The sequence below is a fragment of the Pongo abelii genome, chromosome 2 (assembly GCF_028885655.2).
Source record: "Pongo abelii isolate AG06213 chromosome 2, NHGRI_mPonAbe1-v2.0_pri, whole genome shotgun sequence".
In the NCBI taxonomy this organism is placed as follows: Eukaryota; Metazoa; Chordata; class Mammalia; order Primates; family Hominidae; genus Pongo; species Pongo abelii.
The window spans coordinates 209,281,285-209,424,339 of NC_085928.1; the positions used below are offsets into that span (position 1 = coordinate 209,281,285).

General features: G+C 50.0%; 2 protein-coding genes and 4 pseudogenes across 3 annotated transcripts; 2 read left to right on the top strand and 4 right to left on the bottom strand.

Annotated features, from left to right (window-relative positions):
* Positions 1 to 815: 815 nt before the first annotated feature.
* On the bottom strand, positions 816 to 1,925 carry LOC134761134 (double homeobox protein 4C-like; the record flags this gene model as incomplete). Its single annotated transcript, XM_063722655.1, is given in 4 exon segments — positions 816 to 884; positions 887 to 993; positions 996 to 1,214; positions 1,217 to 1,925. Coding segments are annotated over 4 exon segments (1,104 nt in total), but the record flags the coding sequence as incomplete, so codon positions are not given.
* A 1,694-nt stretch (positions 1,926 to 3,619) lies between these two features.
* Positions 3,620 to 6,529, bottom strand: LOC129047341 (protein FRG2-like-2). 2 transcript variants are annotated; one of them, XM_054551144.2, is made up of 4 exons: positions 6,297 to 6,529; positions 5,959 to 6,033; positions 5,652 to 5,729; positions 3,620 to 5,328 (listed from the first exon to the last, which is right to left on the bottom strand). In XM_054551144.2, exons 1-4 carry the CDS (start codon positions 6,472 to 6,474, stop codon positions 4,814 to 4,816), a joined length of 846 nt encoding a protein of 281 aa, XP_054407119.2. In that variant the 5' UTR covers positions 6,475 to 6,529; the 3' UTR covers positions 3,620 to 4,813. The 2 variants fall into 2 exon arrangements, with proteins under 2 accessions (XP_054407119.2, XP_054407118.2); XM_054551143.2 differs by having other exon boundaries at positions 3,636 to 5,328; positions 5,959 to 6,036.
* Positions 6,530 to 16,842: 10,313 nt separating this feature from the next.
* LOC134761105 (retinoic acid receptor responder protein 2-like) lies at positions 16,843 to 17,743 on the bottom strand (annotated as a pseudogene).
* Positions 17,516 to 72,198, top strand: LOC129058764 (angiogenic factor with G patch and FHA domains 1-like; annotated as a pseudogene).
* Positions 71,689 to 72,418, bottom strand: PONPYGV1R-PS1825 (vomeronasal 1 receptor ponPygV1R-ps1825 pseudogene; annotated as a pseudogene).
* Positions 72,419 to 130,662: 58,244 nt separating this feature from the next.
* On the top strand, positions 130,663 to 139,000 carry LOC100459923 (interleukin-9 receptor-like; annotated as a pseudogene).
* Positions 139,001 to 143,055: the final 4,055 nt, after the last annotated feature.

A 143,055-nucleotide genomic window follows, 5' to 3' on the forward strand; every position in this document is an offset into this window, starting at 1 on the left:
CCTCCGTCCCTCCTTCAGTTCCTCCCTCCCTCCCTCTATCCCTTCATCCCTTCCAAGGTCCCTCCGTCCATCCGTTCTTTCTTCCCTACGTCGCTCCCTCCCTCTCTGTCTCCGTTCCTCTCCCCATCTCTGCCTGCGTTCCCTCCCGCGTAGAAAGGGCAGCACCCCGGTTTGCGCGGGGTCTCGGGTCTTTATTTAGTTGCAAGGCGCTCCATGGTGCTGGCGAGGAGGCTGGCGGGACACGGGTTGGCAAGTGATAGTGAGCGAAGGGGCAGAGGAGTCGAGCCCCGGAAAGGAGAACTGGCCTGGCTTCTGTCCCGGCCCAGTGTTTCGCGGACTGAGGTCTCCGCCAACCCGACTGAAGAACGTGGGGGAAAAAGGGATGAGAGCTCCGCCTGGGCTGGTTAGAAAACCTAGGCTGCTGCCTGCAAACCCGCGCATGCGCAGTAGACAGTCCACCTCCCGGTACCTGGGCGGGCCCTGGGATCCCCGGGATGCTCAGGAAAGAATGACAGCCCTCCTCTGTGTGGAGTCTCTCGCCGGACCTGGAACTCAGGGAGCCTAGACAGGTCAGCTGGAAGGGAAGACACGCCTCTCCATACCGAGCCAGAGGTTCACCGCGAAAGAGAGGCCGCCGCTCTGCCCCCGCCCCGCCCCAACCCCGCGTCCTAAATCTCCTCCAGCAGAGCCCGGTGTTCTTCCTGGCTGAGGAGTGGTTCCAGCAGAGCGGGCTCTTCCACCTCCTTCAGCTCCCCCAGTGACACCGGACCTAGGAAAGGTTGTGCCTTTCGCTGAAACTCTGGGGTTGACAGGAGCTCATCTAACAGGCTGGAGGTGAGTGCAGACGAGCGCCCCGGCTCCTGGAGCGGTTGGGAGGCGCCTGCATATGGCTGGGATCTGTGCTTGACGCGGAGGCCTCCGGAGTCGCGAGCTTCGGAGGTGGAGGTGCCCCGTCTTCGGGTTCCCACGCCGCCCTGGCGACCTGGGGCTGCAGGCCCATCGCGGACTCCGGTGGGACATGGGTGGCGCAAGCACACCTTGCCCCTGTGACTCAGCTTGAGGGGGCCCAGGCTGTCCCACCGAGCACGCGCCCAGCAGGCCGTCGCGCTGCGGGTCCTGGTCCTCCTGGCATTTGTTGGGGTGCGGAGGCCTCCGAGGAGCCTGAGGGTGGGAGAGCGCCCCGTCCGGGGGAGCCAGGGCAGGGAACACAAAGCCCCGCGTGCCGGGGCCGCTTGGGAGATCCCTCGTGCCGGCGCGGCCTGGCTGGGCTGGAGCACGGGGACGGCCCTCGCTCCCTGGCTCACGAAAGCCCCCTGGGGGAGAGCCCCAGGCGCGCAGGGCACGCGGGGTGCGGGAAGCGCCGTTCCCCACGCCCCGGCGTGGGCGAAGGCGACCCACGAGGGAGCAGGGTGACACCCACCGGGGGCCGCGTTGCACAGGCCGCCTGCGTGCGCGGGCGCCCTGCCACCCTGTCCCGGGTGCCTGGCCCGTCGATTCTGAAACCAGATCTGAATCCTGGACTCCGGGAGGCCCGTCTCTCTGGCCAGTTCTTCCCTGGCGGCGATGCCTGGAAAGCGATCCTTCTCAAAGGCGCGGAGGAGCAGGGCGGTCTGGGATCCGGTGACGGCGGTCCGCCGTCGCCTGCCTTCTTGCGGGCCGCGTCTCCCGGGCCAGGGCCGAGATTCCCGCCGGTGCTGCCTCAGCTGGCGTGACCTCTCATTCTGAAACCAAATCTGGACCCTGGGCTCCGGAACGCCGATGGCCTGGGCCAGCCCTTCTCTGGTGGCGATGCCCGGGTACGGGTTCCGCTCAAAGCAGGCTCGCAGGGCCTCGCTTTGGCTCGGGGTCCAGACGAGTCTCCTTCGCCGTCCTCGTCCTCGGGCTTCCGCGGGGAGGGGGCCGTCCGAAGGTGTCGGGAGAGCCATCGCGGGGAGCCCCGGCCGGAATTTCACGGACGGACACGGGCAGAGAGAGGCCCGCGGGCTCCCGGGCACCTCAGCCGGCCTGTGCACTGGGCGCAGGTGCAGCCAGGAGGCCCTTAGAAAGACCTACCACCTCCACCCCGTTATGAACATGCATGAGCTCGGGGCCCAAGGTCCCGGGGTAGCCCGCCCTCCGAAGCCGAAAACCACAGGGACCAGGGCCTTGTGGGGTGGGTGGGTGTAGGGCCAGACTGGAGGGGAAAAAGGGGCTTCGGGGGCTGGCTCTCTGAGGTTCTCCAGTAATTCTGTGGAAACTGGAAGCCGCTGTCTTGACTCCCAGTTTTCAGGCAGAAACCACCCTGAAGGGTGGAGTGTGGAACTGAACTTCCATGAGAGTCTTGAGTTTTCCAGGCCCTCTCCGTGAAGGCGGCAATGCCTGTGGATGTCGTCGTTGCCGTGATAGTCTCACACACGCAGGGGTGTGGATCTCGTTCATTTTCATGTAGAAAACGAGAGCGAAACTACAGAGAAAAGAAACGTCCCGTGCATCACGGCCTGACCACGGATTCCTTTTTCCTGCAACAAGGGAAGTCTCCACTGTGGCCTGTTTGGAAACTGGAAAGGAGAGCGAAGACAGGATGCTGCTTTTCCACGCTTCGCTGGAGGTTTCTGGGTCCCCACAGAGCTCGGGAAACAAACAGTCAACATGGTCACGCTTTCGGGGGCCAGAGACACATGAGCAACAGGCCCCCTTGCAGAGGGCAAAGGGGTGGGCCTGAGTGTGACTCCTGTGTGGACGGGACTATCCCCCTCGCGCTCTGTTGCAGGCTCAACGTGGGGCTATGTCATCTGTGAACCACGTGGATGAAAAACGGACAATCACCCGAGTCTCGGCTCATTGCTCTCTGGGCAATTCGCTCATTCCTCGGGAGGCGGAATTCGTCCGAATCGCTCCGGGATGAAGTGACCCAGGCGGGCGATCCGGAGGGCCCGTGAGCGCCCCGCAGGCAGACGCGGCTGTGGGCCAAGCACTCAGCCTGCACTGGGCACCCAACATTTTCCGGGAGTGCGAGGTCCTGCTGGTGCTGGAGGCAGAAGACCGCTTTTCTCTCTGCCTTGCTCTCTCTGTCTCTTGCTCCCTTTCTCTCTCTGTCCTTCCCTTCCTCCCTCCCCCCTCCCTACATCCCTTCCTCCCCCCTCCCCACTTTCTCCTTTCCAATGTCCCTCTGTCCATCTGTCCTTTTTTCGCTCCATTCCTCCTTTTCTCTCTGTTTCTGTTCCCTCCCCATCTCTATTTTTCAACATTATATATGATCCCATTGTGTGTATCTGTGTGTTAACATTTTTAGCAATGAAGTTCATTTTCATTAAGATATGTATATTGTTATTTAGACATGTTATTTATGTATGTGCATTTGTTTAATAGACATAAATTTATTTCAGAGTTATTCTACAGCGTAGTGTAAGCATAACTCATAAGCCGTGTCAACCCAAAAATTGTGTGACTCGAGTTACTGTGATTCTTTTATACTGCAGTGCTCGAGAATAAAATCTCTGTGTCTCCAATTTATATCTGAGTATTACCATTGAATTGGCCCCGTTTCCTGTAGGGACAGAACACTATTCCCGGACTATGACAAGAGCTGTGGACTGTGGGGAGGTCAGGGTTAGGATGATGCAGAAGTGAAGAGAAGACATTCTCTTTTTCACATCTTTATTAAATACAAATTCCACATGAAAGAAATTTTAAATTCCAAATAACATTAATGTTTATTTCATTATTACATAAAGTGAAAATTATAAAGCAACCAAACAAGTCATTAATACACTTAGATAATGAAAGATTGTATGATCTCAGTACAAAATACAAGTAGAATATACGTCAAATATAACAAAATACACTGTATTGTAGTATGTGGTGAAATCTCCATATCCTGCAATACAGTACAATCAATTGAAATGTATAAAATACAATAAAATATAAATTCAGGATGTTTAAAATGAAATAAAACATGAGACGGGTCAATAAATAAGTACAATCATTTACCATTTAATATATCTTGACTTAAATTTTATGTAGAAATATTAAAAGTAAACAGCTTGCATAGTAATTTTACTATAATTATATCAAACTGTAAAAATGTATAGACATTTTCCCACAGGGAGTGCTACTAATGGTTTGTGGATATTAGTATTCCATGGGTTCAGGCTGGAAGAGTGAGAGCCTACAACATTTTCTGGATTAAAAGAGAAGCAATTTCTTGGTAAAGCGGCTCATGCCTGTAACCCCAGCACGTTGGGAGGCGGAGGCTGGCAGATCACTTGAGTCCGAGGCCAACCTGGCCAACGTGACAAAACTCTACTAACAATACAAGAAAAAAAATTAGCCAGGCATGGCGGTACATGCCTGTAGTCCCAGCTACTTGGGAGGCTGAGGCATGAGAATTGTTTGAACCCAGGAAGCAGAGGTTGCAGTGGGCTAAGATTGTGCCACTGCACGCCAGCCTGAGTGACATAGCAAGACTGTCTCAAAAAAAAAAAAAAGAGCATATAATTTTATATTTACTTTTCTACAATCTAAAATATGCAAATTCACAATTACAATCTAATATTTTTCTGATTATATAGAAATGCACGACTATCATCAGACATCCAAAAGGCATCAAATGTCTAACATGAAATATCAAATTTGTCTATAGCCTTAGTGGTCTGCAAAATGCAGGGCTCAGCATTCTGAGTATACTGCTCAAGTTTCTTTCCTATGACTTCTTCAGGTTCTGTCATTTATTAACACAGTGTGTCTAAAATTGTCACTGCTGGTCATCTGGAAGAATCTGAGAAGAAGCAGGTCCTTGTTCTCATTCCTAGAGCTGCATCTCTGCTGAATAGGGTCAGGGTGCTCCCAGCTTAGCCTTATCTGATCCACTGACAGGCTCAGTTATCTCCTGCCCAGGGAAGGGATGGGTTTCTCTCTCCAAGGCTGAATCCCCAGGACCAGGCACTGTGGCTGGGACAAGCCAGCTCTCAGCAGGGAAGACATAAGCTGCCTGGGTGGCCATGGAATACAAGGTCTGCACCTGGGCACACAGAGGCCCCCGGAGCTGAGTGAGCAGTATCCGCTGCTCACAGGTCAGTGGAGAATGGATCTGCTGTGCCCACACCTGGGCTAGGTCTTGATAAACAGCCTCTGACATAGCTCGCACAGAGGTCACCAAGCTTTTTCGAAGTGACGGTGTTTGGACTCCTAGGGCCTGAGACCTATGCCGCTTGCTGCGCCCAGTGCGAACCCTGGAACGTCCCCTGTGGTGGGCATCACAGGTCTCCTGGATTTCACTGTTGTGCACAGCAGTGGAGGATCTTGATTTTTTATTCAACGTCAAGCTGCACTCCTCTTCTGGACAGTTCCCTGCAAAGAAAGCATGTGAGAGACTCACCAGAACAGTCCCCACAGACCCTCATTTCCAGAACCCCCTGTGCACCCAGGTGAACCCCACTTGTCTCTCCCAGTCCTTCCTGACCATCTCAGCACTGGAATGAAGTGAGGTTGAACTGCTTGTGAGTCCCCAAATATTCTCAGAGTGCTAAGATCTCAAAAATTTACTTGTCAATAAGTAACTCCCTTTCCGCTCCAGCCTCATATAAAAGTTTCCTGATTATTTGCTTTTTGGGGCAAACCAAAAACAAAAAAACCACCACCACCACCACCAACAACAAACACCAAGATTCTACCTGCTCTGTCTTGGCAGCTGTCCTTGGAACTGATTTTTCTTTTCTTGCAGTTTTCCCGGTATGAGCTGGACTCTGGTTCTGTGAACACAATGAAAGTTTGAGAAAATGCCTCCAACTGAACACCCTGAAATTCCTAGTCCATCCTGCACACACAGGAGCTGAGGTTACCAGCAAACTCCAGCTCTCTTCTGTTCTCCAGTGTCCAGGATCTGTACGGCCCTGGCTGCCAAGGAGCTCCCAGTTTCCTTGCCAGGGGAGCCTGTGTTGCTACCCTGTCCCTTCTCACCTTGAAAGAGCCAAATCTCACCTGATCCAGCAGTGCTGTTCCCGGCCTTGAGCTTGGTTTCCTCAGAATTCTCCTTGCTTGGATTGGGCTCTGATCCTGCTGCAAAAGAAAGTTTAGATGAGTCACCTCTCCCTAGGAAGAGTCCCATAGTCTATCTCTGATGCATTTTTGCAGATCAGTCTTTCATGTGAAGCTCTTCTGCCAGTGTCACGAGTGAACACATTTCTCAAAGTCCCCTGAGAGCACTAAGCCATTTCCCATCCCCAATCTCAGAATAAAACCCTACTAAAGACACATAGCTCAGTGTCCCCGATTCCAACCCTCCTTCCAGCCTCCACAGGAGCAGCCCAAGGCCTTACCTTGCCTTTGTGTGTGCTTCTCACTGGAATGGGAGAAGGCGGTCTTGCCTTTTCCTTTGAATGGTTTCTTCTCATCTGAGCCCTTTCCTGTAAAGGAGATCTGTTGGAAAGGCGGCTGGTCAGTGGAGCATTGGATGGAGGAGCAGTGGAGATCGGGGTCTTCATTTCCCTTTCCCATGTTGAAGCTCAAGTCAAAGGTGCGCTCTCTCACACGTCCAAAGGCAGAGTGTGGGTTATTCTGCTAGACCTGCGTTTTATACCTCCCTCGGCTGGGCGTGGCTTACTCTTATTGGCTGAACAGTTTTCTCATTTCTGCCGCTTCTTAGAGCCTCAATCAGAAGTTTCTTGCTGTAGTTCTACTGGGGACCTAGACACAGTTAAGGGGAGACATTTTCAGGTCCTCTTATAGTTTCAAGAAAACAAAGAACCGGGAGCACAGGGATTGGAAGATCGGGGAATCTTTTCTTCCAATTTCTGTTTCAGTTCCTACGTGGAAGGTTTTATGATCCTGTTCACCTTTCAAGATGCACAATTAAACATGCCTATATTGACATATGTTATATATTTTGCCCAGAAGGAGAATTTATTATACATAGTGTTAACATTGTGTGCATAGATATTATAATTTCTTAAATGCTTGGAAACAACAAATGTCAAATTATGGTTGATTGTATTAGATCCACACATATATGATGAAATAAAAATGCAGAGAAAAAATAAATACCAAATGAAATGGCCCTTCCTACCTTAAAAATGGGGAAGATAATTAGATCAAATGCAATAAAATTGAATTGATTAGGTTGAGCCAGTGCTAACCTAATCAGCCCCTGATTCCTGAGGTAGCAAAATATCTAGGTGGAAAAACTTTCCTCCTTTCTCACCCTTCCTCAGTCATCCTGGGAGCGCCATTGTGTTCTGTGGAATTTATTCAGCCTCCCTAGTAAAAGTGGACTTGGTTTCAAACAGGTAACCCAACTGATCACAAGAAAAACAGCCTAGATTCTGAACATTCAGCTACTGTCTTCACACCGCGGACACCACCTGAATCCCGTCAAAGCCCACATTATTTCTCAACATCCACCATATTCCAGGGCAGACTCTCAAAATTGCCTCAGTGAGACGGGACAAGGTGTGGTGGAGCTCCAGGTTCAGAATAGCTGCCTCATCCCTTCCTACTGCGGTGGAGTCTCTCTGCTGGTCAGAGCCCTCCAACTAGCCTAGTCTATATCCAAGCAAGTGTCCCCTAAAAGGACCTTCTTGTCTCCCCCTCTGATGAGGAAAGCAGCAGGAATAAGACCTTCTATGTTAGGGAGTACTCAGCCTCCAGTCCTAAATGACTTGATTGACTGATGAACTGTTTCCCTAAGGGGGAGAAAGACACGGGGAAGAGGCTGTGTTGGGTGAGTCTGTGTTTTCCCAGCTGTGCTGCCTGTGCAAACAGTGGAACGAGAAAAGAATTAGTGGTAGACAGACACTGCCTAGGGAAATTATCTGAATGTAAATGGAACTTATCATAATATGATATCGTTATATATTATAATATTATATCAAAATTTATTTGACATCTAAATAAATTTTGATATATTATGATATAATATATAAAATTTGGTCAGGTAATTTTATAAGAAAATTGAGTTAAATTTTATAACAATATTAACATGTAAACTCAATAGAAAGCTAGGAAAATTGTCTGCTCTTGTGTAAATGACTGCTTTTTGGATAACTCTGTAAAAGGGGTGAAGAGGGGTCTGCTACTTACTTGATAGTAAGTACTTGATAAGACATCGACTTCCACATCTTTGCTGTTTTTAACCATTGCCCTCTCAAGATATGAGAATATTTTACTCTAAGAAAGTATTTTCATAGATATCATAATAGAAATTTTGTTCATTTTAGTTAATAAATTATTATAACATTTAGTGATTATTAATAATATATGTCATTGTTAAAATATACTCCTACAGACAACATATTACACATGTGTTTTGATTTGTCCTTTAATCTCAGGTAAATTTTTTAAATTTTTATTTATTAAATTCTATATATTTTAGATAAAAGAGACCTTGTAACTGCCATATGATGTACTTTCTTAGAAAGACAAATTCTCAGGCAAAACTCAAGCCTGGCTGGGTGCGGTGGCTCATGCCTGTAATCCCAGCACTTTGCGAGGCCAAGGCGGGTGGTTCACCTTAGGTCAGGAGTTCAAGGCTAGCCTAGCCAACATAAGGAAACCCCATCTGTACTAAAAATACAAAAAAAAAAAAAAAAATTAACTGAATGTGGTGGCTCATGCCTGTAATCCCAGCTAGTTGGGAGGCAGGAGGATTGCTTGAACCCCGGAGGCAGAGGTTTTAGTGAGCCGAGATTATACCACTGCACTCCAGCTGGGCGACAGAGCAAAACTCCGTCTCAAAAAAAGAAAAAACTCAGGCTTATTTTTATCCAAATCTAGATTTTAAATAACATTTCTAGGTGTCCCCTTTCAATAAAAATCCAAACCAAAGCAAACAAAAAATTTCTAGGTAATTCCCATGAATATTAATGACTGTTAAATTGGGTACTTTTATTTTTAAGAGAGGGATTTTTTATATGGATGTGTTGATGTGTCAAACACGTACAGTTAAAATTGTACCTTTTTTTGACAGAGCCTCACTCTGTCCCTCTGGATGGAGTGCAGTGATGCAATCACAGCTCACTGCAGCCTTGACCTCCCAGAATCTAGTGATCCTCCCAAGTCAGCCTCCCAAATTGCTGTGACTACAAGTGTGCACAACTATGCCCAACTAACTTTTAAAAAATTGTTGTAGAGATGAGGTCTCACTATCTTGCCCCAGTGAGGTCTTGTTGTGTTGCCTAGGCTGGTCTCAAACTCCTGAGCTCTGGCTTCCAAAGTGATGAGGTTACGAATGTGAGCCACTGTGCCCAGCCAAGATTAGACCTTTCAATGAGTGCACATCTTACCTCAAAAAAAAAAAAAAAGAAACTTATTAAAAGATGAAGTCTGAGTTAAAAATGGGTTCATATTAATGATTTTTAATTTGGTACTTCTATTGTTAAAAGAGGGATTGTTTATATGGGTGTGTTTATGTGTAAAAAGCTAGTTAAGGTCGAACCTTTATTTATTTATTTTTTGAGACAGAGTCTCACTCTGTCACCCAGGCTGATGTGCAGTGGCACAATCACAATTCACTGTAGCCTCAAACTCCTAGAATCAAGGGATCCTGCTATGTCAACATCCCAAGTAGCTGGAACTACAGGCGTGCACCACCACGCCTGATTAATTAAAAAAAAAATTAATAAAGATGTGGTCTCACTATGCAGCCCAGGCTGCTCTCAAACTCCTGACCTCAAATGATCCTCCTGCCTTGTCATTCCAAAGTGATGGGATTACACAGGCTTAAGCCATTGTGCTCAGCCAATATTTTACCTTCAATGAGCACACATTTTTTATCAGAAAAAATAATAATAAATAATAAAGTCTGTGTGAGAAATGAGTTGAAGTATAGATAATACAAAATTGGCCTGTTATTAGTTGTTGTTGAGGCTGGGTAACAGGCCTATTTTACTGTTTCTTTTATTTTTGTGTATGTCTTAAATTTTCTGTAATAAAACATGTATAATAATACAAAGTTGATCTACAATGTTAGCTCTTAAGATCTTAGTGACTTTGGGGGAGCAAAAAGAGAGAAAGTGGTTTCCAGGGCATCAGTGAACCTGGTTCTATTTCTAGGTTACACACGTGTGTTCACTTTGTAATAATTCATTGAACTTTACATGATTTCTTTGTACACATTTTTCTGCATGAACGTTATACATATATAAAAATTTAAATATTACCTATTTGCACAAAATTTTAACATCATATCTCAGAATAATAGCACTGTTTTGTATCGTTTTAAAGTGGGACATGTTTGCTCAGGGCATCGTCAGATGGACATTAATATTCCAAGGTATTTACTTATGTCCTAACACTTTGGTGACCTTCTAGGTCTTCCCATGTTTACATCAATTTAGTAAGTAAGACAGTTTTAATTTTTTAGGGTATAGGCCAAGCACGGTGGCTCATGCCTACAGTCTCAGCTCTTTGGGAGGCCAAGGCAGGAGGATCATTCGAGTCCAGTATTTTGAGTTTTTTTAGGATGCAATTATTGTTCAGCAAAGTCCTCTCCCCAGAGTGAGGTTCAGCAATGCAAGGGCACCTAGTGCATACTATGCATTTGGTATGAGTAGAACTGGATTGAATCAGGAATAAAATATGTAGCAGAGGTCAGTTCGGCAAGGAAAAGTAGGTAATGCAGGTAAGATCAGAAGAGCACAACCCAGCAGCAAATCTTTCCATTTATTTCAGGAACCCATTTGCCACTAGTTCACCGGAAGAGGCTGATTTAAACCATTCATTTCCGGAAACCATTTGCCACTAGTTCACCCGAAGAGGCTGATTTAAAGCAGCAGTTTGGGGGCTTGGTTGTACCCCATAGTCACCCAGAGAGCTTTAAACAGCACTGTGGCTCAGGTCCCACCGCGGGGATTCTGAATTCATTTATCTATTGCCTTTTGAGTTTAGGTAATTTTAAAAGCCTCCCTGGTGATTCCCGTGTGCACCCAGGGGGAACAACCCCTGGTTCAGGGTGAGAAATGCATTTGCTGCACATGCATTCTATGTGTGCAGCTGTGATTTGCCCCATGGCCACTCCTGAGTTTGGGGTCTTAGAAAATACACTTGTCCTGTTAAAAATCTAAACACAACTTCAAGACACACTCAGCTGTTTGGCTAAAATGCAACAGGAGAAAATATCTTCTCAACAGATGTATCTCGACGGCACTTGCTTTCAGAGTAAAAGGTGGTTTCAAGCACAATATAGCACTTTTTTCCCACAGGCTTTCAAGGCCTTTTACTATCATATCCTTATGAATCACAGGAATAAAAAAATCATAGTTATATACCTGTCAAATATTGTATTAGGAAAAAATTAAGGGCATGTCTTCCATGCTCAGGTATCCTGATTAAAATCAGTTAAGACCCATCTGCCGGGTGTGGTGGCTCACACCTGTAATCCCAGCACTTTGAAAGGCAGAGGCTGGAGGATCACTTGAGCTCAGGAGCTCAAGACCAGCCTGCTCAACATAACAAAACCTCATCTCTGCCAAAAATACAAATATTATCTGGTTGTGGTAGTGTGCACGTGTGGTCCCAGCTACTTGGGAGGCTGAGGTGGGAGAATTGCTGGAGCACAGAATGTCAAAGCTGCAGTGAGCCACTGCACCCCAGCCAGAATGACAGGGAAAGAGACCCTGTCTCAGAAAAAATAAATACTTAAAGAGACCCATTCTTTTAGACACCCTCATTCTTCTACATAAAACACGAGGCTTTTGACTGAAATGTTTTAAGATGAACTGAAAATTCTCCCATAATCAGGAGCAGTAGATGGGGGTTGCTCCCTTCCTGTTATTTGAGTTGAAGCAAGGCAGAGGTCCGGAGACTGAAACTGGTAAATATATCAATCGCTTTCTTTTCATATGATGTATTAAGCTATTTTGCATTGCTATTTAAAAAACCTGAGACTGGGTAATTTATAAGAAAAGAGTTTGATTGGCTCATGGTTCTGCAGGCTGTACAGGAAGCATAGCACCAGGGTCTGCTTCTGGGAAGGCCTGGGGAAGCTTACAATCATGGTGAAAGAGAAGCAGGCATCTCACATGGTAGAAGCAGAAACAAGAAAGATGGGGGAGGGATGGGCCACACTTCTAAACAACCAGATCTCGAGAGTACTCACTATCACAAGGACAGCACAGAGCCATGAGGGACTCACCTGGTGATTCAACCACCTCCTCCCCAGGCCCCACCTGCCACATTGGGGATTAAAATTCAATATGAGATTTGGAGGGGACATCTAAACTATATCACATGACCATCAGAAAAACAGATGAAGAATTCATGGTTTCTACTGTCCAGAAACTTTTCATCTAGAGCAAATGGATTAATGGCTGAATTCAGCATCCTGCAGTCGGAAGGGAGAAGGGAGCTGCACAGGGGGCCTTGGCTGCATTTGCTCCATTTCCCTTATGCTGTTCCTTGAGTTCCGATGTCACCACCTGAAGGGCTATTCATGGACAGAAGAATTATTGTTATTGTTGTGATTATTTCTATTTCTTTTATCTTGGTAAAAATAAGTTTTAGCTTCTCATATAATTGTCCTAAAAAACCCTAAGAGTTTTGCTTAAGTTTCTTGTTATCATGTGTTATAAAAATTGACAGGGAAGTGACTAAAACAGATTAAAATTACACAAGCTCTAAGAGTTAAGTCTCTGTTGGGCAGGCTTAGGAAAGACAGAACTAGAAATACTCCACCAGCATGAACATCAGAAACATGGGGTCCACTTTCTATTCCAGCCCTGCCCAGATCCACCCTTTTCTAAGGCCTCATCTAGGTCTGGCCACACCCTAGAATCTTCTCTCACAGAACTGATTAAAGGAGACCAGAGATTCGGGCTGGGGCTCCTGCTGCCTCTCCTGAGCTGGTGCCTACAATTTCCTAAAATGGAAGAGCAGATAAATGGAAGCAAATAATTCTTTATTTGGGGGCTATAATTTCTTTTTCATTGAAGCCAGTGCTTCTAGAGACACCCCACCTAGCAACTTGTTTTCCATTCCTGCAAATTCAGTAGCTGCTCCACAAGGCATAAAAAGGTAAATATAAATATAAAACATCTCTCTGAACAGTTCACCATTTTTTCTCTATCCCTCTCATCTGTCGATATAGCTTTTATTCTGCACATGTTATTTTCCAGGTAAATAATTTTTAAAATGGAAGAAAAAATAGAAACGCTAGGCCCTTCATTTAAATCCTGAAAATTACAGAAAACTTAGTACCCAACCCCCAGGGTGCTATGAGGATTAACTCACATCATGTAATGTTTCCTGAACATTGCTCTGTAACAGACTTCTGAACACATAGTATATGCTCAATAAACATTGTATTAACTCATGTGTACATGTTTTCCAAATGCAGACTTACTCAAACATTGATGCCTTCTCTAGGCTTTCTAAACTATAAAGAGCCAGTGAAAAATGACATGTTTGAAAATGGTGATTGGTGGCTTCCACTTTGGGCCAAAAGTATTTGTGTTGTGGTAACAGTGTTGGGTGTCAGGAGCTCTGTGCTGTGCCTACTTTCTCTAGCTGAGTGCTACTATATTGGATGTAGTGGAAGAAACATCAGCATTAAGAGGAGAATTTTTAAAGAAGCCAATTCATGGATCCCTTCCAAACCTGCAGAATCACATCACTAAGAGAGAGCCTGGAATCAGAAATAATTCATAGGCACATTGAAACTTGAGAGTCGGGCAAGGTGACTCACGCCTGTAATCCCAACACTTTGGGAGGCTGAAGTGGGCAGATCATCTGAGGTCAGGAGTTCAAGACCAGCCTGGGCAACATGGCCAAACCATGTCTCTACTAAAACATACAAAAATTAGCCAGGTGTGGTGGTTGGTTCCTGTAATCCTAGCTACTCGGGTGGCTGAGACTGCAGAATCACTCGAACCTGGGAGTTGGAGGTTGCCATGGGCCAAGATAGTGCCACTGCACTCCTGCCTGGACAATGAGTGAAAACTCTGTCGAAAGAAAAGAAAAGAAAGAAAAATTTCAGAGGCAATGCTTAGCTAAGTGGCTCTCGGCACATGCTTCCAGCCATAATCATATGGCCAGCTTAAAGAAATACCATCACCTGTGCCCTCCCTAGAGACTCTGTCTATCGGTCTTGGTGGGAGCATCTATGTGGTTGTAATTGGAAAGTCAAATTGTCCCTCTTTGATAATTATATAATATCATATGTACAAAAATTCTAAAGACCACCAAAAAAACTCTTAGATTTGATAAATAAATTTAATAATGTTTCAGCATGCAAAAATCAATGTACAAAAATTGGTAGCATTTTTATACACTAATGATGATCAAGCTGAGAACTGAAATAAAAAGTCACTTCCTTTTACAATAGCTACAAAAAAGGTAAAATGCTTAGAAATACAATTAGTCAAAGAGATGAACGATCCCTACAAGGAAAACTACAAAACACTGATGAAAGAAATTGTACATGACACAAATGAGAAAAACATCCCATGCTCATGGATTGGAAGAATTATGATCATTAAAATTACTCTACTGCCCAAAGCAATCTACATATTAAATGCAATTCCTACAAAAATGCCAATGTTATTTTTTATAAAATTAGAAAAAAAACACTGAAATTCACATAGAACCACAAAAAGAGCCTGAATAGCCAAAGCAAATCTAAGCAAAGAGAATAAAGCTGGAGATATTACATTATCTGACTTAAAATTATGCTAGAAGGCTGTAGTAACCAAAATAGCATGGTACTGATATAAATTGACACATAGATCAGTGGTACAGAATAGAGAACCTAGAAATAAAGCCACATACCTACAAATAACTGATCTTTTACAAAGTCAACAAAAACATACACTGGAGAAATGACATCCTATTCAACAAATTGTGCTGGAAAAATTATATCGCTGTATGCAGAAGTATGGAATGGGACCCCTATGTTCCACCATTTACAAAAATCAACTCAATATGGATTAAAAGACTAAAATGTAAGACCTGAAACTATAAAAATGCTAGAAGAAACTCTAGGATAAACTCTTCTAGACATTGACTTGGACAAAGAATTTATGACTAAGATCTCAAAAGCAGATGTAACAATAACAAAAATAGATAAAAGGAACTCAAACTAAAAAGCTCCTGAAAATGAGCTTTTTAATTAACACAGTGAACAGAAAACCCATGGAATGAGATAAACGTTTACAAGTTTTGCACGTGACAAAGATCTAATGTCCAGAATATACAAGGAACTCAAACAGCTCAACAAAAATAAAACAAGTAACCTCATTAAAAAGCAAGCAAAGAACATGAACATTAAAAAAAAAGACACTGATGGTCAATGGTCAATAAGCATGTAAAAGATGCTCAATGTTGTCAACGATCAGAGAAATGCCAATTAAAAACCACAATGAAATACCAACTTACACCATGCAGAATGGCTATTACTAAAAAGCAGAGAAATGAGCTATCGGCAAGGATATAGAGAAAAGAGAACACTTATACATTGTTTGCGGGAAAGTAACTTTCTACAATCTCTATGGAAAAACAGTATGGAGATTTCAAAATAGACTAAAAATAGAACTTCCATTTGATTCAGCATTCCCACTACTTGGTATCTACCCAAAGGAAAATAATTTGTTAGATAAAGAAAATACCCATTCTCACATGTTTATCACAGTACTATTCACAATAGCCAATACATGAAATCAATTTAAATTTATCAATCAATAATCGAATAAAGAAAATGTGCTATACAAGTATACCATGGAATGCTACTCAGCCATGAAGAAGAAGAAAATCATGTATTTTGCAACAACATGAATAAAACCAGAGGCCATTATTGTAAGTGAAAAAACTCAGAAACAGAAAACCAAATTCTGTATTTTCTCACTTGCAAGGGGGAACTCAATTATACATACACTTGGATATAGAGACTAGAAAAATAGACACTGGAGACTCAGAAAGATGGGAGGTTGGAGAGGGTTTAGGAATGAGAAAATAACTAATTGGGACAATAAACAACATTCAGATGATTGTCACACCAAAAGCCCATACTTCATCCCTATGCAACATGCTTCTGTAAGGGAGCTGCATTTGTACTCTCTAACGTATTGACAAAGAGATTAAAAAAAAAAAAAAAAAGCCCGGCGCGGTGGCTCAAGCCTATAATCCCAGCACTTTGGGAGGCCGAGGCGGGCGGATCACGTGGTCAGGAGTTCAAGACCAGCCTGGCCAATATAGTGAAACCCCATCTCTACTAAAAATACAAAAATTAGCCGGGCATGGTGGAGCACGCCTGTAGTCCCAGCTACTCAGGAGGCTGAGGCAGGAGAATCACCTGAACCCGGGAAGCGGAGGTTGTGGTGAGCCGAGATTGTATCACTGCACTCCAGCCTGGGGAATAGAGGGAGACTCCGTCTCAAAAAAAGAAAAGAGAGAAAAAAAAACTCTGGCTTTTATCAAGAGGAAAAACTGAATAGACCTCATAATTTTCATAAATAATTAGATTAGGCAAAAAAATTTTAACAAAAATAAATAAAAAATAATATTGTATTTTGAGAATGGTATAGAAAGATAATTTGATGAATTAGAGTAGTTAGTACTTAGCACATACAATACGTTAGGCAAGATTCTAAGCCACTTAGACCTTTATGGACAGAATATGTAACAGGGCAAAATAAATAACACAAAGATTCATTGGCAATGACAAACTGACATATTTTCAATCCTATTAGATGATACTAAAACCATTAACAAATTTACTGTTTTGTTTCATAATAAAAAAGAATGTTAAATAACTTCATTAAAAAGTTTGACTAATTAGGCATATAGATAAATGGGCAGCATTTTGACCTGTACACATACACATTTTCAAACACCAGACAAACTTATTTATTTATTTTTTGGGGGGAGAGAACAGTTTTATTATCTGGGGATACAGTGGGGTCCTTTCCCTGGGAGGTGGGTCTTCCACTGGTTACCCCCGCCAGGGCTCCAGGGGGCGCCATGCGATTCAGTGCTGGGCTCCGCTGGGGGCCGGGCCTTGGAGAAGGCGAACTGTGCGGGGAACCAGCAGCTGTGGGGTCCTCACCGCCCGCTCCGCCCGGCTGCACCGGGCCTCCTGGTGCTCCTCAGGCTCCCGCCGAGTCTGCGTCTCTGGAGGGCAGCGAACCATCGTGCCCAGAACCTTATCCTCACAGTCCAGTTTGAGGCAGGTCAGGCATTTCTGCTTCTTCCTCTCGGGCAGGTCTTTGCACTTGGGTTTCTTCCAGTCCTTCCTCCCGCCGCTTTTCTGTCTGCCGGAGCTTAAATTCCAGCCTCACAAATGTTCCAGCTGGGAAGGGCGTGTCCAGGGCGCTGTTCACACTGGTCTCCCGGAAGGCCCGCTGCACGGGCGGGTGCTTGCAGCAGATTCCTCCAGGGCCACCTGCAGGCCCCGGCGCTGGCCCCCTGTGCTCGGCTCCCCGCCCCCGCGTCCCCCGCGCCCACCCACGGGGCCAGCGAGATCCGCAGCCGTCTCAGGCTTCCCCTGTCACCCCGGCCCTGCGAAGCGGGTGTGCGCCCCTTAGTTCTCCGAGCCCGCCGGGAGCCACCTCCTCCCATGCCCTGCCTCTGGGGGGGGCATGCCCGCAGAACGCTGGGCAGAGACGAAGGAACCGGGAAATGTCCCTTTCTCCACACTGACCTTGGGGTGTGCCGGGTCCTCTCCACTCCCTCCCACCCTGCCCGCGCTGTTCCCCGGGGCCCGCAGTTTCAGCAAAGTTCCCTGCCGCGCCGGGAAGCCGTCCTGTTGCCCACTCTCACCCTTCCTCCTTTTCCGGCCCATTCTCTCTCCCCACTGGGTCTCCGACAAGACCCTCTCTCCTCCCGGCTGTCCCCGGAGCCCCTCTCTGCTTCCCCAGCTCAGCCCCCTCTCTCACGGCTTCTCCCTCCCACCCCCAAGCGAATCTCTGGGCTCCCATGGGGTGCCCCCAATCCCCGGGGTCTAGGTCAACCAGACAAAATTATTTTAAATGGGAAGATTTGAATTCCATTGAATTCGTGAAAGCAGGAATCCATCTGGTCATATTTTAAATAATTTTGAAATGATAATAGCAATTATCAATTTAAAGTTTAACCAGAATTCAGAATAACCACCATTTTACCAGAAAAAAACCAAAAACCTGTTATAACTAACCAAGTCAGTAAATTCTCAGGATACAATATTAACATATGAACATCAGTTGCATTTTTTTACAGTAACAACAAAATATCTGAAACAGGAATATAGTTCCATTTACAATATTATCAAATAGAATGAAATACTTAGGAATGAGTTAATAAAGAATATGAAAGATCTGCGTACTGAAAAGTATAAAATGTTGAGGAAAGAAAATGAAGAATACAAAATGAGAAATATGTGTTCATGGATTCTAAAAATTAATATTGTTAAAATATCCATACTACACAAAGTGACCTACAGAGTTAAATTTCTATCAAAATTTTAATGCCATTTTATTAAAATGTAGAACAACAATTTTAAAATTAGTATGGAACCACAAAAGACCTCAAATAGCCAAATACTGAGAAGAACAAAAAGGCTGAAAGCCTCACACTTCCTGATTTCAAACTATATTACAAAGCTGTAGTCATTAATATAGTATAGTACCTACATAAAAACCAATAGAACAGAATAGAGGACCCAGAAATAAACTCACGGATATACAGTCAACCAATCCCACAGAATGGAGAAAGGATAAACACATCAAGGAGTGGTGTAGGAAAAACTAGATATGCACAGAAAAAAGTGAACCTTTCTCTCATATCATCACAAAATGAATTTGAAATGAAATAAAGACTTAAACATAAGAACTGAAATCATGAATCCTCTAAAAAAAAAAATGGGGAAAAACCTCCTTGACACTGGTCATGGCAATGATGTTTTGGATATGACACCAAGAACACAGTCAACAAAAGCAAAAATGAACAAGTGGAACTATGTCAAAGTAAAAATTTTCTGCACAATAAAGGAAACAATCAACAAAATATAAAGGCATTATAGGAAATGGGAGAAAATATTTGTAAACCATATATAGGATAATATGTTACTATCTAAAATATATGTCATACTAATCAATACAAAAAAAGAACCCACAGCAGAATTAAAAGCAATTTCTTGATTAATAATTGGGCAAAATATATAAATAGCAATTTTTCCAAAGATACACGAATGGCCAGCAGGTATATAAAAAATGCTCAACATCACTAATTATCACAGTAATTAAAATCAAAATCACAATGAGGTATCACCTTATCGTGGTGTTTGGATGCCTATGATCAAACAGTCAAAAGATAAAAAGTGTTAGGATGTAGAAAAAGAGAACACTTGTCCACTGTTGCTGAGGATGTCAATTGGTGCAGCTATTATGAAAAACAGTATGGAGGTTCCTTAAAATTTTTAAACTAGAACTACCAGTAATCCCAATTTGGAGTATATAGCCAAAGGACATAAAATCAGGATCATCAAGGGTATGTGCACTCCTCTGATACAGATAAATAAACTGATACATAATTTCAGCTTTAATAAAAATGAAACTCTTTCATCTACTACAATATTGATAAATCTTGAAGACATTATGCTAAGTGAAATAAGCCGAATACAGGACAACTACTGCATGATCTCGTTTGTATGTAAAATCTAAAAAAGTAAATAAAAATAAAAGAATAAAAAGCTATGGAAACAGTAGAACGGTGGTTCCCATGGGCTAGGAAGTGGGGACAGTGGGGAGATTTCCATGGAAGGGGGGCACCTTCTGTTACAAGGTGAGTAACTGCTGGGACCTAATGTACAGAATAGTGACTATAGTTAACAACACTGTGTACTTGAAATTTGCTACAAGAGTAGATCTCAGGTGCTCTCACCACACCCACAGAAAGGTATTAACTGTGTGAGGGGATAGATATGCTAACTAGCTTAACTGAGGTAATGTAAAGACTACTGACATCTCAAAACACTCTATTGTACACCCTAAAAATACACACTTTTCAATTTGTCAATCATAGCTCAACGAATGGAGAAAAAAAATAAGAGTAACCAGCAGGTCATATCTAGCCACAGGGAAACTCGATTTAAAACACGCTTGGCTACTGTTTGCAGCTCAACTCGGGAACGGCCGGAGCGCTTCTGGCCCCTGGATTTCGACGCTCCTCCCGCAGCCCCCGTGGCTGGGGAAGGTACAGTCGTTCCCAGGATTCCAGGCCGCGCAGATCCGGCAGGGCCATCGCCGTCCCCTTGCTCTTGCCGCAGCCCCGTTAGGCTCGCGTTTCGGGGCCTCCTGGCGGGGTAGGCTGCCTGTGGCTGCCCGCGCGCCCCCGTGGCTGTGGCTCCGCCGGCCCCCGCTCCGGCCCCGCGCAGCCCCTCCGAGGCCGCAGCCGTCGGGCGCCCGAACTCACGGCCTCGGGCCCGTACCCGCCGCCAGCGCCTTGGCTGTGGCCGCTCCTCCCCCTCTCCGAGCCCGAGCTGGCCCAGCGGAGAAGGAGGGCGGAGAAGCTGGAACCCGAACGCGGAGCTGCAGGCGGCAGGTGCGGGAACGGGAGACGCTATGGCCTCGCACAGGACGGCTGCTCAGAGCGGCACGAGCAACCGCCAGGAGCTCCGCGCGCAGCTGGAAGAACTCAGTCACGTACTCCGCTGCGGGAGAAATGGAGATAATAAAAGTCTGATGTAGAAGTACTCGCAGAGAACCATGCTCCTTGGTCAATCTCAGATTATTATTATCAGACCTACTCTAATGATGTTAGTCTTCCAAACAAAGTGAGTGACTGAACTGTCAAATCAGCAAGATCAGGATATTGAAACTCTTGCTTTGAATTCTAACGACCAGTTATAAATAGAAAATGATGCTCACCCTGGTACTGATAGGACACCAAATGTTAAATGTAGACAAGAGGGTCATTTGCCTCAAATTCACAGGAGCCAGCATCTGCATTAGCAAGCAGCACAAGATACATCCTTAGAAGGTTCGTCATTAGATGGAAGTTTGAGAGCTGCAGCAGAAGCGGCTTTATCACAGACCGGATTTAGTTATGATGAAAATACGGGACTGTATTCTGACCACAGCACTGGTTTCTATTAAGATTCTGAGAATCAAATATATTATGATTTAATTTATTACTACTGTGATGTGGAAAGTGGTCGCTATCGATTTCATTCTCGATTAGATTTGCAACCTTATCAGACTTATAACACAAAACAAAAATGAAAAATTGAGAAAAGAAAGGATCCAGATTCTTCTACAAAAAAAAAAAAAGTGAGGAAAAGGATTTGAATTCAGAGGATCAAGAAGCCTTCAGTGTTGAACATACAAGCTGCAACGGGAAAAACAATTTCACAAATGTGAAAAAAAGCCAAAATAGGCATTCATCACAAAAATAATCCCCCAAAATTCACTGTTCCAGTTAGTGGAAATGCTATGGAATCTCCTCTTAATGAAAACATCTCAATTCATCTTTAAGGATGAGAAAATCACAGAGACTGGTAGTGAACCAGAAGAAGGTGAAATTACGACTCTCAGACCGAGGGTAGTTATGATGAAGGCATTACCAGTAAAGGCAATGCAACTGCAAAAGATACTGAGGAGGAAGATTAGGAAAAAGTGTGGCCCTCATATATGAGAGTAATTGTCGTTAGATCACCTGTGTTACAGACAGGGTCATTCTTCATCATTACTGCTGTAAAACCTGCTACAATTGGAAGAGAAAATGATATGGAGCATACTCTTCGAATCCCTGAAGTTGGTGTAAGTTTCATGCAGAAATCTATTTTGACCATGACTTACAAAGTTATGTCCTTTTGGATCAGGCAGTCAAAATGGAACAATTGTTAATGGAAAATGGATTGTTCAGCTGAAAACTAAATGTGACCCTTATGAACCTGAGCATGGAGATAAAGTGAAAGTTGTAGACATTGTGTTATCTTATTACATTCACCCTGGCAGTAATAGCTGTGTTGGATGTGAACCAGGGCAGGTTAGAGCTCACCTTTTCCTTGATAAGAAAGATGAATCATTTGTTGGTCCATCATTAACTAAGAAGGAAATGAGTTGGAAAGAAGAAAAGGATTTTAAAAATATATGAGTAAAATATGGTTTACAAAATAGAGACTATAAAAATGATAAGATACTGGAGAATCAAAAATATAAAGATAGAGCTGGAAAACATAGGGAGCAGATTGGAAGTGAAGGAAATTTCCAAAGAGATGATGCTCCTGCATCTGTTCGTTCTGAAATTACTGATAGAGACAAAGGTCAGAAGATGTTGAAAAAGATGTGTTGAAAACAGGAGAAGGCCTGGGGAGGGATGGTGGGAGAATAAAAACTCCAATACAGCTTCAGCTTCGGCAAACACATGCAGGATTGGAGACAGACAAACCATCCTCAATTAAAGAGACTCACCTTCTCCAAAACAAGAACAACAACAACAACAATAACTGAGACAAAGCACAGGAGAGGTTTGCCGAAAACTTTCCAGAAACTAAACTTCCAAAAGATGACCTAGGAACCATTCCTTGGGTAAAAGGGACTGAGGAGTGAAGGTTAATCACAGAAGAAAACTCAAGCTTTTTTATAAATAGAGTTTGGAAACTCTTATTTTATTGCAGAATGTTTCTCCCCAAAAAAGTCAGTGGCACAAGAAAGCTGTGTCACAGTTTACCCCTTCCTGATTCAGAAATGTGTAATAAAATGTGGTTTGCAGCTTTTAAAAAACACTTTTTAAACTAATTATTAGTGACTGAATTAAGTTATACAGTAAGTGAACTAAAGTTCACAGGGCACAGATAACTTTATCAAACTTTACTATTTTATCTTGTCATTTACAACATCCATATAAGCAATTAGCCATATAAGCAAAATTCATATAACCACTTAAATGTTCATTTGTCCTTGTCTCCATATATTCATACTAGTATGCACAGAAAATACAGCAAAAGAAACATCTAAAATCTATAAAAATAAATCTGACAATATACATTCTTTTTTATGCCCTTCAGGACCTAGATAAAAAATGTTGAGACAACATGAATAGTGATGCATACATTTTCTTATATTTGGAATAGCCTAAATCATATTAAAGAACTAATGAACTGGTGACATGTCACAGAAAATTCGTCTTTTATTGTTTTCTTCGGTGAAGAATCTGAATATGTTGATATATACTGTACATTCAGCATTTGCATTTGGTTTGTTTCATAGCTAATGAAATGTTTATACATGAACAAATGAGTACAGTATTGAAATAGTCCATGTGCTGGCATTCATACTTCTTATAAATACCATTGCAGGCAATGAAGTTGTGCCAGAAAAATCTGATTTCGAGTACAAAAGGAATACTTAGCCAGGGCCTCAAGCTCAATATATTTATTGAAAATGTCCTAAATTGCCATAAAACATTATAATGTTTAATTATTCATTTCAATAAATTATGAATTAACAAAAAATACAAATGTATTTTATGAATCAGGGAAGTCCTAATGAGACAGAATGGCCATTGAAGCCAAAAGGTCTGAATTCAGGTAAATAATTTTACTCATATTAGTTTTATGTTAGAGAAAACAATACTTCTGACCATATACTATTTATTGCAGTGGAGTATTTCAAAAATATGTACATAATATATAATTAATTTTCTAATGATATAAAGTAATCACACTCTACAAATTATTACAATATGGTCTATTGATGAGAGGGGTGTTTCAAATGAAAAAAACTTGGAATTTCTCATGGTGATAGATGCCATAGAAAATCTATGTAAAATATTTCACTCATATATGCAATTATTGATATTTCTGCTTTTCAGAAAAATAATATAAACACTTAATGCAGACAATTAAAATCACCAAGAAGTTACAAGAATTCACAGAATGCCTAATATAGTTGAAAGGAAATTAAGAAAACTTCCCAGGACTGGAAGTAAATAAAGGTAATGATCCAGAGAAGTAATCAACCTGAGGGGCCAGGGCTCCACTCAGATGCATCTGATTACAAGAATGTCAGGTCCATGTGGGTTGTTCCCTTCTGACAAGGCAAATGGAATAAACAAAGAGACACTGCCTGCAGGCATTGGAATGTGGTGTCTACCATATGTGAGGATTAAATTATAAATTATGTTGCACACAAGGAGATGAGCTACTGGGGTGAAGCATCAGAAGAAATTATATGGCACATCAATCTCAGATATTGAATTTATATTTAAATGTTTAAGTCAATATAATGGAAAAACAAAAAAGCAAAATAATGTGGAAAGAAACTACGAGCTTGTCAAGCTATCTTTGGAAAAGAGGCAAATGAAAAATAAAGTATTGAAAGTGTTGTAAAACAATTTAATGTACAACATACAGATTACATATTAAAATAGGCTGAGCCAAAAAGAGGGCTAGTAAAGTGAAATGCTGATCCCAATTAATATAGTCATATATGTTATAGAAGGCAAATTAATGGAAAATATAAATATATTTATATATGAAGATTAGATTGAGAAGAAATAAAAAGAATTTAATTGTTTTACCAGACTCTCTAAATAGGAAGGCAACAGTCAAAGAATCAGTGACTCGTAAGTTTCAGAAATTGGAAACCAGACATGAATCCTTTAAAAGTTTAGGGTGTAATATATGAAAAAAAGGTAAATTAAGAAATACTTAGAAGAAATAGTGGTTTGGGTTCTTGTGAATACTGCTTAATAAACATGAGAGTGCAGTTATCTTTTTTGACGTGCTTATTTTGTTTCCTTTTGATATAAACCCAGCAATGAGATTGCTGAATCATATGGTAGTTCTATTTATAATTTATTGAAAAACCTCCATACTGTTCTCCCTATAGAAATGGGAAATGATTGTACTAACTTACATTCCTACCAACAGTGTATAAGTGCCCATCTACAGAATGAATAAAGAAAATGTTATACACACACACACGCACACACACACAGGAATAATGTTCAGTCATAAAACAGAATGAAGTTCTGTCATTTGTGTCAACATGGATGAGCCTAGAGGACATTATGTTAAGTGGAATAAGCCAGGCACAGAAAGAAAAAGACCACGTGCTCTCACTCACGTGAAATCTGAAGAAGTCCATCTCATAGAAGTAGACAGTAGGATGGTGGTTACCAGAGGTTAGCGATGGCAGAAGGATGAGGGAGTGGGGAGAGCTTTGTCACTGGGTACAAAGTTACAGTTAGGAAGAATAAATCCTGGTGTTCTGTTACACAGCACGATGACTATAGCTAATAATAATGTACCGTTTATTCTATAATAGCTTGAAGCGAGGATTTTGAACTTTACTAGCACAAGGAAATAAATGTTTAAAGTGTTAAATATGCTAATTACTCTGGTTGGATCACTGTACAGTGTATATGGTACAATGTGATGCAGTGAAACATCATATAATTAACATAATTATACGTTTGCGGAGTACAGTGTGATGTTTCACTGCATCACACTGTACCGTGTAGTATGATGCAGTGAAGCATCACGTAATTAACACATGATAGTTATATATGTTTACGGAGTACAGTGTTATGTTTCACTGCATCTCACTGTACCATGTAGTATGATGCAGTGAAGCATCACGTAATTAACACGTGATAGTTATATATGTTTACGGAGTACAGTGTTGTTTCACTGCATCACACTGTACCGTGTAGTATGATGCAGTGAAACATCATGTAATTAACACATGATAGTTATATATGTTTATGGAGTTCAATGTGATGTTTCACTGCATCTCACTGTACCATGTAGTATGATGCCGTGGAACATCATATAATTAACATGATAATTATACATGTTTATGGAGTACAGTGTGATGTTTCACTGCATCACACTGTACCATGTAGTATGATGCAGTGAAACATCACACTGTACCCCATAAATATTACTGGTTCAGCAGGGAACTGTGGGACACAGAGCAGCTCCAGATTAGCCATGACCAGCAGCTTCACCTGTGTAGGGTAGCGAGAGGTGAAGGGCCCTGTGCTCGGCTGAGAGTTGACCCCTGACCCCATCCACTTTGACTGCTAGGTGCCAGCAGAGGTCAGGGACCCCTAACTTCAGGCAGAGGCAGGAAGCAAGGTCATTGCCTCTTTTTTTTTTTTTTTTTTTGAGAGAATCTCACTCTATCACCCAGGCTGGAGTGCAGTGGTACGATCTCGGCTCGCTGCAACGTACATAGAGGTGTACTTCAGAATCACACCTTCAGGAAGGTCCCTGGGTGAGATTAACAATCCCACATAGAGGTGTATGTCAGAATCACACCTTCAGGAAGGCCCCTGGGTGAGATTAACAATCCCACATAGAGGTGTACGTCAGAATCACACCTGCAGGAAGGTCCCTGGGTGAGATTAACAATCCCACATAAGTGCCAGTTCTGGGTATGAGAGCCAACGCCTCCTGTATGTTGGGTCTATGTACATAAGTCACAATCTCAATGGTGGAATGGATTTTTCCATGAGAGGCTTAATGCCTTTTGAAAATTGAGTTATCTTAGTGGAGTCACAGCCTCACAAGTGTTTTGGATCTTGGTCAGGGAGTCACAAACCCACTTGTGGACAGCATCCACTTATGAGAGCCAACTTTCCAACTTTTGACTGCCTCTGGATGTGAGATTCAGAACCTCAATTATGGGCTGTGTTCATGTGGGAAAATGACAATTTTTACTGATGGCTGGGCTCAGGCAGGAGCCTTTCATCCTGTAGGTGTTGAGATAAATGATATGTCACAATACCCAAAATATGCTGGGTGCAGGCAAAAGAGGAGAGTCATATTAGCTGGTTGCTAGGTCCGGTTATATTTCACCACCTCCGTTTTTGGCAAGGCTAAGGCAGAAGAGGAGAGTCAGAGCTAAAGAAATGTCACAATGTCCCTGTAGGTAGGGCCTACGCATAAGAATTGCATCACCTAGTCCTTGAACCCAGCCATATATTACAATACACAATGTATACAGGGCCCAGGCAAGAAAGGAGAGCATATCACATAGGTACTGGGTCCAGCAATGTGTCACAATACCCACTGAGGAGAGGCTCCAGGCAACAGGGTAACATTACCTAAGTGACGTGCCCAGAGAGATGTTTCAATGCCCCTGGTGAGTAGGATTTTGAAAAAGGAGAAGTTACATAACCTAGGGGCCAGGGCTAGCTGTGTGTCACATTCATCTCCAAGACAGAGCCCAGACATGAGAGAAAAGTCACATCATGTAGGTACTGGGCAAAGTAATATGTCACAATCCTTACTGTGAGCAGGCCCTAGGAAGAAGTAGAGAGTCAAATAGTCTAGATGATGGGCCCAGAGGTATTTGACAATGACTACTGTAGGTAGGGACTGGGCAGAAGAATCACTTCACCCGTGTGCTGTGCCCAGTTATAAGTCACACTTCCCTCTGTGGGCATGACCGAGGCAGGGAGAAGAGTCACATCATCCCGGTGCTTGGCCCAAAGATATGTCACAATCTCTCTTACGGGCAATGCTCAGGTAAGAGAGGAGAGTCACATCAAATAGGTAATGGACCCAGAGGTATGTCACAAGGCCTTCTGTGAACTTGATCCAGGCAGAAGATTCACATCAACTTGGTGCTAAGCCCAGCAACATGTCACAATCCCTTCTGTGTAAAGGGACCAGACAGGAAAAGAGAATCACATTACCTGGCCAATGAGCACAGAGATCTGTCACAGTGCCCCTTGTAGGCAGGGCCCAGGCAGAGGAGTTACATCACCTGGGTAGTGGACCCAGCAATATACCACAGTGTCCCATATGGGCACAAGCCTGAGAGTCACATAACCTGGGTGCCAGGCCAAGCTATATAGAACAACGCTTCCTGTGGGCAGCGCCAAGGCGGAAGAGGAGACTCACATCACCTGGGTGCAAGGTCTAGTGATATGTCAAAATGCTCACTGTGGGCAGCGCCAAGGCGGAAGAGGAGACTCACATCACCTGGGTGCAAGGTCTAGTGATATGTCAAAATGCTCACTGTGGGCAGTGCCAAGGAAGGAGAATAGAGTTACACCCTCAAGGTGCTGGATCCAGCAATATGTTAGTATCCCATCTGTGGGCTGGGTCCATGCAAGAGCGTCAAGTCACTCAGGTGCTAGGCACTGGGAAATTTCACCATGAAACCTGCAGAATGGTCTGGGAATGAGATTAACAATCCCACAACTGTCACAGTTGTAGGCATGACATTCAACACCTCTTGTATGTTGGGTCTAAGCCCATGAGTAACCATCTCAACACCAGACTGGATTTGTGCATGAGAGCCTCAATTCCTCTGCAGACTGTGTCACCTTAGTGAAGTCACAGCCTCACAGTTGTGCTGAATTTTGGCCTGAGAGTCACCAACCCATGAGTATCCATATATGTCAATTTTTCCCACCTTTGACTGACTACAGGTGTGAGATTCAGAACCTCAACAGTGACCTGTGTTCATGTGAGAGGATGAGAATATTTACTGTTGGCTGGGTGTGCATATGAGTGCCACAATCTCACCTGTGTGCTCGGCGCAGTTAGCAATCTCTGTGTACTACCCAATGTCACTATACAGTATGAATGACAGTTGCAATCAACTTTGAGACCTTCCTGCTGGTAGGGACCCATGGTCGTACCTGTGGCATTAAGCCCGGGTTTGAGAGTCAACGTCATTACAATTAACTAGGTCAGGATAGGAGAGTCCTCCCTTGCCTATAAGCTGGGTTTAGAAATAAGCTACCATTTCAACTCTGGTTGAATGTTTATATATGAACATGAGCCTAGCACCAAGATGATGTGAGTCTTTGGCCTAGACACCTCAAGCAGGAGGAAATGTGACATATCTCTGTGCCTAACAACTATTTGATGTGACCTGCTTTTTCACCTGAGCTTTCCCCATAAAATAGATGTGACATATGTCTAGACCCAGCACCGAGGTGATGTGGCTCTCCTTTTTTGACTGAGCCCTGTGTATTTTGGGTATTCTGACATATCCCTGGACCTAACATCTGGAAGATAAGAAGATCCAGCATGGGCCCTGCCTAAAAAGTTTCTTGTGACATATTTCTACATTAATCACCTTGGAGATGTGACTCTCCTCTCTTACCTGGGCTATGCCCATAAGAGAGATTGTTACGTACCTCTGCAGCAAGCACCTAAATGCTGTGACTCTTCTTTCTTGCCTGGGTCATTCCCACAGATGAAAGGGTGGCTTATCGCTGTGTCCAGCACAACAGTTATGTGATTCTTCTGCCTGATCTCTGCTCACAGGAGCCATTGTGACATATCCCTGGGCCCAGAAACTATTTAATATGACTCTCCTCTATTACCTTAACTTTGTGCATAGGATAAATTGTGACGTATCTCTGGGTCCAGCACCTAGGTGATGTGACTCCTTTTGTGCATGGACTATGCCCACAAGAAGGAGGCTGATTTATTGCTGTGTTGAGAGCTGATGTAATACCTCGGTCCTTGTCTTCTTAGTTTATAATAATTTAAACGAGACACACAGAAAAGAAGTACAGCATAATTTATTGGAAAAGAAAAGAAATTTTGAAAGTTAAGTGCAGAATACAGTACACCGTGAGAGGTATTCCAGGGCGGGCTGCTCATAAGAGTGAGACAGCGTGGATTGTCGCTGGAGAAACCCCCTTATGGGAGTTTTACATTATTATTAATAAGGAGGGGGAAGAGGAGCTGCTAGTAAGCCTGTTCTGAGTGGTCTTCTGAGTGCACATGTGCAGTAGCTGTACATGCTTATTCATATTTTGCATGTCTCATTAGCATCTTAGACCTCTTGCCAGGAGTGTATTTTTGTTTGTTTGCTTGAGACAGAGTCTCGCTCTGTTGCCCAGGCTGGAGTGCGGTGGTGCAATCTCTGCTCACTGCAACCTCTGCCTACCGAGTTCAAGCCATTCTCATGCCTCGGCCTCCTGAGTAGCTGGGATTACAGGCATGCACCACCATACCTGGCTAATTTTTGTATTTTTAGTTGAGATGGGGTTTCACTATGTTGGCCAGTCTAGTCTTGAGCTTCTGGTTTCAAGTGATCCATTCTTCTCAGCCTCCCAAAGTGCTGGGAGTACAGGTGTGAGCCACCGTGCCCAGCTGGGGGGTGTATTTTTTGCTATTAAAATAAGCAAAAGTTAAGTTTGAGGACAGGGAAAATCAAAATGCACATGCTCTTTAGAACAGAAAGTCCTTAATGAAGATAGCTTTGCTTGAATGAGCCCAGTTACAATGCAAATGCTAAGACTCATTGTGTTGGCTGTACAGTCACCACAGTTTCAATGAAGGGGTGGCCTACCCCTCCACACCTGTGGGTGTTTCTCATCAGGTGGAATGAGAGACTGAGAAAAGAAAGAGACACAGAGACAAAGTATAGAGAAAGAAAAGTGAGCCCAGGGGACTGGCGCTCAGCATACAGAGGACCCACGCCGGCACTGGTCTCTGAGTTCCCTCAGTATTTATTGATCACTATTTCTACCATCTTGGAGAGGGGGATGTGGCAGGACAATAGGGTAACAGTGGGGAGAGGGTCAGCAGGAAAACGTGAACAAATGTCTCTGTGTCATAAACAAGGTTAGAAAAGGTGCTGTGCCTTGATGTGCGCGTATACAAACATCTCGGTGCATTAAAGAACAGTATTGCCACCAGCATGTCTCAACTCCAGCCCTAAGGCCGTTTTCTCCTATCTCAGTAAATAGAACATACAATTGGGTTTTACACTGAGACATTCCATTGCCCGGGGATAAGCAGGAGACAGATGCCTTCCTCTTATCTCAACTGCAAATAGGCCTTCCTCTTTTACTAATCCTCCTCAGCACAGACCATTTATGGGTGTTGGGCTGGAGGATGGTCAAGTCTTTACCTTCCCAGGAGGCCATATTTCAGACTATCACATGGGGAGAAACCTTGGACAATACCTGGCTTTCCTAGGCAGAGGTCCCTGTGGCCTTCCGCAGTGTATTGTGTCCCTGGGTACTTGAGATTAGAGAGTGGTGATGAATTTTAACAAGCATACTGCCTTCAAGCACTTTTTTAACAAACCACATCCTGCATAGCCCTAAATCCATTAAACCTTGAGTCAACACAGCACAAGTCTCTGTGAGCACAGTGTTGGGGCTAGGGTTACAGATTAACAGCGTCTCAAGGCAGAAGGATTTTTCTTAGTACAGAGCAAAATGGAGTCTCTTATGTCTACTTCTTTCTACATAGACACAGTAACAGTCTGATCTCTCTTTCTTTTCCCCACATTTCTGTATCCCAAGATCATGGTCATTTTCTTGAATACCTATTCTGATCTATTCTGCCTCAGTTTCCCCCAAGAGATCTTAGGGTCATAATCATATTGGAGGTTGAGGGGCTAGGTCACTTTTTCTGGAGCTGTTTCCTGCTGAGTGGGTGTAATTTCTGCCTAGTCTGGGCCCTAAAGTTTCTTGCTGTGTGATCTAACTGGGTGTAAACCATGTCATTCGTGGAACCAGTGGGCAAGATGTTGGCAGCCAAAGGTTGAAAGCCTTGCAAAACCATCATGCAAACATGGAGTTGCCATAAGCAAGAGAGCAAGAAATCAGTTAACATTTTAAACAAAATTGGAACAAAAGTAAAAGCTGAAAGTATAGTAATGACTGTTACTATTAAAGAGAGTAAGGCAGTTAATAGACATTGCTTTCATATTCCCATGGAAGTTCCTAGAGATTCAATTTTGTCTGCCTGGGTGATGATATTATTAATATTTTCTTGGACTAGACCAGGCTGATTGATCTCAAAAACAGCATTCTTCTTTTAGATATAAACATGCTCCTCTTTGCCCGGCTGGGAGAAGATCCCAGGCTCTTTGCTTTTCTCGGACTACAGTGGCCATGGAGTCCAGACATTGTTGAAGTCTATTGAGGCCTTCTGCTGCTTATTGCAGAACCATTGAGGTTTTCTGAGATAGTTTATACTGGATTCCCAAGGCTCCACCTTATGGTGATATTTATGCTGCAAAAGTATTTTGCATTAAAATGGTGAAAGCAACAAATGTTTTAAGTATTTTCTATTTTTTGCTAATAAGCAAAATTTTGTGCAGCTAAGTTGGCAGCAGTCATTCGGTCCATTTATGGATGGTACAGTTGAATGGTGGTCAAAGTTAGAGCCTGGAAGCCTTCAGGAAATGCGCTGAAGTTGTCTGAGGGCCATCAGAGTTGTTGCTTATATTGGATTAGATCATTTATTGAGAGTAGAACAAGCACTCTGATGGTCCTCTCTCCATTTGGGACTTTCTGTAAGGGGAGCAATTTCTCTGGCCCTGAATGGTGTGAAGTCCCACTGTGAGTAACTGCAGCTGGGCTGGTCTCTATTGTATCCGGCCGATAGAAAGGAGCATAAGGAGGAGGTGAAACAAGCTTAGATTCTACAGAAGACTCTGATAGTGTGGGGATGCTGGGGATTCTAAAGGAGGTGTGGGCCCCTGAGGGCCCCTGTCTGGAGCTGGTGTTGGGCTGTGGGGTCTGGGGTCCCTTCCCCTTAATAAGAGATGATCTTCTAATGGTTCTGAGGGACTTTCTGGCTTACTAGGCTTTAGCCCACAGGTGCTGCATAGAGCTGGGTTTTGATGTCAGGCCAGAAAGGCTTGCACATAGGATACTTCAGACCATTTTCCCTGATTACTACAGAAAAGATCTAGCTGTAGGATGGAGTCAAAGTTCACAGTCTCATTCTCCAGCCATGTTTTGTCAGCTAATCTGTAGGCAGGCTAAATAGTGTTACAAAAGAAGATAAGGTTTTCTTTTTTCTAAGTTCATTTAGCCAAAAGCTGTTCTAATTTTTAGATATACATCCCAGGGGTGTTTCAGTGACAGTAGAGGAAGCGGCTCCCACGGTGCCGAGAGAATCCTGCAACGACAGAACATTTACTGAAATCCAGGAGGCTGTGGGCATCCTCGTGAGCCAAGTGGAAACACCAAGGTGTCCAGCACATCCCCTGGAAACCCCATTAACTGAAGCTTTAGGAGGTCATAGGCATTTGCCATACACCGTCCTAGCTCCCCCCAGCGGTGGACATCTCCAGCCCTACCGAGATGACCCCCACTGCTGGCTGGGGGGCAGATGTCTGGCTGAGAAGCCTTGCCCTAATTCACTGGTTTGCCATTTGTGATGCCCAATTACAACACCTGGAATGCTCAGATTCAGTCCCTACGACTGGGCATCTACATGACTGTGCATCTTTTGTTCAGCAAAGAAAGCCTGTTGAAGAACGATTTCAAGGAGCTGGGAAATGCATAAAGCCTGAAGGGACAGGGTTCTCTTAATGTGCTGCTCAAAACAAAACAAAAATTTTGTAAACAGAAAACCTGACCAGAAAATAAATTACAATAGCCACTAGGTGGCGATCGAGTATTGCTGAACGGACAGCAAACGCTAAGCCGCGTCTAAACTGTGGCCAGAAAGATGTGAAACTAAGCGGCAAATAGCCCAAATATGAAATGTTGAGGGCAACCCATGTGGTTAGCGTATTTACCGATACTACAGAAGCAGCAGCCAAAAGGAGAGTGGACATATATTCTCTCTCTAAAGAATACAGGCGACTTAAAAACGTTTCCCCCAGAACTTTACTGAAACAGCGCTGGAACAAGCAGCGATAGTTAACCAGGTAGTCTGGAACTGCCATAGTATTCACTGCAAGTAAAGGGAAACTGAAATTAATGAAGCAGACAAACCTCTCCCCAGGTCATGGCACCAGAAATGTTGATGGCTGATGTCATACCTTGGTTCTTATCTTCTTAGTTTAAAAGAATTTAAACAAGAGACACACAACAAAAGAAGTACATCATAATTTATTACAAAAAAAAAAGAGTATTTTGAAAATTAAGTGCAGAATAGACGGTACAGTCTGAGAAAGAGATTCCAGGGCAGCCTGCTCATAAAAGTGAGACAGCATTAATTATTGCTGGAGAAACCCTCTTTATGGGAGTTTTGCATGATTATTTCATAAGAAGGTGGAAAGAAGTGTTACAGTAAGCATGTTCTGACTGGTCTTCTGGGTACACATGTACAGTAGCTGTACATCTTTGTGCATACATTTCATGTCTCATTAGCATCTTAAATCTCCACCCAGGAATATGTTTTTTACTATTAAAATGAACAAAGGGTCAGCTTGAGGACAGATAAAATCAAAATACACATGCTCTCTAGAAGTAAAAGTCCCTACTGAGGATAGCGGGTTTCAAATGACCCCAAGGGCTCCACATCTTAAAAGTTGCTCCCATAAAGCTGGAACACTCTCTGTTCCTGAGGTATCAGGTCCCATTTGTGTCTCTGAGACACTGGCAAGCCAGGCCTGACTTGAGATGAGACCAATGATTTCAAGTGTAAAATGCCTAAATAGTCAGCAGCTTCAGGTTGCATTTTGGAGCTTGTCCACTTAAATGGGTTGATGAAAATGGCTCACAAGACTAACGCCTCGGAAATGGGTTTTTTTCCTTTGCTCTTAGCTGATTTTGTGCAACCCAATAATTAACCTTTCTGATGCCTAGACTTTCACATTCGTGAAAAAGGCGCCATTGAGAGTGACATTTCCAGGAAGCCACAGCCCTTGTCACCCCTGCAGAGCTCTGAAGCTGCTCACAAGCAGGCCAGGTGGAAGATTTCTCTCAAAAACGGTTGAGTGCGTGCTCTGGCTAGAGAAAAAAGAGGGCTGCGGCACAATGGACAGTGTCTCGGACATCAGGAAAGTTTCCACAGCAGTTTAGGAAAGAAGGCAGCCCCCTGGGCTGCAGAAGAGGTAATGCTCTGGAAAGAACCCTGAGTGCAACTGAAAGAGGAACCTGAGAAGGATAGGGCCAATCGGGTGAGGACAACCCGCCCGATTTGGGAAAATGGAAGGTGTCTTCGTAGGGTAATACTCTCCTCAACGCTCAGTGCAGACCTGTCCTCCATGTGCACCTCTGTACTCACTCTCCTTGCAAACAGTCGGCATAGCATCAGAACTCAGCAGTGCTTTGGACACCGGGAAGTCCACACCGCTCTGCCCCTCCCTCCAGGGCTGTGCACCCCGGATCCCGGTACATGCTCGGATTATAGTTCTGAAGCCTACCGACAAACAGGCTGAGAGTAGTTAACGGACTACAGCTCCCAGCATATTAGGTGGGGCGGGTACCACTCTGCCCCTTCTTCCAGGGCTGCGCCTCGCCCTGGAGCCTGGTGCATGCTGGGATTGTAGTCCTGTAGCCGTTTGACCAAAGGGTTGGGAGTGTTTATGAGAATACATCTTCCAACAATTCTAGGGAGGCGCGCACAGCCCTGCCTCTTCCTCCAGTGACGCGCACTTTCCCGGAGTCCGGTGCATGCCAGGACTGTAGTGCTGCAGCCCTGTGACCAAAGGGCTGGGAGCGTTTATGAGACTGCATCTCCCAGCAAGACCAGCGAGCCGCGCGGAGCCTCGTCCCTTCCTGCAGTGATTAGCGCACTCTCCCTGAGCCTGGTGCATGCTGGGATTGCAGTGCTGCAGCCCTGTGACCAAAGAGCTTTGTTTTAGTTATCTGTGAAGTATTCAACAAACTACTTTACTTCATTATTACTGGAAGCCAGAACCTCAGTTCTGTTCACTTTTTGGATTTCATATAAGTGAGATTGTGTAATATGTGTACTTTTACAACTACTTTCTTCTGTGCAACATTATATTTATGATATTAATTCATGATATTGCAGATAGCTATAGTTTATTTAAAAATTATTTTTTACATTGTGGTAAAGTATACATAAAATTAACCATTTAAGCTATTTTAAGTGTGCAGCTCAGAAAAATTAACTACTTTCACATTGTTTTGCAACTGTCATTACCATTCATAGGGACCTTCTTTCAACTTGCAGAGACAAAACTCTATACCCATTAAATAAGTTCCATGTTACTCCCCCTCTAGCTCCTAGGAACCACTCTTCTATTTGGGTTTCTAGAATTTAACTACTCTAAGTATCTCATAAGTGGAATGATTCAGTATTTGCCCTTTTATGACTGGCTTATGTCACTTTGCACAATGTCCTTAAGGTTCATGCATGACGTACCATGTGTCAGAATTTCCTTATTTTACATAGCTGAATAACATTCCACTGTATGTATACATCACATTTTATCTATATTTATTCATTGATGGTAATTCAAACAACACTTGAGTAATTCAAACACCTTTTTGGTGATGTGAGTAATGCTGCTATGAACCTAGGTGTATGTGTATTATTTTGTGTCTTTGCTTTCATATCTTTTGCTGCATACCCAGATGTGAAATTGCTGGATCGTATGGTGATTTTATGTGTAAATTTTTTAGTTACTGTGTTGTTATTTTATAGCAGCTGCAGCATTTTACATTTCCACCAACAGTGTACAAGGATTCTAATTGCTCCACGTCCTCACCAACACTTGTGATTTTCTGTTTTTTTTTCTTTTGGTAGTAGCTATGCTGATGGGTATTAAATGATATGTCATTTGGGGTTAGATTTGCATTTCACTAATGATGACTTTTGTTGAGCGTCTTTTCATGTGCTTATTAGCCACTTTACATAATTTTTAGAGAAATGTCTGCTTAAGTTTTTGCCAATATTTTATTTTATTATTATTATACTTTAAGTTTTAGGGTACATGTGCACAATCTGCAGGTTAGTTACATATGTATACATGTGCCATGCTGGTATGCTGCACCCATTAACTCGTCACTTAGCATTAGATATATCTCCTAAAGCTATCCCTCCCCCCTCCTACCATCCCACAACAGTCCCCAGAGTGTGATGTTCCCCTTCCTGTGTCCATGTGTTCTCATTGTTCAATTCCCACCTATGAGTGAGAATATACGGTGTTTGGTTTTTTGTTTTTGCGATAGTTTACTGAGAATGATGATTTCCAATTTCATCCATGTCCCTACAAAGGACATGAACTCATCATTTTTTATGGCTGCATAGTATTCCATGCTGTATATGTGCCACATTTTCTTAATCCAGTCTATCATTGGTGGACATTTGGGTTGGTTCCAAGTCTTTGCTATTGTGAATAGTGCCTCAATAAACATACGTGTGCATTTGTCTTTATAGCAGTATGATTTATAGTCCTTTGGGTATATATCCAGTAATTGGATGGCTGGGTCAAATGGTATTTCTAGTTCTAGATCCCTGAGGAATCACCACACCGACTTCCACAATGGTTGAACTAGTTTACAGTCCCACCAACAGTGTAAAAGTGTTCCTATTTCTCCACATCCTCTCCAGCACCTGTTGTTTCCTGACTTTTTAATGATCGCCATTCTAACTGGTGTGAGATGGTATCTCATTGTGGTTTTGATTTGCATTTCTCTGATGGCCAGTGATGGTGAGCATTTTTTCATGTGTTTTTTGGCTGCATAAATGTCTTCTTTTGAGAAGTGTCTGTTCATATCCTTCACCCACTTTTTGATGGGGTTGTTTGTTTTTTTCTTGTAAATCTGTTGGAGTTCATGGTAGATTCTGGATGTTAGCCCTTTGTCAGATGAGTAGGTGCGAAAATTTTCTCCCATTTTGTAGGTTGCCTGTTCACTCTGATGGTAGTTTCTTTTGCTGTGCAGAAGCTCTTTAGTTTAATTAGATCCCATTTGTCAATTTTGGCTGTTGTTGCCATTGCTTTTGGTGTTTTAGACATGAAGTCCTTGCCCATGCCTATGTAACAAGTAGTTTGTTTTATTGTTGCTGAATTGTTCTTTGCATATTCTGGATAGAGTCCTATTCATCTATTTTTCTTTTGTTTCTTGTGTTTTGGGTGTCCTGTTTAAAAAAAAAAAACTGCCAAATCCAGTGTTATGATGTGTTTCCCCTATATTTTATTCTAAGAATTTTGTAGTTTTAGCTCTTACATTTAGGTATTTGATCCAGTTAGTTAATTTTTTCTTACAGTATAAGTGAAGGGCCCAGGTTCATTCTTTTACATGTGGGTACCCAATTTCCCCAGCACCAATTGTTGTGAAGACAGTTATTGGCTGGGCACGATGGCTCACACCTGTAATCCCAGCACTTTGGGAGGCTGAGGCGGGCGGATCACGAGGTCAGGAGATCAAGACCATCCTGGCTAGCAAGGTGTCCGCTGTGCTCCTGATCCAGCAAGGCACCCATTGCCACTCCCAATAGGGCTAAAGGCTTGCCATTGTTCCTGTACAGCTAAGTGCCTCGGTTCATCCTAATCAAGCTGAACACTAGTCACTGGGTTCCACGGTTCTCTTCCGTGACCCACAGCTTCTAATAGCGGTATAGCACTCACCGCATGGCTCAAGATTCCATTCCTTGGCATCCGTGAGGCCAAGAGCCCCAGGTCAGAGAACAGGAGGCTTGCCACCATGTTGGAAGTGGCCTGCCAAAATTATGGAAGCGGCCCGCCACCATCTTGGGAGCTCTGGAAGCAAGGACTGCCCCATGGTAACAGCTCCTTAACTATGCGTCCCCAAGGACCTACAGATCACAGGGCAACAGGGGCTGTGAGGGAGTTGTCCGGATTTCCCAAGGTGGAGGAGGCAAAAGAGGAGATGCATCCCAAGCTCCTGCACGAGCACCAGCGAGAGACAAAGACCCCGCCAAACGGCAGAAGCCACACCCTCCTCTCCTCTCAAACTGTGCGCCTGATTGGGTGGTTCCCACACCAGCGCCACTGATTGAATAAAACACCAGGACCCACCCACCCGTGCCCCACCCCAGCCCCTACCCCCACTCACCCTGAGCGTTAGTGCATTTTTGTTTGTTTCTTTGTTTTACTTTAAGTTTTGGGATACATGTGCAGAACGTGCAGGTTTGTTACATAGGTTTACATGTGCCATGGTGGTTTTCTGCACCTATCAACCTGCCATCTAGGTTTTAAGCCCCACATGCATTGAATATTTGTCCTAATGCTCTCCCTCCCCTTGACCCCAACCCCCTAACAGGCCCCGGTGTGTGATGTTTCCTTCCAGGTGTACATGTGTTCTCATTGTTCAACTCCCACATATGAGTGAGAACATATGGTGTTTGGTTTCCTGTTCCTGTGTTAGTTTGCTGAGGATAATGGTTTCCAGCTTCACTCACGTTCCTGCAAAGGACATGAACTCATTCTTTTTTATGGCTGCATAGTATTCCATGGTGTATATGTGCCACATTTTCTTTTTCCAGTCTATCATTGATGGGCATTTGGGTTGGTTCCAAGTCTTTGCTATTGTAAACAGTGCTGCAATAAACGTAAATGTGCATGTGTCTTTATAGTAGAAAAATTTATATTCCTTTGGGTATATACCCAGTAATGGGATTGCTGGGTCAAATGGTATTTCTGCTTGTAGATCCTTGAGGAATCACCACACTGTCTTCCACAATGGTTGAACTAATTTACACTCCCTCCAGCAGTGTAAAACGTTTCTATTTCTCCACAGCCTCACCAGCATCTGTTGTTTCCTGACTTTTTAATAATTGCCATTCCAACTGGCATGAGATAGTATCTCATTGTGGTTTTGATTTGCATTTCTCTAATAACCAGTGATGATGAGATTTTTTTTTAAATATTTGTTGGCCACATCAATGTCTTCTTCTTCTCCTTCTTCTCCTTCTTCTTCTCCTTCTTCTTCTTCTTTGAGACAAAGTCTTGCTCTGTCACCCAGGCTGGAATGCAGTGGCAGGATCTTGGTTCGCTGCAACATCTGCTTCCCGGGTTCAAGTGATTCTCCTGCTTCAGCCTCCCGAGAAGCTGGGATTACAGGCACCTGCCAATATGCCTGGCTAATTTTTTGTGTTTTCAGTAGAGACAGGATTTCACCATGTTGGCCAGGCTGGTCTCAAACTCCTGACCTCATGATCCACCTGCCTCCACATTCCAAAGTGCTGGGATTACAGGCGTGAGCCACCACACTCAGTCAAATATCTTCTTTTGAGAAGAGTCTGTTCATATCCTCTGCCCACTTTTTGATGGGGTTTTTTTTCTTGTGAATTTAAGTTCCTTGTAGATTCCAGATGTTAGACCTTTGTCAGATGGATAGATTGCAAAAATTTTCTCATTCTGTAGGTTGCTTTCACTCTGAGGATAGCTTCTTTTGCTGTGCAGAAGCTCTTTAATTAGATCTCATTGGTCAATTTTGGCTTTTGTTGCAATTGCTTTTGGTATTTTAGTCATGAAGTCTTTGCTCATGCATATGTCCTGAATGGTATTGCCTAGGTTTTCTTCTAGGGTTTTTATGGTTTGGGGTTTTACATTTAAGACTTTAATCCATCTTGAGATAATATTTGTATAAGGTGTAAGGAAGGGGTGCAGTTTCTGTTTTCTGCATATGGCTAGCCAGTTTTTTCAGCACCATTTGTTAAATAGAAAATCTTTCCCCATTGCTTGTTTTTGTCAGGTTTGTCGAAGATCAGATGGTTGTAGATGTGTGGTGTTATTTCTGAGGTCTTTGTTCTGTTCCATTCGTCTATATATCTGTTTTGGTACCAGTACCATGGTGTTTTGGTTACTGTAGCCTTAAAGTATAGTTTGAAGTCTGGTAGCATGATACCTCCAGATTTGTTGTTTTTGCTTAGGATTGTCTTGGGTGGACAGGCAAACAGGCTCGAATAGTTGGGGTCATATGCCCAGAGTATCACAGCTAATTAAGAAGTGAGCTGAGACTTGAAATGCGCATGCTCTTTCCCTTACCAGGATCTGTTGTGTCATGCATCTTAACAGCTATTTAAGGGCAGGAAGTAGAACATTTGGACATCTTTTTAACAACTTATTAGGCATTTTCATGATGCAGGAAAGACCCTCATCCCATCCCTGAGCCCCTCTCTCACCACGCTGCACCTCACTGCTGACCACATCGTGGGGTGGCCGTTAGGAATCAGGCGGGCAGCGGGGGCTGGGAATAAATAAGCAAGAATGATGTTGCCCAAATTTGCTCATCTTAGAAAGGCTCCACAACCATTCTGTGCGAAGTGATTATTCCAGGGTAATTGTGCCCTGACTGTGCTGCATCTCAGTCTGACTTGTCTTTTTGAAAATCACTGGATTACTCTCATTAATGGGGGTATTTCTCTTTCTATTTGAAAATGGCCCACTGTCCTCTGCAGGTGTCCTGATTTGGTTTGCTAGTTTAGACCCTGAGGGTAGCAGTGAGAAAATGTTTCGGCCACATCAGAATACCTATTCTCAGCTGGAGTAGATATAGAAATTTCTTAATAATATGTAACCGTTTTCTCAATAACCATTATATTTAACAGTGATAACTGGAGGGCAGAGAGGGACACAGATGACACAATCTTCGAAGTTTAATTTGGTTATAAGGTTTTTTGTTCTTGTTTTGTTTTGCTTTGTTTTTGGATACAAGGTCTTGCTCTGGTGCCCAGGCTGTAGGGCAGTGGCGCAATCGTAACTCATAATTTGGTTGTAACTGTTCTTTAAAAAATATTTATGGCTGAGTTTGGTAGCTCACACCTGGAATGTAAACAATTTGGGAGGCCAAGGTGGGTTGATCGCTGGATCCTATGAGTTCAAGACCAGTTTGGGCAACATAAGTAGGCTCAGCCTCTACAAAAAAATTTTAAAATTGGCTGGGTGTAGCATTGCATGCCTGTAGTGTAATCCTAGCTCTTTGAGAAGCTGATGTGAAAGGATCACTCGAGCCTAAGAGTTTGAGGCTGCACTGACCCCTGATTCAGCCACTGCACTGACAGACAGATGTGTGTGTGTGTGTGTGTGTGTAAACAATATGGATGTGAAAAAAATTCAAGCCCAGGAGAAAAGTGAAAGCCCATGGTGGGGTATGTGGAGAAAGGTGAGTGCGGCTCCAGCAACTCAGTGAAACTTGGCTTTCCATCTTGAAGAATTGCCCATCCACACTGAAACCATAGCCTAGCACATGGCAGTTATCACACTATACCTGCTGGGATACCACTATGTACCCTTTTTTAAAAAATAAAATCTTTCACCTAAGAGAAGCAGAAGAGAAAAGGAGGGTTTCACATCTAAAGCCTTCATTTTCTTTATGAAACAACAGCCACTTGTCATTTGAGTTGTCCAAAGGTGACTGACAGCACTAATGCACTAAATGAATCAACCAGGAAAAATGGGCCTCTCGGGTGAGGAGGAGGCACAATAGTAACTAAACCCAGTCCATTCTCAGCTTTACATGGTGCCCATGTCTCTGGAAGTGGTGTTAGCTACGTGAACCGTTTTCACTGGACAAGGCCAGAGGAAAGAACATGTAGCACAACGCAACCATGAGGCTGCAAATCAAACTGGTAGTGGGAGCATGCACAAGGCTTCAGTGGCCGAGACACTGGTGGCTACCCTTGGGTGTCACTTAAAACTTCGAGGTGAAGAACATTTTTTTTCGAATTGGCTCACGGAAACTAATAAACATTAGAATTGAAATTTGTTTTTCTTTTCAAAATTTCTAAGACATAGAGGACTCTCTAAACACTCCAAAACACATTCAGATATACATGCAGCTGAGGACCTGCCTGCTCTGCAGAGGGAAGGCTGAGCAGCAGCCACCAGCTGTAATAGCTTTAAACTTCTCCTCTCACAGGGACAGGCCACTCCCACACACACCGGTTACTTCATAGGCTGTGGCCCTCAGATGCACCTGGGGGACTGCCTTCCTCCCATCTCATTAGCTCTCCAAGACAGTCCATCTCACTCTAAAACCTACCCTAGGATGGTGAGTTGTAGACTCTCCTCCATTCTCCCAGCGCAGTGTGACTTCCAGAGAGTGCTCCCCCATCCTCTTACCTCAACTGATGTGAAAAGGGCCGGTGCCTGGGCAGTTAGATATTCAGTTACCTCACAGGTCCAGCATGCCCAGGGCCTGGCCCCACAGCCTGGCACCTCTCCCCTACCTAGCCTTCATGCCGGCCTTTTCTCTTCTGTCACCAGTGTCAGGTGACATTCACCTGTGCCGCACTCTCATGAGCCTGGTAAGTGATGGGTGGGTAAACCCCAGCTGAGTGCCTGTGACTCTACCCTCTTACCTTTCACTCAAGTGACATTATAAGCATAATTTTACATTTGATTTAATTTATGCATAATCTTTTCTTATAACATTTCTGACAACAGCCCTCACAACCAAAGGAGACTGGGTTACAGAACACACGGGCGTGGCTGGGGTAGCAGGTTTCACTTAGTTTATTCCAATGTGAAATGAAGATGTGATGGTTTAAAACCAAGACAAAGTTGTTTATCAGCTGTGGGATTGCTACACTTGCTAGCTCATGCTCACTTCCTTTGAAACAAGGTATCTGGAAAGACTATATTCATAGGTAGCTCTTTGCAAAACCCCAGGCAGAAGCCCCAGTCAGACACAGCTCCCTCAGGCTTACAGGGCGGCAACCTCCTCCTCCATGTTGGGCTCTGCCAGCAGGCAAGGGAAGAGCTCCCTCAGGCTCCCAGGGCAGCAACCTCCTCCTCTATGTTGGGCTCTGACAGCAGGCAAGGGAAGGAGCACAGGCAGCGGGGGCCAGGAAGCCACCTGGGGCCATAGGGATCCCCAAATGCCCCAGAGCTATTCTCTGTAGAAAGGGCTGTGTGACAAGGACCAGGTATGGAACTGGGTTCCACAGAGAGGTGACAACCACTTCTGTATCTCGAAATTTCCCCCAGGATCCATGATCCAGCCCTGGTTTCCCCTAGGCCCTTCACCCACCCTACCCCCACTGTGTGTTAGGCAGCTCGGGTTAAAATGGGAGAAAAATACATTCAGATTGTAGCCTCCAAGTATTCCCATCTGGGCTGCAGAGAGTAGGGAAGGAAGTCGGGGCCTGTGGCGGTGCCTTTTGCTGTGCCTGAGGGCAGGAAGGCCCGGGCTGGGCACATGGATGTCTCCCGGACCAACACTGCTGACTCCCTCCCCCTCACCAGGAGCTACAACCAGGCCAGGCTCTCACGATTAATAAAACCACTGTAGCTCTCATCCTGTCACAAAACTAATGTGCACACAACCCCAGCCCTACACAGATCCCTGGCTTCCTATCCCAGAACACAGAAAAGCCTCTTATCTTTTTTACTTAAAACCTGGACTTTAAGCCAGATTGGGCCTGGGGATAGTGGCAGCAAAAGCGACAGGCAGATGTCTACACTCCAGATGTCTACACTCCAGATGTCTACACTCCAGATGTATACACTCAAGGGCATGGGCACATTCCACACTTGCTGAAGAGTGAGAGGCCTGAGAGGCACCTGTTTCCCAGCTGCTGACTGATGTCCACACACCCCACTCATGTGTCTTCATTTAGGGCTGTGCATCGTCTATTTGTTCAGCCAGTGCAAACACATCTTCTGGGGGGCATCGTTAATTGCAGCACCAGCCCCACTTGTTTTGGGAGGGAGTCAGGAGGAATCTGATCAGCTTCTAATCCCCCAGAACAAAGGTGCTGCCCCCTTTTCAGCACTCACATTCAGCAGCACCATCTCGGGATGGTTTTTCAAACACAAGTAGCATGAGGTAGCAAGCATGGTGTGACAGGCTCAGGGCCATAGGCAGTCAGCTGCTGGAGAAGCAGCACAGGGCAAGCACATCTGTGGGTGGCACCATGACAAGCCAAGGCAGCCACAGCCCCTACCCCCAACAGCCCCAGCCCAGATGGCATTCAAATCTTCCCGGATAGTATTGGGGTTCCCGATGCCCATCACTCCCCTGCTCATTAGCACTGCCTTGTGTTGGTTACTCAGGAACTAAGGAGAGGGGGTGGGGGGTATACATCCAGGGTGGGCACCGCCTCGCAGCCAGAGTCCACCTGACTGCAGGCCAGCAAGCAAGCCCAAGCAGCTCAGCTCTAGACACTTGGCCTCACCACCTCTGGCTACACTTTCTATGTATACTTTATGCAAAGGTAGAAAAAGAGGTCAGTATTAGCTGTTGTGACATAAAAGTCTATGCCCCATTAAGACCTCCTTAAAATGCTGTTGTCTTAAGCCCTCTTTCTTCTAATAAAATTTATACAAATACACACATACAAGCTGAAACTACAATAAATGAAATATTAGGATTTTTTAAACCCATAAACAAACACTAAAACAGTCACTGTTTGAATGCAGAGAAAGTGGGAGTCTAAAGCAGCTGACCCCAAAACAGCCTCACCAAGCCCAAGGCCAGGCCAGGCAGTCTGAACACTACAAGGTCACCTGATGGTCACAGAGGATGACAGCTCCCGTGAGTATTCTCAGGCACTGTGTTAGCTTCTCACTCACAGGGTCTCAGAATACCTCCTCGCCAATACCCTGTGAGGGAAGGCCCTACCTCACTAGAGCACAAGAGGTTCCTGAGCTCTTCCCAGAAAATGGTTTTCAAAGGGTGGAGCTGGGGGAAGCCCAGACAGAACAAGTGAGTCCCCAGGGTCTCCTTAACCTCCCTCAGCTCTTCCACATGGGGCCCTGAGGGAAAGTGAGCAGCCTCCTAACCCCTTTGATAGGGTTCCAGTCCTGCAGGTCTGGACTTCCTTATTTTCTGTAACCATAGAAGGTGACAATTCAAACCCAGGCCCCTTATTTGCCATCCCTCAATGCCAGGCCAGGCCCAGAGCCCTGTGCTGACGCAGCCCAGGAGATGCTCGAGGCCCACCTCAGCACAGTCACCAATCGCATAGTGAGATGAGCAAGGAGGTGCAAGAAGGCACAAATCCCCATGGGAATGGCCTCAGGCATGTTCCACAGGCTCAGGGTCTCCCTGATGAGCTCACAGCCCTTCAGGGAGCCTTCAGAGCACACCCCCAGGGAGCAGTGCTCAGATGAGCAGGCAGGCCTCAGATCCCCCACCCCAGGATGCTCTATTCCACTTTGCTGGGCTTCTGCATTGGCCAGTCCCCACTGCTTTCTGGTGGGATGTTTGAGTTGAAGTGAACGTTGAAGGGCATACAGCTGATGGAGCTGACTGCCTTGCAGGTGTTGTAAATCACCTCCTGGCTCCACGGGTCAGCTGTGGAGACACAGCTTGATGGGAGGTAGCTCCACTTCACCATCAGTGGTGCTGGGCTTCCCTGATCTGCACCTTCCAGCTCCCTGCTGAGAAGTCTGCATGCTTCTCTAAGGGACTGGGTCATGAGACACCCCTGGCAAGGCCCTGCTGGCAGAATAGGCTGGACACTCTCCCTCAGCCTCCCCAGCAGCCCGGCCTGTGCTGTCACCTGTGCTGATGATCTCACTTCTCTATCTTAATAACAGCACTGATAATTTTTAAGCCCTAGCAAGCTGAAACTGCAAGACAAATGATCTTCTGCCTTAGAAGGGCCATGGTTGGGCAGTGTGTGCCCTATGGTTGTTAGTGGAAGTAGGAGTGGAAGTAGGGAGCTGGATGGGCCTGGCTCCATAGCCTAGTGAAAAGTAGGGCCCTCTCCTTCCAGAGCATCAAAGTCTTAGAGGCCGGAAAAAGGCGCTTGGGTGGGCTGCCAAGAAGCAGAAGGCTAGAAGCCTTTGCAAGGAACTCCAACAGCCTTCAAGGTACCTGAGAGGGCTGGGCTTATTCCAGCTTTCTTTGCTTTCATCCTATTAGCAAGAAAACCTGCTCACAGATGGCAGGTAGGCCTGAGGCTGCCAGTCACTCAGCAGGGGCTATAGGCGCCTTGATTGTGGCTGTTTCTTGAAGCAGCTGCTCAGGCCGGTTATTGCAGAGCAGTTCGCTCATTATCCACAGGTCCTTGTTCCAGCCCCAGCTCTGCAAAGGGACTAGGGAGGGACTAGGCAAGGGCTCAGCCTGTGCCCCACAAGCTGCTCTGAGATATCTCTTTTGTTACTTCCTCATGGACAGCCTCAAACTTCCAGATGAACAGACCAGCATGGAGCCTCCAGGAAAGTTCATAGAATTCTGTCTGGTACCCAGATGGAAGGGGGTTCCCAGTGAGGGCAGGACCAGGCTGCATGCACCTCTTCATGAATGTTCTCCTTATAGTCCAGCCTCAAAGTGTGCATCCTCTGTGTGCATGGAGTCCATGGTAGGCTCTGCCTGGGGAGCCGTCCAGCTGCACACCTGCAATGTGGTGGTGACCCTCTTGAATGGGTGGTTCTGGGCCCCATGGCTGGCAGCAGAGAGGGAGATGCTCAGCCACCAAGCCCAGAGCCCTGCCACAGCCTTCTGTGAGGCCTCCGTCTGCTCTGGGTTCTTGCCCTGAGAGGCTGCCCTGAAGTCAAACAGAAGCAGGTGGGCCTGTCTTCCAGGGCTGCTCTCTCCCCGACTGACAGCTCCCTAGAAGGGGACTCAGACAGCGGGGACAGATTCTTCAGGCAGAAGCACTGGAGTTTAGGCTGGCCAGTTCATTCCATACCCCCACATGACATGACACAAGGCAGAGGCTGTGGGACAAAGGCATTGCCTTTTCTTCTGGCATGAGGAACGGCTTAGGAAGCAGGGGATGGTGGGGCTGGGGTTGAGTGATGGGCTGTGGGCCACAAGGAGTGGGTGGGCACTGAGCAAGTGTCCTGCATTGTCTGTCCACAGACCCAGAATGAGTGGCATCCCAAGAGCCTGTGAGGGGCTGGCAGAGACACTGATTCCAGTAAAAGCCCCATGTGGATGCAGTAATGCTGCCTGCTGGTCCTTGGCTGTAATTACAAACAGGTACATGAGGTACCCATGCATCTTGAAGCTCTCAGGGAGTGGGTTCCAGCTGCTCATGATAGGCACTTTTAGTCACTGAAAGTGCTTCAGGTATGTCCAAGCTTGATTAAGCCAGGCATCTTGCTGTGAGGCCCTCCACTTCACTAAGGACACTCTTCCTTGCTCCCCCTGGAAGTTTGACCTTCCAGTTCTGGTTCTGGGACATGATGGCCCCTCCTGGACCCCTGTGAGAATGTGCTTAGGTGACACACAGTCGATGGGGCCCATTTCCAAGCCATTCTTCCATTTCCCACTGTTTGAGGGACCCAAGGCCGGTGACAAGCACTGAGCCACCCAAGGCCAGCTGTCTGCACCTAAATGTGATGCTTGTCTGGATATGTCAGGGCCAGAACCCTCCAGGTGAGATGTCCTGGTCCTCACCACCTGGCCTCCGTGCTCCCTTTTCCTCTGTTCAATCCTGGCCCCAATGCCTCCCTCAACTCTCAGGTCACCATTGGAGAAGATGCTCAGGAAGAACAAGCAGCTGCAGTTAACCCTGCTGAACGTGGCAGATGGGTCCAGGCTCTTGAGCTCGTCTTGGACATGGTACATGTGGATGCAGGCTTTGAGCAGTGTGTGTAGGCTCTTTCAGGAAGGAAGGGAAAAGGGTGTTACCAGGGTCCTACACCCTGGAACGACCCTTCTCAGACAGTAAATAGTTGGCAGGGTGCGGTCATGTGTGATTTTAGTTTTCAACTTTAGGCTTTCATTTTCAAATTCCACAATAAACACATAAGGTGGGGTTCTGGTTTCAACACACACACACACACACACAAACACACACACACACATTCTCTCTCTCTCTGTATGTCTCTTTCTGTCTCTCTCTCTCTCCTTCCTGCTAGTGGGCAAGGATCCTTGTTAACAAGAAACCTTCTGCCAAATGCCTCTGAAGCACAGACAGGTCTTGGGGAGCCACAAGGCCACTTCCTCTTTGTGCACTAGTGTCTTGGGTAGGCATAGCCTTCAGAGCTTTGGGGCCTCCACAACCTTGCCCTGCTGTCCAGGGACAGCCCTCATGCAGGGGTGACCTAAGAACTTTTCAGGATCCCCAAGTTCAGCACTGTCTTCCAATGTGTGTTTCACGATATTTTAATGGTGGTTCTTTTGGGAAAAAGGGAAGGTTCTGTGATCAATTCTGGGACACACTGAGCTACAGATCTTTTCTACAATTGCTCTTAACAAGCAGGTAGGCCCTGAGAACATGAGTAGCTTCCCTGCAGGTAACTTGAGTGGGTGAGAACTTTTGCTTTACAACCATGCCAATCTCACCTCAGCAGTTGGCAGTGCTGCACTGGGCAGACTTCCCTACTCAAAGGCTGTGAAGCTTTTCTTTCTTTTTTTAATACATTATTTTTCTTTATAGAATTTGATTGGGCTGATATCAAGCCTGGCTTGGTACTGCCTGATTTTTTTTAGAATCAGAACCCTGTTCTTTAACTCACGGGTTGTGAAGTTAGAAGGTGCTGGTGTGACAGCCTGAGAAGCCGAGCTGCGCTCCAATCCCACTTCATGTGCTCATCTGTGACGCAGAGCCCTCAGAGGAGTGGGGAATTGCTGCCTGGCCCTGCTTCTGGGGGCCCTCCCCAAGGCAGTCCACCCAACTTCCAAACAAGCCTTCCCTCATGCACAGCCCTGAGCCCTCCGGCAGCTCCTCAATGTTGCACATCTCTGAGAAGTGGTCCAGCATGTTGCTGTCCAGGGGCAGTGAGAAGCCGGTGCAGTGACACATGTATTCACAGACCATGAGCACCGGGTAAATCTCCTGCACCATCTCCTTGGGGGACACCTTCAGGGAGAAAGCCTCAATAACTGATGGCACACCACATGGCAGAAAGCAAAGATTTACCCTTTCCCCAGCCCAAAGTCCTGAGAATCATGCCAAAAATCCTTGGTTTCCCACTTTTTGAAAATTTAAAAATTAAAATCCCAGGTTCCGTGTATACATGCCATGCCCACCTGAACGTGTGTGTGTGTGTGTGTGTGTGTGTGTGTGTGTGTGTGTGTGTGTGTGTGTGTGTGTGCAGGACAGAGCCTGGCCTATTGACTATTCCTGTAGACCAAGAAAAATCCCTATGCAGAGTAAGAGGAGATGGAAGAAATGAGGGAGAGAAAATGGCAGCCTTGCCTCCTCCCTTGTCCAGCGCTAAGGTCCCCAGGGCAAATGGCTTTTGCCTTCAACTTCACCTTAAAAACATACAAAATATATTCATTTTTACTTCCCTCACTTTCTTAACGTTACAAATTGTATCTTTATATATGATGTGTATTTTCACAGAGATTTAAGAATTTAATGCACCATTATAGTAGAAAATTGTATATCTGTGTATATATTTACATTGAACAGAGAGCTTTATATTTTCATGTGGTTTTATGATGCTGTCCAGCATCATTTAATTTTTCAACATAATTAACTCGCTTTAGCATTTCTTTTTCCTAGGGTTATTCTAGTAGTTAACAACCTTAGCTTTTTTATTTTAATCTTTGAATGTCTTTATTTTTTTCTAATTTTTGAAATACAATATTTCCCAGATCAATTATTCTTGGTTGCTAGTATTTTTTGTTTCATCGCTTTGAAATGTGGAAAGTTCTTAGCATCCCCGCTTTTTCTCCGAAATAATGCTTATGCCATTTTCTCCCTCTATTCTTTTTAAAAGACTCTATCTCTGAATGTATTGGTCTACTTGATGGTGTCCAGTAAGTCTTATATTTCACCCGTATTTTTCCCATTCTTTAAAATATTAGTTTCCAGGACTCAATATTTGTGAATAATATATGTTCAGTTTTCTTTTTTCTGCTCCATTGTTTGCTCTTGCGTCTCTGTAGTGAATTTATAAAACTCAGTTATTATATTCTTCAACTCTATGATTTCTGTTGGGTTTTTAAAAATAGTTTTTATCTCTTTGTTGATATCTTATTTTTCTCATTCATTATTTTTAAATTTCACTCAGTTGTCTCTTTTTGTTATATTTTTGTTCATTGAGAATGCTTAAGATGATTATTTTAAGTTCTCTATCAGATATGCAAAAATCTTTATTTGTTAAGATTCAGTTTCTGGCTATTTATGTTTTTCTTCCAATGGGGAATATTTCCTGCCTTCTCTGTGTGCCTTGTGATTTTTTTTTTATGAGATCTGGGGATCTATACAGCACTCATCAAATCTAGCATTTAAAGACTGGCTCAGTAAAGAGGGATACTGACAGCAATAGTTCAGGCTATAGATTCTAGGTGCTTCACAAACACGTTCCCAAATATATTTTCTGTGGACTTGGGTGTGTTTCCAAGTTAAAGAGAATTTTTTTCTCAATGTATGCTAGATTCTATTGTCTGTTTTCTTCCCCAGTTGACTGTCTGTGGTATTGCAGTTTCTCTAGTGCTGTAACAAGCACTCATCTTTCTTCTCAGCAGACACAAACTGTCATCCATATGACTCCATCATGTCCTTGAGCACTCCACATCAGGAGAGACAGAATCCAGTCATTAGACAATTTATCAAAAAGCCAAACATTTCAACACATATTCTACTGTTTTAATTCTCTCCTGAAGGAGATACTGGGAGTTGGGCATTTTCTGATTAGCCCAATTGCTGTTCTGGGTAAAAGAAGAAACTGTAGTGGACAGTCTGTAAGCCAGACTTGATCACCTTTCTGCAGCAATGAAAAAAATTTACAAGAGAAAAACAAAAAACCCTATTAAAGCTCACGGACAATGCCAGAGTTTGAATATGGTGTGGTCATCTCTGCTCCAGTGGAAATTGTTTTGGAAAAGCCTACTTTTATTTTTCTTGCTGTTACAGAGGAACATTTCTTGTCTTATGCTTATTCTACTCTGCAATCCTCTAAGGCTTTTTCTCTCCCTCCCAGAATCTTCCAGTGCATTCACACTGAGAGCCAAAGTCCTCCCAGAATCTTGTGAGAACCTAAATCATCTGACTCGTTTGTCATGGCTTTTGGGGATCTGGGAAAATCTGTGCACACTTCTGGAGACCCTTGTTATGCCATTTTTTATAAATCTGTTGTGCCTCAAATCAGAAGTGTGTGAGGGGAGATATGGAGGCGTTGGGATTTGTTTTAGAAATTCCAGGAACACCAGAGACAGATGACACCTGTTTTCTGCTTTATAATGTCAAGTCCTATGAAGGCTAAAACATAATTTTACAAAAAAATTAGACTGAAAAACTTTACAGGCAAAAAGTATCTTATTAAATAGGAAAATCTAATTATTTTATTTTAAAATTTTCTTTTTCTTAGTGGGACCTAATCATAGAAATTTAAACTCTATATGCCAACAGCCTCTACTGTAGGATGGCTTATTGTATGTACTCATTTTACAGATTTCTTACAAAAACTTTTTCTGTAAGGGAAATTAGAAAGTTGTTCAACATATATTGAATTCCCAATTGTTACCTTATTTCTCACTTATTATTTAATAATTCTGTCTTCTTTAATATGAAGATTACTATGACTGTGTTTTCACTTTCTGAATTGTTGTATGTCACAATTGTCTGTAATTTCAGTTTCAGAGGTTCTAAAATAGCATGCTCCAATGTAGATGTTATGTATAAATTATATAATTAATAATTTATTAAAATATTTGGCTTGTATGTTTAGTTGACTGTAGGCACAGTGTTACTATTAGCATTTTCTTTCAGTTTCCTCAACTTTTATTTAAATAATAGTACAATTTATTCCCAATTTTTATTTTATATATCAATGTTTTATACTGTATTTACAATATTTATATTGTTACTGTATTTAAAAATGTAAGACTTTTCTCCTAAAGGCTAGATTACAGCCTTACCATTTTGTGTAAGAAAAGCAGCAATGCATCAGTAGCATAATTTAAAAGTTTCGGCCGGGCGCGGTGGCTCACGCCTGTAATCCCAGCACTTTGGGAGGCCAAGACGGGTGGATCACGAGCTCAGGAGATGGAGACCATCCTGGCTAACACGTCTCTACTAAAAATACAAAAAATTATCCGGGCGTGGTGGGCGCCTGTGGTCCCAGCTACTTGGGAGGCTGAGGCAGGAGAATGGCGGGAACCCGGGAGGTGGAGCTTGCAGTGAGCCGAGATCGCACCCCTGCACTCCAGCCTGGGCGACAGAGCAAGACGCCGTCTCTAAATAAATAATTAAATAAATAAATAAATATAAAAAGTTTCTCTAGTATTACTTAAATGCTTGTTCCTTAAAACTTTCTCATCACAGCTCTTTATGATAATTATAATGTGTTTTCTCTAAAATGTCGTTGCCCTAACTGTATCCAAATGATTCAAAATTTACACTTTTCATGAATTCACAGGAAAAGTTGAAAATTGTAGTTACCTAGGATTCTTTTTCAGTAGGACACTGTGTTTATTCGGGATTTTATGGATTAAAATTTCTCTTAATTATGTTTTATAATTTTATGTTTCTGCATTTTTTTTAGAGTAGGCTGTCTCACATCAGTCAATTGTGTTTTTACTTTCTACCTATTTATTATGATTTTGAATTACATTATTCTAATCAGAATTCTGGGGATTAATGTTTCTTTTAACTTTGTTTTGCAATTTTATATTTCTGTTCCCTTTTTTAGGGTAGGGCACCTTACATCAGTTTATTGCTTTTAGTTTTAATTTATATAATATAATTTTTTATGACAATATTCAACTCTGTACACCTTAAGACAATGTGGGGCAAAAGTCAAATATGAACCAGCCCTATGTCTTTTGTGAATATAATGATCTGTTTGTTTGCTTGTATAAATATTGCCCCTATTTTGTTTATGACTTGTATATTTTCTTCTTGGTTGATGGCCAATAATTGATTCTAAGTGAGTAGTTATGGAAATTGTCTTAATTTCAACATCTGTTGTTTATATTATCTTCGTGTGAAAGAAAGACTTATGTGATTTTTAAGGCAATTTTTCAAAACTTTGTAATTCTATCTCTTTCAGGTGTCTTTTTTTTTTTGACAGAATCTCACCCTGTCACCCAAAGTGCAGTGGCACAATCTTGAATCACTGCACCCTCCACCTCCCAGGTTAAAGCAATTCTCCTGCTGCTGCCTCCTGAGTAGCTGGCATTAAAGGTGTGCACCACCACGCCTGGCTAATTTTTGTATTTTTCATAGAGTTGGGGTTTCCCCATGTTGGCCAACCTGGTCTTGAACTCATGGCCTCAAGTGATCTGCATGCCTGAGCTTTCCAGAGTGCTGGGATTACCGGCATGAGCCATCACTCTTGGCCCTTGGGTGTCATTTTTAATTTTGATTGTGGTAAAAATATATAACATAAAATTTAGAATCTTTAATATTTTTTCTTATACAATTCAATCATGGTAAGTGTATTTACATTGTTATGCAACATATTTGTAAAACTTTTTTCTCTTGCAAAACTAAAACTCAATACACACATGAAATGACAACTACTCATTTTCCTTACCACCTGGCTCCTGATAAAAATCATTCTATTTTCTGTTTCTAAGAGTTTTAATACTTTAGATATTACATATAAGTAGAATCATAGAGTATCTGTTTTATTGTGACTAATTGTACTTAGCATCATGTTCTCAAGATTTATCTTTATTGTGGATGTTAACAAGATTTTCTGCCTTTAAAAGCTGAGTAATATTCCATTACTTTTATATTACAAATTGTATTTATTTATTCATTCTGTGAGGAAAGTTTGTGTTGCTTTCACCTATTAGCCTTTGTGAATAATGCTGCAATGAATATGGGTGTGTAAATAACTATTTGCTCATATGTGCGAGATTTACATCTGTGCTACCTTCTGTTTTTTTGGGGGGAAATTGTCTGTCTTTTATGCCAGAAACAAACTGTTTTCATTACTGTTGCTTTGTAATGTGCTTTGAAATCAGAAAAGGTGAGGTCATTAACATTGTTGTTTTTTAAAACATTTTTGGGCTCTTTATGGTCGCTTGAGATTCCATATAATTTTTTGTTTTTTTTTCTATTTTTTTAATTGTTAATTTAAAAGGGATTGCATTGAATCTGTAGCTTGCTTTAGGCATCATGAACATCTTCACAATACTAAGTCTTACAACCCTTAAACATGAGCATGCTCAAAAGTGAGTTAATTTCCATACATATGTTGATATTTTTGTTTTCTTCTGTTATTGATTTCTAGTTTTATTCCATTTTGATCAGAAATAATAGTCATCGAAAGGCTAAACCACTCTGGGAAGTGACCTCCATTATAGAACATTAAAAAGACATGTGAGGGCACTGCTTCTGCCCTGATGGGCTGCAGGGATGAGCTCTCTGAGATGACACATTGCAGACAAATGCAGGGAACAATGTAACCCCTTTTTCATGTAACCTCTTCCCTATTTTTGTAGAGTAATAGTGATAGTGGTGGCTTTTAAGTCTTGGAGAAGGTCTGGTAGTACACTGAAGCTGTCTGCTACAGATGGTACCAGTGGTGAATAATTAAAACAATACAAACTGTAGCAGCATGAATAAATACAGCCTAGTGTAGAGTAAAAACAACACAAAGGCCTTCTCTGATATTTCTACAAGTGGGTAAAAAGGGACTTTACATCTAACCAAGTTGCCATTGGGACTAATGAAGGCCAGATTTTTGGGGGGGAGAACTTTGAGTCACTCATGGAAAAGCCTTAAGAGAGAGCCCAGAGAAATTCCACATTTGGGTCTGGGTCCTGGGCCTATCTTGGTTTTATCAGGCCCCTGTCTGTAGAGACTCCCATGTGCCTGCTCTCACCATAGCTCACTGTATGCCATGCTTGGGGGTGTGGTGAACCTGCCCCTTGTCCAAGGAGATGGGGGAGTTGAACCCATCAAATAGCTGCTCACTGATTTTAATGCAGCTCTATAAAGAGAGTTCCCGACCGGGCGCGGTGGCTCATACCTGTAATCCCAGCACTTTGGTAGGCCGAGGCACGTGGATCACGAGGTCAGGAGATCGAGACCATCTTGCCTAACATGGTGAAACCCTGTCTCTACTAAAAGTACAAAAAATTAGCTGGGCATGGTGGGGGCACCTGTAGTCCCAGCTACTCGGGAGGGTGAGGCAAGAGAATGGCGTGAACCCACGAGGCAGAGCTTGCAGTGAGCCAAGATCGCGCCACTGCACTCCAGCCTGGGTGGCAGAGTAAGACTCCATCCAAAAAAAAAAAGAAAGAGCAAGTTAATAGTCAGCTTTGTTTTTACCACCAGGTGACATCCCCATTAGAAATTCTGCTTCCTAGATCAGGAACATAGGAGCATCCTCATAGACCCCCAGCCAATGAGGAAACTAGAGGACAGCTTAAGGCCTGGGATTCACATCTGAGTAGACACACTTGGTCCTCAATGCTCAACTTTTTATTCTACCAGACATGACCTGGGTATGAACATGACAGACACACCAGGGTTCCAACACCTGACAACTTGCCCCTGTCAAGAAGAGCTTCCTCCTTTCCTGCTCCCCCTGCAATACATGGTAATGGTGGGCAGCTTGGGGTTGCCCAGATGAGATGACAAGGGAGGCCTGGCATGGACGGACCTGCCCCGCGCTACACTGTGTTACCTGTGGGTGCCTGTTGCCAAATGGTCAGAGGTATCAAGGATGCGGTTTGAGCCAATGTGTATATTATCAGAAAAGGCTCTCACTTTGAGCCTTTCTCAGGCAACAGCTTAGGAATGTAGCATACAACGAGAACACAGTGCTCTCTTAAGCATCTCCCATGAAATGAGCTACATACAGGGCTGTCTCTAGCATGTGGGTGTCTGGTTCCCAAAGTTCTAAATTCTGTCAGGTTCTGTCACAAGGGAAGCCTGTTAACTTCTTCAAGCTTCCATCCCTTGAGCCCTTTTCTTCCACAAATCTATGCAAAGGCCCTGCTGGGCTGCTGATTGCTCACCCTCCTCTCCCATGTCCACTCTTTACCTGTACGCAGTTATGCAAACACAATTATACTCCTTACTCCTCAAAAAGATCTAAATGCAGCCAGGGCCCCAGGTTTGAGGAAACAGATTTGGGTTAAAACCTTCTTTTTCTTTTCATTTCTGTGACCATATAAAAAGTCATTGTGTGCTTCAGGTCTCCCCATACCTGAAGTATGCATAATGGGTTTATGCCAGTATCAACTCCCAAAACCATTCATTGGAGACATATGAGATAGAATGAATAAAAATCGGTTGGGTGCAGTGGCTCATGCCTGTAATCTTAGCGCACTGGGAGGCCAAGGCAGGTGAATCACTTAAGGCCAGGAGTTTGAAACCAGCCATGGCCAACATGGCAAAAACACTTCTCTACTAAAAATGCAAAAATTAGCCAGATATGGTGATGCATCACTGTAATCCCAGCCACTCAGGAGGCTGAGGTGTAAGAATCACTTGAACCCAGGAGGCAGAGATTGCATTGAGCCATGATTGTGCCACTGCACTCCAGCCTGGATGACAGAGCGAGATGCTGTCTAGAAAAAATATATATATAGACTGGGCACGGTGGCTCACGCCTGTAATCCCAGCACTTTGGGAGGCCAAGGTGGGTGGATCACGAAGTCAGGAGATCGAGACCATCCTGGCTAAAATGGTGAAACCCTGTCTCTACTAAAAATACAAAAAAATTAGCTGGGTGTGGTGGCGGGCGCCTGTAGTCCCAGCTACTCCGGAGGCTGAGGCAGGAGAATGGCGTGAACTCGGGAGGTGGAGCTTACAGTGAGCCGAGATCGTGCCACTGTACTGCAGCCTGGGTGACAGAGCGAGACTCCATCTCAAAAATAAATAAATAAATAAATAAATATATATATATATATATACACACACACACATATATATACGCATATATGTATATATAGACACATATATAGACACATATGTATATATAGATACATAAATATATGTATATATGTATATACACACATATATATGTATATATGTGTATATATGTATATATAGATACAGATATGTATATATGTGTATGTATGTGTATATAGACACAGATATGTATATATGTGTATATATGTGTATATAGACACATATATGTATATATGTGTCTATATGTATATATAGACACATATATGTATATATGTGTCTATATGTATATATAGACACATATATGTATATATGTGTATATATGTATATATAGACACATATATGTATATATGGACAAATATATGTGTCTATATACACACATATGTGTATATATGTGTGTATATATGTATATATACATAAAAATCATGGCCTGGCATCCTATTTAAATAATAAAATAATGTCCTATTGAAATAATAAAATAATGTCCTATTGAAATAATAAAATAATGCATAAATAATAAAATAATGCATAAACTTAGAGATAGAAGCATTACAGGGAGGGGTGAAGGAAACATGGCCTGCAAATCAAACAGGCCTGGGGTCCAGCAGTGTGATCTTGGGAAAGGCACTTCCCCACTGGCCTTACTTTTCCATTCTACACCAGAAAGAGGTTGAAATTAAAAGAAAATTAGATACTGTCCTCTGGCATTAAATATTCCAGTACCTGTTCATTATATTTAGAATCATGTCTACATGCCTTATCTCAGCCTATGTGGTGGGCGCCCCCACAAAGTCTCACAACAACACTAAGTTGTGAGTGAATCAGTTTGTTATTTTAAAAAGTGGCTCACAGCTCAGTGCCTCAGAAGCCAGTATTATAACACTGGGTTTTTGAGCAAATATATATATATATATATATATATATATATATATGCAGGTTTGTTACATATGTATGCATGTGCCATGTTGGTGTGCTGCACCCATTAGCTCGTCATTTACATTAGGTATATCTCCTAATGCTATCCCTCCCCCCTCCCCCCACACCACAACAGGCCTCGGTGTGTGATGTTCCCCTTCCTGTGTCCAAGTGTTCTCATTGTTCAATTCCCACCTATGAGTGAGAACATGCGGTGTCTGGTTTTTTGTCCTTGTGATAGTTTGCTGAGAATGATGGTTTCCAGCTTCATCCGTGTCCCTACAAAGGACATGAACTCATCATTTTTTATGGCTGCATAGTATTCCATGGTGTATATGTGCCACGTTTTCTTAATCCAGTCTATCATTGGTGGACATTTGGGTTGGTTCCAAGTCTTTGCTATTGTGAATAGTGCCGCAATAAACATACATGTGCGTGTGTCTTTATAACAGCGTGATTTATATTCCTTTGGGTATATACCCAGTAATGGGATGCCTGGGTCAAATGGTATTTCTAGTTCTAGATCCCTGAGGAATCGCCACACTGACTTCCACAATGGTTGAACTAGTTTACAGTCCCACCAACAGTGTAAAAGTGTTCCTATTTCTCCACATCCTCTCCAGCATTTGTTGTTTCCTGACTTTTTAATGATCGCCGTTCTAACTGGTGTGAGATGATATCTCATTGTGGTTTTGATTAGTATTTTTCTGATGGCCAGTGAGGATGAGCATTTTTTCATGGGTCTGTTGGCTGCATAAATGTCTTCTTTTGAGAAGTGTCTGTTCATATCCTTTGCCCACTTTGTGATGGGGTTGTTTGTGTTTCTCTTGTAAATTTATTTGAGTTCTTTGTAGATTCTGGATATCTTTCAGATGAGTAGATTGCAAAAATTTTCTGCCATTCTGTAGGTTGCCTGCTCACTCTAATGGTAGTTTCTTTTGCTGTGCAGAAACTCTTGAGTTTAATTAGATCTCATTTGTCAATTTTGGCTTTTGTTGCCATTGCTTTTGGTATTTTAGACATGAAGTCCTTGCCCATGCCTATGTCCTAAATGGTATTGCCTAGGTTTTCTTCTAGGGTTTTTATGGTTTTAGGTCTAACATTTAAGTCTTTAATCCATCTTGAATTAATTTTTGTATGAGATGTAAGGAAGGGATCCAGTTTCAGCTTTCTACATATGGCTAGCCAGTTTTCCCAGCACCATTTATTAAATAGGGAATCCTTCCCCCATTTCTTGTTTTTGTCAGGTTTGTCAAAGATCAGATTGTTGTAGATGTGTGGCGTTATTTCTGAGGGCTCTGTTCTGTTCCATTGATCTATATCTCTGTTTTGGTACCAGTACCATGCTGTTTTGGTTACTGTAGCCTTGTAGTATAGTTTGAAGTCAGGTAGTGTGATGCCTCCAGCTTTGTCCTTTTTGCTTAGGATTGACTTGGCAATGCAGGCTCTTTTTTGGTTCCATATGAACTTAAAGTATTTTTTTCCAATTCTGTGAAGAAAGTTATTGGTAGCTTGATGGATCAGAGCAGAACTGAAGGAAATAAAGACACAAAAAACCCTTCAAAAAATCAATGAATCCAGGAGCTGGTTTTTTGAAAATATCAACAAAATTGATAGACCGCTAGCAAGACTAATAAAGAAGAAAAGTGGGAAGAATCAAATAGACACAATAAAAAATGAAAAAGGGGATATCACCACCGATCCCACAGAAATACAAGTTACCATAGAGAATACTCTAAACATCTCTATGCAAATAAATTAGAAAATCTAGAAGAAATGGATAAATTCCTCAACACATACACCCTCCCAAGACTAAATCAGGAAGAAGTTGAATCTCTTAATACACCAATAACAGGCTCTGAAATTGAGGCAATAATTAATAGCTTACCAACCAAAAAAAGTCCAGGACCAGATGGATTCACAGCCGAATTCTACCAGAGGTACAAGGAGGAGCTGGTACCATTCCTTCTGAAACTATTCCAATCAATACAAAAAGAGGGAATCCTCCCTAACTCATTTTATGAGGCCAGCATCTTCCTGATACCAAAGCCTGGCAAAGACACAATAAAAAAAGAGAATTGTAGACCAATATCCCTGATGAACATCGATGCAAAAATCCTCAATAAAATACTGGCAAACCGAATCCAGCAGCACATCAAAAAGCTTATTCACCATGATCAAGTGGGCTTCATCCCTGGGATGCAAGGCTGGTTCAACATATGCAAATCAATAAATGTAATCCATCACATAAACAGAACCAAAGACAAAAACCACATGATTATCTCAAGACATGCAGAAAAGGCCTTTGACAAAATTCAACAGCTCTTCATGCTGAAAACTCTCAATAAATTAGGTATTGATGGGACGTATCTCAAAATAATAAGAGCTATCTATGACAAACCCACAGCCAATATCATACTGAATAGGCAAGAACTGGAAGCATTCCCTTTGAAAACTGGCACAAGACAGGGTTGCCCTCTCTCACCATTCCTATTCAACATAGCGTTGGAAGTTCTGGCCAGGGCAGTCATTAAGGAGAAAGAAATAAAGGGTATTCAATTAGGAAAAGAGGAAGTCAAATTGTCCGTTTGCAGATGACACGATTGTATATCCAGAAAACCCCATCGTCTCAGCCCAAAATCTCCTTAAGCTGATAGGCAACTTCAGCAAAGTCTCAGGATACAAAATCAATGTGCAAAAATCACAAGCATTCTTATACACCAATAACAGACAGACAGAGAGCCAAATCATGAGTGGACTCCCATTCACAATTGCTTCAAAGAGAATAAAATACCTAGGAATCCAACGTACAAGGGATGTGAAGGACCTCTTCAAGGAGAGCTACAAACCACTGCTCAAGGAAATAAAAGAGGGCATGAACAAATGGAAGAACATTCCATGCTCATGGATAGGAAGAATCAATATAGTGAAAATGGCCATACTGCTTAAAGTAGTAATATTCTTAGAAAAGGTTTAGGAGGTGAGTTCTGGATTAGTAGGGAATTGCTGAAAGAAAAAGTGTATGGAAAGTCATCAGGCATGAACAGCCATCTTTTCTTGCTTACTCACAGGTCACCTGTGCAAATTTGGGGAGAGTTAATATAAAATATGTGATGGAAAGTTGGGCTCTGACATCAGTGAGCTTATTTCACATAGGCTCCAGTTGACCATATGGGTTCTGACCAACTTTAGCCAGTTTTAAAAAATCTCCTAAGTGGAAGAAATTTCAGTCTTTCAACAAGTTGTATCTTTTCTTATCTGTCATTCTGCAAACTAAAGAATTTCTGCTAGTCATTGGTTTACCTCTTTAGGGACAAGGTTCTAGCTCCTGTCAAAGAGAATACAACAAAAATGATAGGGTAACACTTTTGTGTTAGTTCAGGCTTCTATACCAAAAAGCATAGACTAAGGAACTTACAAACAAAAGACTTTAGTTCTGGAAGCTAGAAATTTGAGATTGGGGTTCCAGCATGGTTGGGGTCTGGTAAGGACTCTCTTCTGAGTTTCAAACTCCAGACTTCAGTTTGTATTCTCATTTAGCAGAGAGAGGGAGAGACTGTCTTCTGTGGTTTCTTCTAAAAAGCCAGTAATCTCTATCATGAGGGCCTCATTCTTAGGACTTAATTACCTCTCACCTCCTAAGGCCATTACACTGGGGATTAAGGTTCTGGCATGTGAATATGGGCAGGAATCACATAGTCTATTGCAACTTCCAAGGTTATAATTTTTTCAAAGCTATTATTTTCCTCCTACTTGCTCTGTCTAATGCTTCCTCTCTCAATCTGTCTTCCTTTCTCTCTTTTTCTGTGCACACTTCTATCTCTTTCATTTTCCATCCCTCTATTGTATTCCTCAAGCTGAGGAAGCGATCTCCAGTGTCCTAAGATGCTCTAGGTACATACCCACATGACAGAGAACTGAGGAGATGCCCAGGCCAATCGAGAGGAAGAAACTCGGGCTCTCAGTTCACACTGAATTGTGCCAATTTCCATGAGGCAGATTGGAGGCTGATCTTTTCCAAGTCCAGCTTCAGTTGAAATCACAGCCCCAGCCTCATAATAAACCTTGAGGCAGAGGCACCCATCTAAGCTATGTCCAGATTCTGGTTCACAAAAATTGTGAGATAGTATTTGTTGTCGAAAGGTGCTAAAATTCAGGGCAATGTTGTCAGAGAGGAGCAAATGACTAACCTCCTCTTTCAGGCCCCAGGATCCTCCCTTCCCTGTTCCTTTCTTTCTCAGGCTGCCTGCAGCCACACTGGTCCCTTTCTAACCTCATCTGCTGAACTCACCTGTGCCTGTGAGTCTCTTCACAAGAGTGGCTTCTCCCTGACACACTTTCCACTCCTGCGCAGGACTGGCTCTCTGTTCTCATTCTGGTCACAACATAATGTCACCTTAGCGAGGCATTCATGTCCCCTCCATGCAATGTCTCCACAGCCCTGCCTCCCAACATGCTACTTTATTTCCATTATAAAATGCTCTTTTCTTTCACATGTACTTGCTTTAGTGTTTTTGTCCAGCAGTCCTCAGACGGTGGGCTCCCCGCGGGGAGGCAGGGATGACATAATCATTTTCGGTACCACGTTGTGAGCCTACCAAGGTAGTGGACACAGGGTGAGTGCTAGGGGAAGAGTCCCTGAGTAAAATAACATGGAACATCACAAAGCCCTTCTTCCTGCTTTTGGCCACCGAATGTGGAGATCGTGAATGATAACAGGAGGTGCAGGACCTCAGCGTGACTCTCCCCCTGGCTCCAGCTGCTCCAGTCAAGCCCGGTGGGCACAAGAAACACGGGGGTCTGCCGCCACCCAGCGGCCATCACGAGCACTGCATCCCCAGGCAGAAGCATCACAGAACAGGTACCTGTATTGGGGGATTCTCAAGGCAGTGGCTCTTCACGGACCCCTGGGGAAAATGAGCAGTATCTGAAGACTCCAAGGGCCATACAAGCGACCTCAGAAGCCTCCCGTGATTCCTATTTTCCTCAGCCTCTTGGGGTGTGCTGTGCATTCATGAAATATTTTCACAGCATTCAGACACATTATTTTCTTCCACTTCCAAATGAAGACCTGAAGGACCCCCCCAAAAAAACTAGTATTTTTTTTCTTGGCCCCACACTCCATAGCCCAGTGCATTGTCACATTCTGCTTCATTCCAGGTCCTCATCTGCCCAAGTCTCTAGGCCTCTCTCTTCTCTGAAGGACCTCTCGAAATTGAAAAGCCTCTTCCCAGAGTCTGAAAGCGCAGTGAGTTACCACTGAAGAACCAAGGGCAGCAGACGCTTAAGAGTATCTGGAATCCTTGATATTATTCCCTTCGAGTACCCCTATTTATGAGGGAGAAAACGGAGACTTTCTTTCCCGTAGCCTCTCTTTATATCACGCGGGGTGGTGGGGGGAGGGCAGAGCTCATTTTAGTTCCAGGTGCCCACAGAGGTGGCAGTCACAACCCCAGTCCTGTCCTTTTGAAACAGTTGGGGAGGTCCCAAGGCCCGGCAAAACCGAGGGAACCTGGAGGATCCTTCAGCCCATGCTGTCAGCTCCTTGTCATGTAGCTGGGGGAGTGGATGCCTCTGCCTCATGGCAAAGCTGCCTCTAATATTTCTTCCCCTTTTGTCACTTCTCTGGTTTCCTCTTCCCTAACCTCACCTCCATGATCTCCACCTTAGAAGCGTGCGTGTGTGTGTGTGTGCATGTGTGTGTGGTGTGTGTGTGCGTGTGTGTGCATGCATGCTCACCTATGTGAGAATGTGGAATAGTAGAAAGCCCAGGTAGAAAGTAGAGCACAGAGTTTTCCAGGACTTAGGAGCGCTCATTTCCAAAGCAAATCTGATGGATGGGGTGCATGCAAGGCCTAGGAAGCTGGCTCCCTCCCTAATACTCTATGCTCTGCCCAATTTCTGGGATCTGGACCAGTCTTTGGCTTTTTTGGGGCCTCAGTCTCCCTGTTGTAAAATGAGGAGTTGGACACAAAACTGTGTAAGCACATGTTCAGCGAAAACATGGTGTCATGCTCAGTACCAGATAGAATATTGGGATGGGGTGAGTTTGGGCAGACTTAGGTGCCCATGGGTGCTCAGGCCAATGCAGGTGAACATAGAGCACGGCGCAGCCAAGTTTTCTTTCCAGGGCTATGGGATAAAACAATGTACCACGGGCTCTGCTCTTGAGGCTGGTCCCACAAGATTTGCCCAGGTCCAGCCACCAACTGTTTGATGAATTTCATGTTTGATGAATTTCATGTCCTGTGAAGCCCATGTCCACCCCCATTACAGAGAGGGGCACAGGACACTGGATCAGTAGGATAATGTCTTTTGCCTTTTTACAAATTTTAACTGACTGGATATTTCTTTTTTCTCTTTTTCTGTGTTTTTTTTCCCTAATTTTTAAGAGGTCTTTACAGGCTGGGCATGGTGGCTCACGCCTTTAACTTCAACAGTTTGAGAGGCTGAGGCAGGTGGATCATTTGAGGTCAGGAGTTCAAGACCAGCCTTGCCAACACGGTAAAACCCTGTCTCTATTAAAAATACAAAAAAATCAGACGGGTATGGTGGCACATGCCTGTAGTCCCAGCTACTCAGGAGGCTCAGGCAGAAGAATTGCTGAAACTCGGGAGGCGGAGGTTGCAGTGAGCCGAGATCGCGCCACTGCACTCCAGCCTGGGTGACAGAGCAAGACTGTATCAAAAAAACAAAAAACAAAACAAAACAAAACAAAAACTCTTTATATAGCAGAAATGTGAGCCCCTTTGTAATTTCATGAATTGCAAATATTTATTACAATTTTCGAACTTCTTTTCTTATTGTGGTGCTCTCTTTAAATTGGATTTGGAGGTTATTGTTGTATTGTTTTGCTTTGTTTCTATGTAACTTCTCCCCAAATTGATTTACAGATTTCTATTTTCAAACACAATATTTTGGCAGAAATCTTGTGAAAACTGTCTAATCAATTTAAAAATGTAAACACACATAAAAAAGCCAAGAACTGTAAAAACTATCCTGAAGAATAACAAAGTTTGTGAGCTTAAAATGCCAGATATTCAGACTTAGATTAAAGCTATAGTAATCAAAGCTATGTATGGTAGCAATGCAAAAATAAGCACAAAGAAAACTGGAAAAACTCGAGTCCAACCCAGACCCACACATTTGGACATTTTGTATATTACAAAAGAGGCACAGAAGAGCAGTGGAGAGAAGACAGTCATCTCGGCAAATAGCCTTGGGTCAACTGGTTATTTATGTGAGAAAGAAATACTCCTATCTTACATTTTTAACGGATTTCAATGACAGGCAGATTTTAAATTTTAAGGTGAAGTTGAAAACAATATTTCTAGTAAATAACATAGATAAATATGTTCGTGACCTTGGCACAGGCCAGGATTTCTTAGGACACAAAGTGCATTAACCTTCAAGACAAAAATATGACAAATTGGACCTTATTAGGATTAAAACCTTCTCTTCATAAAAAAAAAAAAAAAACCTTCAGGAGAGTAGAAAGGTGAGAACACAGTGGAAATCAACATTTGCCATGTATTTATGTGGCAAAAGCCTTATATTTAGATTATTTAACTAAATCCCATCAATTAATAGACAAAGATGCAATGCATTGAACAAAATTGGCAAACATGTGACTAGGAGTTCCATATACAGAACCAAAGGGCCAAAAAGTAGATAAACATATATACATCCTTATGCATCAGAAAAATGCATATTACAAATACAATTTAATACCACCATACAATAGTCAACATTTTTGAAAACTGACAAAATTAAGTACTAGTGATGATGTCAAGCAACTGGAACTTTCTTATACCATTCCATATGTAACCTGTTATAACCTCTTGAGTAGTATCTCCTTGCATACACGATGTATGTAAGCACACTCTAAAACCCAGCAACTCCACTGTTAGGTATATACACCCAATAGAAATGCCAGCATCTTGTGCAATGCAGAAAAGTGCTCGAAGCAGCATTATCTGGTACTTTTCCAAACTGAAAAAAAATCAAAGTTGCATCAATAATAAAATAAAAAATAAAACAGCTACATGTTCCTTTATAAGGGAACATTATACAGATATAAAATTAATTAGACATATCAAAATATATAAAAATCTCACAAACACAATTTAATTAGATTTAAAAGTCCTAGCCAGAGCAATCAGACAATAGGAAAAAAAAGTTGAATTCTCTCTCTCCACTTGCAATATGAGTCTCTAAATAGAAGATCTTAAAGCCTCTCCAAAACTCCTTTTGGAGAAAACTTGAAAGGCCTCCTGAAATGGATAAACAAGTAAAGTTTTAGGACACAAAATCAATGTACAAAAATCAGTACCATTTCTATGTGCCAGTAACATTGAATTCCTCAACATTTTCTATTTTTATTGCATTTTCAATTTCTTCCCTCAGTTACCTATATATTTTTTGATTTTTTAGCTAAACGAATGTATTTTTCTGTGCAATTTCACCTAGTTAATAAGTCCCAGGGCCAAAAAGTGAGAATAAAGGACTTGTATGCATCCCGTTTCCTCATTTTGAAAACTAGTCTAGATGAAACCTAGGGGAATTCTCAGCCCTGTTAGGTGACAACCACAAGCATGTTCACTCTGGTTAGACAGGACTCTGGATGCTTGTATGGGAAAAGAGCCAAACTCTAAGGGAGTCAAGTAGGACATTGCAAAGATTTATGCATTTACCCAGGGAGCATTTATTGTGTTAAATTACATGAAAACACTGTGCAAAGAGCAATTAAAGTGAAAATTATTAAGGCATTACCTTTATTTTGGGAAACTCACACTAGTCAGATTCTCTGAACCCCAGAACTTAACAACTACCTAGTAAAAACTTGTTCAGAGTGGAGAGCGGGTGGGGGCAGGAAGCTAAGGTTAAAAATTAAGCTGGGTGGATAATTACCCCTGGTAATGCACTGGAAGTATGGATAAGTTTGGGATGGGTGAAGACAAAAGAGTGTCAGCAGATGGTGCAGAAAAAAAGGGCAGAAACCCAGGAGGCTTATGCAGGAAGAGGAATGAGTTTGTACTGTGGAGAGTGACAGTAAAAAGCAGAGAATAATAGGCCTCTGTGGTCATCTAGGGACTATTGGGTGGGTTAGTTGGGGGTAACAGAATCAGTGAGGTACTTTTGAACAGCAGGGTGGGTAAATAAGAGCTATATTTTGGAATAATTATGTAGCAATGGTGGTTAGGAGGAATGGAAACTCAAAGTATTACATAAATATGCTTTTTTCTGATTATCCCATACAAGCCTATAGCCTTTCCTCCTAAACTGAGAAAGGAGTGGTTTTCTAAGATGTTTTAAAAGTATTACAGGCAAGCATTACTCTATGCTGCCTTTTAGTAAAGGTTTGTTTTAACCAAATCAAAGAAGATTGAATGGATTTTCTTGCTCACAATGGTTCAGTGAAACATCTCATACCTTCTACTAGTTTTCAGAACATTTAATGTGATGCTCCTTACAGCCCAAAAGTATTCCCTTGTGCAGAAAGAAACCAGCATTGATGGAAATAATTGACTGAGTGTCACTACTCCATGGAAGGGTGCTCCACGTGCTAAGACTCCCTCTTCTGGGCTAGGCCTTCTACACCATGGGAGTCCTGCTGTGGCTAGAGCTGGAGCTTGGAATGAGCTCTGTGGGACTTCCCAGCACACAATAGGTGCCCAATTAGCATGGCCAGAATCCAGCTGCCCCCTCTCACCATTTCTTTCTCCCTTTGTCCCTTGTTGGGATTGGAGAGTTTTGCAACTGAGCTCAGCACAGGGTTGAAGTTCAAATCTCAGCTGATACTTGGTGCATGTTGACTTTTTTGAGAAGAACTTGGGAGACAGAAACATTAAAAAGGTCCTGGCCAGGCACGGTGGCTCATACCTGTATTCCTGGCATATTGATAGCCTGAGGAGACAGAATTGCTTGAGGCCAGGAATTTGATACCAGCCTTGTCAACATAGTGAGACCCCGTTGATACAAAAAAACTTTAAGCATTAAAAAAATTTAGCCAGGTGTGATGGTTCCCAACTATAGTCCCAGATACGTGGGATATTGAGGCAGAGGATCATTTGAGCTCAGGAGTTCTAGGCTGCAGTGAGCTATGATCATGCTACTGCCCTCCAACCTGGGCAACCACACAAGATGTTTCAAAAATAAAGTCTTTTATTATTCTTCACCCTTATAATCTCTCCAGAACTTGTGCACTATGTGGCAGAAAGAACCAAACTCCCAGAAGCCTGTTTATAAGAGTATTTGTCACAGTTATTTCTGTGGGTCTCTGAGACATTCTTATTTTGTTAAAGACAAAGCCCTGTGGCCAAGAGCTGATTTGCAAGCACTTTTAGAAAAATAGCAGAGTACAACCAAAAATATATACTAATGAAAAAGTAAGTCATGCCTACAGGGATGTAGTTAGTTGATATCACTAAAATATTGTTTTATATAACGCAAAGAGCACTAACACTTTGGCAAATAGATCTATATTATGAACAGTGAGGGCACTGGTAAAGTTTTTTAAAAACTTTAAACAATTCCTGGATTATTTATGTTAATAATAATTATGTAAAAAATTTAACCTAGGAGAAGCTAAGCATGTGTCTGATTATTTAATATAACAAAATGCAAAATAGGCAAATTTCCATTTATGATAGTAGGACATAAACACTTTGTTCTGATATAAATATCAAACAGAAAATGTAAGTAAGAAATAGAAAAAAAAGACCTATGTATGTTGATTATTTATATGTGTGTATATTATTATGCAAAATTATATATTTTTAGTAACAGATTATGTAAATATTTATTATATTTTAGGCAGCAGCAAATATTTAGTAACTGAGATTATGTAAATATTTATTATATTTTAGGCAGCAGCAAATATTTAGTAACTGAGATTATGTAAATATTTATTATATTTTAGGCAGCAGCAAATATTATCCATGCAGCTTAGATAATAGTTGATGATTATAATTAATTAATATTAACTATTTACAATAAATGGTTACTCAAAAAGAAATAAGATAATTTTATATTAACTTTGAAAATTTTAAACTCTTTTCTACAGAAGTTTTAAAATTACAGATAATAAAATAGAAAGTTTATAAAAAAGGAAAAGCTATTGAGAAATAGTTGGATTTTGATTCACTAATTTTTCTGAATTATTAGTACTTGGAGCTTCACTGTTAATAATTCCAATAGGCTACACAAATTTTTTCTTCAGTAAAATGGCAAAACAGAAGACATTCAATTTTTAAATATATGATGCAATTTTATTACCATTTGTCCTATGTAAATAACACAGAATTTAGACCAATAAAAACAGAATTTCTTCCATGAAATTTCAAAAGCTGAGCTGAGCTGGGAGCAGCTAAAGTGCTTGGTATCAGAGTTTTAAATTAAAGCAAGAGCCTCACATCAAAGTAACAGTTAAGCCTTTTTGTCTTCCTCTCTGTGATTGCGTTAAGCAACAGGCAAAATCAGACGAAGCACTGACTCCTCATCGTTCCATTTTTTCCTCATGGAAAAACACCAGGAAAGGGTCAGATGGATCAGCACAAACATGGGGCACATTCTCACTGCTGAGGTAGCCCCCTCATAAAAAACAGGCCTGTAATTTTGTGGAAACGCGGGCAGGAGAGGGCGAGGGTGGAGGAGAATGCATGAGCAAGAGTAAAAAAGTATTGCGTATTGAGTAAGAACGTATAAAAATTATTATCAAAGTTTCATTCCTTCTCCAGAAACAGGGATCTGAAAAAAAGTTTCTGAGGAAGGCCTCCACCAAAAGCCCCTCAGGAAGGTGCCCCTGAATCTAGGTGCCTGGACTGGGAATGAAAATCTCCATGTGAGCATTTCAACCTCTAAAAATCATGTATGCTGAGAATCTTGAAAGGCATGTATATCCACAAATAATTTTTCAGGAAAGAACTAAAGAAGCACAGCTGTAGAGTGAAACTAGACTAGAAGTTGAAGCTACTTGTGGGAATTGCTAATAATGGAAGCACAGGTTGTTAGAATCTAACATGTCTGATTGGTGAATAAATTGTCACAGCAGCATAGATGCAGGAGTATTCGGATCTGACTATGCTATCTAAAGCTAGAATCCTTACATTTTCAAAAGTTTAGAAAAAATAGGTTAGAGTAGTTAGTGGAGGTAGTATTTCTCCTCTTTGGTTGATTTGGGAATTAACACCAATCCTCATGTTAGTTTCTGGTTCATAAGTACACTATGTGTTTTAATCAGGACAATTTAGGTAAATACATTGACTTAATCGTTTTCAGGTGTCTGTAAAGGGAGCATTATTAACATTACAGATAACTTTTCACTGGAATGAAATACCTCGACCCAGAATCTTCAATGGTCCCATCAATTGAGGTCAGTCATTTATAATCAAATAAAATCTCCTATTCTTTTTAAAATATGCTAAGTAAAAGTCATCAAGATCAAAGTTATTCAGAAACAAAATAATAATCAAACACAGCTGTACCATTAGATCTTAATAAATCCCAAAATTGTATACGTAGTATAGAAATAATATAAGTAGCTATAGTGTTTAAATATATTAGAGGAAAAGTTTAAAAGCAAGATCAAAATAAAGCATATTATCAAAATAATTAGGTGAAAATATTCTATATAAAAAATACTTAAAATGTAAAGGACAGAATAAATAGAAAAATTACCTAGATGAAAAAAGAAATTATGAATTAGAAGAGTAGGATGAAGTGAATATTTAGAAGTCACAATAGGGATAAAACAAATAAACAATATGAAAAATTAAAATACATAAAAAACTAGAATAAGTGGTGGTGTTAAGTATAAGTTTAAATAAATAAAATGGAGTGAATGTCAGATGGGGAAAAATATGTAATTATTAAAATAATTAATTATAATAGCTTAAAGGCATGCTTATCCAAAGAAAAACAATAGTAAAAAGCATAATACCAAAACAGAGAAAATCATGAAAGCCATCTAAGATAAAATTCAAATTAATTAAAAAGCAATGAAAACAAACCTATTTCTCAATATGTGAATGAAATCAAGAATCCAATAGATTATGGTATTCAAAGGTCTGAGGGAAAAAACATGTAAATTTCAAATTACATACATTTCAAAAATTATTTTCAGGATTGAGGACAAAATGTAACTTAATACACAAAAAAATGTAAATTGAGTATATTTACCTCAGTAAAATGCATTTGAAATTTTCTGAAAATTTAGTTTATGAAGAAAAATACTCTTCCTGAAAACAAACATTGAGATAAAATAAATGTGCAAACATCTAAATAAATCTAAACTATATTAACAGTGTGTCAAATTATACCCAATGTGTGATATATCCATATGAAGCACATTTATGGAAGCATGAAAGAAAATGTTATCCCAATGGTTATAATAAATAAAAGAGTAAATTTGTTAATAGATGAGTAACTTATTTTATATCAATATAATGTGTATTTAAGAGATTTCTGTCACTAAATTCTTAAATATTGAGTGCAAATCCTATATCTTGTTTGAACAATACTATTATTTTCTCAGCAAAGATCAGCACTTAAAGACTGACTCCTGCATAGCCACTGACCACAGCTTCTGGAACAACAAAAGTATCTACCCAGTACACCACCACAAAATAACTCACCAGCAGCTGGATGGTCTGGGTAGCTTGTTTCTCTGGAGAGACTCTTAGAGAGTGGCTACTGCTATAGAGATGCTGAGACTGCCTTTTGAGCCTGAAGGAGAGAATTACCATGTGTGCATTTGAGAATATCAATGCTCCTCCAGAAGAGACATTTCTAAATGCTGCTATCGTGAAAAACAAGCTTATGTTCATGTAGCCCCTGGAGGAAGAAAAACAGTAATAAACAAGAAAAATAATTCTTGCTCAGGTTACATTTGATTTAACTTTAGTGGGGTAGAGCCAGTCACTACTAATACAGAAGGTGAGAATCCATGACAGGAAGACAAAACATAGTGTACAATTAAAATGGGTGAGTTCGAAATTGGCCAACCAGTAGGTTCTGGGATTAATGGCAATGGCTTGTAGTATGCTCATAGAGCAGGTGGTGCATGTGAAGAAGCTGCTCATTATCATGTTAAGGTAGACAGCAGGCTTCTATTTGAGACCACTCTAGAGAACATCTTCCCAATCTATGTAGAGGACAAGTCTGCCATGGTAGGAGCATCACTATGCAGATGAAGGCCAAGTTTCTGATGCTCTGGTCACAGGACCTGGGCCTGCAACCTAAAAAGCATGCAAAAATCCAGAAGACAGGAAGGAACATGACAGAGATTCCAATGCTATGGATTAAAAAGCACTTTTATGGCACTATTGCTTGAAGATGTGCTCTTTATCAGAAAAGTAAATGCATATCTGGAAAAACAGAACAAAATCTCTTCTTAGGAAATCTCTTTGATTATGTCAACCAGGACCACCACTCTCCTCAGTGTCAACCATCATGGTTACATCAATCAAAAATTCCTGAGTCATCCCTAGCAACCCCATGGGCACCATCCCTCAGCCTGCTCTTTCCTTCACTTCCCATAAGCATCAAATCTGCAATGATGCCACTGAAGGCCCCTCTTTTTGTGCATTTATTATCTCACATTTCCTGAACAATTATAAGTGCCATATGTCCTGGAAGTTTTTAATTTATTTGTATATCTTCTCTTAAATTCCACAAGATCATGGACAATGGCTTACGAACATTTGTGTCTGCACATTTGGTACAGTGTTAGGTTAATGTTTTTCAAAAAGGTGAATGGAGATAAGCAGATAATCCATTGGTCAGTTTTTTTTACTCTACTAATTATTATGAGGTGGAGAGAAGTTATAATGTGTAATTGACCAAACTTTCCTAATCAAACTTTTTTCTTTTTTTCTTTTTTTGAGATGGAGTTTTGCTTTGTCGTCCAGGCTGGAGTGCAGTGGCGCGATCTCGGCTCACTGCAAGCTCCGCCTCCCGGTTTCATGCCATTCTCCTGCCTCAGCCTCCCGAGTAGCTGGGACTACGGGCGCCCCTACCACGCCCAGCTAATTTTTTTGTATTTTTAGTAGAGACGGGGTTTCACCCTGTTAGCCAAGATGGTCTCGATCTCCTGACCTCGTGACCCACCCGCTTCGGCCTGCCAAAGTGCTGGGATTACAGGCGTGAGCCACCGCGCCCGCCCCACCAAACTTTTTAATAAGAGCAGTAATCTGTTTATGAGGATAGAACACTCCTGACCTAAACACATGCCGAAAGGCCACACCTCCCAATACTGTTGCTGTGAGGATTAAGTTTCAACATAAATTTGTAAGGGAAACAAAAACGTGAAAACCATGCCTCGTGTCCCCAATTTATTTTTTCTTCCACACAAAATACAATCATTCCATCTGCTAGCTTCTATAATTCTTAGCTCACTCCAGAATCAACTTTAAAATCTAAGTTCAAAGTCTTGTCCAAACCTCATATGGGTGAAATTCAAGGTATAATTCACTTTAATGCAATTTTTTCTTTAGCTGTGATTCTATGAAATCTAACATGTTGTGTGTTTTTGAAATGCAACAGTGGGAAAGGCAAAAGACAGACATTGCTGTTTCAAAAGGGAGAAACAGGCAAGAAGAAATAAATAACAGGTCCCAAGTGTCTTATTAAAAAAAAAAACAGGAGGAGCCAAGATGGCTGAATAGGAACAGCTCCGGTCTACAGCTCCCAGCGCGAGCGACGCGGAAGACGGGTGATTTCTGCATTTCCATCTGAGGTACCGTGTTCATCTCAGGAGGGAGTGCCAGACAGTGGGCGCAGGTCAGTGGGTGAGTGCACCGTGCACCAGCCGAAGCAGGGGCGAGGCATTGCCTCACTCGGGAAGCGCAAGGGGTCAGGGAGTTCCCTTTCCAGGGGTGACAGACGGCACCTGGAAAATCGGGCCACTCCCACCCGAATACTGTGCTTTTCCGACGGGCTTAGGAAACGGTGCCCCAGGAGAGTATAGCCCGCACCTGGCTCAGAGGGTCCTACGCCCACGGAGTCTCGCTGATTGCTAGCACAGCAGTCTGAGATCAAACAGCAAGTCAGCAGCGAGGCTGGGGGAGGGGCGCCCGCCATTGCCCAGGCTCGCTTAGGTAAACAAAGCAGCCTGGAAGCTTGAACTGGGTGGAGCCCACCACAGCTCAAGGAGGCCTGCCTGCCTCTGTAGGCTCCACCTCTGGGGGCAGGGCACAGACAAACAGAAAGACAGCAGTAACCTCTGCAGACTTAAATGTCCCTGTCTGACAGCTTTGAGGAGAGCAGTGGTTCTCCCAGCATGCAGCTGGAGATGTGAGAACGGGCTGACTGCCTCCTCAAGTGGGTCCCTGACCCCTGACCCCCGAGCAGCCTAACTGGGAGGCACCCCCCATCAGGGGCAGACTGACACCTCACACGGCCGGCCAGGTACTCCAACAGACCTGCAGCTGAGGGTCCTGTCTGTTAGAAGGAAAACTAACAGAAAAGACATCCACACCAAAAACCCATCTGTACATCACCATCATCAAAGACCAAAAGTAGATAAAACCACAAAGATGGGGAAAAAACAGAGCAGAAAAACTGGAAACTCTAAAAAGCAGAGTACCTCTCCTCCTCCAAAGGAACGCAGTTCCTCACCAGCAATGGAACAAAGCTGGACGGAGAATGACTTTGACGAGCTGAGAGAAGAAGGCTTCAGATGATCAAATTACTCCGAGCTACGGGAGGATATTCAAACCAAAGGCAAAGAAGATGAAAACTTTGAAAAAAATTTAGAAGAATGTATAACTAGAATAACCAATACAGAGAAGTGCTTAAAGGAGCTGATGGAGCTGAAAACCAAGGCTCGAGAACTACGTGAAAAATGCAGAAGCCTCAGAAGACGATGCGATCAAATGGAAGAAAGGGTATCAGCCCTGGAAGATGAAATGAATGAAATGAAGAGAGAAGGGAAATTTAGAGAAAAAAAAATAAAAAGAAACGAGCAAAGCCTCCAAGAAATGTGGGACTATGTGAAAAGACCAAATCTACGTCTGATTTGTGTACCTGAAAGTGACGGGGAGAATGGAAACGAGTTGGAAAACACTCTGCAGGATATTATCCAGGAGAACTTCCCCAATCTAGCAAGGCAGGCCAACATTCAGATTCAGGAAATACAGAGAACACCACAAAGATACTCCTCGAGAAGAGCAACTCCAAGACACATAATTGTCAGATTCACCAAAGTTGAAATGAAGGAAAAAATGTTAAGGGCAGCCAGAGAGAAAGGTCGGGTTACCATCAAAGGGAAGCCCATCAGACTAACAGTGGATCTCTCGGCAGAAACCCTACAAGCCAGAAGAGAGTGGGGGCCAATATTCAACATTCTTAAAGAAAAGAATTTTCAACCCAGAATTTCATATCCAGCCAAACTAAGCTTCATAAGTGAAGGAGAAATAAAATACTTTACAGACAAGCAAATGCTGAGAGATTTTGTCACCACCAGGCCTGCCCTAAAAGAGCTCCTGAAGGAAGTGCTAAACATGGAAAGGCACAACTGGTACCAGCCACTGCAAAATCATACCGAAATGTGAAGACCATCGAGACTAGGAAGAGACTGCATCAACTAACAAGCAAAATAACCAGCTAACATCATAATGACAGGATCAAATTCACACATAACAATATTAACTTTAAATATAAATGGACTAAATGCTCCAATTAAAAGACACAGACTGGCAAATTGGATAAAGACTCAAGACCCATCAGTGTGCTGTATTCAGGAAACCCATCTCACGTGCAGAGACACACATAGGCTCAAAATAAAAGGATGGAGGAAGATCTCCCAAGCAAATGGAAAACAAAAAAAGGCAGGGGTTGCAATCCTAGTCTCTGATAAAACAGACTTTAAACCAACAAAGATCAAAAGAGACAAAGAAGGCCATTACATAATGGTAAAGGGATTAATTCAACAAGAAGAGCTAACTATCCTAAATATATATGCACCCAAAACAGGAGCACCCAGATTCATAAAGCAAGTCCTGAGTGACCTACAAAGAGACTTAGACTCCCACACATTAATAATGGGAGACTTTAACACCCCACTGTCAACATTAGACAGATCAACGAGACAGAAAGTCAACAAGGATACCCAGGAATTGAACTCAGCTCTGCACCAAGCGGACCTAATAGACATCTACAGAACTCTCCACCCCAAATCAACAGAATATACATTTTTTTCAGCACCACACCACACCTATTCCAAAATTGACCATATACTTGGAAATAAAGCTCTCCTCAATAAATGTAAAAGAACAGAAATTATAACAAACTATCTCTCAGATCACAGTGCAATCAAGCTAGAACTCAGGATTAAGAATCTCACTCAAAACTGCTCAACTACCTGGAAACTGAACAACCTGCTCCTGAAAGACTACTGGGTACATAACGAAATGAAGGCAGAAATAAAGATGTTCTTTGAAACCAACGAGAACCAAGACACAACATACCAGAATCTCTGGGATGCATTCAAAGCAGTGTGTAGCGGGAAATTCATAGCACTAAATACCCACAAGAGAAAGCAGGAAAGATCCAAAATTGACACCCTAACATCACAATTAAAAGAACTAGAAAAGCAAGAGCAAACACATTCAAAAGCTAGCAGAAGGCAAGAAATAACTAAAATCAGAGCAGAACTGAAGGAAATAGAGACACAAAAAACCCTTCAAAAAATAAATGAATCCAGGAGCTGGTTTTTTGAAAGGATCAACAAAATTGATAGACCGCTAGAAAGATTAATAAAGAAAAAAAGAGAGTAGAATCAAATAGATGCAATAAAAAATGATAAAGGGGATATCACCACTGATCCCACAGAAGTACAAACTACCATCAGAGAATATTACGAACACCTCTATGCAAATAAACTAGAAAATCTAGAAGAAATGGATAAATTCCTCAACACATACACCCTCCCAAGACTAAACCAGGAAGAAGTTGAATCTCTGAATAGACCAATAACAGGAGCTGAAATTGTGGCAATAATCAATAGCTTACCAACCAAAAAAAGTCCAGGACCAGATGGGTTCACAGCCGAATTCTACTAGAGGTACAAGGAGGAGCTGGTACCATTCCTTCTGAAACTATTCCAATCAATACAAAAAGAGGGAATCCTCCCTAACTCATTTTATGAGGCCAGCATCATACTGATACCAAAGCCTGGCAGAGACACAACAAAAAAAGAGAATTTTAGACCAATATCTTTGATGAACATTGGTGCAAAAATCCTCAATAAAATACTGGCAAACAGAATCCAGCAGCACATCAAAAAGCTTATCCACCATGATCAAGTGGGCTTCATCCCTGGGATGCAAGGCTGGTTCAATATACGCAAATCAATCAATGTAATCCAGCATATAAACAGAACCAAAGAAAAAAAACACATGATTATCTCAATAGATACAGAAAAGGCCTTTGACAAAATTCAACAACGCTTCATGCTAAAAACTCTCAATAAATTAGGTATTGATGGGACGTATCTCAAAATAATAAGAGCTATTTATGACAAATGCACAGTCAGTATCATACTGAATGGGCAAAAACTGGAAGCATTCCCTTTGAAAACTGGCACAAGACAGGGATGCCCTCTCTCACCACTTCTATTCAACATAGTGTTGGAAGTTCTGGCCAGGGCAATTAGGCAGGAGAAGGAAATCAAGGGTATTCGATTAGGAAAAGAGGAAGTCAAATTGTCCCTGTTTGCAGATGACATGATAGTATATCTAGAAAACCCCATTTTCTCAGCCCAAAATCTCCTTAAGCTGATAAGCAACTTCAGCAAAGTCTCAGGATACAAAATCAATGTACAAAAATCACAAGCATTCTTATACATCAATAACAGACAAACAGAGAGCCAAATCATGAGTGAACTCCCATTCACAATTGCTTCAAAGAGAATAAAATACCTAGGAATCCAACTTACAAGGGATGTGAAGGACCTCTTCAAGGAGAACTACAAACCACTGCTCAAGGAAATAAAAGAGGATACAAACAAATGGAAGAACATTCCATGCTCATGGGTAGGAAGAATCAATATCATGAAAATGGCCATCCTTCCAAAGGTAATTTACAGATTCAATGCCATCCCCATCAAGCTACCAATGACTTTCTTCACAGAATTGGAAAAAACTACTTTAAAGTTCATGTGGAACCAAAAAAGAGCCCACATTGCGAAGTCAATCCTAAGCCAAAAGAACAAAGCTGGAGGCATCACGCTACCTGACTTCAAACTATACTACAAGGCTACAGTAACCAAAACAGCATGGTACTGGTACCAAAACAGAGATATAGATCAATGGAACAGAACAGAGCCGTCAGAAATAATGCCACATATCTACAACTATCTGATCTCTGACAAAGCTGACAAAAACAAGAAATGGGGAAAGGATTCCCTTTTTAATAAATGGTGCTGGGAAAACTGGCTAGCCATATGTAGAAAGCTGAAACTGGATCCCTTCTTTACACCTTATACAAAAATCAATTAAAGATGGAGTAAAGACTTAAATGTTAGACCTAAAACCATAAAAACCCTAGAAGAAAACCTAGGCATTACCATTCAGAACATAGGCGTGGGCAAGGACTTCATGTCTAAAACACCAAAAGCAATGGCAACAAAAGCCAAAATTGACAAATGGGATCTAATTAAACTAAAGAGCTTCTGCACAGCAAAGGAAACTACCATCAGAGTGAACAGGCAACCTACAAAATGGGAGAAAATTTTCACAACCTACTCATCTGACAAAGGGCTAATATCCAGAATCTACAGTGAACTCCAACAAATTTACAAGAAGAAAACAAACAACCCCATCAAAAAGTGGGCAAAGGACATGAACAGACACTTCTCAAAAGAAGACATTTATGCAGCCAAAAAACACATGAAAAAATGCTCACCATCACTGGCCATCAGAGAAATGCAAATCAAAACCACAATGAGATACCATCTCACACCAGTTAGAATGGCAATCATTAAAAAGTCAGGAAACAACAGGTGCTGGAGAGGATGTGGAGAAATAGGAACACTTTTACACTGTTGGTGGGACTGTAAACTAGTTCAACCATTGTGGAAGTCAGTGTGGTGATTCCTCAGGGATCTAGAACTAGAAATTCCATTCGACCCAGCCATCTCATTACTGGGTATATACCCAAAGGACTATAAATCATGCTGCTATAAAGACACATGCACACGTATGTTTATTGCAGCATTATTCACAATAGCAAAGACTTGGAACCAACCCAAATGTCCAACAATGATAGACTGGATTAAGAAAATGTGGCACATATACACCATGGAATACTATGCAGCCATAGAAAATGATGAGTTCATGTCCTTTGTAGGGACATGGATGAAATTGGAAATCATCATTCTCAGTAAACTTTCACAAGAACAAAAAACCAAACACCGCATATTCTCACTCATAGGTGGGAATTGAACAATGAGAACACATGGACAGAGGAAGGGGAACATCACACTTCGGGGACGGTTGTGGGGTCGGGGGAGGGGGGAGGGATAGCATTGGGAGATATACCTAATGCTAGATGACGAGTTAGTGGGTGCAGCGCACCAGCATGGCACATGTATACATATGTAACTTACCTGCACATTGCGCACATGTACCATAAACCCTAAAGTATAAGAATAATAATAATAATAAAAGAAAAACAAACAAACAAACAAAAAACAACAGGCAGGCTATGCTGGGTGGCTCATACCTGTAATCCCAGCACTTTGGGAGGCCAAGGCAGGTGCATCACTTGAGGTCAAGAGTTCAAGATCAGCCCGGCAATATAGTGAAACCCTGTCTCTACTCAAAAAAAAAAAAAAAAAAAGGAAATACAAAAATTAGCCGAGCATGGTGGTACGCACGTTTGGTCCCAGCTAATTGGGAGGCTGAGGCAAGAGAATCACTCTAGCCCAGGAGACAGGTTGCAAGGAGCTGAGATCGCACCATTGCACTCTAGCCTGGGCAACCGAGTGAGAATCCATCTCAAAATAAATAAATAAATAAATAGGACAAAAACTGCTCAAAACTGTAAAAAGAAATGGACAAACTCAAGAACTTCAATGGACTTTGAACAGAATAAATTTAAAGACAATCAAAGTGAGACATTATAAAACTTAAATATCTCATAGAAAAAAATTCAAAAGTTTCAAGATAAAAAAGATTAAGCACATAAAATTTAGTCCCACTAATACTATTAACAGATGTCTTTAAAGATATTTTGCAGATCAGAGTGTGGGATGATACATTCAAGTGCAAAATATGGCAAAACTTTCTTTGAAATCTGAAGGTGAAATTAAGATTTTTTCAGATAAACTAAAGCTGAAGGAGTTAATGACCACGAGGTTTGTTCTTCAAGAAATGCTACAAAGTCCTTTGAGATTAAAAAATGAGAGTACTGGAAAAACCATACAGAACTATAAAGCTCTGTTGTAAAGTAAATATATAGACAAATATAGCATCATGTATTATTGTGATGTTGGTAAGTAATTTTAATTCCCTTACAGAATTTGACAGAAAAATATACAAAAATATTATACATGTATGTTAAAGAATACACCATATAAAAAGGCCTAACGTAACATCAACAAAGTGCGTGTTGGGAAAGACAGTCAAATAAAAGACTGGAGATTTATATGCTACTGGAGATAACATCAGATTAAAATAGATTGTTATAACTTTGAGATGTTTCATGTAATCTGTATAGTAATCACAAAGATAACACATGTAGAATATACACAAAAGAAAAAAATAAAAACATATTAGTACAAAAATTAATTAGTCAGAAAGGAAGACAGCAAGAAATAAAATAAATAAAAAGATCTACAAAAGAAACACAAAACAATTAACAAAATGACAATAGTAACTCCTTAACTACAAATAATAACCTTATATGTAACAATGTTAAATTCTCTAATAACAGATACAAGGTCATTGAAAAAATAAAAATATAAAATCAAATAAATTATGTTTATAAGAGGCTCACCTTTTATTTAAGGATAAACATGGCCTGAAAGTGCTGGGATGGAAAATTATGTTCTATATGGTAACCAAATTCTGTTTATAAGCGTCTCACCTTTTATTTAAGGATAAACATGGGCTGAAAGTGAAGGGATGGAAAATCATATTCTATATGGTAACCAAATCATCCTAAAAGCCAGAATAGAACAAAGTTGGTCACATTTACATTAGATGTTTAGACTTTAAGCAAAAAACTGTAATAAAGACAAACAAGGACATTATATCATAAAAGTAAATCTCCAAGAAGATATCATAATTCAAATATGCACATGTATCAGCCACTATTCCAAACATATAACACAAATAATGACAGAATTAAAAGGAGAAATAGGCTGAGTACAGTAACTCATGCCTGCTTGTGATTCCTGCATCTTGGTGGGGGCTGAGGCAGGAGGGTGGCTGGAGCCCAGGAGTTGAGATTAACCTGAGCAAGATAGCAACAGTTTGTCTCTATAAATATATGTATAGGGAGGAATGGACACCACCACCAAAATGATAGGAGACTTTAATAATGGAGAGGACAACCTGGCAGACCAACATGTAGACAGAGGATTGAGCAAGGAGTGATTAAACCAAATCTAACAGACATATGGAAACGGTGTTCTCAACAACAGAATGCACAGGCTTCTGGTGCACACATGGAACATTCTTCAGACTATCACAAATTGGATCAGAAAGAAATCAATTCAAGAAAATTAAAATCATACAAAGTATCATTTGCAACTAAAATGGAATGGAACTAGAAATGAATACCAGAAGAAAAATTTAAAAATTTGCAAATACATAATAATCAAGTAACATGCTCCTAAACAACATTATGGGTTAAAGAAGAAATCACAGTGAAAATTTCAATGTAACTGGAGACAAAAAGCATAACAAAATTATTAAATGCATCTAAAGCTTGTATTCAATTGTAGTAGTAAATGTGTACATTTAAAAAATCTGTCTCAATCAACTACTAAATTTAACCAAACATAAGTAAAGAATAAAAATTTCAACAGTTATAAATAAATATCAATTAAAAGCCATAGAAAAATCAAAGTTTGTTTTTATTGAAAAGGTTAAGAAAACTGACAGATTAAAAGAAAAATATAAGATATCTCAAATAACTAAATTCAGAAATAAAAGACGAGCTATTACTACTGATGCCACAAAAGTAGGAAAAGAAAAGATTATAAATGTTTAAGTCCAAGCACATACCAAAAAATGTGATAAGCTAAAAGAAATAGACAAATGTCTAGAAATATAGACTATACTAAAGATAAACCATAAAAAAATCTGAATAGGCATATAATAGTAACAACAACCTCCCCTCAAAAAGCCCAGGCCCAGATCACTTCATTAATTTTTTTTTCAAAATGTTAAAGTAGAGTTAACACCAACCCTTCTAAAGCTACTTCAGAAAAATGAAAAAGAGAAAACAATTTCCAACTTATTTTATGAGCCCAGCATTAACACACCAAACCCCACAAAGACACTAAAAGGAAAATACAACTACAGATCAATTTTCCTGATGACTATTGATGTAAAAATTCTCCTTAGAACATTAGAACACCAAATTCAATAACATATTGCAAGGATTATACACCATGACAAAGGGGGAGTTATCTCTCCAATACAAGTATTGTTCAACACATGTAAATCAGTCAATTTATTTTTTATTTTTTTGTTATACTTTTAAGTTCTAGGGTACATGTGGACAACGTGCAGGTTTGTTACATAGGTTTACATGTGCCATGTTGGTTTACTGCGTCCATCAACTCGTCATTTACATTAGGTATTTCTCCTACTGCGATCTCGCCCCAGCCCCCCACCCCCCTACAGGCCCCGGTGTGTGACGTTCCGCGCTGTGTGTCCAAGTGTTCTCATTGTTCAATTCCCACCTATGAGTGAGAACATGCGGTGTTTGCTTTTCTGTCTTTGTGATAGTTTGCTGAGAATTATGGTCTCAAGCTTCATCCATTTCCCTGCAAAGGACATAAATTCATCCTTTTTTATGGCTCCATGGTATTCCATGGTGTATATGTCCCACATTTTCCAAATCCAGTCTATCATTGATGGACACTTGGGTTGGTTCCAAGTCTTTGCTATTGTAAATAGTGAATAGTGCTGCAATAAACATACGTGTGCATGTGTCTTTATAGTGGCATGATTTATAATCCTTTGGGTATATACCCAGTAATGGGATCACTGGGTCAAATGGTATTTCTAGTTCTAGATCCTAGAGCAATGGCCACACTGTCTTCCGGAATGGTGGAAGCAATTTACACTCCAACCAACAGTGTAAAAGCGTTCCTATTTTTCCACATCCTCTCCAGCATCTATTGTTTCCTGGCTTTCTAATAATTGCCATTCTAACTGGCGTGAGATGGTATCTCATTGTGGTTTTGATTTGCATTTCTCTGATGACTAGTGATGATGAGCATTTTTTCCTGTGTCCGTTGGCTGCATAAATGTCTTCTTTTGAGAAGTGTCTGTTCATATCCTTCACCCACTTTGTGATGGGGTTGTTTGATTTTTTCTCGTAAATTTGTTTAAGTTCTTTGTAGATTCTGGATATTAGTCCTTTGTCAGATGGGTAGATTGCAGACAATTTTCTCCCATTCTATAGGTTGCCAGTTCATGCTGATGGTAGTTTATTTTGCTCTCCAGAAGCTCTTTGGTTTAATTTAGATCTGATTTTGTCTATTTTGGCTTTTGTTGCCATTGCTTTTTTGGTGTTTTATTCTTGAAGTCTTTGCCCATGCCTTTGTCCTGAATGGTATTGCCTAGGTTTTCTTCTAGGGTTTTTATGGTTTTAAGTCTAACATTTAAGTCTTTAATCCATCTTGAATTAATTTGAGTATAATGTGTAAGGAAGTGATCCAGTCTCATTTTTCTAAATATGGCTAGCCAGTTTTCTCAGCACCATTTATTAAATCGGAAATCCTTTCCACATTGCTTGTTTTTGTTGAGTTTGTCAAAGATCAGATGGTTGTAGATGTGTGGTGTTATTTCTGAGGCTTCTGTTCTGTTCCACTAGTCTATATCTCTGTTTTGGTACAAGAACCATGCTGCTTTGGTTACTGTAGACTTGTAGTATAGTTTGAAGTCAGTTAGTGTGATGCCTCCAGCTTTGTTCTTTTGGCTTAGGATTGTCTTGGCACTATGGGCTCTTTGTTGGTTCCATATGAACTTTAAAGTAGTTTTTTCTAATTCTGTGAAGAAAGTCATCGGTAGCTTGATGGGGATGGCATTGAATCTATAAATTACTCAGGGCAGTATGACCATTTTCACAGTGCTGATTCTTCCTATCCATGAGCATGAAATGTTCTTCCATTTGGTTGTGTCTTCTTTTATTTCATTGAGCAGTGGTTTGTACTTTTACTTAAGGAGGTCCTTCACTTCCCTTGTAAATTGTATTCCTAGGTATTTTATTCTCTTTGTAGCAATTGTGAATGAGAATTCACTCATGATTTGGCTCTCTGCTTGTCTGTTATTGGTGTATAGACATGCTGTGATTTTTGAACATTGATTTTGTATCCTGAGAATGTGCTAAAGTTGCTTATCAGCTTAAGGAGATTTACCGCTTAGATGATGAGGTTTCCTAAATATACGATCATGTCACTTGAAAACAGAGACAATTTGAATTCCACTTTCCCTAATTGAACAACCACTCTTTATTTCCCTTGCCAGATTGCCTTGGACAGAACTGCCAACACTATATTGAATACCAGAGGTGAGGGAAGGCATTCTTGTCTTGTGTACGTTTACAAAGGGAATGCTTCCGGGTTTTACCTACACAGTATGATATAGACTATGGGTTTATCATAAACAGCTCTTATTATTTTGAGATAGGTTTCATCAGTACCTAGTTTACTGACACTTTTTAGCATGAAAGACTGTTGAATTTTATCCAAGGACTTTTCTGCACACACTGAGATACTCATGTGGTTTTTATCGTTGGATCTATTAATGAGACGGATTACGTTCATTGATTTGTGTATGTAGAACCAGCCTTGCATGCCAGGAATGAAGCCGACTTGATCATGGAGCAATGCATATTGACTCTCCTTGCCAGTTCCCAAACCGGCCACCCTGCAGACTCCCCATGTTGCGGGACACAGGAATCCATCGTCAGGCCATCACGCCGGGGATGCATCCTTTCCCTGGGGTCTCGCTCTGGTCTTCTGCGTGGGAATGAACGAGAGCCACACGCCTGTGCGTGTGTGAGACTGTCACGGCCACGGCGACACCCACAGGCATTGCCTCCTTCACGGAGAGAGGGCCTGGAAAACTCAAGACTCCCACGGAGGTCCAGTTCCACACTCCCCTCCAGCCTTCCAGGCTGGATTCTCCCTGCTGAAGGCGCGTGGGAGCCCAGAGAGCGGCCTCCAGTTCCCGCGGGATTCCTGGAGAGGTCCGGAGAGCCAGCCCCCGAAACCCGCCCCCCTCACCCCTTCCCCCTCTCCCCCTTCCGCTTCGTCCCTCCCGCCCCCACCGCCACCCCCGCCCCCCGCACCAGCGTCACCACCACCACCACCGCCCCCCCTCCCCCCGGCCCCAGGGGGCCTCCACGCCCTGGGACCCTTCCGGAGGGCGGGCTGTCCCAGGGCTCACCGCCATTCATGAAGGGGTGGAGCCTGCCTGCCTGTTGGTCTTTATAAGAGCGGCTGGCTGGCTGTCCGGGCCGGTCTCCTGGCTGCACCTGCGCCCAGTGCACAGGCCGGCTGAGGTGCCCGGGAGCCCGCGGGCCTCTCTCTGCCCGTGTCCGTCCGTGAAATTCCGGCCGGGGCTCCCCGCGATGGCTCTCCCGACACCTTCGGACGGCCCCCTCCCCGCGGAAGCCCGAGGACGAGGACGGCGAAGGAGACTCGTCTGGACCCCGAGCCAAAGCGAGGCCCTGCGAGCCTGCTTTGAGCGGAACCCGTACCCGGGCATCGCCACCAGAGAAGGGCTGGCCCAGGCCATCGGCGTTCCGGAGCCCAGGGTCCAGATTTGGTTTCAGAATGAGAGGTCACGCCAGCTGAGGCAGCACCGGCGGGAATCTCGGCCCTGGCCCGGGAGACGCGGCCCGCAAGAAGGCAGGCGACAGCGGACCGCCGTCACCGGATCCCAGACCGCCCTGCTCCTCCGCGCCTTTGAGAAGGATCGCTTTCCAGGCATCGCCGCCAGGGAAGAACTGGCCAGAGAGACGGGCCTCCCGGAGTCCAGGATTCAGATCTGGTTTCAGAATCGACGGGCCAGGCACCCGGGACAGGGTGGCAGGGCGCCCGCGCACGCAGGCGGCCTGTGCAACGCGGCCCCCGGTGGGTGTCACCCTGCTCCCTCGTGGGTCACCTTCGCCCACGCCGGGGCGTGGGGAACGGCGCTTCCCGCACCCCGCGTGCCCTGCGCGCCTGGGGCTCTCCCCCAGGGGGCTTTCGTGAGCCAGGGAGCGAGGGCCGTCCCCGTGCTCCAGCCCAGCCAGGCCGCGCCGGCACGAGGGATCTCCCAAGCGGCCCCGGCACGCGCGGATTTTGCCTACGCTGCCCTGGCTCCCGCGGACGGGGCGCTCTCCCACCCTCAGGCTCCTCGGTGGCCTGCGCACCCGAGCAAAGGCCGGGAGGACCGGGACCCGCAGCGCGACGGCCTGCCGGGCCCTTGCGCGGTGGGACAGCCTGGGCCGGCTCAAGCGGGGCCACAGGGCCAAGGTGGGCTTGCGCCACCGGCGTCCCAGGGGAGTCCGTGGTGGGGCTGGGGCCAGGGTCCCCAGGTCGCCGGGGCGGCGTGGGAACCCCAAGCCGGGGCAGCCCCACCTCCCCAGCCCGCGCCCCCGGAGGCCTCCGCGCGGCAGGGGCAGGTGCAAGCCGTCCGGGCGTCCCCCCAGGTGGGGCTCCTCCAGGAGCCGGGGCGCTCGTCTGCACTCCCCTCCGGCCTGCTGGATGAGCTCCTGGCGAACCCGGAGTTTCTGCAGCGGGCGCAACCTTTCCTAGAAACGGAGGCCCCGGGGGAGCTGGAGGCCTCGGAAGAGGCCGCCTCGCTGGAACCACCCCTCAGCGAGGAAGAATACCGGGCTCTGCTGGAGGAGCTTTAAAAGGACGCGGGGCTGGGACGGGGTCGGGGCAGGGCGGTGGCCGGTGGCCTCTCTTTCGCGGGGAACACCTGGCTCGGCGTGGAGGGGCGTGTGTTCCCTCCGGGCCGACCCGCCTGGGATTCCTGCCTTCCAGGTCTAGGCCCGGTGAGAGACTCCACAGAGCGGAGAGCTGCCATTCTTTCCTGGGCATCCCGGGGATCCCAGCGCCGGCCCAGGTACCAGCAGGTGGGCCGTCTACTGCGCACGCGCGGGTTCGCGGGCAGCCGCCTAGGCTCTGGGAGCAGCCCCGGCAGAGCTCTCGTGCCTTTCCGCCACCCCACCCGGGCCTGACCAACCCCTCGCCACCCCCACCCCCACCCCCCACCCCCCACCCCCGGAAAATGCGTCCTCCCCTGGGCTGGGTGGAGACCCCCGTCCCGCGAAACACCGGGCCCGCGCAGGGTTCGGGCCCTCCATCCCTCCGGCAGCGGCTCGCCTCCTCTGCGCCTCCGCTCCACCGTCGCCCGCCCGCCCGTGCCCCTGCAGCCTCCCAGCTGCCACCGTGGAGCGCCTGGCGGCTGAACGCAGACCCCAGGCCCCGCGCACGCCGGCGATGCCGACCGTTCCAGGCGGGAGGGAAGGCGGGCAGAGATGGAGAGACGAACGGGAGACCAAGAGGGGCCGAAGGATGGGCGGAGGGAAGTTGGGAGGGAGGGAGGGAGGGAGAGAGAGGGAGGCAGTGAGGAACGGAGGGAGAGACAGAGCGACGCAGGGACAGAGGGCGGGCGGGAGGGAGCCAGGGACAGAGGGAGGAAGGCAGAGAGCAAAAACGGTCTCCGGCCTCCGGGAGCAACGGGACCCCCGCGCTCCGGGAAAAGGGTAAGTGCCCGGCGCGGGCTGAGGGCTGGGCCCACGGCCGCCGCGTCGGGCCGGCGGGGCACCCATTCGCCCCGATTCCGTGGCCCAAGGAACGGGCGGCTTCCTCAGAGACAAAAGACCGGGACCCGGGTTGCCGTCGGGTTTTCACCTGCGTGGTTCACAGACCGCACATCCCCAGGCTGAGCCTCGCAACGGAGCGCCAGGCCGACAGCCCCGACCACAGAGGAGCCACACTCAGGACGACTGAAGCGTGATTTGGGATTCCACGCTGCTGTGCCCTCTGCAAGGGGGCCTGTTGCTCACGTCTCTCCGGCCCCCGAAAGGCTGAGCATGTTGACGGTTTGCTTCCGGAGCTCTGCGGGCACCCACAGGCATCCAGGGAAGGGTGGAAGACCGGCATCGTGTCTCCTCGCTCTCCTTGCCAGTTTCCAAACCGGCCACACTGCAGACTCCCCATGTTGCGGGACACAGGAATCCATCGTCAGGCCATCACGCCGGGGATGCATCTTTTCCCTGGGGTCTCGCTCTGGTCTTCTGCGAGAAGACCTCCCAAGGTGCTGGGATTACAGGTCAGAGCCACCGCGCCCGGCCTGTACTTGTGTCTTTTCCAAAATTGACTATTTTGGGATAAGCTTAACATCCTCACTGCCTGCCTTTGCCCCCCACAAGTAATTAGCATACGCCTAAATAAAGTTTAAGCAAGCTAGCTCCACTATTCCCAAGCATGTATTATCTAGGGTCTAGTCTTTAGAAGTATAAAGGACAAATCGTACGAGTACAACTACAGAAAATGTTGTACCCAAACTGGAAAGGCTTAAGTGATCAATTGACGGATTTGTGTTTCCTATGGAAGAGGGTAGAAGGCAGAGTGCTAATATAGATATATAGGGGAGAAGAGGACAGGGCTTTTATGAAATGAATGCAGTCAAATCTTGGGAAAAGTTTCTTAAGTAGCATGAATGCTAGAGAGAGGATTCATGCAATTTCAATTTTAGCCGTGTCTAAAAATATCAAGACATAGCCAGCAGTTTTTGAAAAATAAATTATTCTCAACAAAACTATTAATGAGACTGATGAGGTGTTTCCCTTATTTTTTGTCTTCCAGTTACTTGGGTTTCATAGTCACATATTCAAGGGAGCGTACGGCTGTTTGGTAAAATGAGAGAATTCCACATCATGTTTTTGTTTGTTTGTTTTTAAAGATGAAAGAGCTGAACAACCTTGTTTGGTGTTAGCAATACCACCAGATTGTTCAAATTTCTTTAGAATCGTACTCCTTGAATTACACTGTGATGTAGTTTCAAAAATTGTCTGTAATGGCCTGTGAATTGACAGCTCATTAGGACATTCTTCAGTTTGGCTGAAACCAAAAAACCTGAAACCGTCGAAATTGAAAAATAATGGGGTTTGCCAAATTCTGCTTCTTACACTTTCACCTACCACGCCGTGTTCAAATATTGTGCTTGATAAGTATCGGAAACTTAAGGTACTCTTAATTTCAGTATAGTTTCACCAAAGTGGTATTCTTTGTGAGAAAGCCATAATCTCATCAGTAATGCCTTTCGAAAAGATCCAACGGAAAATATGAGCTAGCAACTCATCATGACAAGAAAGTAAAATTCAGGAAAAATCCTAAGGCAGAGCAGCTTCAGGTTTCAGTGTGAAACTATCATAGTCTGGGCGCAGTGGCTCACGCCTATAGTCCCTTCATTTTGGGAAGGCGAGTTGGGGCAGATCACCTGAAGTCGGCAGTTGAAGACCACCCTGGCCCAAATGGTGAAACCTCCTCTACACTTTAAACAAAAGACAAAAATTTGCCTGGCGTGGTGGCATGCTCATTTAGTCCCAGCTACCCTGGAGGCTGAGGCAGGAGAATGCCTTGAGCCCAGGATGCGGAGGCTGCAGTGAGCTGAGCTCAGGCCACTGTAATCCAGCCTGGGGGACAGAGGGAGACTCTGTCTCAAAAATAAATAAATAAGTACATAAATAAATAAATAAAATGAAATGAAATTGAAATAATATTTTCATATTCCCCTCACCCAGCCCATTTTATTTTCAGAGTATTGGATAAACCACCTGTTTCCCTGTGCGTTAGAGATTTTTTTTCTCAGACATTGAAGTTTTCTAAGTGCAACTCCATAAAAAATCTCATTTTTAGCGTAGATAGTTTCTTTATGGTTGTGAAACGTGAACTTTGCGATTCTGTGAGGAAGACTGAATTCTGAAATACCCCCTGCATTTCCCGCCCCTCGCGTCCCAGGGGAGTCCGTGGTGGGGCTGGGGCCAGGGTCCCCAGGTCGCCGGGGCGGCGTGGGAACCCCAAGCCGGGGCAGCCCCACCTCCCCAGCCCGCGCCCCCGGAGGCCTCCGCGCGGCAGGGGCAGGTGCAAGCCGTCCGGGCGCCCCCCCAGACGGGGCTCCTCCAGGAGCCGGGGCGCTCGTCTGCACTCCCCTCCGGCCTGCTGGATGAGCTCCTGGCGAACCCGGAGTTTCTGCAGCGGGCGCAACCTTTCCTAGAAACGGAGGCCCCGGGGGAGCTGGAGGCCTCGGAAGAGGCCGCCTCGCTGGAACCACCCCTCAGCGAGGAAGAATACCGGGCTCTGCTGGAGGAGCTTTAAAAGGACGCGGGGCTGGGACGGGGTCGGGGCAGGGCGGTGGCCGGTGGCCTCTCTTTCGCGGGGAACACCTGGCTCGGCGTGGAGGGGCGTGTGTTCCCTCCGGGCCGACCCGCCTGGGATTCCTGCCTTCCAGGTCTAGGCCCGGTGAGAGACTCCACAGAGCGGAGAGCTGCCATTCTTTCCTGGGCATCCCGGGGATCCCAGCGCCGGCCCAGGTACCAGCAGGTGGGCCGTCTACTGCGCACGCGCGGGTTCGCGGGCAGCCGCCTAGGCTCTGGGAGCAGCCCGGGCAGAGCTCTCGTGCCTTTCCGCCACCCCACCCCGGCCTGACCAACCCCTCGCCACCCCCACCCCCCAACCCCGGATAATGCGTCCTCCCCTGGGCTGGGTGGAGAACCCCGTCCCGCGAAACACCGGGCCCGCGCAGGGTTCGGGCCCTCCATCCCTCCGGCGGCGGCTCGCCTCCTCTGCGCCTCCGCTCCACCGTCGCCCGCCCGCCCGTGCCCCTGCAGCCTCCCAGCTGCCACCGTGGAGCGCCTGGCGGCTGAACGCAGACCCCAGGCCCCGCGCACGCCGGCGATGCCGACCGTTCCAGGCGGGAGGGAAGGCGGGCAGAGATGGAGAGACGAACGGGAGACCCAGAGGGGCCGAAGGATGGGCGGAGGGAAGTTGGGAGGGAGGGAGGGAGGGAGAGAGAGGGAGGCAGTGAGGAACGGAGGGAGAGACAGAGCGACGCAGGGACAGAGGGCGGGCGGGAGGGAGCCAGGGACAGAGGGAGGAAGGCAGAGAGCAAAAACGGTCTCCGGCCTCCGGGAGCAACGGGACCCCCGCGCTCCGGGAAAAGGGTAAGTGCCCGGCGCGGGCTGAGGGCTGGGCCCACGGCCGCCGCGTCGGGCCGGCGGGGCACCCATTCGCCCCGATTCCGTGGCCCAAGGAACGGGCGGCTTCCTCAGAGACAAAAGACCGGGACCCGGGTTGCCGTCGGGTTTTCACCTGCGTGGTTCACAGACCGCACATCCCCAGGCTGAGCCTCGCAACGGAGCGCCAGGCCGACAGCCCCGACCACAGAGGAGCCACACTCAGGACGACTGAAGCGTGATTTGGGATTCCACGCTGCTGTGCCCTCTGCAAGGGGGCCTGTTGCTCACGTCTCTCCGGCGCCTGAAAGGCTGAGCATGTTGACTGTTTGCTTCCGGAGCTCTGCGGGCACCCACAGGCATCCAGGGAAGGGTGGAAGACCGGCATGGTGTCTCTTCGCTCCCCTTGCCAGTTTCCAAACCGGCCACACTGCAGACTCCCCATGTTGCGGGACACAGGAATCCATCGTCAGGCCATCACGCCGGGGATGCATCCTTTCCCTGGGGTCTCGCTCTGGTCTTCTGCGTGGGAATGAACGAGAGCCACACGCCTGTGCGTGTGTGAGACTGTCACGGCCACGGCGACACCCACAGGCATTGCCTCCTTCACGGAGAGAGGGCCTGGAAAACTCAAGACTCCCACGGAGGTCCAGTTCCACACTCCCCTCCAGCCTTCCAGGCTGGATTCTCCCTGCTGAAGGCGCGTGGGAGCCCAGAGAGCGGCCTCCAGTTCCCGCGGGATTCCTGGAGAGGTCCGGAGAGCCAGCCCCCGAAACCCGCCCCCCTCACCCCTTCCCCCTCTCCCCCTTCCGCTTCGTCCCTCCCGCCCCCACCGCCACCCCCGCCCCCCGCACCAGCGTCACCACCACCACCACCGCCCCCCCTCCCCCCGGCCCCAGGGGGCCTCCACGCCCTGGGACCCTTCCGGAGGGCGGGCTGTCCCAGGGCTCACCGCCATTCATGAAGGGGTGGAGCCTGCCTGCCTGTTGGTCTTTATAAGAGCGGCTGGCTGGCTGTCCGGGCCGGTCTCCTGGCTGCACCTGCGCCCAGTGCACAGGCCGGCTGAGGTGCCCGGGAGCCCGCGGGCCTCTCTCTGCCCGTGTCCGTCCGTGAAATTCCGGCCGGGGCTCCCCGCGATGGCTCTCCCGACACCTTCGGACGGCCCCCTCCCCGCGGAAGCCCGAGGACGAGGACGGCGAAGGAGACTCGTCTGGACCCCGAGCCAAAGCGAGGCCCTGCGAGCCTGCTTTGAGCGGAACCCGTACCCGGGCATCGCCACCAGAGAAGGGCTGGCCCAGGCCATCGGCGTTCCGGAGCCCAGGGTCCAGATTTGGTTTCAGAATGAGAGGTCACGCCAGCTGAGGCAGCACCGGCGGGAATCTCGGCCCTGGCCCGGGAGACGCGGCCCGCAAGAAGGCAGGCGACAGCGGACCGCCGTCACCGGATCCCAGACCGCCCTGCTCCTCCGCGCCTTTGAGAAGGATCGCTTTCCAGGCATCGCCGCCAGGGAAGAACTGGCCAGAGAGACGGGCCTCCCGGAGTCCAGGATTCAGATCTGGTTTCAGAATCGACGGGCCAGGCACCCGGGACAGGGTGGCAGGGCGCCCGCGCACGCAGGCGGCCTGTGCAACGCGGCCCCCGGTGGGTGTCACCCTGCTCCCTCGTGGGTCACCTTCGCCCACGCCGGGGCGTGGGGAACGGCGCTTCCCGCACCCCGCGTGCCCTGCGCGCCTGGGGCTCTCCCCCAGGGGGCTTTCGTGAGCCAGGGAGCGAGGGCCGTCCCCGTGCTCCAGCCCAGCCAGGCCGCGCCGGCACGAGGGATCTCCCAAGCGGCCCCGGCACGCGCGGATTTTGCCTACGCTGCCCTGGCTCCCGCGGACGGGGCGCTCTCCCACCCTCAGGCTCCTCGGTGGCCTGCGCACCCGAGCAAAGGCCGGGAGGACCGGGACCCGCAGCGCGACGGCCTGCCGGGCCCTTGCGCGGTGGGACAGCCTGGGCCGGCTCAAGCGGGGCCACAGGGCCAAGGTGGGCTTGCGCCACCGGCGTCCCAGGGGAGTCCGTGGTGGGGCTGGGGCCAGGGTCCCCAGGTCGCCGGGGCGGCGTGGGAACCCCAAGCCGGGGCAGCCCCACCTCCCCAGCCCGCGCCCCCGGAGGCCTCCGCGCGGCAGGGGCAGGTGCAAGCCGTCCGGGCGTCCCCCCAGGTGGGGCTCCTCCAGGAGCCGGGGCGCTCGTCTGCACTCCCCTCCGGCCTGCTGGATGAGCTCCTGGCGAACCCGGAGTTTCTGCAGCGGGCGCAACCTTTCCTAGAAACGGAGGCCCCGGGGGAGCTGGAGGCCTCGGAAGAGGCCGCCTCGCTGGAACCACCCCTCAGCGAGGAAGAATACCGGGCTCTGCTGGAGGAGCTTTAAAAGGACGCGGGGCTGGGACGGGGTCGGGGCAGGGCGGTGGCCGGTGGCCTCTCTTTCGCGGGGAACACCTGGCTCGGCGTGGAGGGGCGTGTGTTCCCTCCGGGCCGACCCGCCTGGGATTCCTGCCTTCCAGGTCTAGGCCCGGTGAGAGACTCCACAGAGCGGAGAGCTGCCATTCTTTCCTGGGCATCCCGGGGATCCCAGCGCCGGCCCAGGTACCAGCAGGTGGGCCGTCTACTGCGCACGCGCGGGTTCGCGGGCAGCCGCCTAGGCTCTGGGAGCAGCCCCGGCAGAGCTCTCGTGCCTTTCCGCCACCCCACCCGGGCCTGACCAACCCCTCGCCACCCCCACCCCCACCCCCCACCCCGCACCCCCGGAAAATGCGTCCTCCCCTGGGCTGGGTGGAGACCCCCGTCCCGCGAAACACCGGGCCCGCGCAGGGTTCGGGCCCTCCATCCCTCCGGCAGCGGCTCGCCTCCTCTGCGCCTCCGCTCCACCGTCGCCCGCCCGCCCGTGCCCCTGCAGCCTCCCAGCTGCCACCGTGGAGCGCCTGGCGGCTGAACGCAGACCCCAGGCCCCGCGCACGCCGGCGATGCCGACCGTTCCAGGCGGGAGGGAAGGCGGGCAGAGATGGAGAGACGAACGGGAGACCAAGAGGGGCCGAAGGATGGGCGGAGGGAAGTTGGGAGGGAGGGAGGGAGGGAGAGAGAGGGAGGCAGTGAGGAACGGAGGGAGAGACAGAGCGACGCAGGGACAGAGGGCGGGCGGGAGGGAGCCAGGGACAGAGGGAGGAAGGCAGAGAGCAAAAACGGTCTCCGGCCTCCGGGAGCAACGGGACCCCCGCGCTCCGGGAAAAGGGTAAGTGCCCGGCGCGGGCTGAGGGCTGGGCCCACGGCCGCCGCGTCGGGCCGGCGGGGCACCCATTCGCCCCGATTCCGTGGCCCAAGGAACGGGCGGCTTCCTCAGAGACAAAAGACCGGGACCCGGGTTGCCGTCGGGTTTTCACCTGCGTGGTTCACAGACCGCACATCCCCAGGCTGAGCCTCGCAACGGAGCGCCAGGCCGACAGCCCCGACCACAGAGGAGCCACACTCAGGACGACTGAAGCGTGATTTGGGATTCCACGCTGCTGTGCCCTCTGCAAGGGGGCCTGTTGCTCACGTCTCTCCGGCCCCCGAAAGGCTGAGCATGTTGACGGTTTGCTTCCGGAGCTCTGCGGGCACCCACAGGCATCCAGGGAAGGGTGGAAGACCGGCATCGTGTCTCCTCGCTCTCCTTGCCAGTTTCCAAACCGGCCACACTGCAGACTCCCCATGTTGCGGGACACAGGAATCCATCGTCAGGCCATCACGCCGGGGATGCATCTTTTCCCTGGGGTCTCGCTCTGGTCTTCTGCGAGAAGACCTCCCAAGGTGCTGGGATTACAGGTCAGAGCCACCGCGCCCGGCCTGTACTTGTGTCTTTTCCAAAATTGACTATTTTGGGATAAGCTTAACATCCTCACTGCCTGCCTTTGCCCCCCACAAGTAATTAGCATACGCCTAAATAAAGTTTAAGCAAGCTAGCTCCACTATTCCCAAGCATGTATTATCTAGGGTCTAGTCTTTAGAAGTATAAAGGACAAATCGTACGAGTACAACTACAGAAAATGTTGTACCCAAACTGGAAAGGCTTAAGTGATCAATTGACGGATTTGTGTTTCCTATGGAAGAGGGTAGAAGGCAGAGTGCTAATATAGATATATAGGGGAGAAGAGGACAGGGCTTTTATGAAATGAATGCAGTCAAATCTTGGGAAAAGTTTCTTAAGTAGCATGAATGCTAGAGAGAGGATTCATGCAATTTCAATTTTAGCCGTGTCTAAAAATATCAAGACATAGCCAGCAGTTTTTGAAAAATAAATTATTCTCAACAAAACTATTAATGAGACTGATGAGGTGTTTCCCTTATTTTTTGTCTTCCAGTTACTTGGGTTTCATAGTCACATATTCAAGGGAGCGTACGGCTGTTTGGTAAAATGAGAGAATTCCACATCATGTTTTTGTTTGTTTGTTTTTAAAGATGAAAGAGCTGAACAACCTTGTTTGGTGTTAGCAATACCACCAGATTGTTCAAATTTCTTTAGAATCGTACTCCTTGAATTACACTGTGATGTAGTTTCAAAAATTGTCTGTAATGGCCTGTGAATTGACAGCTCATTAGGACATTCTTCAGTTTGGCTGAAACCAAAAAACCTGAAACCGTCGAAATTGAAAAATAATGGGGTTTGCCAAATTCTGCTTCTTACACTTTCACCTACCACGCCGTGTTCAAATATTGTGCTTGATAAGTATCGGAAACTTAAGGTACTCTTAATTTCAGTATAGTTTCACCAAAGTGGTATTCTTTGTGAGAAAGCCATAATCTCATCAGTAATGCCTTTCGAAAAGATCCAACGGAAAATATGAGCTAGCAACTCATCATGACAAGAAAGTAAAATTCAGGAAAAATCCTAAGGCAGAGCAGCTTCAGGTTTCAGTGTGAAACTATCATAGTCTGGGCGCAGTGGCTCACGCCTATAGTCCCTTCATTTTGGGAAGGCGAGTTGGGGCAGATCACCTGAAGTCGGCAGTTGAAGACCACCCTGGCCCAAATGGTGAAACCTCCTCTACACTTTAAACAAAAGACAAAAATTTGCCTGGCGTGGTGGCATGCTCATTTAGTCCCAGCTACCCTGGAGGCTGAGGCAGGAGAATGCCTTGAGCCCAGGATGCGGAGGCTGCAGTGAGCTGAGCTCAGGCCACTGTAATCCAGCCTGGGGGACAGAGGGAGACTCTGTCTCAAAAATAAATAAATAAGTACATAAATAAATAAATAAAATGAAATGAAATTGAAATAATATTTTCATATTCCCCTCACCCAGCCCATTTTATTTTCAGAGTATTGGATAAACCACCTGTTTCCCTGTGCGTTAGAGATTTTTTTTCTCAGACATTGAAGTTTTCTAAGTGCAACTCCATAAAAAATCTCATTTTTAGCGTAGATAGTTTCTTTATGGTTGTGAAACGTGAACTTTGCGATTCTGTGAGGAAGACTGAATTCTGAAATACCCCCTGCATTTCCCGCCCCTCGCGTCCCAGGGGAGTCCGTGGTGGGGCTGGGGCCAGGGTCCCCAGGTCGCCGGGGCGGCGTGGGAACCCCAAGCCGGGGCAGCCCCACCTCCCCAGCCCGCGCCCCCGGAGGCCTCCGCGCGGCAGGGGCAGGTGCAAGCCGTCCGGGCGCCCCCCCAGACGGGGCTCCTCCAGGAGCCGGGGCGCTCGTCTGCACTCCCCTCCGGCCTGCTGGATGAGCTCCTGGCGAACCCGGAGTTTCTGCAGCGGGCGCAACCTTTCCTAGAAACGGAGGCCCCGGGGGAGCTGGAGGCCTCGGAAGAGGCCGCCTCGCTGGAACCACCCCTCAGCGAGGAAGAATACCGGGCTCTGCTGGAGGAGCTTTAAAAGGACGCGGGGCTGGGACGGGGTCGGGGCAGGGCGGTGGCCGGTGGCCTCTCTTTCGCGGGGAACACCTGGCTCGGCGTGGAGGGGCGTGTGTTCCCTCCGGGCCGACCCGCCTGGGATTCCTGCCTTCCAGGTCTAGGCCCGGTGAGAGACTCCACAGAGCGGAGAGCTGCCATTCTTTCCTGGGCATCCCGGGGATCCCAGCGCCGGCCCAGGTACCAGCAGGTGGGCCGTCTACTGCGCCGGGTCTACTGCGCCCACCAGCAGGTGGGCCGGGTTCGCGGGCAGCCGCCTAGGCTCTGGGAGCAGCCCGGGCAGAGCTCTCGTGCCTTTCCGCCACCCCACCCCGGCCTGACCAACCCCTCGCCACCCCCACCCCCCAACCCCGGATAATGCGTCCTCCCCTGGGCTGGGTGGAGAACCCCGTCCCGCGAAACACCGGGCCCGCGCAGGGTTCGGGCCCTCCATCCCTCCGGCGGCGGCTCGCCTCCTCTGCGCCTCCGCTCCACCGTCGCCCGCCCGCCCGTGCCCCTGCAGCCTCCCAGCTGCCACCGTGGAGCGCCTGGCGGCTGAACGCAGACCCCAGGCCCCGCGCACGCCGGCGATGCCGACCGTTCCAGGCGGGAGGGAAGGCGGGCAGAGATGGAGAGACGAACGGGAGACCCAGAGGGGCCGAAGGATGGGCGGAGGGAAGTTGGGAGGGAGGGAGGGAGGGAGAGAGAGGGAGGCAGTGAGGAACGGAGGGAGAGACAGAGCGACGCAGGGACAGAGGGCGGGCGGGAGGGAGCCAGGGACAGAGGGAGGAAGGCAGAGAGCAAAAACGGTCTCCGGCCTCCGGGAGCAACGGGACCCCCGCGCTCCGGGAAAAGGGTAAGTGCCCGGCGCGGGCTGAGGGCTGGGCCCACGGCCGCCGCGTCGGGCCGGCGGGGCACCCATTCGCCCCGATTCCGTGGCCCAAGGAACGGGCGGCTTCCTCAGAGACAAAAGACCGGGACCCGGGTTGCCGTCGGGTTTTCACCTGCGTGGTTCACAGACCGCACATCCCCAGGCCGAGCCTCGCAACGGAGCGCCAGGCCGACAGCCCCGACCACAGAGGAGCCACACTCAGGACGACTGAAGCGTGATTTGGGATTCCACGCTGCTGTGCCCTCTGCAAGGGGGCCTGTTGCTCACGTCTCTCCGGCCCCCGAAAGGCTGAGCATGTTGACGGTTTGCTTCCGGAGCTCTGCGGGCACCCACAGGCATCCAGGGAAGGGTGGAAGACCGGCATCGTGTCTCCTCGCTCTCCTTGCCAGTTTCCAAACCGGCCACACTGCAGACTCCCCATGTTGCGGGACACAGGAATCCATCGTCAGGCCATCACGCCGGGGATGCATCTTTTCCCTGGGGTCTCGCTCTGGTCTTCTGCGAGAAGACCTCCCAAGGTGCTGGGATTACAGGTCAGAGCCACCGCGCCCGGCCTGTACTTGTGTCTTTTCCAAAATTGACTATTTTGGGATAAGCTTAACATCCTCACTGCCTGCCTTTGCCCCCCACAAGTAATTAGCATACGCCTAAATAAAGTTTAAGCAAGCTAGCTCCACTATTCCCAAGCATGTATTATCTAGGGTCTAGTCTTTAGAAGTATAAAGGACAAATCGTACGAGTACAACTACAGAAAATGTTGTACCCAAACTGGAAAGGCTTAAGTGATCAATTGACGGATTTGTGTTTCCTATGGAAGAGGGTAGAAGGCAGAGTGCTAATATAGATATATAGGGGAGAAGAGGACAGGGCTTTTATGAAATGAATGCAGTCAAATCTTGGGAAAAGTTTCTTAAGTAGCATGAATGCTAGAGAGAGGATTCATGCAATTTCAATTTTAGCCGTGTCTAAAAATATCAAGACATAGCCAGCAGTTTTTGAAAAATAAATTATTCTCAACAAAACTATTAATGAGACTGATGAGGTGTTTCCCTTATTTTTTGTCTTCCAGTTACTTGGGTTTCATAGTCACATATTCAAGGGAGCGTACGGCTGTTTGGTAAAATGAGAGAATTCCACATCATGTTTTTGTTTGTTTGTTTTTAAAGATGAAAGAGCTGAACAACCTTGTTTGGTGTTAGCAATACCACCAGATTGTTCAAATTTCTTTAGAATCGTACTCCTTGAATTACACTGTGATGTAGTTTCAAAAATTGTCTGTAATGGCCTGTGAATTGACAGCTCATTAGGACATTCTTCAGTTTGGCTGAAACCAAAAAACCTGAAACCGTCGAAATTGAAAAATAATGGGGTTTGCCAAATTCTGCTTCTTACACTTTCACCTACCACGCCGTGTTCAAATATTGTGCTTGATAAGTATCGGAAACTTAAGGTACTCTTAATTTCAGTATAGTTTCACCAAAGTGGTATTCTTTGTGAGAAAGCCATAATCTCATCAGTAATGCCTTTCGAAAAGATCCAACGGAAAATATGAGCTAGCAACTCATCATGACAAGAAAGTAAAATTCAGGAAAAATCCTAAGGCAGAGCAGCTTCAGGTTTCAGTGTGAAACTATCATAGTCTGGGCGCAGTGGCTCACGCCTATAGTCCCTTCATTTTGGGAAGGCGAGTTGGGGCAGATCACCTGAAGTCGGCAGTTGAAGACCACCCTGGCCCAAATGGTGAAACCTCCTCTACACTTTAAACAAAAGACAAAAATTTGCCTGGCGTGGTGGCATGCTCATTTAGTCCCAGCTACCCTGGAGGCTGAGGCAGGAGAATGCCTTGAGCCCAGGATGCGGAGGCTGCAGTGAGCTGAGCTCAGGCCACTGTAATCCAGCCTGGGGGACAGAGGGAGACTCTGTCTCAAAAATAAATAAATAAGTACATAAATAAATAAATAAAATGAAATGAAATTGAAATAATATTTTCATATTCCCCTCACCCAGCCCATTTTATTTTCAGAGTATTGGATAAACCACCTGTTTCCCTGTGCGTTAGAGATTTTTTTTCTCAGACATTGAAGTTTTCTAAGTGCAACTCCATAAAAAATCTCATTTTTAGCGTAGATAGTTTCTTTATGGTTGTGAAACGTGAACTTTGCGATTCTGTGAGGAAGACTGAATTCTGAAATACCCCCTGCATTTCCCGCCCCTCGCGTCCCAGGGGAGTCCGTGGTGGGGCTGGGGCCAGGGTCCCCAGGTCGCCGGGGCGGCGTGGGAACCCCAAGCCGGGGCAGCCCCACCTCCCCAGCCCGCGCCCCCGGAGGCCTCCGCGCGGCAGGGGCAGGTGCAAGCCGTCCGGGCGCCCCCCCAGACGGGGCTCCTCCAGGAGCCGGGGCGCTCGTCTGCACTCCCCTCCGGCCTGCTGGATGAGCTCCTGGCGAACCCGGAGTTTCTGCAGCGGGCGCAACCTTTCCTAGAAACGGAGGCCCCGGGGGAGCTGGAGGCCTCGGAAGAGGCCGCCTCGCTGGAACCACCCCTCAGCGAGGAAGAATACCGGGCTCTGCTGGAGGAGCTTTAAAAGGACGCGGGGCTGGGACGGGGTCGGGGCAGGGCGGTGGCCGGTGGCCTCTCTTTCGCGGGGAACACCTGGCTCGGCGTGGAGGGGCGTGTGTTCCCTCCGGGCCGACCCGCCTGGGATTCCTGCCTTCCAGGTCTAGGCCCGGTGAGAGACTCCACAGAGCGGAGAGCTGCCATTCTTTCCTGGGCATCCCGGGGATCCCAGCGCCGGCCCAGGTACCAGCAGGTGGGCCGTCTACTGCGCACGCGCGGGTTCGCGGGCAGCCGCCTAGGCTCTGGGAGCAGCCCGGGCAGAGCTCTCGTGCCTTTCCGCCACCCCACCCCGGCCTGACCAACCCCTCGCCACCCCCACCCCCCAACCCCGGATAATGCGTCCTCCCCTGGGCTGGGTGGAGAACCCCGTCCCGCGAAACACCGGGCCCGCGCAGGGTTCGGGCCCTCCATCCCTCCGGCGGCGGCTCGCCTCCTCTGCGCCTCCGCTCCACCGTCGCCCGCCCGCCCGTGCCCCTGCAGCCTCGCAGCTGCCACCGTGGAGCGCCTGGCGGCTGAACGCAGACCCCAGGCCCCGCGCACGCCGGCGATGCCGACCATTCCAGGCGGGAGGGAAGGCGGGCAGAGATGGAGAGACGAACGGGAGACCCAGAGTGGCCAAAGGATGGGCGGAGGGAAGTTGGGAGGGAGGGAGGGAGGGAGAGAGAGGGAGGCAGTGAGGAACGGAGGGAGAGACAGAGCGACGCAGGGACAGAGGGCGGGCGGGAGGGAGCCAGGGACAGAGGGAGGAAGGCAGAGAGATTAAACGGTCTCTGGCCTCCGGGAGCAACGGGACCCCCGCGCTCCGGGAAAAGGGTAAGCGCCCGGCGCGGGCTGAGGGCTGGGCCCACGGCCGCCGCGTCGGGCCGGCGGGGCACCCATTCGCCCCGATTCCGTGGCCCAAGGAACGGGCGGCTTCCTCAGGGACCAAAGACCGGGACCCGGTTTGCCGTCGGGTTTTCAACCGCGTGGTTCACAGACCGCACATCCCCAGGCTGAGCCTCGCAACGGAGCGCCAGGCCGACAGCCCCGACCACAGAGGAGCCACACTCAGGACGACTGAAGCGTGATTTGGGATTCCACGCTGCTGTGCCCTCTGCAAGGGGGCCTGTTGCTCACGTCTCTCCGGCGCCTGAAAGGCTGAGCATGTTGACTGTTTGCTTCCGGAGCTCTGCGGGCACCCACAGGCATCCAGGGAAGGGTGGAAGACCGGCATGGTGTCTCTTCGCTCCCCTTGCCAGTTTCCAAACCGGCCACACTGCAGACTCCCCATGTTGCGGGACACAGGAATCCATCGTCAGGCCATCACGCCGGGGATGCATCCTTTCCCTGGGGTCTCGCTCTGGTCTTCTGCGTGGGAATGAACGAGAGCCACACGCCTGTGCGTGTGTGAGACTGTCACGGCCACGGCGACACCCACAGGCATTGCCTCCTTCACGGAGAGAGGGCCTGGAAAACTCAAGACTCCCACGGAGGTCCAGTTCCACACTCCCCTCCAGCCTTCCAGGCTGGATTCTCCCTGCTGAAGGCGCGTGGGAGCCCAGAGAGCGGCCTCCAGTTCCCGCGGGATTCCTGGAGAGGTCCGGAGAGCCAGCCCCCGAAACCCGCCCCCCTCACCCCTTCCCCCTCTCCCCCTTCCGCTTCGTCCCTCCCGCCCCCACCGCCACCCCCGCCCCCCGCACCAGCGTCACCACCACCACCACCGCCCCCCCTCCCCCCGGCCCCAGGGGGCCTCCACGCCCTGGGACCCTTCCGGAGGGCGGGCTGTCCCAGGGCTCACCGCCATTCATGAAGGGGTGGAGCCTGCCTGCCTGTTGGTCTTTATAAGAGCGGCTGGCTGGCTGTCCGGGCCGGTCTCCTGGCTGCACCTGCGCCCAGTGCACAGGCCGGCTGAGGTGCCCGGGAGCCCGCGGGCCTCTCTCTGCCCGTGTCCGTCCGTGAAATTCCGGCCGGGGCTCCCCGCGATGGCTCTCCCGACGCCTTCGGACGGCCCCCTCCCCGCGGAAGCCCGAGGACGAGGACGGCGAAGGAGACTCGTCTGGACCCCGAGCCAAAGCGAGGCCCTGCGAGCCTGCTTTGAGCGGAACCCGTACCCGGGCATCGCCACCAGAGAAGGGCTGGCCCAGGCCATCGGCGTTCCGGAGCCCAGGGTCCAGATTTGGTTTCAGAATGAGAGGTCACGCCAGCTGAGGCAGCACCGGCGGGAATCTCGGCCCTGGCCCGGGAGACGCGGCCCGCAAGAAGGCAGGCGACAGCGGACCGCCGTCACCGGATCCCAGACCGCCCTGCTCCTCCGCGCCTTTGAGAAGGATCGCTTTCCAGGCATCGCCGCCAGGGAAGAACTGGCCAGAGAGACGGGCCTCCCGGAGTCCAGGATTCAGATCTGGTTTCAGAATCGACGGGCCAGGCACCCGGGACAGGGTGGCAGGGCGCCCGCGCACGCAGGCGGCCTGTGCAACGCGGCCCCCGGTGGGTGTCACCCTGCTCCCTCGTGGGTCACCTTCGCCCACGCCGGGGCGTGGGGAACGGCGCTTCCCGCACCCCGCGTGCCCTGCGCGCCTGGGGCTCTCCCCCAGGGGGCTTTCGTGAGCCAGGGAGCGAGGGCCGTCCCCGTGCTCCAGCCCAGCCAGGCCGCGCCGGCACGAGGGATCTCCCAAGCGGCCCCGGCACGCGCGGATTTTGCCTACGCTGCCCTGGCTCCCGCGGACGGGGCGCTCTCCCACCCTCAGGCTCCTCGGTGGCCTGCGCACCCGAGCAAAGGCCGGGAGGACCGGGACCCGCAGCGCGACGGCCTGCCGGGCCCTTGCGCGGTGGGACAGCCTGGGCCGGCTCAAGCGGGGCCACAGGGCCAAGGTGGGCTTGCGCCACCCGCGTCCCAGGGGAGTCCGTGGTGGGGCTGGGGCCAGGGTCCCCAGGTCGCCGGGGCGGCGTGGGAACCCCAAGCCGGGGCAGCCCCACCTCCCCAGCCCGCGCCCCCGGAGGCCTCCGCGCGGCAGGGGCAGGTGCAAGCCGTCCGGGCGTCCCCCCAGGCGGGGCTCCTCCAGGAGCCGGGGCGCTCGTCTGCACTCCCCTCCGGCCTGCTGGATGAGCTCCTGGCGAGCCCGGAGTTTCTGCAGCGGGCGCAACCTTTCCTAGAAACGGAGGCCCCGGGGGAGCTGGAGGCCTCGGAAGAGGCCGCCTCGCTGGAACCACCCCTCAGCGAGGAAGAATACCGGGCTCTGCTGGAGGAGCTTTAAAAGGACGCGGGGCTGGGACGGGGTCGGGGCAGGGCGGTGGCCGGTGGCCTCTCTTTCGCGGGGAACACCTGGCTCGGCGTGGAGGGGCGTGTGTTCCCTCCGGGCCGACCCGCCTGGGATTCCTGCCTTCCAGGTCTAGGCCCGGTGAGAGACTCCACAGAGCGGAGAGCTGCCATTCTTTCCTGGGCATCCCGGGGATCCCAGCGCCGGCCCAGGTACCAGCAGGTGGGCCGTCTACTGCGCACGCGCGGGTTCGCGGGCAGCCGCCTAGGCTCTGGGAGCAGCCCGGGCAGAGCTCTCGTGCCTTTCCGCCACCCCACCCCGGCCTGACCAACCCCTCGCCACCCCCACCCCCACCCCCCACCCCCCACCCCCCACCCCCGGAAAATGCGTCCTCCCCTGGGCTGGGTGGAGACCCCCGTCCCGCGAAACACCGGGCCCGCGCAGGGTTCGGGCCCTCCATCCCTCCGGCGGCGGCTCGCCTCCTCTGCGCCTCCGCTCCAACGTCGCCCGCCCGCCCGCCCTCCCGCCCGCCCGTGCCCCTGCAGCCTCCCAGCTGCCACCGTGGAGCGCCTGGCGGCTGAACGCAGACCCCAGGCCCCGCGCACGCCGGCGATGCCGACCGTTCCAGGCGGGAGGGAAGGCGGGCAGAGATGGAGAGACGAACGGGGGACCCAGAGGGGCCGAAGGATGGGCGGAGGGAAGTTGGGAGGGAGGGAGGGAGGGAGGGAGGGTGGGAGGGAGAGAGAGAGAGGCAGTGAGGAACGGAGGGAGAGACAGAGCGACGCAGGGACAGAGGGCGGGCGGGAGGGAGCCAGGGACAGAGGGAGGAAGGCAGAGAGCAAAAACGGTCTCCGGCCTCCGGGAGCAACGGGACCCCCGCGCTCCGGGAAAAGGGTAAGTGCCCGGCGCGGGCTGAGGGCTGGGCCCACGGCCGCCGCGTCGGGCCGGCGGGGCACCCATTCGCCCCGATTCCGTGGCCCAAGGAACGGGCGGCTTCCTCAGAGACAAAAGACCGGGACCCGGGTTGCCGTCGGGTTTTCACCTGCGTGGTTCACAGACCGCACATCCCCAGGCTGAGCCTCGCAACGGAGCGCCAGGCCGACAGCCCCGACCACAGAGGAGCCACACTCAGGACGACTGAAGCGTGATTTGGGATTCCACGCTGCTGTGCCCTCTGCAAGGGGGCCTGTTGCTCACGTCTCTCCGGCCCCCGAAAGGCTGAGCATGTTGACGGTTTGCTTCCGGAGCTCTGCGGGCACCCACAGGCATCCAGGGAAGGGTGGAAGACCGGCATCGTGTCTCCTCGCTCTCCTTGCCAGTTTCCAAACCGGCCACACTGCAGACTCCCCATGTTGCGGGACACAGGAATCCATCGTCAGGCCATCACGCCGGGGATGCATCTTTTCCCTGGGGTCTCGCTCTGGTCTTCTGCGAGAAGACCTCCCAAGGTGCTGGGATTACAGGTCAGAGCCACCGCGCCCGGCCTGTACTTGTGTCTTTTCCAAAATTGACTATTTTGGGATAAGCTTAACATCCTCACTGCCTGCCTTTGCCCCCCACAAGTAATTAGCATACGCCTAAATAAAGTTTAAGCAAGCTAGCTCCACTATTCCCAAGCATGTATTATCTAGGGTCTAGTCTTTAGAAGTATAAAGGACAAATCGTACGAGTACAACTACAGAAAATGTTGTACCCAAACTGGAAAGGCTTAAGTGATCAATTGACGGATTTGTGTTTCCTATGGAAGAGGGTAGAAGGCAGAGTGCTAATATAGATATATAGGGGAGAAGAGGACAGGGCTTTTATGAAATGAATGCAGTCAAATCTTGGGAAAAGTTTCTTAAGTAGCATGAATGCTAGAGAGAGGATTCATGCAATTTCAATTTTAGCCGTGTCTAAAAATATCAAGACATAGCCAGCAGTTTTTGAAAAATAAATTATTCTCAACAAAACTATTAATGAGACTGATGAGGTGTTTCCCTTATTTTTTGTCTTCCAGTTACTTGGGTTTCATAGTCACATATTCAAGGGAGCGTACGGCTGTTTGGTAAAATGAGAGAATTCCACATCATGTTTTTGTTTGTTTGTTTTTAAAGATGAAAGAGCTGAACAACCTTGTTTGGTGTTAGCAATACCACCAGGTTGTTCAAATTTCTTTAGAATCGTACTCCTTAAATTACACTGTGGTGGAGTTTCAAAAATTGTCTGTAATGGCCTGTGAATTGACAGCTCATTAGGACATTCTTCAGTTTGGCTGAAACCAAAAAACCTGAAACCGTCGAAATTGAAAAATAATGGGGTTTGCCAAATTCTGCTTCTTACACTTTCACCTACCACGCCGTGTTCAAATATTGTGCTTGATAAGTATCGGAAACTTAAGGTACTCTTAATTTCAGTATAGTTTCACCAAAGTGGTATTCTTTGTGAGAAAGCCATAATCTCATCAGTAATGCCTTTCGAAAAGATCCAACGGAAAATATGAGCTAGCAACTCATCATGACAAGAAAGTAAAATTCAGGAAAAATCCTAAGGCAGAGCAGCTTCAGGTTTCAGTGTGAAACTATCATAGTCTGGGCGCAGTGGCTCACGCCTATAGTCCCTTCATTTTGGGAAGGCGAGTTGGGGCAGATCACCTGAAGTCGGCAGTTGAAGACCACCCTGGCCCAAATGGTGAAACCTCCTCTACACTTTAAACAAAAGACAAAAATTTGCCTGGCGTGGTGGCATGCTCATTTAGTCCCAGCTACCCTGGAGGCTGAGGCAGGAGAATGCCTTGAGCCCAGGATGCGGAGGCTGCAGTGAGCTGAGCTCAGGCCACTGTAATCCAGCCTGGGGGACAGAGGGAGACTCTGTCTCAAAAATAAATAAATAAGTACATAAATAAATAAATAAAATGAAATGAAATTGAAATAATATTTTCATATTCCCCTCACCCAGCCCATTTTATTTTCAGAGTATTGGATAAACCACCTGTTTCCCTGTGCGTTAGAGATTTTTTTTCTCAGACATTGAAGTTTTCTAAGTGCAACTCCATAAAAAGTCTCATTTTTAGCGTAAATAGTTTCTTTATGGTTGTGAAACGTGAACTTTGCGATTCTGTGAGGAAGACTGAATTCTGAAATACCCCCTGCATTTCCCGCCCCTCGCGTCCCAGGGGAGTCCGTGGTGGGGCTGGGGCCAGGGTCCCCAGGTCGCCGGGGCGGCGTGGGAACCCCAAGCCGGGGCAGCCCCACCTCCCCAGCCCGCGCCCCCGGAGGCCTCCGCGCGGCAGGGGCAGGTGCAAGCCGTCCGGGCGCCCCCCCAGGCGGGGCTCCTCCAGGAGCCGGGGCGCTCGTCTGCACTCCCCTCCGGCCTGCTGGATGAGCTCCTGGCGAGCCCGGAGTTTCTGCAGCGGGCGCAACCTTTCCTAGAAACGGAGGCCCCGGGGGAGCTGGAGGCCTCGGAAGAGGCCGCCTCGCTGGAACCACCCCTCAGCGAGGAAGAATACCGGGCTCTGCTGGAGGAGCTTTAAAAGGACGCGGGGCTGGGACGGGGTCGGGGCAGGGCGGTGGCCGGTGGCCTCTCTTTCGCGGGGAACACCTGGCTCGGCGTGGAGGGGCGTGTGTTCCCTCCGGGCCGACCCGCCTGGGATTCCTGCCTTCCAGGTCTAGGCCCGGTGAGAGACTCCACAGAGCGGAGAGCTGCCATTCTTTCCTGGGCATCCCGGGGATCCCAGCGCCGGCCCAGGTACCAGCAGGTGGGCCGTCTACTGCGCCGGGTCTACTGCGCCCACCAGCAGGTGGGCCGGGTTCGCGGGCAGCCGCCTAGGCTCTGGGAGCAGCCCGGGCAGAGCTCTCGTGCCTTTCCGCCACCCCACCCCGGCCTGACCAACCCCTCGCCACCCCCACCCCCCAACCCCGGATAATGCGTCCTCCCCTGGGCTGGGTGGAGAACCCCGTCCCGCGAAACACCGGGCCCGCGCAGGGTTCGGGCCCTCCATCCCTCCGGCGGCGGCTCGCCTCCTCTGCGCCTCCGCTCCACCGTCGCCCGCCCGCCCGTGCCCCTGCAGCCTCCCAGCTGCCACCGTGGAGCGCCTGGCGGCTGAACGCAGACCCCAGGCCCCGCGCACGCCGGCGATGCCGACCATTCCAGGCGGGAGGGAAGGCGGGCAGAGATGGAGAGACGAACGGGAGACCCAGAGTGGCCGAAGGATGGGCGGAGGGAAGTTGGGAGGGAGGGAGGGAGGGAGAGAGAGGGAGGCAGTGAGGAACGGAGGGAGAGACAGAGCGACGCAGGGACAGAGGGCGGGCGGGAGGGAGCCAGGGACAGAGGGAGGAAGGCAGAGAGATTAAACGGTCTCTGGCCTCCGGGAGCAACGGGACCCCCGCGCTCCGGGAAAAGGGTAAGCGCCCGGCGCGGGCTGAGGGCTGGGCCCACGGCCGCCGCGTCGGGCCGGCGGGGCACCCATTCGCCCCGATTCCGTGGCCCAAGGAACGGGCGGCTTCCTCAGAGACCAAAGACCGGGACCCGGTTTGCCGTCGGGTTTTCAACCGCGTGGTTCACAGACCGCACATCCCCAGGCTGAGCCTCGCAACGGAGCGCCAGGCCGACAGCCCCGACCACAGAGGAGCCACACTCAGGACGACTGAAGCGTGATTTGGGATTCCACGCTGCTGTGCCCTCTGCAAGGGGGCCTGTTGCTCACGTCTCTCCGGCGCCTGAAAGGCTGAGCATGTTGACTGTTTGCTTCCGGAGCTCTGCGGGCACCCACAGGCATCCAGGGAAGGGTGGAAGACCGGCATGGTGTCTCTTCGCTCCCCTTGCCAGTTTCCAAACCGGCCACACTGCAGACTCCCCATGTTGCGGGACACAGGAATCCATCGTCAGGCCATCACGCCGGGGATGCATCCTTTCCCTGGGGTCTCGCTCTGGTCTTCTGCGTGGGAATGAACGAGAGCCACACGCCTGTGCGTGTGTGAGACTGTCACGGCCACGGCGACACCCACAGGCATTGCCTCCTTCACGGAGAGAGGGCCTGGAAAACTCAAGACTCCCACGGAGGTCCAGTTCCACACTCCCCTCCAGCCTTCCAGGCTGGATTCTCCCTGCTGAAGGCGCGTGGGAGCCCAGAGAGCGGCCTCCAGTTCCCGCGGGATTCCTGGAGAGGTCCGGAGAGCCAGCCCCCGAAACCCGCCCCCCTCACCCCTTCCCCCTCTCCCCCTTCCGCTTCGTCCCTCCCGCCCCCACCGCCACCCCCGCCCCCCGCACCAGCGTCACCACCACCACCACCGCCCCCCCTCCCCCCGGCCCCAGGGGGCCTCCACGCCCTGGGACCCTTCCGGAGGGCGGGCTGTCCCAGGGCTCACCGCCATTCATGAAGGGGTGGAGCCTGCCTGCCTGTTGGTCTTTATAAGAGCGGCTGGCTGGCTGTCCGGGCCGGTCTCCTGGCTGCACCTGCGCCCAGTGCACAGGCCGGCTGAGGTGCCCGGGAGCCCGCGGGCCTCTCTCTGCCCGTGTCCGTCCGTGAAATTCCGGCCGGGGCTCCCCGCGATGGCTCTCCCGACGCCTTCGGACGGCCCCCTCCCCGCGGAAGCCCGAGGACGAGGACGGCGAAGGAGACTCGTCTGGACCCCGAGCCAAAGCGAGGCCCTGCGAGCCCGCTTTGAGCGGAACCCGTACCCGGGCATCGCCACCAGAGAAGGGCTGGCCCAGGCCATCGGCGTTCCGGAGCCCAGGGTCCAGATTTGGTTTCAGAATGAGAGGTCACGCCAGCTGAGGCAGCACCGGCGGGAATCTCGGCCCTGGCCCGGGAGACGCGGCCCGCAAGAAGGCAGGCGACAGCGGACCGCCGTCACCGGATCCCAGACCGCCCTGCTCCTCCGCGCCTTTGAGAAGGATCGCTTTCCAGGCATCGCCGCCAGGGAAGAACTGGCCAGAGAGACGGGCCTCCCGGAGTCCAGGATTCAGATCTGGTTTCAGAATCGACGGGCCAGGCACCCGGGACAGGGTGGCAGGGCGCCCGCGCACGCAGGCGGCCTGTGCAACGCGGCCCCCGGTGGGTGTCACCCTGCTCCCTCGTGGGTCACCTTCGCCCACGCCGGGGCGTGGGGAACGGCGCTTCCCGCACCCCGCGTGCCCTGCGCGCCTGGGGCTCTCCCCCAGGGGGCTTTCGTGAGCCAGGGAGCGAGGGCCGTCCCCGTGCTCCAGCCCAGCCAGGCCGCGCCGGCACGAGGGATCTCCCAAGCGGCCCCGGCACGCGCGGATTTTGCCTACGCTGCCCTGGCTCCCGCGGACGGGGCGCTCTCCCACCCTCAGGCTCCTCGGTGGCCTGCGCACCCGAGCAAAGGCCGGGAGGACCGGGACCCGCAGCGCGACGGCCTGCCGGGCCCTTGCGCGGTGGGACAGCCTGGGCCGGCTCAAGCGGGGCCACAGGGCCAAGGTGGGCTTGCGCCACCCGCGTCCCAGGGGAGTCCGTGGTGGGGCTGGGGCCAGGGTCCCCAGGTCGCCGGGGCGGCGTGGGAACCCCAAGCCGGGGCAGCCCCACCTCCCCAGCCCGCGCCCCCGGAGGCCTCCGCGCGGCAGGGGCAGGTGCAAGCCGTCCGGGCGTCCCCCCAGGCGGGGCTCCTCCAGGAGCCGGGGCGCTCGTCTGCACTCCCCTCCGGCCTGCTGGATGAGCTCCTGGCGAGCCCGGAGTTTCTGCAGCGGGCGCAACCTTTCCTAGAAACGGAGGCCCCGGGGGAGCTGGAGGCCTCGGAAGAGGCCGCCTCGCTGGAACCACCCCTCAGCGAGGAAGAATACCGGGCTCTGCTGGAGGAGCTTTAAAAGGACGCGGGGCTGGGACGGGGTCGGGGCAGGGCGGTGGCCGGTGGCCTCTCTTTCGCGGGGAACACCTGGCTCGGCGTGGAGGGGCGTGTGTTCCCTCCGGGCCGACCCGCCTGGGATTCCTGCCTTCCAGGTCTAGGCCCGGTGAGAGACTCCACAGAGCGGAGAGCTGCCATTCTTTCCTGGGCATCCCGGGGATCCCAGCGCCGGCCCAGGTACCAGCAGGTGGGCCGTCTACTGCGCACGCGCGGGTTCGCGGGCAGCCGCCTAGGCTCTGGGAGCAGCCCGGGCAGAGCTCTCGTGCCTTTCCGCCACCCCACCCCGGCCTGACCAACCCCTCGCCACCCCCACCCCCCAACCCCGGATAATGCGTCCTCCCCTGGGCTGGGTGGAGAACCCCGTCCCGCGAAACACCGGGCCCGCGCAGGGTTCGGGCCCTCCATCCCTCCGGCGGCGGCTCGCCTCCTCTGCGCCTCCGCTCCACCGTCGCCCGCCCGCCCGTGCCCCTGCAGCCTCCCAGCTGCCACCGTGGAGCGCCTGGCGGCTGAACGCAGACCCCAGGCCCCGCGCACGCCGGCGATGCCGACCATTCCAGGCGGGAGGGAAGGCGGGCAGAGATGGAGAGACGAACGGGAGACCCAGAGTGGCCGAAGGATGGGCGGAGGGAAGTTGGGAGGGAGGGAGGGAGGGAGAGAGAGGGAGGCAGTGAGGAACGGAGGGAGAGACAGAGCGACGCAGGGACAGAGGGCGGGCGGGAGGGAGCCAGGGACAGAGGGAGGAAGGCAGAGAGATTAAACGGTCTCTGGCCTCCGGGAGCAACGGGACCCCCGCGCTCCGGGAAAAGGGTAAGCGCCCGGCGCGGGCTGAGGGCTGGGCCCACGGCCGCCGCGTCGGGCCGGCGGGGCACCCATTCGCCCCGATTCCGTGGCCCAAGGAACGGGCGGCTTCCTCAGAGACCAAAGACCGGGACCCGGTTTGCCGTCGGGTTTTCAACCGCGTGGTTCACAGACCGCACATCCCCAGGCTGAGCCTCGCAACGGAGCGCCAGGCCGACAGCCCCGACCACAGAGGAGCCACACTCAGGACGACTGAAGCGTGATTTGGGATTCCACGCTGCTGTGCCCTCTGCAAGGGGGCCTGTTGCTCACGTCTCTCCGGCGCCTGAAAGGCTGAGCATGTTGACTGTTTGCTTCCGGAGCTCTGCGGGCACCCACAGGCATCCAGGGAAGGGTGGAAGACCGGCATGGTGTCTCTTCGCTCCCCTTGCCAGTTTCCAAACCGGCCACACTGCAGACTCCCCATGTTGCGGGACACAGGAATCCATCGTCAGGCCATCACGCCGGGGATGCATCCTTTCCCTGGGGTCTCGCTCTGGTCTTCTGCGTGGGAATGAACGAGAGCCACACGCCTGTGCGTGTGTGAGACTGTCACGGCCACGGCGACACCCACAGGCATTGCCTCCTTCACGGAGAGAGGGCCTGGAAAACTCAAGACTCCCACGGAGGTCCAGTTCCACACTCCCCTCCAGCCTTCCAGGCTGGATTCTCCCTGCTGAAGGCGCGTGGGAGCCCAGAGAGCGGCCTCCAGTTCCCGCGGGATTCCTGGAGAGGTCCGGAGAGCCAGCCCCCGAAACCCGCCCCCCTCACCCCTTCCCCCTCTCCCCCTTCCGCTTCGTCCCTCCCGCCCCCACCGCCACCCCCGCCCCCCGCACCAGCGTCACCACCACCACCACCGCCCCCCCTCCCCCCGGCCCCAGGGGGCCTCCACGCCCTGGGACCCTTCCGGAGGGCGGGCTGTCCCAGGGCTCACCGCCATTCATGAAGGGGTGGAGCCTGCCTGCCTGTTGGTCTTTATAAGAGCGGCTGGCTGGCTGTCCGGGCCGGTCTCCTGGCTGCACCTGCGCCCAGTGCACAGGCCGGCTGAGGTGCCCGGGAGCCCGCGGGCCTCTCTCTGCCCGTGTCCGTCCGTGAAATTCCGGCCGGGGCTCCCCGCGATGGCTCTCCCGACGCCTTCGGACGGCCCCCTCCCCGCGGAAGCCCGAGGACGAGGACGGCGAAGGAGACTCGTCTGGACCCCGAGCCAAAGCGAGGCCCTGCGAGCCCGCTTTGAGCGGAACCCGTACCCGGGCATCGCCACCAGAGAAGGGCTGGCCCAGGCCATCGGCGTTCCGGAGCCCAGGGTCCAGATTTGGTTTCAGAATGAGAGGTCACGCCAGCTGAGGCAGCACCGGCGGGAATCTCGGCCCTGGCCCGGGAGACGCGGCCCGCAAGAAGGCAGGCGACAGCGGACCGCCGTCACCGGATCCCAGACCGCCCTGCTCCTCCGCGCCTTTGAGAAGGATCGCTTTCCAGGCATCGCCGCCAGGGAAGAACTGGCCAGAGAGACGGGCCTCCCGGAGTCCAGGATTCAGATCTGGTTTCAGAATCGACGGGCCAGGCACCCGGGACAGGGTGGCAGGGCGCCCGCGCACGCAGGCGGCCTGTGCAACGCGGCCCCCGGTGGGTGTCACCCTGCTCCCTCGTGGGTCACCTTCGCCCACGCCGGGGCGTGGGGAACGGCGCTTCCCGCACCCCGCGTGCCCTGCGCGCCTGGGGCTCTCCCCCAGGGGGCTTTCGTGAGCCAGGGAGCGAGGGCCGTCCCCGTGCTCCAGCCCAGCCAGGCCGCGCCGGCACGAGGGATCTCCCAAGCGGCCCCGGCACGCGCGGATTTTGCCTACGCTGCCCTGGCTCCCGCGGACGGGGCGCTCTCCCACCCTCAGGCTCCTCGGTGGCCTGCGCACCCGAGCAAAGGCCGGGAGGACCGGGACCCGCAGCGCGACGGCCTGCCGGGCCCTTGCGCGGTGGGACAGCCTGGGCCGGCTCAAGCGGGGCCACAGGGCCAAGGTGGGCTTGCGCCACCCGCGTCCCAGGGGAGTCCGTGGTGGGGCTGGGGCCAGGGTCCCCAGGTCGCCGGGGCGGCGTGGGAACCCCAAGCCGGGGCAGCCCCACCTCCCCAGCCCGCGCCCCCGGAGGCCTCCGCGCGGCAGGGGCAGGTGCAAGCCGTCCGGGCGTCCCCCCAGGCGGGGCTCCTCCAGGAGCCGGGGCGCTCGTCTGCACTCCCCTCCGGCCTGCTGGATGAGCTCCTGGCGAGCCCGGAGTTTCTGCAGCGGGCGCAACCTTTCCTAGAAACGGAGGCCCCGGGGGAGCTGGAGGCCTCGGAAGAGGCCGCCTCGCTGGAACCACCCCTCAGCGAGGAAGAATACCGGGCTCTGCTGGAGGAGCTTTAAAAGGACGCGGGGCTGGGACGGGGTCGGGGCAGGGCGGTGGCCGGTGGCCTCTCTTTCGCGGGGAACACCTGGCTCGGCGTGGAGGGGCGTGTGTTCCCTCCGGGCCGACCCGCCTGGGATTCCTGCCTTCCAGGTCTAGGCCCGGTGAGAGACTCCACAGAGCGGAGAGCTGCCATTCTTTCCTGGGCATCCCGGGGATCCCAGCGCCGGCCCAGGTACCAGCAGGTGGGCCGTCTACTGCGCACGCGCGGGTTCGCGGGCAGCCGCCTAGGCTCTGGGAGCAGCCCGGGCAGAGCTCTCGTGCCTTTCCGCCACCCCACCCCGGCCTGACCAACCCCTCGCCACCCCCACCCCCCAACCCCGGATAATGCGTCCTCCCCTGGGCTGGGTGGAGAACCCCGTCCCGCGAAACACCGGGCCCGCGCAGGGTTCGGGCCCTCCATCCCTCCGGCGGCGGCTCGCCTCCTCTGCGCCTCCGCTCCACCGTCGCCCGCCCGCCCGTGCCCCTGCAGCCTCCCAGCTGCCACCGTGGAGCGCCTGGCGGCTGAACGCAGACCCCAGGCCCCGCGCACGCCGGCGATGCCGACCATTCCAGGCGGGAGGGAAGGCGGGCAGAGATGGAGAGACGAACGGGAGACCCAGAGTGGCCGAAGGATGGGCGGAGGGAAGTTGGGAGGGAGGGAGGGAGGGAGAGAGAGGGAGGCAGTGAGGAACGGAGGGAGAGACAGAGCGACGCAGGGACAGAGGGCGGGCGGGAGGGAGCCAGGGACAGAGGGAGGAAGGCAGAGAGATTAAACGGTCTCTGGCCTCCGGGAGCAACGGGACCCCCGCGCTCCGGGAAAAGGGTAAGCGCCCGGCGCGGGCTGAGGGCTGGGCCCACGGCCGCCGCGTCGGGCCGGCGGGGCACCCATTCGCCCCGATTCCGTGGCCCAAGGAACGGGCGGCTTCCTCAGAGACCAAAGACCGGGACCCGGTTTGCCGTCGGGTTTTCAACCGCGTGGTTCACAGACCGCACATCCCCAGGCTGAGCCTCGCAACGGAGCGCCAGGCCGACAGCCCCGACCACAGAGGAGCCACACTCAGGACGACTGAAGCGTGATTTGGGATTCCACGCTGCTGTGCCCTCTGCAAGGGGGCCTGTTGCTCACGTCTCTCCGGCGCCTGAAAGGCTGAGCATGTTGACTGTTTGCTTCCGGAGCTCTGCGGGCACCCACAGGCATCCAGGGAAGGGTGGAAGACCGGCATGGTGTCTCTTCGCTCCCCTTGCCAGTTTCCAAACCGGCCACACTGCAGACTCCCCATGTTGCGGGACACAGGAATCCATCGTCAGGCCATCACGCCGGGGATGCATCCTTTCCCTGGGGTCTCGCTCTGGTCTTCTGCGTGGGAATGAACGAGAGCCACACGCCTGTGCGTGTGTGAGACTGTCACGGCCACGGCGACACCCACAGGCATTGCCTCCTTCACGGAGAGAGGGCCTGGAAAACTCAAGACTCCCACGGAGGTCCAGTTCCACACTCCCCTCCAGCCTTCCAGGCTGGATTCTCCCTGCTGAAGGCGCGTGGGAGCCCAGAGAGCGGCCTCCAGTTCCCGCGGGATTCCTGGAGAGGTCCGGAGAGCCAGCCCCCGAAACCCGCCCCCCTCACCCCTTCCCCCTCTCCCCCTTCCGCTTCGTCCCTCCCGCCCCCACCGCCACCCCCGCCCCCCCCACCAGCGTCACCACCACCACCACCGCCCCCCCTCCCCCCGGCCCCAGGGGGCCTCCACGCCCTGGGACCCTTCCGGAGGGCGGGCTGTCCCAGGGCTCACCGCCATTCATGAAGGGGTGGAGCCTGCCTGCCTGTTGGTCTTTATAAGAGCGGCTGGCTGGCTGTCCGGGCCGGTCTCCTGGCTGCACCTGCGCCCAGTGCACAGGCCGGCTGAGGTGCCCGGGAGCCCGCGGGCCTCTCTCTGCCCGTGTCCGTCCGTGAAATTCCGGCCGGGGCTCCCCGCGATGGCTCTCCCGACGCCTTCGGACGGCCCCCTCCCCGCGGAAGCCCGAGGACGAGGACGGCGAAGGAGACTCGTCTGGACCCCGAGCCAAAGCGAGGCCCTGCGAGCCCGCTTTGAGCGGAACCCGTACCCGGGCATCGCCACCAGAGAAGGGCTGGCCCAGGCCATCGGCGTTCCGGAGCCCAGGGTCCAGATTTGGTTTCAGAATGAGAGGTCACGCCAGCTGAGGCAGCACCGGCGGGAATCTCGGCCCTGGCCCGGGAGACGCGGCCCGCAAGAAGGCAGGCGACAGCGGACCGCCGTCACCGGATCCCAGACCGCCCTGCTCCTCCGCGCCTTTGAGAAGGATCGCTTTCCAGGCATCGCCGCCAGGGAAGAACTGGCCAGAGAGACGGGCCTCCCGGAGTCCAGGATTCAGATCTGGTTTCAGAATCGACGGGCCAGGCACCCGGGACAGGGTGGCAGGGCGCCCGCGCACGCAGGCGGCCTGTGCAACGCGGCCCCCGGTGGGTGTCACCCTGCTCCCTCGTGGGTCACCTTCGCCCACGCCGGGGCGTGGGGAACGGCGCTTCCCGCACCCCGCGTGCCCTGCGCGCCTGGGGCTCTCCCCCAGGGGGCTTTCGTGAGCCAGGGAGCGAGGGCCGTCCCCGTGCTCCAGCCCAGCCAGGCCGCGCCGGCACGAGGGATCTCCCAAGCGGCCCCGGCACGCGCGGATTTTGCCTACGCTGCCCTGGCTCCCGCGGACGGGGCGCTCTCCCACCCTCAGGCTCCTCGGTGGCCTGCGCACCCGAGCAAAGGCCGGGAGGACCGGGACCCGCAGCGCGACGGCCTGCCGGGCCCTTGCGCGGTGGGACAGCCTGGGCCGGCTCAAGCGGGGCCACAGGGCCAAGGTGGGCTTGCGCCACCCGCGTCCCAGGGGAGTCCGTGGTGGGGCTGGGGCCAGGGTCCCCAGGTCGCCGGGGCGGCGTGGGAACCCCAAGCCGGGGCAGCCCCACCTCCCCAGCCCGCGCCCCCGGAGGCCTCCGCGCGGCAGGGGCAGGTGCAAGCCGTCCGGGCGTCCCCCCAGGCGGGGCTCCTCCAGGAGCCGGGGCGCTCGTCTGCACTCCCCTCCGGCCTGCTGGATGAGCTCCTGGCGAGCCCGGAGTTTCTGCAGCGGGCGCAACCTTTCCTAGAAACGGAGGCCCCGGGGGAGCTGGAGGCCTCGGAAGAGGCCGCCTCGCTGGAACCACCCCTCAGCGAGGAAGAATACCGGGCTCTGCTGGAGGAGCTTTAAAAGGACGCGGGGCTGGGACGGGGTCGGGGCAGGGCGGTGGCCGGTGGCCTCTCTTTCGCGGGGAACACCTGGCTCGGCGTGGAGGGGCGTGTGTTCCCTCCGGGCCGACCCGCCTGGGATTCCTGCCTTCCAGGTCTAGGCCCGGTGAGAGACTCCACAGAGCGGAGAGCTGCCATTCTTTCCTGGGCATCCCGGGGATCCCAGCGCCGGCCCAGGTACCAGCAGGTGGGCCGTCTACTGCGCACGCGCGGGTTCGCGGGCAGCCGCCTAGGCTCTGGGAGCAGCCCGGGCAGAGCTCTCGTGCCTTTCCGCCACCCCACCCCGGCCTGACCAACCCCTCGCCACCCCCACCCCCCAACCCCGGATAATGCGTCCTCCCCTGGGCTGGGTGGAGAACCCCGTCCCGCGAAACACCGGGCCCGCGCAGGGTTCGGGCCCTCCATCCCTCCGGCGGCGGCTCGCCTCCTCTGCGCCTCCGCTCCACCGTCGCCCGCCCGCCCGTGCCCCTGCAGCCTCCCAGCTGCCACCGTGGAGCGCCTGGCGGCTGAACGCAGACCCCAGGCCCCGCGCACGCCGGCGATGCCGACCATTCCAGGCGGGAGGGAAGGCGGGCAGAGATGGAGAGACGAACGGGAGACCCAGAGTGGCCGAAGGATGGGCGGAGGGAAGTTGGGAGGGAGGGAGGGAGGGAGAGAGAGGGAGGCAGTGAGGAACGGAGGGAGAGACAGAGCGACGCAGGGACAGAGGGCGGGCGGGAGGGAGCCAGGGACAGAGGGAGGAAGGCAGAGAGATTAAACGGTCTCTGGCCTCCGGGAGCAACGGGACCCCCGCGCTCCGGGAAAAGGGTAAGCGCCCGGCGCGGGCTGAGGGCTGGGCCCACGGCCGCCGCGTCGGGCCGGCGGGGCACCCATTCGCCCCGATTCCGTGGCCCAAGGAACGGGCGGCTTCCTCAGAGACCAAAGACCGGGACCCGGTTTGCCGTCGGGTTTTCAACCGCGTGGTTCACAGACCGCACATCCCCAGGCTGAGCCTCGCAACGGAGCGCCAGGCCGACAGCCCCGACCACAGAGGAGCCACACTCAGGACGACTGAAGCGTGATTTGGGATTCCACGCTGCTGTGCCCTCTGCAAGGGGGCCTGTTGCTCACGTCTCTCCGGCGCCTGAAAGGCTGAGCATGTTGACTGTTTGCTTCCGGAGCTCTGCGGGCACCCACAGGCATCCAGGGAAGGGTGGAAGACCGGCATGGTGTCTCTTCGCTCCCCTTGCCAGTTTCCAAACCGGCCACACTGCAGACTCCCCATGTTGCGGGACACAGGAATCCATCGTCAGGCCATCACGCCGGGGATGCATCCTTTCCCTGGGGTCTCGCTCTGGTCTTCTGCGTGGGAATGAACGAGAGCCACACGCCTGTGCGTGTGTGAGACTGTCACGGCCACGGCGACACCCACAGGCATTGCCTCCTTCACGGAGAGAGGGCCTGGAAAACTCAAGACTCCCACGGAGGTCCAGTTCCACACTCCCCTCCAGCCTTCCAGGCTGGATTCTCCCTGCTGAAGGCGCGTGGGAGCCCAGAGAGCGGCCTCCAGTTCCCGCGGGATTCCTGGAGAGGTCCGGAGAGCCAGCCCCCGAAACCCGCCCCCCTCACCCCTTCCCCCTCTCCCCCTTCCGCTTCGTCCCTCCCGCCCCCACCGCCACCCCCGCCCCCCGCACCAGCGTCACCACCACCACCACCGCCCCCCCTCCCCCCGGCCCCAGGGGGCCTCCACGCCCTGGGACCCTTCCGGAGGGCGGGCTGTCCCAGGGCTCACCGCCATTCATGAAGGGGTGGAGCCTGCCTGCCTGTTGGTCTTTATAAGAGCGGCTGGCTGGCTGTCCGGGCCGGTCTCCTGGCTGCACCTGCGCCCAGTGCACAGGCCGGCTGAGGTGCCCGGGAGCCCGCGGGCCTCTCTCTGCCCGTGTCCGTCCGTGAAATTCCGGCCGGGGCTCCCCGCGATGGCTCTCCCGACGCCTTCGGACGGCCCCCTCCCCGCGGAAGCCCGAGGACGAGGACGGCGAAGGAGACTCGTCTGGACCCCGAGCCAAAGCGAGGCCCTGCGAGCCCGCTTTGAGCGGAACCCGTACCCGGGCATCGCCACCAGAGAAGGGCTGGCCCAGGCCATCGGCGTTCCGGAGCCCAGGGTCCAGATTTGGTTTCAGAATGAGAGGTCACGCCAGCTGAGGCAGCACCGGCGGGAATCTCGGCCCTGGCCCGGGAGACGCGGCCCGCAAGAAGGCAGGCGACAGCGGACCGCCGTCACCGGATCCCAGACCGCCCTGCTCCTCCGCGCCTTTGAGAAGGATCGCTTTCCAGGCATCGCCGCCAGGGAAGAACTGGCCAGAGAGACGGGCCTCCCGGAGTCCAGGATTCAGATCTGGTTTCAGAATCGACGGGCCAGGCACCCGGGACAGGGTGGCAGGGCGCCCGCGCACGCAGGCGGCCTGTGCAACGCGGCCCCCGGTGGGTGTCACCCTGCTCCCTCGTGGGTCACCTTCGCCCACGCCGGGGCGTGGGGAACGGCGCTTCCCGCACCCCGCGTGCCCTGCGCGCCTGGGGCTCTCCCCCAGGGGGCTTTCGTGAGCCAGGGAGCGAGGGCCGTCCCCGTGCTCCAGCCCAGCCAGGCCGCGCCGGCACGAGGGATCTCCCAAGCGGCCCCGGCACGCGCGGATTTTGCCTACGCTGCCCTGGCTCCCGCGGACGGGGCGCTCTCCCACCCTCAGGCTCCTCGGTGGCCTGCGCACCCGAGCAAAGGCCGGGAGGACCGGGACCCGCAGCGCGACGGCCTGCCGGGCCCTTGCGCGGTGGGACAGCCTGGGCCGGCTCAAGCGGGGCCACAGGGCCAAGGTGGGCTTGCGCCACCCGCGTCCCAGGGGAGTCCGTGGTGGGGCTGGGGCCAGGGTCCCCAGGTCGCCGGGGCGGCGTGGGAACCCCAAGCCGGGGCAGCCCCACCTCCCCAGCCCGCGCCCCCGGAGGCCTCCGCGCGGCAGGGGCAGGTGCAAGCCGTCCGGGCGTCCCCCCAGGCGGGGCTCCTCCAGGAGCCGGGGCGCTCGTCTGCACTCCCCTCCGGCCTGCTGGATGAGCTCCTGGCGAGCCCGGAGTTTCTGCAGCGGGCGCAACCTTTCCTAGAAACGGAGGCCCCGGGGGAGCTGGAGGCCTCGGAAGAGGCCGCCTCGCTGGAACCACCCCTCAGCGAGGAAGAATACCGGGCTCTGCTGGAGGAGCTTTAAAAGGACGCGGGGCTGGGACGGGGTCGGGGCAGGGCGGTGGCCGGTGGCCTCTCTTTCGCGGGGAACACCTGGCTCGGCGTGGAGGGGCGTGTGTTCCCTCCGGGCCGACCCGCCTGGGATTCCTGCCTTCCAGGTCTAGGCCCGGTGAGAGACTCCACAGAGCGGAGAGCTGCCATTCTTTCCTGGGCATCCCGGGGATCCCAGCGCCGGCCCAGGTACCAGCAGGTGGGCCGTCTACTGCGCACGCGCGGGTTCGCGGGCAGCCGCCTAGGCTCTGGGAGCAGCCCGGGCAGAGCTCTCGTGCCTTTCCGCCACCCCACCCCGGCCTGACCAACCCCTCGCCACCCCCACCCCCCAACCCCGGATAATGCGTCCTCCCCTGGGCTGGGTGGAGAACCCCGTCCCGCGAAACACCGGGCCCGCGCAGGGTTCGGGCCCTCCATCCCTCCGGCGGCGGCTCGCCTCCTCTGCGCCTCCGCTCCACCGTCGCCCGCCCGCCCGTGCCCCTGCAGCCTCCCAGCTGCCACCGTGGAGCGCCTGGCGGCTGAACGCAGACCCCAGGCCCCGCGCACGCCGGCGATGCCGACCATTCCAGGCGGGAGGGAAGGCGGGCAGAGATGGAGAGACGAACGGGAGACCCAGAGTGGCCGAAGGATGGGCGGAGGGAAGTTGGGAGGGAGGGAGGGAGGGAGAGAGAGGGAGGCAGTGAGGAACGGAGGGAGAGACAGAGCGACGCAGGGACAGAGGGCGGGCGGGAGGGAGCCAGGGACAGAGGGAGGAAGGCAGAGAGATTAAACGGTCTCTGGCCTCCGGGAGCAACGGGACCCCCGCGCTCCGGGAAAAGGGTAAGCGCCCGGCGCGGGCTGAGGGCTGGGCCCACGGCCGCCGCGTCGGGCCGGCGGGGCACCCATTCGCCCCGATTCCGTGGCCCAAGGAACGGGCGGCTTCCTCAGAGACCAAAGACCGGGACCCGGTTTGCCGTCGGGTTTTCAACCGCGTGGTTCACAGACCGCACATCCCCAGGCTGAGCCTCGCAACGGAGCGCCAGGCCGACAGCCCCGACCACAGAGGAGCCACACTCAGGACGACTGAAGCGTGATTTGGGATTCCACGCTGCTGTGCCCTCTGCAAGGGGGCCTGTTGCTCACGTCTCTCCGGCGCCTGAAAGGCTGAGCATGTTGACTGTTTGCTTCCGGAGCTCTGCGGGCACCCACAGGCATCCAGGGAAGGGTGGAAGACCGGCATGGTGTCTCTTCGCTCCCCTTGCCAGTTTCCAAACCGGCCACACTGCAGACTCCCCATGTTGCGGGACACAGGAATCCATCGTCAGGCCATCACGCCGGGGATGCATCCTTTCCCTGGGGTCTCGCTCTGGTCTTCTGCGTGGGAATGAACGAGAGCCACACGCCTGTGCGTGTGTGAGACTGTCACGGCCACGGCGACACCCACAGGCATTGCCTCCTTCACGGAGAGAGGGCCTGGAAAACTCAAGACTCCCACGGAGGTCCAGTTCCACACTCCCCTCCAGCCTTCCAGGCTGGATTCTCCCTGCTGAAGGCGCGTGGGAGCCCAGAGAGCGGCCTCCAGTTCCCGCGGGATTCCTGGAGAGGTCCGGAGAGCCAGCCCCCGAAACCCGCCCCCCTCACCCCTTCCCCCTCTCCCCCTTCCGCTTCGTCCCTCCCGCCCCCACCGCCACCCCCGCCCCCCCCACCAGCGTCACCACCACCACCACCGCCCCCCCTCCCCCCGGCCCCAGGGGGCCTCCACGCCCTGGGACCCTTCCGGAGGGCGGGCTGTCCCAGGGCTCACCGCCATTCATGAAGGGGTGGAGCCTGCCTGCCTGTTGGTCTTTATAAGAGCGGCTGGCTGGCTGTCCGGGCCGGTCTCCTGGCTGCACCTGCGCCCAGTGCACAGGCCGGCTGAGGTGCCCGGGAGCCCGCGGGCCTCTCTCTGCCCGTGTCCGTCCGTGAAATTCCGGCCGGGGCTCCCCGCGATGGCTCTCCCGACGCCTTCGGACGGCCCCCTCCCCGCGGAAGCCCGAGGACGAGGACGGCGAAGGAGACTCGTCTGGACCCCGAGCCAAAGCGAGGCCCTGCGAGCCCGCTTTGAGCGGAACCCGTACCCGGGCATCGCCACCAGAGAAGGGCTGGCCCAGGCCATCGGCGTTCCGGAGCCCAGGGTCCAGATTTGGTTTCAGAATGAGAGGTCACGCCAGCTGAGGCAGCACCGGCGGGAATCTCGGCCCTGGCCCGGGAGACGCGGCCCGCAAGAAGGCAGGCGACAGCGGACCGCCGTCACCGGATCCCAGACCGCCCTGCTCCTCCGCGCCTTTGAGAAGGATCGCTTTCCAGGCATCGCCGCCAGGGAAGAACTGGCCAGAGAGACGGGCCTCCCGGAGTCCAGGATTCAGATCTGGTTTCAGAATCGACGGGCCAGGCACCCGGGACAGGGTGGCAGGGCGCCCGCGCACGCAGGCGGCCTGTGCAACGCGGCCCCCGGTGGGTGTCACCCTGCTCCCTCGTGGGTCACCTTCGCCCACGCCGGGGCGTGGGGAACGGCGCTTCCCGCACCCCGCGTGCCCTGCGCGCCTGGGGCTCTCCCCCAGGGGGCTTTCGTGAGCCAGGGAGCGAGGGCCGTCCCCGTGCTCCAGCCCAGCCAGGCCGCGCCGGCACGAGGGATCTCCCAAGCGGCCCCGGCACGCGCGGATTTTGCCTACGCTGCCCTGGCTCCCGCGGACGGGGCGCTCTCCCACCCTCAGGCTCCTCGGTGGCCTGCGCACCCGAGCAAAGGCCGGGAGGACCGGGACCCGCAGCGCGACGGCCTGCCGGGCCCTTGCGCGGTGGGACAGCCTGGGCCGGCTCAAGCGGGGCCACAGGGCCAAGGTGGGCTTGCGCCACCCGCGTCCCAGGGGAGTCCGTGGTGGGGCTGGGGCCAGGGTCCCCAGGTCGCCGGGGCAGCGTGGGAACCCCAAGCCGGGGCAGCCCCACCTCCCCAGCCCGCGCCCCCGGAGGCCTCCGCGCGGCAGGGGCAGGTGCAAGCCGTCCGGGCGTCCCCCCAGGCGGGGCTCCTCCAGGAGCCGGGGCGCTCGTCTGCACTCCCCTCCGGCCTGCTGGATGAGCTCCTGGCGAGCCCGGAGTTTCTGCAGCGGGCGCAACCTTTCCTAGAAACGGAGGCCCCGGGGGAGCTGGAGGCCTCGGAAGAGGCCGCCTCGCTGGAACCACCCCTCAGCGAGGAAGAATACCGGGCTCTGCTGGAGGAGCTTTAAAAGGACGCGGGGCTGGGACGGGGTCGGGGCAGGGCGGTGGCCGGTGGCCTCTCTTTCGCGGGGAACACCTGGCTCGGCGTGGAGGGGCGTGTGTTCCCTCCGGGCCGACCCGCCTGGGATTCCTGCCTTCCAGGTCTAGGCCCGGTGAGAGACTCCACAGAGCGGAGAGCTGCCATTCTTTCCTGGGCATCCCGGGGATCCCAGCGCCGGCCCAGGTACCAGCAGGTGGGCCGTCTACTGCGCACGCGCGGGTTCGCGGGCAGCCGCCTAGGCTCTGGGAGCAGCCCGGGCAGAGCTCTCGTGCCTTTCCGCCACCCCACCCCGGCCTGACCAACCCCTCGCCACCCCCACCCCCACCCCCCACCCCCCACCCCCCACCCCCGGAAAATGCGTCCTCCCCTGGGCTGGGTGGAGACCCCCGTCCCGCGAAACACCGGGCCCGCGCAGGGTTCGGGCCCTCCATCCCTCCGGCAGCGGCTCGCCTCCTCTGCGCCTCCGCTCCAACGTCGCCCGCCCGCCCGCCCTCCCGCCCGCCCGTGCCCCTGCAGCCTCCCAGCTGCCACCGTGGAGCGCCTGGCGGCTGAACGCAGACCCCAGGCCCCGCGCACGCCGGCGATGCCGACCGTTCCAGGCGGGAGGGAAGGCGGGCAGAGATGGAGAGACGAACGGGAGACCCAGAGGGGCCGAAGGATGGGCGGAGGGAAGTTGGGAGGGAGGGAGGGAGGGAGAGAGAGGGAGGCAGTGAGGAACGGAGGGAGAGACAGAGCGACGCAGGGACAGAGGGCGGGCGGGAGGGAGCCAGGGACAGAGGGAGGAAGGCAGAGAGCAAAAACGGTCTCCGGCCTCCGGGAGCAACGGGACCCCCGCGCTCCGGGAAAAGGGTAAGTGCCCGGCGCGGGCTGAGGGCTGGGCCCACGGCCGCCGCGTCGGGCCGGCGGGGCACCCATTCGCCCCGATTCCGTGGCCCAAGGAACGGGCGGCTTCCTCAGAGACAAAAGACCGGGACCCGGGTTGCCGTCGGGTTTTCACCTGCGTGGTTCACAGACCGCACATCCCCAGGCTGAGCCTCGCAACGGAGCGCCAGGCCGACAGCCCCGACCACAGAGGAGCCACACTCAGGACGACTGAAGCGTGATTTGGGATTCCACGCTGCTGTGCCCTCTGCAAGGGGGCCTGTTGCTCACGTCTCTCCGGCCCCCGAAAGGCTGAGCATGTTGACAGTTTGCTTCCGGAGCTCTGCGGGCACCCACAGGCATCCAGGGAAGGGTGGAAGACCGGCATCGTGTCTCCTCGCTCTCCTTGCCAGTTTCCAAACCGGCCACACTGCAGACTCCCCATGTTGCGGGACACAGGAATCCATCGTCAGGCCATCACGCCGGGGATGCATCTTTTCCCTGGGGTCTCGCTCTGGTCTTCTGCGAGAAGACCTCCCAAGGTGCTGGGATTACAGGTCAGAGCCACCGCGCCCGGCCTGTACTTGTGTCTTTTCCAAAATTGACTATTTTGGGATAAGCTTAACATCCTCACTGCCTGCCTTTGCCCCCCACAAGTAATTAGCATACGCCTAAATAAAGTTTAAGCAAGCTAGCTCCACTATTCCCAAGCATGTATTATCTAGGGTCTAGTCTTTAGAAGTATAAAGGACAAATCGTACGAGTACAACTACAGAAAATGTTGTACCCAAACTGGAAAGGCTTAAGTGATCAATTGACGGATTTGTGTTTCCTATGGAAGAGGGTAGAAGGCAGAGTGCTAATATAGATATATAGGGGAGAAGAGGACAGGGCTTTTATGAAATGAATGCAGTCAAATCTTGGGAAAAGTTTCTTAAGTAGCATGAATGCTAGAGAGAGGATTCATGCAATTTCAATTTTAGCCGTGTCTAAAAATATCAAGACATAGCCAGCAGTTTTTGAAAAATAAATTATTCTCAACAAAACTATTAATGAGACTGATGAGGTGTTTCCCTTATTTTTTGTCTTCCAGTTACTTGGGTTTCATAGTCACATATTCAAGGGAGTGTACGGCTGTTTGGTAAAATGAGAGAATTCCACATCATGTTTTTGTTTGTTTGTTTTTAAAGATGAAAGAGCTGAACAACCTTGTTTGGTGTTAGCAATACCACCAGATTGTTCAAATTTCTTTAGAATCGTACTCCTTAAATTACACTGTGATGTAGTTTCAAAAATTGTCTGTAATGGCCTGTGAATTGACAGCTCATTAGGACATTCTTCAGTTTGGCTGAAACCAAAAAACCTGAAACCGTCGAAATTGAAAAATAATGGGGTTTGCCAAATTCTGCTTCTTACACTTTCACCTACCACGCCGTGTTCAAATATTGTGCTTGATAAGTATCGGAAACTTAAGGTACTCTTAATTTCAGTATAGTTTCACCAAAGTGGTATTCTTTGTGAGAAAGCCATAATCTCATCAGTAATGCCTTTCGAAAAGATCCAACGGAAAATATGAGCTAGCAACTCATCATGACAAGAAAGTAAAATTCAGGAAAAATCCTAAGGCAGAGCAGCTTCAGGTTTCAGTGTGAAACTGTCATAGTCTGGGCGCAGTGGCTCACGCCTATAGTCCCTTCATTTTGGGAAGGCGAGTTGGGGCAGATCACCTGAAGTCGGCAGTTGAAGACCACCCTGGCCCAAATGGTGAAACCTCCTCTACACTTTAAACAAAAGACAAAAATTTGCCTGGCGTGGTGGCATGCTCATTTAGTCCCAGCTACCCTGGAGGCTGAGGCAGGAGAATGCCTTGAGCCCAGGATGCGGAGGCTGCAGTGAGCTGAGCTCAGGCCACTGTAATCCAGCCTGGGGGACAGAGGGAGACTCTGTCTCAAAAATAAATAAATAAGTACATAAATAAATAAATAAAATGAAATGAAATTGAAATAATATTTTCATATTCCCCTCACCCAGCCCATTTTATTTTCAGAGTATTGGATAAACCACCTGTTTCCCTGTGCGTTAGAGATTTTTCTTCTCAGACATTGAAGTTTTCTAAGTGCAACTCCATAAAAAGTCTCATTTTTAGCGTAAATAGTTTCTTTATGGTTGTGAAACGTGAACTTTGCGATTCTGTGAGGAAGACTGAATTCTGAAATACCCCCTGCATTTCCCGCCCCTCGCGTCCCAGGGGAGTCCGTGGTGGGGCTGGGGCCAGGGTCCCCAGGTCGCCGGGGCGGCGTGGGAACCCCAAGCCGGGGCAGCCCCACCTCCCCAGCCCGCGCCCCCGGAGGCCTCCGCGCGGCAGGGGCAGGTGCAAGCCGTCCGGGCGCCCCCCCAGACGGGGCTCCTCCAGGAGCCGGGGCGCTCGTCTGCACTCCCCTCCGGCCTGCTGGATGAGCTCCTGGCGAACCCGGAGTTTCTGCAGCGGGCGCAACCTTTCCTAGAAACGGAGGCCCCGGGGGAGGGTTAGTTGTGGAGGCTGAGGCAGGAGAATCACTTGAACCTGGAAGGCAGAGGTTGCAGTGAGCTGAGATCGCGTCGTTGCACTCCAGCCTGGGCAACAGAGTGAGACTCCGTCTCAATAATAATAATAATGATAATAATAGTAATAATAATGATGATGGAGTAAAAAACCATACACTTTAAGCACTTTATGTTTTCACAAGCTTTGTATATTTGTCCGCCTAAGCTTTTTCCTGCTCCACACATGCTTTTACCACTGCCAGTTTTAACACATATTTACACTTCCTTTTTTGCTGCGTTAGTTTCTCATCTTTGGTCATATTCTTGCAGCAGTTACTGGTTTTTTTTTTTTTTTTTTTTTTTGGAGACAGGGTTTCACTGTCAGCCAGGTTGGAGTACAGTGGTGCAATAATGACTCACCACAACCTGAAATTGCCAGGCTCGGGAGATCCTCCCACCTTAGCCTCCCGAGGAGCTGGGACTATAGGCGTGGGCCACCCTGCCCAGCTAAGGGAGGGTGAAGGGCTGAGCTTGCCTGAAGACCCTCCCGTGGGTGTGGCAGAGCCTGTGGTCTGAGGGAAGGGTCTAGCTGCAGGGCAGCCCACAGCTTCATAGTGGCCCAGGGAACCAGGGCAGGCAGGCCGTGAGGCCCAGTGGTCATCTGGGCCAGGCCTTGATGCTGAGGCCATGGAACAGGTGAGGCTCTAAGAAGGGCCCAGAGTGACCATGGGCTGGAGGCTATGTCCACAGATCCAATGCAGGAGAGGGTGTGCTGGGCAGTGATGTCAGCCAGGCTTCCCAGCAGGACTGGAGGTGTCAGGGGCAGCTCTGTCCCAGGTGGCGGACACTGGCTTCCCCTCTTGCTCTCACAACTGTCCTGTGACCTGGTGTTGTCTGAGCTGTGGTGAGGCCTCCCTGGTGACATCCAGGAGCACGGAGCCTGTGGGTGTGGGGGTGTGTGCACCTGCCGACTGCCTGGTCCTGTGGTCAAGGATGGGGGAACGCAGGTCTGCCTGTAGCTTCACCCCATTTATAAAGCACTGTGGTGCCTTCTGCTGGGGCATGTGCTGAGGGTGCCTTGCAGGCACTGCCCTCGGGAAGTTCACAGGCTTGTGCAGAAGCTGGTGGGAATGTGCCAAGAACAGAGGTGTCAGGAGCCAGGTATTGGGCAGGTCCCAGGTCTCTGAGCCTCAGTTTCCTCATCTGTAGGAGGGTGGTAACCCTGCCCTGCTGAGCTTACCAGGTACAGCTGTGAGTTTTCAGTGCAGAGGAAAAGCAGAGACCTTCCCCTCAGATGGCCATACCCCCTTGTCACTGTACCCAACACTCCAGTGCTCCCCCAGGGGGTGTCCTGGCCTCCTCCTTTGTAGCTCTCAGGTGTCACATGTGGGTCTTGCCCTACCATCCCCTCTCCCTGTCTAGAAATGAGGACTGCTGAGCTTGGAGCCACCCCGCTCCCTGCTCTCAAGCCATCTGCTCCTGGGTTAGCCTGTGGCTGGCCTGGCCTGATTCTACACAAATGTGGGTGTTTCTCCACTGCCGGGGCAGCGGTTGTCCATCTTGGGGCCTGGGTCAGCTCTCAGCTGTGGCTGTTGTGCCTGTGCTTCCCCCAGGTCCTGGTGGTCACTCCAACCCTGCCCTCACATATCCCAAGAGCAGGCTGACTGTCTTCCCATTCCTACCTTTCCAGTAACTGCTGCAAGAAGGGACAGACATTGCTGCAGAGAACTTGCCACAGTGTTTCATGTTGTGGCCGGTGGTGCCAGACTGCACGCTCCATTCTAGGGAAGGGTGAGGCTTCCCGATCATCAGTCTTAACAGGGGACTGTCCTGTGGGTACCTGGGTAGGCTGCAGGAGTGGGGTTAGAGTGGTGCCTACTCCCTGTTGAGAGTGTGTGAGTTCCTTAAGAGCGTGCATGCTGGGCCAGGCATGGTGGCTTATGCCTGTAATCCCAGCACTGTGGGAGACTGAGGCGGGCGGATCATTAGGTCAGCAGTTCAAGACCAGCCTGACCAACGTGGTGAAACCCCGTCTCTACTAAAAACACAAAAATTAGCTGGGAGTGGTGGTACGCACCTGTAATCCCAGCTACTCAGGAGGCTGAGGCAGGAGAATCACTGGAACCCAGGAGGCAGAGTTTGTAGTGAGCTGAGATTGCGCCACTGTACTCTAGCCTCTGTCTCAAAAAACAACAACAACAACAACAACAACAAAGCGTGCATGCTGTATGTCTGTTTTTTTTCTCCTCCTTAACACTAGTCAGTCTTGTGTAACCAGGCTGGCCCTGCTTCCTGCTTAGAAGCTATTGGTGTATCATCTGGAGCTGCAAATAGGGTGATAGGGCATCAGTAGCCTTCCCACACTCGAGCTTCCTGACACCCAGCCCCTCATCTCCAGCCAGCCTCTGGCTCCCCCAGGAATCTTGGGGCTCACGCCTCACACTCCATCATAGAGGGCTTTGCCCTTCTGGTGTGCCTTCCCTTGGAGGCACCTTGGAACGGGTACAACAGAGCTCTGGAAGTGCTGTCTGTTGCATCGATACCCCGCTGCTGCCTTCGTCCACCTTCCTGGGACAGAATCGTGGGATGGGTCTTTATTTAAGAAGACAAAAGGGAGAGAGAATGCATAGAGGCTGGGCATGGTGGCTCACTCCTGTAATCCCAGGGCTTTGGGAGGCCGAGGCTGGTGGATCACTTGAGGTCACGGGTTCAAGACCAGCCTGGCCAACACGGTGAAACCGTCTCTACTAAAAATACAAAAAAATTAACTGGGTGGCAGTGGGCACCTGTAATCCCAACTACTTGAGAGGCTGAGGCAGAAGAATCACCTGAACCCAGGAGTCGGAGGTTGCAGTGAGCCGAGATCACGCCACTGCACTCCAGCCTCCAGCCTGGGCAACAGAGGGAGACTCCGTCTCAAAAAAAAAAAAAAAAGAGAGAGAGAGAAGAAAAAAAGAATGCATAGAGACCATCTGTGTGACCCTGCCCAAGTCATTTTCCCTGCTTCACTCCTTGGGACTCAGCCTGTGAATGGGGACAGTGCTTCTCCCTTACAGAGCTGTTCTGAGAATTTTCATAGAGAATGCACCTGTGGTGGTTGTAAGTAGTGACTGGTTCCCCCAATCCTGACTCCCCTGCAGAATGGGGCCTGGGCCCAGGGACAGGGGATGGGCTGGCAGAGGATGCCCATCCTAGAGAGGAGCCTTCTTGGTGGACATGGAGACCTAGCTAAGTCAGAGTCCAGATCTAAGTTTGAGGGTACATCTGACACCCTGAAGCCATGAGTCTTTGGCTGGGTCAAGTGCCTTTCTGAGCTTCAGTTCCTTATCAGTAAACTCTGGGTAGTGGTGCCCAGTGTCTTTCACAGGACACCGTGTGAGTGCAGATGGAGACCCATGGAGCACTCTGCTGGGGAGCAATTCATGGGGAGCACCCCTCCAGAGAGGGATGGCTCGCACGGGCCCTCAGCCCAGGCCCTTGCAGGCTGGACCTTGGAGAGTGAGGCCCTGAGGCGAGACATGGGCACCTGGCTCCTGGCCTGCACCTGCGTCTGCACCTGTGTCTGCTCTGGAGTCTGTCTCAGGGGAAGGATGAGGTGAGGGCTGGGCACTAGTGTCTGTATGAGGTGTGTGGAGAACTAGGGCATGTTTGGGGGACTGGTTTGTCTGATGTTGAGACCCTAGGGAAAGTTTGGCCCAAACTGTGCTGGGGCATGTCCTCTAGGGTTCAGCCTGGAACTCAGTCTCTATTCTTGCTTCCTTTACCTTCCTATCTTCAGTCCCTGGACAGACCTTAGTCTCCCTTCCTTCACCCTCTTGACGCCTCTCTGGGTCTGACTTGCCCATGTACCATGGGTCAGAGCCCATCACTTCCCAGGCCTCCCAGTGCTTTCCTGGACAGATTCTGGGATCATTCACTGGTAACTGCCCTGCTAGGGTGTCAGCTGTCAGATCCCCCCGCAACCCCCCAACTCAGCTCTGCCCTGAAGCACTCAATGTGGGCTCCCGACCTTCACTGTCTCCAGGGCCAAGGGCTGGAACCTCCACCTGCCTCACCAACAACATTCTCAGGATCGATTGCCACTGGTCTGCCCCAGAGCTGGGCCAGGGCTCCAGCCCCAGGCTCCTCTTCACTAGGTGAGGGTGGAGGGCCATGCCCACCTGGACAGGGATGAGGGTGAGGTCCCCAGGATTGCAGCAGATATGCCAGGATAGTGTAGCAACCCCGTGGTGCTGACACATGCCCTTTCCAGCAACCAGGCTCCTGGTGGCACACGTAAGTACATCTTGCGGGGCCGTGAGTGCACTGTTGTGCTGCCGCCCGAGGCGGTGCTCCTGCCGTCCGACAATTTCATCATCACTTTCCAAATGCGTGTCTGGGAGGGAGCAGGTCAGCCTGGTGGACCCGGAGTACCTGCCCCGGAGACACGGTGAGCAGCGGCTATAGGCCTGGGGTGGGGCCCCTTGGCAAGAACATCCTGGCTGCTTGGGGGCTGGGAGCAGGGCCCTGCAGCCTGGGACCCCTGTGGCCCAGTGAGTGTTCTCAGTCCCAGCCAAGTAAGATCCAGGGCTGGGGGCAGGCTTGGCCCCTGGGAGGGGAGGGCCCACGTGGTTACTGCAGGGGCAGGGTTTTGTAGAAATAAAGATGCAGGGCTGCCAGTTGGGGCAGTGGCTGGCACTTAAGTCATGTGAAATGCACTTCAGTCATACCAGGAAGGACTCCAGTAAGATGCTGAGAAGAACTCCCAGCAGCAGACTGTGAAGGAAAGGGGAAGCAAGATTTAGAAACCTCCTAGTCTAGCTGCAGAGGTCAGAGGAAGTCATTGCTGTCCTGTCCCTCCTGAAGGTTTTCTGGACCAGTCTCCCAGTGAGGTGCTTGGTCTGAGAGGGCCTTGACCATGCCCCTTGGGAATCTTTCAGATCCCCAGTCTTGGGTGTGCTGACTGACACACCCAGACCCATGGGGCTTCAGCCTGACGTAGATTCACTCTGTTCCAGTGAAGCTGGACCCACTCTGAGTTGCAGAGCTGTAGGGAAAAGAAAGAGAGATCAGACTGTCACTGTGTCTGTGTAGAAAGGGAAGACATAAGAGACTCCATTTTGAAAAAGACCTGTACTTTAAACAATTGCTTTGCTGAGATGTTGTTAATTTGTAGCTTTGCCTCAGCCACTTTGACCCAACTTGGAGCTCACAAAAACATGTGTTGTATAAAATCAAGGTTTAAGGGATCTAGGGCTGTGCAGGACGTGCCTTGTTAACAAAATGTTTACAAGCAGTATACTTGGTAAAGGTCATTGCCATTCTCTAGTCTCAATAAACCAGGGGCACAATGCACTGTGGAAAGCCGCAGGGACCTCTGCCCTTGAAAGCTGGGTATTGTCCAAGGTTTCTCCCAATGTGATAGTCTGAAATATGGCCTTGTGGGATGAGAAAGACCTGACCATCCCCCAGCCCGACACCCGTAAAGGGTCTGTGCTGAGGAGGATTAGTAAAAGAGGAAAGCCTCTTGCAGTTGAGATAGAGGAGGGCCACTGTCTCCTGCCTGCCCCTGGGAACTGAATGTCTCAGTGTAAAACCCGATTGTACATTTGTTGAATTCTGAGATAGGAGAAAAGCTGCCCTGTGGCGGGAAGCGAGAAATGTTGGCAGCGATGCTGCCTTGTTATTCTTTACTCCGCTGAGATGTTTGGGTGGAGAGAAACATAAATCTGGCTTACATGTACGTCCAGGCATAGTACCTTCCCTTGAACCTAATTATGACATAGATTCTTTTGCTCACATGTTTTTTGCTGACCTTCTCCTTATTATCACCCTGCTCTCCTACTACATTCCTTTTTACTGAAATAACGAAAATAATAATCAATAAAAACTGAAGGAACTCAGAGACCGGTGCCGGTGCAGGTCCTTGGTGTGCTGAGTGCCGGTCCCCTGGACCCACTGTTGTTTCTCTATACTTTGTGTCTTATTTCTTTTCTCAGTCTCTCATCCCACCCAACTAGAAATACCCACAGGTGTGGAGGGGCAGGCCACCCCTTCACAGAGCAACATCAGCTCTGGCCACTGCATCCTGACCTAGAGCATCAGTCCTGCCTTGGAGCTGAGAACCACACTTCTCAGCTATGACCTGGCCTTCGAGAGGCAGGAAGAGGCCTGGGAGGTAACGCTTCGGCTTGCTTCCCCTGGGGGCCTCTCTCCTGGGAGCAGCAGTCCAGGGCAGACTACCCAGCCTACATAAGGAGAGGTCAACTTGGAGTGAAGAGGAGGGGAGGCGCTAGAGCCAGGTGTGTGTGTGCACACATGCTCACATGCACATGTGTGTGCTTCATGTGTGTATGTGAGTAGGGTGAGAGCGCCTGTGTTTATGTGTGTGCACATGTAAGTGTGCCCATGTTTGTGTTTGTAAGTGTACATGAGTGTGTGCCTCATGGTTGTATATGTGAGTGTGCACATGGGCATGCCTACAGGTATGAATGTGTATGTGAGTGTGGTGAGTTGCTTCTGTGCACACACTTGTGTTTATGAGTGTACATGCAAGTGTGATGAGTGTGAAAGTGTGCCTGTAGACATGTTTGCCTGTGTGTGCACATGTGTATTTGTGGGCAAACGCAGCTGTGTCTGTGTGTGAGTGTGAGTGTGCCTTCTCTCTGTGGGTGTGCACGTGAACGTGGTGAGTGTGCTTTTGTGAACACAGATGTGTTCCTGTGTGTATGTGAGCGTGTGTGTGTGTGTGTATTCTCGAGGGGGACCCAGCCCCACCTTCAGTACCTGCTAACTGTCCCCACCCCCACAGCGGGCCTAGCACAGGGATCACATTGTCGGGGTGACCTGGCTCATACTTGAAGCCTTTGAGCTGGACCCTGGCTTTATCCTTGAGGCCAGGCTGCGTGTCCAGATGGCCATGCTGGAGGATGACGTGGCACAGAAGGAGCGTTACACAGGCCAGTGGAGCGAGTGGAGCCAGCCTGTGTGCTTCCAGGCTCCTCAGAGACAAGGTGGCTGCTGCTATGGCTGCTGCACTTCCAGAGTCTGGGCTGGGTGTCCCCTGCACCCTTTCAGCCTCCTGGAAGCCCCTCCCTGAGGCAGCCAAGCCCCAGTTTGACCCCCTTCCTCTGAAGCTCTGACATCTGTAGGGAGGAAATAAACACCTGCCAACTCTGGGGCTTCCTGGGAACCCACAGTCAGTGGCTCCTGTTAGGAGTGAGGGTGGCAGGGCTGCACACTAGGGTTGGTGCTCCTGCCTGGAGGCTGGACATGACCTCAGTGTCCTTAGTGAGTGCTGGGCTGACCCTTGCGCACTGCAGTGCTGAGACAGCCCAGGGACCTTATGACCCACTGTGTGGCAGATGGGAAGAGTGAGGCCCAGGAGTGTGGCTCACACAAGGTCCTTCAGCAGGTGACACAAACCTCCAAGGCTCATCACAAACCTTCCACTTTGGCCCAGAGCACTAAAGGGTGCGCTTTTGCCAGGTGGGTTTTAGGGGAGCCTCCTGGCACTGACGCTGCTCATAGCCCTGGGCCCTTCCTGCCCACAGGCCCTCTGATCCCACCCTGGGGGCAGCCAGGCAACACCTTTGTTGCTGTGTCTGTCTTTCTCCTGCTGACTGGCCCGATCTAACTCCTGTCCAAGCTGTCGCCCAGGTAGGTAGCTGATGTGTGTGTGTATGTACATGTGTGAGCGTGTAAGAGTGTACATGTCAGTGTATGTGTGAGTGTGTGGTGGGTGGGCCGTCAAGGGCCACCTCTGTCTGGTTCCTCCCCTCCCCTCTCCACTGCCTGGTCCTGGATGGGGTGGGCTTTTCAAGTCTCCACTCTGGGCCAGTAGAGAGTTGTCAAGTTGCCAGGGGAGAGAAGGGAAGGGGCATCTGAGGCAGAGGCTGAAGATAAGGGCAGCTTGGTCCTGACCAGACTCAGAGTCACCGAGATCAAGAGCCTGGGGTCCTAGTCTTCTGCCTCTGGAGGAGCTTGGTTTGTTCATTTGTTCACATGTTCTACGAAAGGACAGTTGGGGCATCTAGTGTGCTCAGGACCCTGTTCTCACCCTGGCAGATGCCTTAGAGAACAAGATGGACAAGGGCCCTCCTTAAATAAACCATCACGCCTCATGCACCACATGTCAGGTTACAAGAGGGGGTGCAGGGGCCATGTCAGGCCGCGGATGTGAGGAAGAGGGTGTGGGGAGAGGGGTGTTGGGTGGTGCTAAGTAGGAGGGTGCTTGGCTTCTCCTTGGAGCAAAGGAAAGTGTGAAACTGTGTAACACGACCTAGTTTGTTTTGAGGAATGGATTGCTGGGAAAAGGGGGCATAGGGGAGCTGCTGGGGGACAGTGGGGTGCCCACAGGGAGATGATTTGGCATGAGCCAGTGAAAGAAATGGAGGTAGAGCAAGGTGGAGGGAATTGCAGGGTCTTAGGAGAAGAAATAGAGGGGACGTGTGGCTGGATGAGATATGAGTGGTGACCCCTGAGGTGGGGAAATGGGGCACAGCCTTGCGGGAAGGTTGGCAAGGTCTATTTACACCTGTTGGGTTGGAGCCCCAGGTGACATCCTTATGAGAGGGTCAGTGGATCCTTGGCAGCAAGTCAGGTGCTCAGGGAGACACTGGGTGGGGTGGGAGCCACAGATGTGCTGATGGCAAAGACAGAGAGTCTGGAGGTGCGGCTCCCTCTGTGGGCTGAGGATCTAGCTGATAACTCCCTGTTCTGAACCCGCCATCGCAGCTCACGCTGTAAAGGATGCGCACCTCAGTATAAATCAGTTCTGTGCAGCCGTTAGGCAAGGAGGCCCAGTTGGGTCCTGTCCTGAGAGTGGGTTGGAATGTGATGAGATGGGAGAGAGGCAGCGGCAGGGATGAGCTGGGCAGGCCTCCTGCTGATGGAAGGAAGCTCTGCCTCTGCAGTGACCTCAGGCCACCTGGGTCCCTGTAGGCCTCTGACTGGCGTCTCCTGGCCTTAGGGTGAAGAGAACCTTCTACTAGAACGTGCCCTCTCCAGCGGTGTTCTTCCAGCCCCTCTATGGTGTGCACAATGGGAACTTCCAGGTGTGTGCAGAGACCATGGCAGGGCGTCGGGGGCAGGTGTTGCCCAGAGCTCTGGCCTGCCCGAGATGTTGGCTTTCATGAGGGTTGGCGGCCAGTATGGGAGCCTTGTCAGTGCTTGGAGCCTTTTTTGTATATTCAGTTTATTTCAATTTATACGCTGTGTCTCAAGTGGGGAAAAACTAGCTTTATTCTCCATTACTGATTTCTTTTTGTTCTCATGTCTCCAGTTCCACTGTTGATGGAAAAATGTAAGTTTCTCATGACTTGTCTCTGTCCCCTCTGGTTTGCGGCTGTCTGCACGCACCACGTGCCTCACCTCCTCCTTCTGCGAAGATGTCTGTCCTGTGGCAGTGGGGAAGGGTCTGTGGTGTGTGCACTGCCCTTGGGGCTCTCACTGCCTCTGGGCTCCTGCTCTGCCTGGTCCCTTGGTCCCCACGGATCACATGCTGGCACCACAGCTGTGGAGTGGGCTCTGCAATTCCCCATCTGTGCCCCTGTTGGGCCCCCACAGCCCAGGAACCAGTGAGCAACTTGGGGGTTGCATCAGCCCCTCCCCTCCCTGCTGGGCTGGCGGTTCATGCCCCCTGGGTGGGAGGAGGGGGAGAGGGAGGGCTCCATTGAATGGTCTCTGGTTTTTCCCCTCTGACTTCTCGCTTTGGGCAAAGGACAAGAAGCAGTGAGGGCCCCTTCCTGGGTTCTCAGCCAAGCTGACCCCTCTTCTCCAGGATCTTCCCTCCCTGTGCCCTAGGGCATCCCTGGGCCCTGTGTGGCAAGAATGTCCCTTCCACACCGTGGCTCCAGCTTACTATGCAGAAAAATCCTTTTCTCTCTCAATGAGGAGCCTAGTTTTCAAGATTTTTGTCCAAATGTTCAATTTGAACCATAAACCAGGCACCTGGCTCTTGGCAGAGTCTCCCCCTTTCCCCTAGGTGGTAGGTGTGACCATCATGGGCCTGGGCAGCCGAGTACAAGGCTGAGCAGGACACAGATCATGACTGTCCCCCGGACTGTCATCCTGTTGCAGGCACCAGCCCTTCCCTAGAGAATCAGGGCACCTGCCAGGGGTTATTTAGACCCGCGGGTGGGGATCTGGTGCCGTAGGTTTGTCTCCAGGGAGCAGTGCGGTGATGGAGGGTGTGTTGTGGGTTTAGGGAGCAGTGCAGTGATGGAGGGTGTGTTGTGGGTTTAGGGAGCAGTGCAGTGACGGAGGTGTGTTGTGTGTTGTGCATGGGATGGAGGTTCCTGGTCTCACCAAGGGAAGAGCTTCCTTTTGGAGGCGGGGGCCTCCTGTGTCCCCACAGAAAGATCCAGGTCTGCTAGCCTTAGCCCAGTGCTTTGAAAGTCACCAGTCCTGACGGCGACTCGTGTGTGTGTGTGTGTGTGTGTGTGTGTGTGTGTGTGTGTGTGTACGTGTGGTGGGAATGCCCAGTCTCTGCAGCTGCTGAAAGGCCTTGAGGCACATGCTGTCAGGAGTTGGCTCTGTCCTGGGCAGACATCACCATCTGTACCTTGGTTCAGGCTGCCGTGAGCACCAGGCCCTGTGCTGGCGGAGTGGTGAGGAGCCTGAAGGGACTCAGGGTCCCATGATGAGGCTGGGCTGGCACATGGAGGAAAGACAGAATGTCCAAGACACAGGCGCTGCTTGGCCTCTGGGTGTGGACCTCAGGAGGGCTTCCTGGAGGAGGAGGGCTTCCTGAAGGAGGAGGGCTTCCTGGAGGAGGAGGGCTTCCTGGAGGAGGAGGGAGGCTGGGCTTGCCAGAAAGGAGGCAGCTGCTCCCAGGATGAGTTCCGAACATGCTACCTGAGCCCTTCCCTCCTCCTGCACTCTGTTCCAGACTTGGATGGGGGCCCACAGGGCTGGTGTGCTGCTGAGCCAGGACTGTGCTGGCACCCGACGAGGAGCCTCGGAGCCCTGTGTCCAGGAGGCCACTGCACTGCTCACCTGTGGCCCAGCGGGTCCTTGGAAATCTGTGGGCCTGGAGGAAGAGCAGGAAGGTGCTGGGACCTGAGCTCAGAGCATGTGCTGCCAGCAGGGTGTACGGAGTGGAGGGTACAGCCACTTGCCTATCTGCCACGGGAGGACTGGGCCCCCACGTCCCCCACCAGGGCATGTTACTCCCTTCTGTCCTTAGCAAGGCTCGGTCCTGGAGGTTCTAGGTCCCTGACTTGCTAGATGAATCATGTCCGTTTTTGGAAAATGGACTTAAGTCTCCGGAGCCCTTGTCTGGGACTGAACCTCCTGAGAATGGGCCCCTAGCAGTGGTCGGAGGTCCTGTCTGGATGGAGGCTCAGGGGCAGCTTCAGGGAGGAAGGATCCCTCCGCTCAGTGCCTGTAGGGAGGAACCTCTACCCTCAGCATCCTGCCCACAGGTTCCTCCTTTGGCTGTCCCTTTTCTTTATCCCTGGCCTCTCTGAGAAGAGGGGTGTGGTTTCTCAGCTGTTCCACCATCATCCCCTTAAAGGGCCAGCCTGGCCCCACTGGACACAGGTAAGGCACCACGACCACCTGGTGTGACCTCTCTGTGCCTTCCTGAGGCACCTTTCTAGAGATTAAAAGGGGCTTCATGGCTGCTCCAAAGTGCTGATGGCTGGGAAGAGGGGCCAGAGGAGGAGTGAGGGGTGAGGTTTGGCCAGCCCTAGGCTTTCTGGGCTCTAGGGATAGCACGATGGATGCTCAATGACAGTTTCGGGGACAGCAGGGTGGAGGCTCAGGGACAGCTCTGGGGATAGCAGGGTGGAGTCTCAGGGGCAGCTCTGGGCTGAGGTCAGGGTGGAGGCTCAGGGGTAGCTCCGGGGACAGCAGGGTGGATGCTCAGGGACAGCTCTGGGCTGAGGTCAGGGTGGAGGCTCAGGGGCAGCTTCAGGGACAACAGGGTGGAGGTTCAGGGACAGTTCATGGGAGGCCAGAGGCCTCATTCCTCCTTGTCCACATCCTCCCACTTGCTCCTGGAAACAGAGCTGAGGCTGGAGCTCCCAGACAGTCAGTGCTGAAAGTGTCCATCCAGCAGTGATGGTGGCCTGTGAAAGGTCCTGCTTCTGTCCTCAGCCTCTCATGGGGTGGGCTTGGGGAGGAGCTGTGGTCTGGAGAGAGCGGCAGATGGAGCAGAACGTGCCTGCATTTGTTTCCTAGGGCTGCCGTAACAAAGTGCCACAAAATGGGTAGTTTAGAACCACAGAGATTTATCTCTTTCTCAGTTCCGAAGTCCAGAAGTTGGAAAGAAAGATGTTGGCAGTGTTCCCGACTACATGTTCTTCGGCTCCCATGAAACATAAGTTGATACAAGGCCAAGCAAGTTTCCCAGACAAGGCTTTATTAAGTCTTATGCCCTAAAGGTTGAGCAGAAGAGAGACATATTAAGTCTTATGCCCTAAAGGTTGGCCAGGAGGAAGGATTCTTGGCTGGCTCCCCAAGGGGAGTGCATTGTGGTGTCTTAAGGAGGGTGACATGCATAATTTATGAGTTAGGTGAGTGTCATTACACCTACAGGGTGGAGTGAAGGGTGCTCAGATGCAGTAAAGAATCGTGCTAACACACACACTGCATGATCAGAAAATAGCAGATAAGCCCATATCTGGGTGGGGACTTTTGTATTATAATGAGGCCGGGGTAAGGATCAGTCATTCTCCTGGCCTCATGCACAAGAGGGTGATAGAGTCAACTCCCTTGGGTAAGACTTACGGCGAGATGCTGCTTATCTTAGTGTATTTCAGACAGTTGGCAAGGTCTGGCCAGCGAGTATGGCACCTGGAGGGTGGCGCTGCAAGGGCTGGTGGTCAGCGGGCATGTACGGAACAACATGTTAGTGGGGGTGGGCTGAGTCCCATTTCTACTCTGTCTCAGCAGGGCCATGCTCCCTCTGAAGGCACTAGGGAAGGATCCATTTCGGGCCTCTCTTCAGCTTCTGTTAGTTTCTTGGCTTGTGACAGCAAAACTCCATTTTTTTTTTAAGATGGCATCTTGGTCTGTCACCCAGGCTGAAGTGCAGTGGCGTGATCTCAGCCCTCTGCAACCTCTGCCTCCCCGGTTCAAGTGATTCTCCTGCCTCCACCTCCCAAGTAGCTGGGATTACAGGCGCAAGCCACCACATCCAGCTAATTTTTGTATTTTTAGTAGATACAGGATTTTGCCATGTTGACCATGTCGGTCTCAAATTCCTGGCCTCAAGTGATTGCCTGCCTCCCCTTCCCAAAGTGCTGAGATTACAGACATGAGCCAGTGTACCCGGGCATGTCATCTGTATATCTTTTTTGGTGAGGTGTCTATCTTTTAATTGGGTTGTTTTTCTTCTTGTTATTAGAATTTGTTTGTATATTTTGCACACAAGTCTTTTTCAGGTTTGTTTTTTAAATATTTTCTCTCAGTCTGTGGCTTGTTTTTTGATTCTTTTAATGGGATATTTCACAGAGTAGTCATTTTAATAAAGTCTACATTATCTTTTTTTATTTTATGAACTGACTTTTGGTATTGTATCTAAAGACTCATCACCAATCCAAAGTCATATGGATTTTCTTCTATAACTTTTACAATTTTATATTTGAAAATTTAAGTCTACAGACTATCTTGAGTGATTTTTTAGGGGTGAGCTATGAAGTCTGTATCTACATTCATTTTTTTCCTTATGGTTTCTGATTGTTCTGTCGCCATCTGTGGAACAGACTTTTCTTTCCCCATTGAATATTTTTGCCCCTTTGACAAAAGCAGTTGACTATATTTATTTGGGTCTTTTGGGTTCTGTATTCTATTCTGTTTATCTATTTGTCCATTCCTTCACCAATATCACTCTCTTCATTACTTTAGCTTTGTGGTAAAGCTAACAGTAATGAGTGTACTCCTCCTAAACAAGGAGTATCTGCATTTATTTATATATTTTTTATTCTTCCCAACCATGATCCAAGGTTTTCTGAATGCGTATTTGGATGTATTTTATTACATTTATACTTAATAAATTCAATTTTGGGGGTGCTATTGTAAATGGTATTTTTTTTAAATTTCAAGTTCAAATTATTCCTATACATTATTGCTGATAGAAAGTCAGGCAGTGCATGGTGGCTCACGCATGTAATCCTAGCACTTTGGGAGGCTGAGTTGGGGGGATCACTTGAGCTTGGGAGTTCTAGACCGGCCTGGGCAATATAGTGAGACCCACCCCCCCAATAAAAAATAAAAGAAAATAAAATAATTAAAATAAATAAAAGAAAATCAGGTGGGGCTGGGCACTGTGGTTCACACCTGTAATCCCAGTGCTTTGGGAGGCTGAGGTTGGAGAATCTCTTGAACCCAGGAGCTGGAAGCTGATCCCAGGAGCTGTGATTATGCCACTGTCCTCAAGCCTGGGTAACAGAACGAGACCCTGTCTCTTAAAAAGGAAAGAAAGAAAATCAATTTAGTTTTGTCTACTGGCCATCTTCTTTTTCTTTCTTTCTTTCTTTTTTTTTTTTGAGAAGGAGTCTCGCTCTGTTGCCCAGGCTGGAGTGCAGGGCACAATCTCAGCTCACTGCAACCTCTGCCTCCCGGGTTCAAGCGATTCTCCTGCGTCAGCCTCCAAAGTAGCTGGGATGACAGGCACGCGCCATCATGCCTGCTAATTTTTGTATTTTTAGTAGAGACGAGGGTTCACCACGTTGGCCCGGCTGGTCTCGAACTCCTGACCTCAAGTGATCCGCCCGCCTCAGCCTCTCAAAGTGCTGGGATTACAGGCGTGAACTGGCCATCTTCCTTGATTAGTATCTCAATGCGTTCCCGTCAAGGCACGGGATGGCGGGCTCCATTCCAGTTGAAAATTCCAAAATCTCGGCCTGGAAAAATCCAGACGCAGATTTTCGGAGATTCTCCAGAGCTGCCGCGAGGGGGCGCGTGGCCCGGCCAAACCCGGAGGGCTGCGCGCGCGAACCGTGTCCGGAGGGCTGCGCGCGGGAACCGTGTCCGGAGGGCTGCGCGCGCGAACCGTGTCCGGAGGGCTGCGCGCGCGAACCGTGTCCGGAGGGCTGCGCGCGCGAACCGTGTCCGGAGGGCTGCGCGCGCGAACCGTGGCCGAAGCGCACGGCGGCGTCCTGGGGCGTCCACTGTGAGGACGGAGCTTCCTCTCAGCACCCACCCAGGAGGGGCCGGGGCTTAGGACACGTGGGGCCACGCCCGCTGTGAGCACAGGGAGACGCTCCGGGACACCTGGGGCCGCCGAGGAGAAAGTGAGAAAAAGCCTTCCTGCCCGCGCTGTGACTGCGGCGGAGCGAGCGCGGCGCATTTCCCGTCTGGCCATTTGTACCCGGACTTCATTTTGTACCAGCGTCCCTTCATGGATGCTTGGGCGGGTCACCCCCAGCACAGGACAAGATGCCGGTTAAGGATGCGATTTTGTTTCTGGGGAGAGACCCTGGTCCCGGGAGAAGAGGAGAAACGTGGAGACGCCGTTGTGCCGTCGGAGGTTGGGGACTGGCAGGGGCCACAGCCTGAGGCGGAGGAAACAGACGCCCCCGATCTGTGCTCTTTTTTTTTTTTTTTTTTTGAGGAGTTTCGCTTCGGTTTCCCAGGCTGGAGTGCAATGGC

Bases quoted from the DNA above. Each gene is read 5' to 3' on its own strand.
- LOC129047341 (XM_054551143.2), bottom strand. From the start codon at position 6,474: ATGGGAAAGGGAAATGAAGACCCCGATCTCCACTGCTCCTCCATCCAA. The intron at 5,730-5,958 runs GTGAGATTTGGC...TTGTGTTCACAG, and splicing joins GAACAGCACTGCTGGATCAG to AACCAGAGTCCAGCTCATAC. The intron at 5,329-5,651 runs GTAGAATCTTGG...CTTTCTTTGCAG, and splicing joins CAGCTGCCAAGACAGAGCAG to GGAACTGTCCAGAAGAGGAG.